Source organism: Marmota monax, unplaced genomic scaffold (assembly GCF_021218885.2).
Source record: "Marmota monax isolate L192 unplaced genomic scaffold, Marmota_monax_Labrador192_F-V1.1 WCK01_AAM20220418_F8-fsc00063, whole genome shotgun sequence".
NCBI classification, from domain to species: domain Eukaryota; kingdom Metazoa; phylum Chordata; class Mammalia; order Rodentia; family Sciuridae; genus Marmota; species Marmota monax.
The window spans coordinates 1,821,279-1,965,457 of NW_026693726.1; the positions used below are offsets into that span (position 1 = coordinate 1,821,279).

The window sequence follows — 144,179 nt, forward strand, 5'->3', positions numbered from 1 at the left end:
CTCTAACGTCTATGAGAGTTGTTCTTTGTGTGCCTAAGGGCAGGGTTCAAGTTTCCCAAAGCTCTTAAAACTTTCTTCCCACACCCCAGTGGATGGGTTTGTACCTGCTACTACTCAAAGCCTTTTCAGTCACATGTCCATGAAGGCAGCCCTCTCAGTGGCCTCTTTCTAATCTTCTCTGTCCTGGATATCATAAGAATCCACAAGGACTGTGACCTCATCCAAACTGGCCTCTCCTTACACTCAGATCTTAATGATCCCTCCTGGCCTACCAAACTTTGAGTTCTAATGATCCCTTTTTAGAAAGTTAGAAGGAACAAGTTATTCTGCCCCATGGCTCTATGTAAGAAGAGATAGTTTCCCTTTTTACCTCTAGGAAGTCTCTGGGAATGATCTGTTCTTTATTTAGGATGTTTTCCAAACACAAGTTCACTCACCCATGGGAGTTCACCCATGTATTATTCTAAGGGGTCTGGAAAAACTCTCCAGATTTTTCATCTCGATGACTGTTATTTGATTTTAGGGTTGATTTTGTGTTTATGTTTAGGCTGACTTTGGCACCGACTCCTTCTACTTTGATGGTTTCTGACTAATGAGGAGAGAGGCAGGCCTACTATGAAACTGGTGCTTCTCCACCAAGCATAGCCAAATGGTGTGCCGGTGCACTGTACAGAGGCTTCCTGAGAGAGCAGAGTCCTCAGCGGCAGCCACAGGATGCTGTTCTGAACTCGGGGGAAGCTGTACCTCCGTGGGCAGTACCCTAACATTTCAAAATGCAAAACATCATCTGTCACATTAAATTCAGGTTGCTAATTTCAATATTATTGCTTCAATTTGGGTTGGCTTTATGTTGTAAATAAACTATAAGCATACACAAGTTTATCTTATTTTTTATTTGTGCTAAATAGTTACATATGACAGTAGAATGCATTTTGACACATCATACCTAAATGGGGTATAACTTCTCATTCTTCTGGTTGTACATGATGTAGAATCACAATGGTCACATAATCATATATGCACACAGGGTAATAATGTCTGATTGATTCTACTATTGTTCCTACCCCCAGACCCCCTCCCTTCACTTCACTCCCCTCTGTCTAATCCAAAGTACCTCTATTCTTCCCTAGCACCCCCCCATACTTATTGTGAATTAGCAGTTTACCTTATTTTTTTACTTATGGAAGTACATATAAACAACCATTGTAAATCTATTTTTTATTATTAGAGTTTTATTGTTATACATAGTATTTGGGTTCATGCCAACAAACTCACACATGCCTGGAAATCAATTTCAGCTCATGATCCCCACCTTATTCCTCTCCCTTTTCCTTCCCTTTCTCCCACCCCTCTCCCATTCTCCTTCCTCTTCTCTACTAGACTTCCTTTTGCTCCTCTATTAATTTCTATTTGATTGGTTTTTATGTTACTCATCCTTCCCTTTCCCTTTTCATTATTTTACTCTACCTTCCACATACAGGAGAAAACATTCGACTTTTGAGTTTCTGAGTTGGCAAACTTCACTTAGCACAACAGTCTCCATTTCCATCCATTTACCAGCAAGTGCCATAATTTCATTCTTTTTAATGGCTGAGGTAAATCTAAATAAAAAAAGAAATTATTAAAGTTACCATAGGAGAGAGGTCTAGGTGCATTTTTATTTTCCTCTCCCAGGTTATCTGTGAATTTCTACAGTTTGTAAGACACTGGTTCATAGAAGAGGGACCACATCTTGCCTCAGGGTATGCATCAGAATCAAGAGGGAGAGGCTCACATTAAAGACCCTTCCAATATTCTCCAGTACTACCCTTCTTCATCTTTTCTCTCTGCTCCATCCCCAGCTATGGGGAAGGCAACTAAACAGCTTTTTACTGAGCTCTCAAACAGATCACAAACAGACCCTGGTCCCTACTTTCTGCCTAGCATCAACTCTCACCAAGACCCTGTCCTTGACTTAATAAGCCACAACACAAGGTCCTTTTCTTGGACCTTTCAATGTACCAAGCCTTTTTCTACATCAGGGTTGTTTCCTCTCTTCCAGTTGATCTACTTCCTTTCCTGGCCATCCCTACTCATCCCTCAGAGCTTAGCTGGACTTTCATCTCCTTACAGAAAAATTGGAGCAATATCTGTTGGAAGGATGGATGGTAGATGGTGGATGGATGGAAGTAGAGAAGCATGAATTGGTGGATGGAGATGCCTTCCCTGACTTTTTAATCTAAATGAAAATGTCCCTTTCTATTCTTCCTTATAGCACTATTTTTCCTTCTGTAGCACAGCATTTGCAATGTGTATTGATTCAGTATCCATCACCTCAGAGGACTACACATTCCACAAAGGCAGAGAATTAATGACTTTATACCTATTACTGGAGATCCCATTTAGAAGACACCTGCAGTCTACATATAGTATTAAGTAAATGAACAAAAAGAATACCTGAAGATTATATTCACATCACTGAAATAGCTGCAAGGAGGGAGAATGATCTCTTGTAACATTTTAAAGTCTTTTAATTAATGGATTATATTAACATGAAACAATCCAAAAGAATGATAAATTTTGAGGAAAAGTAATGTGTTTCCTTTGGAAAAAAGTCACAAACTAAAACATCACTTGCAGATGGCCTCCTTGGACACTAATCATAGATAAAATATACACCATAATCAGTATGAAAATGATTTCAAAGGCTATAGATTTCTTCAAGCAAAATTTAGTTACTGCTTGATAGAATAGGTCTTAGGCTAAATGTAATTCAACCGTCACCAAACTACTTATTCATAATTGTAGAAAAGATTTTTTCCTCTAACAGGCATAAATTTATTTATTATTTATTTATTTGCATCAGGAATTAAACCCAGGACGCTTAACCACTGAAGAGCATCCTCGGCCTTCTACTGTTTATTTTAAGACAGGGTCTCGATAAATTGCTTATGGCCTCACTAAGTTGCTGAGACTGGCCTTGATTGTGATCCTCTTGCCTCAGCCTCGAAAGTCACTGGGATTATAGTTATGCACCACCACACCTGGCTCTAACAAAAAAATTTTAAAGAGTAACTTGAAAAAATTTTGAAGAGTTGCCCCAGGATCATTTGGACACATTCACTTCTTGTGTGTTCAGTCCTCCATCCCAACACTGCTCCAACCCCCAGGAGTGATGGAGGAAAAACAGGTCCTAAAGATGCTGGCACTCAGGAGCAGGGGAGGCCAATGTGCCTGGCAGAAACAATACCCAGAAATGGCAAGGTCATGGGAAACTTGCCAGTCAGATTAATGCTCTAATTGTAAAGGTACTGGAAACCCAAGAGCTGGGGCAGTGGGAACTCTTACCCATGGGTAGAGTTCTTCTGGGCTTAGCTCAGTCCCTGTGTCCTGCCACTTCTCCAAGGTGGGTAAAGGAGACAGACTTCTCAAGACCAGAGGTTCCAAGAGATACCACATCTCCCTGAGGTCAGGCTCCAGGCACTGGACAAGAGACGGAGACCCTGCAAGTCCACTCACTGGTCTGGCCTACAGTTTTCAGTTTCATTGATATCTCAGTTGCAAGGCTACCTCATTAGCGTTTTGTTTTATTCTGTACATATTTATTACCATCTAGTGTACATTTATCCATTTAGGAGATACACTATTACTTTGTACTTTTGAATTTTGCTTTTAAAATGACAAGTAGGAAGATATTGTTTGTAATTTGCAAAGCACTTGCAGAAAAAAAAAATTCCTGTAAAAAAGATGAAGTCATACTAGGATCATGAGTACCAGGCAACTTTAAATATATTGGATTATACAATCAAAGGAAGTCCACATGAGAGAATTTCCCTAAAGCAAAGTTTCCCTGAAGAACAGAGTATTTAATAAAAACACAGATTCCTGGTCCCCATTAGAAACCCGGAGAATCAGAATACATCTAGAGAGAAACCTTGGCATGTATATATTTAACAAGTGCTACCTAGTGATTGTCAGCAGGGTAATTTTTGAAATGTTCCTTCAGTAATAATTTCATCAGAGAAATACATCATGATCACTAGGAAATTCTCAGAATTATGTGATGGGACCACGCTCACAGATTTTACTAGGTATAAAGTAAAGGGTATAACGTGCACAGGGAGCTTTTGAAATGTTCACCATAGGATTATTACCTTCACTTCCATGAAATATTCCTTCCAATCCTAAAGGAATATTTCATATGGATCTAAGGTGTAGAAATGGGGTAGAATTTATCATGGGCTGTTACACTTTTCTCTAGAAATAGCAAAACTTTCAAACCAGCAAATATAGCAAGACTGGCACACCAGCATACAGCTGGAAGTTTCTAAATGTCCACTTCTGTCACAGCCGGCAGACAGTCCTTGAATTATTCAATGAATGAGTCAGAAATCACTCATACCATCTAGATTACCCAGGCAGTCTTTTTTCATTTGGGACAGTAAGTTTTGGAGGGTCCTAAAATTCAATGGGTCTATCTCTGCATTGCTTCACACCTGTTATTGCATCATCAGCCAACTGACAGTGCTAATCAATCACATATACAGGATCATTTTTAAATCATGAAATATAATAAAATGCTCAGAAGCTAAAGATTTATATTTCAATTTATTTTTTCGGATTTCAATTTAATTAGCAATAAGCGGTATAATTGCAAGGTGCAAAATAAAAGCAAAGCAAATTGCTCTTTAGTGAAGTTTTCCACTCACATCCCCTTTTTTCTTTGTATCTTTACAGGTTTAAACACCACATACCAATACAGCAAAATATTGCATGCCACATACCTTGTTTTGTACCTTGCTTTTTTACATCCAGTAGATCTTGGGGATTTTTCCATATTGGTACATACACAATTTCCTCATTCTTCTTCAAAGACCATGAAATCTAAATTTCAATTCAAATTCTATGAAGTCCTGGATTAGACTTTTCATCTCTCCCCAACTAGGACCCTTATGTGTTTCTGTTTCTTAAAGATCAGTTAAGATCTTTAATTGGCATATCAATTCAGACCTCCAAGAAACAAATACCAGAACAGAATTAGGAAGATAAGAGATTTACCAGGGGGAACACATGTGAAGGAAAGAACCCATAGGAAACATGGATAGATAGGGAAAGCCTCTGGGTCATAATGCAGGTCTGAAACTGGTGAAAGGGAAAGAGAGAAGGAAGAATTGTGCCAAGGAGCCTCAGACTGCAATAGCCCTAAGAAAGTTTCAGCTAGGTCAATAGGGAGAACAGAAAGTATTACCCATCAGAGGAGGCATGAGATGAGAAGGAGTGACCCAACTTTTGTTATCCCACTGTGCTCAGTTATTGGCTGGAAACAGCTTGGGTAGCCTGTGGCATTGCCAAGAACACTGTGGGGAATCCAAACCTGCAGCAGCTTGAGGCTGTTCATCAACCTCACTCCTTGCAGCAAATTCTCTTGGAGGAGGATCTCTAAATGGTGCATATCCATGACCACCACATGGTCCCCAAACCATTGCAAAGATCATCTCCACATGTTTGGAAGCAGCTCCCGTGAGCCTCTCTTCCTGAAAAGAAGCTTTGAAAAGGGAAATTAACAGGCCAATAGCAGCCCCTGTTGCTGTAGTTGATTTTGAGGCTACAAATGGTTCTCATCTTCTTCCTCAACTCCATTCTAAATTCCTCTCACCCCCAAGTATGACATCAGCAGGTTCTGGTGGCTTCTCTGGTGGTGTGACCCAAACCTTCATTTCAGGAAAGAGTGAATCCTTTGTACATCATACCCTTCTCACATGTGTATCCATAGTAACAAGGCACCAGCAGAGTGCCAAGAAGCACTCTAGTGCATTAGCTGGGATCTGCACATACTCCCTTCTGTCCCCATCATATAAAAATCATCCTTGTCAGTATGGTGATTATTCTTTTCATCTGATGGTCTCTGGGCATAAGTCACTGAAGTCTGTCAGGCAGCAGACATAGGTTGTAGTTCAAAAGAATTCCTGCTTTTTACTCTAGATTCTCCTCTAGGGACCCAGAAGAGCCCAGTTGCCTCTGCTTGGCTGCAGGCAGGGTTTGGTGAGGCTTCTTCTGGGGCCCTGGCCCTGCGTGAGCACTATGGGTTATCAGAAGCCTAGGTGGCCAGGTGGAGATGGGAACTCTTGAAGATGTTGCCTTTTCGGGCACAGAAAAGATAAAAAAAGCCTGAGTAAGTCACTGGATAAGACCAACTAGGTACTGATGCTTCCATCTCTTAGTTCCCTAGAGTACATATTCTTACTATTAGAGATAATGTCATAGAGCAGTCTTATTTAGTGCATATATTGCACCCCAAAAGACGCAACTGCATCTTTGCAGATTATACCAGAAAACTGCAACTTTGCTGTACCTCTAAGGAGATCATTCTACCATTCCATGAGGTTGGCTCTTCATAGATAATACACATATGGGGTAATGTGGTATGTGATAGGATAAGGGGGGATCTCATGATCAGAGCCCACTCCAGCACCTTCTTCACTATGAAGTGGGTCACCTGGTCAGACATTTGTTGTATGATATTCTATGCCTGTGGATCTGGCACTCCATTAGCTCCTGGATTGTGGTGGCAGAGGCTGAGGCTCCGGACAGAAAGGCCAATCTATACCCAGAGTAATTGTCTTTCCCTAATAAGGATGAACCACTTGCTCCTCCAGGCTGGAAGGAGCCCAATACAGTCAACCTGCCACCAAGTAGGTAACTAGTATCCTCACAGAATAGTCTCTGCTGCTGGCAGTTTAGATAGTCAGAGGCAGCAGCCACTAAACTGGCCTTGATAGGTGGGAGTCCTTGTTGCCCATGTTTAACCGGAACCTTTGCCACTGAGGCTGCTAAATTTATGTGTCCCTGGTTCCAGATGTGGGATGGCCGATGAGGAAGGCTGACTAAAATCAAGTAGCACAACCCTGTAGTCTACTTGGGTTTTCAATGCCTCCTCCATGGAGGCCATTAGCCTTCAGTACAGAACCCTTCACATTCTGTCTACTTCTATACTTTCATCCACATGCCTCCACCTAGACCTTTATGTCTCTATTCTTCCAGTACTCTTCCTTAGAGGTCCCGGACATGATGACCAGGCTGTTGGTCATTGCTCAGAAATATACATATATTCAGACACTGGGCCATTTTTCCTTTCACATAAAATATATGTCGTGGTTCACGGCTCACAGCTGTACCCATTGGAAAGATTTTCCCTGTCTACAGGCTTTCCCTGAGTGTGGGTGTAATGCAATCTCAACTCATTTCCAGCTAATTCATACCCCAAGCTTCTATCCAGAAACTATATAAGGTCTTTCCTCTTCCTTTAGCTGGTTGTATAGAATCCCAATCTGCCCAGAGAGCTGGAATGCAACCCTGGTGGAGGACACAGAGGACTAGGCAACCTGTTCTTGGAATTCTTGTGCCCTCTGGTCCTGCCCAGTCTGGTCCTGGATGTACCATGTCTAACTTAGATTGCTTCAGATCTGTCCAACTTTTTCTTGGTAGGTTCAACATACCCAGTTTATAATGGGAAATATTGGACAAATGGCACTTGGTCTCATTGTCAAATATTTCTTTTCTACCAAAGCCAAGTAACTTACCAAGAAGTATTTTTTTTTTCCTCGGGGCTGGGGATATAGCTCAGTTTGTACAGTGCTTGCCTCACAGGCGTGAGGCCCTGGGTTCAATCCTCAACACTACAAAAAAAAAAAAAAAGAAGAAGAAAGAAAGAAAGACCCCTAATTCTCTATTGCGGTTAATACTGTCTTGCTTTAGGTTCTCATAGACCTATGTTGTAGTTCTTCCACTGGGGCTTGCCATATCTTCACATGTCTTTCTCACCTCTCAAACCTCCAACACCATAGTACCTGCTTGATCATACAGGACCTAAGAAGCAGGGATGCTTGCACCACAGCTTGAACCTCTAGCAAACCCTGTCCTTCTCTAAACCTTCTCAAAGCTGGTAGCTTTCCTTCTGTCACCCAGCATAAAGGCTGGAGCCGTTTTGAAGGGTGCCACATGTTGCTTCCAGAACCCAAGAACTTTACCAGGTGCTCTGCTTCCTTTTTTTGCACTTACGAGACACAGGATGCAGTATTTGCCTCTTAAACTTGGGAGGGTATGTCCTGGGCAGAGCATGACCTCACGTGAGCACTGCTGCACAGCTGAAGTCGCAGCAGCTGGACGCTGTTTGTCAGGCTCCCTCTTCACTGCAGGTTCTCTGGAAGGGAGATCTGAATACCTCCATGACCTCCTCATGGAGGGTTCTATTGTCTCAGTAGGCTTTAAAAAGTGCTTGCCATGTGCAAGTAATAAGTGAAATGCAAGCAGTGACAAAAATGCTAGAGCATGATGAAGGAAAGGAAGAGGAATGTAGGCTGTACATGGAATGTAATCAGTATCCGAAGAATCCCACAAGGGCTTTGAGATGTGTGTGCTGAGGTGCTACACAGACTGAGGCTGCAACACTCGGCACGAACAGAACACCCCTCCCCCCCAATCATGTAGTTACAAGAAAGCCTTCACTACTGTTGGCTATTGTTTCAAATACAGTTCCAGAGCTCTTAGAACCTCATTCATTCCTCAATTATAATTTACATTTCTTTAACTGCCTAATAGTTAGAATTTTTTCCCTTTCCTTCACTATGAGTCACTTAGCTGATTTAATCCATAGCCATACTTTCAACAATACTGTGTGTCTTCCCTCTTTATTCAGCTGCCTTATGAAAAGGTTATCACATTAATTTCCACAACTTTTAATATCTTAATACTGACATTCCCAAATATGCTTTCTATTCCCTTGCCATCCCCCATTTGCGCTATTTCAAATACCGACTTGCCTTTCAGCCATATCTTCAGAACAAAGCACTGTGATTTTTAAATGATAGAGATGAACTCATGGTATTGTCCCTCAGATACCAGGCACACCTTTTCCAGAGGGTCTCTTCTATTCTCACACTTACATATGGGGTCCCCTCATTCCTTCCCTCCCTCGGGTGTCTCAGCTCAAGATCATTACATAATGATGTCTGGAAGTATACGCCTTCATTATATCCAAAGGCTAAGCAATATGCCCACAATTCCACCAAAATCATTCAACCACAGCAGTCCCTTGTACTTCTATTATTTTTCTTTTTTATCTCCTGTCCCTGTAGAGATAGAAAGGCCTTAAGAGCAAGGTCTAAGCCTTACTTCTGTGTACCCAAACCTAAAATATGTATCATATATACACACATGTGTACACATACATACCATACATGTACATATACGTTTTATGATTTTTTTCAGGTACTAGGTCTTCAATATAGATTTGCAATCCAAGTTTACTACACTTTATTAAGTATCTCTTTAATCTGTCATTACTTTTTTAATTATTGGAACTTTCCTGAAACCCTCTGTAAATTTCATCATTAGACACGGATGCTATGTAGGTCCACGTGGAGCTTTCCCCATTAGGAAGAATAGGCAGAGAGACACAGGGGACTAGTCATGGGAAGAAACCAAAGTACTGCCCTTGAGATTTAAGTAAGGCTCAGCTGGTGTTTTATATAGGAATTAGACCATTTCTAAATTAGACTCTTGGCCTCTAAGGCAGGATTGCCTTGTTGTACTAGCCAACAAGTATCCAGCAATCACATAAAATTCTGGTACCATGAACCATCCTGGCTGGAACACAGTATGTAGCCTAGAATTAAGGAGGCTAGAAAGGGATATAAAGAAGAAAAATAGGAATGAAACAGCTGAAGTGGTGGGAGAGGAAGAGGGAGAGAAGCAAGAGACAAAGATTTCACAGAAGCCTGAGAAATAAGCGCTCTCAAGTATGAAATTCATAGCTGCCACTAGCAGGATGGGAACAGATGAGATGTCACTGCATCTGTCAAATAGGAGGTCCCCAAAGGCTAGAGAAACTTCACTAGACTAGTGATAACAGAATGCAAATCAAGTGGTGGAAGAATCAGAGGGTGAGGAAGTAAAGACTGGAATGTAAAGAAGGTCTGTGGCTTCAAGACTAGACAAAGGACACAAGGACCAAGTGAGACCAAGAAATTAGAGCTATTTTAATATGGAGGACACAAAAGCATGCTTACTGGCTAGAAGGGAAGAAATTCAAGTAAATTTAAAAGAGAAAAGGAATTGACCTAGAACTTGGGAGAGGAAAAAGAATATCTTTTTTTTCCTGGGAGTAGGGGAAGGGAAAAGGAAGACAAAGGGAAGGATGTTATTATGGTTTAGATCTTAAAAAGTCCCCCAAAGGGCTGGGATTGTGGCTCAGTGGTAGAGCATTTGCCTAGCATTCGTGAGGCACTGGGTTCGATCCCCAGCATCACATAAAAATAAATAAAATAAAGGTATTGTGTCCATCTACAACTAAAAAAAAAAAATTGCGTTTAAAGAAAAAAAAAAGTCCCCCAAAGATCCTTATGCTAAAAGGTTGGTTGATAATTCTGTGGCTCTGTTGGGAGGGGGTAAAACCTTTAGGAAGTGGGACCTAATGGAAGGAAGTTAAGTCAATGGAACCTTTTGCTTCCCACCTGCCAAACACTCTCCACCATGAAGTCCTGCCTTGCCACAGACCCAAAAACAACAGGGCCAAGCAACCATGTACTGAAACCTCTGAAACTGTGAGCCCCCAATATAGAAGATTTTCTCAGGTAATTTGTCACACAGTGATAAAAAGTTGATTAACATAGACATTAAGTTTTAAAAAGAGAGAAAGCAAGGGTGTTCCCTATGTTTCTTCCTCTGTAGGGAAAAGACAAGGTCTTATGCACAGTAGCAGGCCTGGGGCTGAGGGGGTCTCCAGGACAGTGATATACATCTGGAAGTTGCCTAGGAAAAGATCTCCCATGGAGGATGGAGGTGCTCAATGCTTGCAACCACAGTTTGCAGTAGCAATTAGTAAATGATGTGGTTACTTCCGAAGGGCTTCCTAGGAGCCAAAGATGGGAAATGAATCTAACATGACTTACGTATGTACATATATGAATACACCACAGTGAATCTCCACATTACGTATAGCCACAAGACTGGGATCCTAATTAGAATAAGACATACTTCATGTTTTTACAAATATGTCAAAATTACTCTTCTATCATGTGAGGCAAGAGCTCTATCACTGAGCTACAGCCTCAGTCCTACTCTACTGTCATGTATAACTAAAAAGGAAAAAAAATAAAGGTTGGGGACTGGGAAGACAGATGCACCAGAAGGCCACTATGAAAAGGAAACTGAGTGCCAGGGATGGTGTGGCAGAAGTGACTCATAAGAGCCTCCAAGCAGAGTAAGGAAGGGAAGAGCCAGGAGAAGAGGAAGGACATAAAAACAGTGGAGGTTTTGATAAGAGTCGATAGTGTTTGTTCAGTGGGAAAGACAAGAGAAGGCTGTCAAAGGGTGGAGTTATAACCTTCCAATTCTCAGAACTGCCCTCTGTCTGGGTCAAAGTAAGATCCAGGCTGGGTCTGGGAAGTGAACTTTAAAGCTGAAGGTCATGAAGCTGCAAAAGGCAGTGGTTCTGAAGTCAGGATGAAGCTGTCCAGGACAAGGCAAGGCACAGTGGACAGAGGATGAGTCCTGGAAGAACATGGGGGAATGGCCTAAAGAAGATGCTGATCAGAGTAGGGCACCAATGGCATGAATGACTAGTTCAAGTGGTAAAAGGAAGTGCTACTGAGAAGGTAAAAAATGAGAGTTATTTATTTAATATCTTATTATTATTTAATTTTTGATCTCTAGTATCCAGTTGCCTACCTAACATCTCTTCAAGTGCATATTTCTGGGTTTTCTTTCTTCTTTGTTTTTCTTCAGCACGGGGGAATCAAACCGAGGGCTTACATATGCTAGGCAAGCGCTCTACCACTGAGCTATAACCCCAGCCCTGGTGAATATTTTGGAATCATCCTCTACTAAAAAAAATACATCTTCTCCAACCCCTGTAATTCCTCTTCTATCTTCATTTTGTTTTTTAAATTCTAGACAGTAGTATTGCCATTTGCCCAGTCAGCTATTGGAAAAACCTAAGAAATAAAAGTCATCCTTACCACCCCTTCTCACTTCCCACCCAGGCTCCTCCTCCCTGCTCTTAAGGCTTGCAACATGCTCTCACCCTTTATCCAATAGAATAAAAGACTAAGAAAGAACCACCTGCAGGGTACACAAGCTCCCGGTTCAGGTTCAATCATTTAAACCTTGAATAACCCAAGGCACACAAATATCCTAATCCTTTTTTCTTCTTATTTTCTCTTAGTTATTATGAGATATTTTTTGGAGTGGAGATTGAACCCAAGTGTGCTCTACTACTGAGCTACATCATCTTCAGCCCCTTTTTATTATTTATTTATTTATTTTGGTACCGGGAATTGAACAGACGGGTACTCAACCACCAAGTCACACCCCCAGCCCTACTTTGTATTTCATTTAGAGAGAGGGTCTCACTGAGTTGCTTAGCACCTCGCCATTGCTGCGGGAGGCTTTGAACTCCAGATTCTCCCAAGCTGCTGGGATTACAAGCATATGCCGTGACACCTGGCTTATTTTTTGAGACAAGGTTTTCCAAAGTTGCTGAAGATGGCCTTGAACCTCTGATCCTCCTGCCTCAGCTTCCCAAAATGCTGGGATAACAGGTGTGAACCACTGCACCCAATATGAGACTTACATGAATTAATACATGTGAAGAACTTAGTATAATATCTGACAAACAATTGCCTTTAAGAAGGGATTAAAGATCTAAAACTGGACCTGGGGATATAGCTCATTTGGTAGTAGTGCTTGCCTCATATGCATAAGGCCCTGGGTTCAAACCCCAACACCACAAAAAAAAAAAAAAAAAAAGATCTGAAGATCACTAATTTTAGAATACTGTTCTGTTCTTCTGATTTCATTCTGCCTGCAAAGCTTATGGCCATATTTCTTAATCACTGTATTTATTAAATATTAAATTTGAAATTTATTAAAAAATTTTTTTGAATTTTTATAAATGCTTAGATGATTACAAATAATCAACATATTTCTATTTGATTTTATAAATTAAGCTAGTAGTATGAATTTTGAATACATCAAGTAATTTCAACTGTATGTGTTTTACACTTTAATTCATTTCCTTAAGATAATAAACACCCACAGATTAGCTGTTTTGTAATTTTTTATTAAAATTATCAATAATTAGTTCTATAAATTAAAATCAAATTTTTCAATGTACCTTCATTTAAAAAATAAAACATCATTAAATTTTAAGCAAAACACCTTTCTCAACATTTTGTTAACTGCACGTATTTATCCTCTAAGTGGCTCACCGTTTGTTATAAAAGTTTTTAGAGTAAAAACATAACAGCTAGGTTTTAAGCATGGAGGAAAACAAACTGTTAGAGTGGTTGTTGGTCCCTGGGCTTTAATGACCTCCCCCATCCCACCTGTCACACCAACATTCACATTCTCTTCTTACTAATCCCTCCTTAAAGCTAAATTCAACTCCCCCTTATCCAGGGCAAAGGTTCAGCATGAGAGGGAAAATAAGGACATTACTAACCCTGAGTACTGAACTGCAGCGTTATTCCACCGCCTTCTCTCTGCTACACAGTCATTCTCAACGCTTCCTCTTCCTAGTTCTCATTGCCAATCTTCTACAAGCATTGACATGGAACCTGAACACTAGGATTAACGAATACATCTCTGTGACAGGGGAAACTTCACCTGTGGTGGTAGCAGGTGAAATGGAAGCATGGCTTATATGGTTACTTTGCCAAAAATTGTTCAGGATACCAAAACTTTCTTTCATGAAGAAAGTCAATGGCAGAGTCAGGTTAGAATTGAAATTTAATAGCACATACGCAGTGGAAAGTTCTCACTTTTTAATTAACGTTCCTTTCATGGGAAGAAACCAATGAATGATCAGGTCCATTTTCCTACTGAAATCTCCGTGCTCTACCCAGATGCATGTGCAATGCCATTCTTTGCCCTTCTACCACAAATGGACAAGTTATCCATTTCAGAAGCCAGAAACCTGCTCTATGCCATGTATGCCAGAAGAATTCTCATTTCTGTGAGAACTATAGAGAACCTACTAACACACATGAGTGGGGCCAAAAGCAAACAGGCAAAAAGCAAAAAGGGCAAAAGCTACTGTGAAGAAAGCCCCTTCAAAAAGGGGAGGAAAAAGATATATTAGCTTGAGCAACCACACTGTTTCTCCTATCAAACAGAACCTCAAAATAGATGGGAATGTGTCCAGCTCCCAATTCTGGTATATCCCATAACAGAGAAATAAAATTATGGCTCAGCTGCAAAGCTCTGGGCCCTCTTTTTCCCAGTGGCCTAAATCAATCCCCAGTCCAGGACAAGATGCTGAGCGAGATGCCTAATTATTTCAGGCCACTAGGGTAAGCACTATTCCTGGCAACTCTGCGGGCAGCGCCATGGATGAGGGTTTCTAATTCTCTTTGGTGATTTGGCTCAGTGTAAACTGAGATTTTTCTTTCAGTCTTTCAGACAGATAAGCAGGGAAGATCAGCTCCAGTCCTAAGAGAGACCCAATCAAGGTCAATTTCAGTTCCTTTTCTGTGCAGGAAAGTCTACTTTTGCCCTGCTGCCTTCCCGACACCTGTCCTTACATTTTTTATCTGCTTATCAAATACCTAGTGAGAGGTAATTGGCAGACTGTGTTCTGGTCCTCCGCCAAAGGCCTCTCAGTCTAAGGAATAACTAGAGTTGCCTGCAAGGCAGTTTTCCTGAGAGGCCAACCTAAGACCCTTGGCTGTGAATCTGAGTATTTTAAGGGTGAGATTGAGACCAGTGTCTCCTTAAAAGAGGCAATACTGACTGCTTCAACTTGTCCAGTACCAAATCCCTAATTCTTGGCTGGGCACTGCTCTCACAGTATACCCAGTTATTACCTAACATAAAAAAAAGCAAATCTAGTTATTTCTATTCAGAAAATAATGAAACCATTTTAAAAGTTTAAGGGCTGGAGGGGCAGCTCATTGGTAAAGCACTGCCTCATATACATGAGGCCCTGGAGTTCCGGCCCTACCCCCTACACACACTCACACCTCAAACACGTACACACACAAAGTTTAGAAGAGGTATCTAAAGTGAATTCAACAAGGCAGTGTTGTAGCTGGAAAGTGGATCAGCTGACACCTGTCCCTAGTTTTGTAGGTCACAGCCTCTTTGTTAGTTTAGAGCACTGTTTTACTTACCGTTCATCCTTGAAAACTTCTATTTACTTTCTTAAATTGAGCATACCAGTGGAGATGTGTCAAGTGTACATTTCAGGCACATATACAATACATACAGACTGAGTCTTCTGCCTGTTGGGTACACAGCTCCAGGATCAAGGATTTCTAAGGTTGTGAAGAACAACAAATGAGGCATTAAGGTAAGCAGGCTCTAATGGAAAAGAAAGCATCCTGTGCCCCTCCAAAAACAGCTTTAAAACCTCTTCTTCGTTATTACAAATAAAAACTAACCAATTTATCCTGTGCTTTTTCAAACTGCACTGCTCTCCCTCAGTATCTTCATTAAAGAAACGCAAACACATGTGCTTTGAAATGGGTAGGTGTAAAAGAACATTCTGCACAATTATATCTAGGCTGCCTCAGATTTATATCACATGCATACATATATTTGGAGAACATTAATTCACAATGACAGCTGAGCATGACAAATGCAACAGTACACAAGTTGGAATGCTGGAAAAAATGCAACTACAAACCCCATGCAGACAAACACATACAATGAGTTTTCCCTCATCACACACGTGGCCGCACTTACAAGGAGCTTAAGCACAATTGAAAAACCCCAAACACCGGAGGCTCCGGCGCCGCGAGCTGCCCCCACACATGGAGCCGCGCCTTCATCTACAAGCGTGATTGTCGCGCGTCCCCGGGTACACTTGCCCTCCCACCCGCATCCCACTGCGCGAACACACGCGCGCCCGCCCGCCAGGGAAGCGGCGGCTCCCGGGGGCTGGGGGCAGGGCCCGTGGGGCGGGATCGCCGCGGGGCCGGGCCTCTGCGCCTGGGGAGGGGACGGGGGGCGGGCGCGGGGCGGCGCCCGGCTCACGTGGGCGGGCTGGAGCAGCTGAAGGTCCGCTCGGGAGCCTGGGCTGTCCTCTCGCGCGCGGCGCTGGCCGGGGCGGCGGCGGAGGAGGAGGAGGAGAAAGGCGGCGGTGGCGGCGGCGAAAGAGGAGGGGAGGACGGGGGCGGCATCGGACTGGAGCCGAGCGGCGGCGCGAGCTGCCCGGGGCGCAGTCGTGAGCTCGCCCGCCGGGCCCCCACCCCCGAGCTACACCCTGCCGTGCCTAGCTCTGCCCGCGTCCGTGCCCCCGCGGGGAGCGCGCCGGGGCTGCCCCCCGAATGACGGGCGGAAGGTTCGACTTCGACGATGGCGGCACCTACTGCGGCGGCTGGGAGGAGGGCAAGGCGCACGGGCATGGCATCTGCACGGGGCCCAAGGGCCAGGGCGAGTACTCGGGCTCCTGGTCGCACGGCTTCGAGGTGGTCGGAGGCTACACCTGGCCCAGCGGCAACACCTACCAGGGCTACTGGGCTCAGGGCAAGCGGCACGGGCTGGGGGTGGAAACGAAGGGCAAGTGGATGTACCGGGGGGAGTGGTCACATGGTTTCAAGGGGCGCTACGGGGTCCGGCAGAGCCTGTGCACCCCCGCTCGCTACGAGGGTACCTGGAGTAACGGGCTGCAGGACGGGTACGGCGTGGAGACCTACGGGGACGGAGGTGAGCGGCGTCGCGGGCGGCTCAGCTGCTCCGCGAGACGGTGCGGTGGGCATTGCCCAGGCTGCGGGGAAGCGGGGAGGACGCGAAGCGCACATGTCCAGAAACCCGCCAAAACACCTGGGGAAGCCTCCCACCCACTTCCCGCGCCCTCCCTCCCCCGGGAGGGTGCGTTGGGATGGGACTGGTGCGTGAGGGTTTAGTCTGACCCTGTTCTTGAAGCGGGCGATGTGTCCACACCCGGGGGAGTGAGGCGTGAATATACCTGGCCGGCGCCAGCGCTGCACTGCCACCAGGAGGGAGCGCCGCCCGGGAGGGTTGGGCTGGAGAGAGGACGCTGTCACTTGAGCCCGTCTCATTACGTTCCTGATCCCTCCCTCTCCCGGCCGGGTTTGAAATCACCACTCCCGTGGAGTTAGAGCGAACGCCTTGAGCTTGTGAGGCTGCCGGTCTGTGCTGACGGCTCCTCGGATTGGTTTCACGTGGAGTCTCGTATTTCGCATTTGGTCCTCTAGTAGCCTAAAGATAGAAGCCAGAACCCCATAACTAGGATGTTGGGGAATTGAACCTTATTTAGGGTGCATTTGGAAACGTCCTGATCATGGGAGCAGAGAGGCCACCTGATACAGGTGGGATTCAAGGGGTGTGTGTTTTTCTTTCTAGTTTTCTTTTGCTTCCTTAAAGTGCTGGTTTTCTATCAAAAGAATAGTAATCTTTGCAGACCATTGGACAAATTAATGGGAAAATATTTTAGAAATGGGCAGTGAAGTTTCCATTTTAAAAAAATTGAAAGATGTGTTCCTATAGCTGCAAAATTAGCAACAATTTTGCTTCTGAGAATGTCATTACTGAAAACTGATTTGCATTAAGGTGTTGACCTAAACAGTATTCCTGACTGTGAACCAAAATCACCTTATTTTAATATTTAACAATATTTGGGAAAGAAATTTTGTATACAGTAGGACAGAAGTTCCTTTTTTAAATTGGGAAAAGTATACATATTGAAACAGGTGTCAAAAGTTGAATTTGTATGCAAAACTGAGAAAGATGAATGTCATGCATTCGCAAGGTACACTTTCTGATAATAAACATTATCATATTTAATTGAAAAGGATTGTGTGGAGGCGATCACCTTTTGGAATTAAGCCGCTCAGAGTTAAAGGATATTAAAGGGATCCAATTAAAAGTTTCTCCAGCCCACTGCAACCCCAGTTATGCCATTGCTTATATAAAAGCTTATACAATTTGTACACTTCACTTACTCAGAATACTTGGGCCGTGTTTCAAATGCAAAACAGCAGAATGGTAGGATTGGCTAAAAAGGACATCTTTTCATCCTACAGTATAAATAAAAGATATGGTTCTCATGGATTTAAAAAAAAACTTTAATACTTTTCTATGGGCTGTATGAGTCCTGAATTCCATAGTAGTTAATCGGGGGCCCTTAAATGTTCTCAATGGACATAACATGCCTTGGTTGACAGCTCTATATTTGTTAATTTGTGACTAGATTTTTATTGGAAGCCCTAGCTCTACTACATAACTAAATTCCATGCTCAAAAGTGGAATGCCAAATTTACTTTTTAAAAGTGGACATTATTTTATAACCCTTTTAGAAGACTGTGAATAGTTCTCTCACTTCAGTTTTAGGTTAAAAATAGTTTCCTTTTTAAGTTACTAGTTATTAAACAAAATCTCTTGGTTTAGAGTATTCATTATACCTGGTAATCAAAATATATATAGCACAGTAAAATCTATCTATGTATGTGTTGTAGAAACCCAAATAAGTCTTCAGAATTACTTTATGAATAATCTGTCTTCTGTTTATTAACTCAACCTTAAAATTTGGCATTGCCATAGTACTGTAGTTTTCTACCAAAAACCCCAAAATCCTAATGTGCTACAAATAGAAATTTTAAAAAAAACCTTAAAAAATCACTTTTGAATGTCAACACTCTGCTGTTGACTGTTTTTTCCCTCAGATGTCACTTCATTAGAAAAAATCCTTTAATAATAAAATAGTCTAAATGGAAGTATATTGCTATAACTTATTTTTGGTCAAAGTAAGAATTATCACTTTCCCTATTCTTCTAAAGATAAGTTATTTTTGCCTCCATTCTCTGTACCACCACATATTCATTCCTGTACACCTCCTTATAGATTTAGGGAAAATTTAATTCCATGTATTTTGTGGTAACATTGAACTAAAGGTTAAGAAGGAAGTAATGATTCCATCTGAAAGTTATCAATTTATTAGTGATTTGTGTGTGAAGTATTGCTGAACTAGAAACCCCTTGAGTGTTAATTAAGAATAAATTAGCAGCATACTCCAGAAATCCAAATCTAAGGTACATGGAATTTTTTGTGCATATTCTGATCTACTGTACTGTTTTTTCACCTGTCATAAAACTATTGAAAATATTTAGGAATACCCGTTATTTTGTTAACTATCTTTGTAGCATATAAACTTAAGTTTGGCACGGAGCAGTCCAAATTTGACTGAATTTCATTCTGAATTGGATGCTTTCCACTACAAGAGTGTGCAGTTAAAACAGCTAGATCTAAAAAATCAGTTCCAAAGTGAACACAATTTAAAACAAAACCTATAAAAATAATTTTTATGCCTGTGAAATTTGCATCTCTATTTTAGGAATCAAGAGAAACTAATTACAACTTTATTTGAGCAGCAGGAAGAAATTGGAACCCACCTGCTTTATAAAGAAATAGGCCCTTTTTTTCTAGGTTCATTGACTAAACTAAACCTATTTTAAATTTCAGATGAACTACTTGCAGTTTGACTGTAAAATGGTTTCTAGCAATGCCATGGAGGAATTCTGTCATACTGTGATTTTTACAAAATAGGGGGGGATTGTGGCCAATGCTGCTATTCCTGCCCCCTCCCTATTGGACAGTTAAGCAGAGATTTAAACTTTCTAATTATTGCTCTTGCTTTAAACAGCCTGGATTTTCAAGCAATACTTCTTTAGAAATTCCATATACTGATCTTATTTTGGAGATACTAACTTGAGGAAACTATCTATTAATTTTCCATCAATGTTAAACATTTACCAAGATGATTATGTTTTAAGAAGTGTAAATATGTATTGATATCAAATAATATTTTTATAAACTGTCCTGGCAAAACAAACATCATGTAGAAAAGTTAAAAGAATATTATTACAGCAATTTTAAATATTAAAATAAGGTGGTTTGTTTTACTAAACATATATCAGATTATATAACTTTTATTCTAGAATTTAGATTTTATCTATATAGGCAAAGTCAAAGTTGAACTTTTCCTAATAATTCAGTTCCCTTTCCTGTTGTGGCAGTGTTTGGTGATTGCAAATATTCAGTAGGAAGCTTCTAACCCTAAAATGTTATTATACAACTATCCTTTGGAGTTTATCCTTTTGAGAAAGCTATGGCTCACCCATCCCTTTAGAAGCTCATAGATGTCAGGTTAAGAGCACATCTATGAAGAATATAATATTCACAGTACCAGACCCACTTAGTATTCCATTGTTGCTCTACTGTTGTCTGTTTATATGATGGAAATATGTCAGAATGGTCAGAAAGTGAAGGTAGTCTTGGAATTGGCATCATTACAGTTTTAGCTTTTACGTGCAATGAAATAATCAGCCTTTGTTTACACAAATCAGTATCATTATTGCTCAGTATATTAAAAATAAATGTATCCCATCTATAAGAAACCTGTGCATGGTAATATAAAATGCAAAGGGCAAGATAAAAAATCTCCATACTCAGAAAGAATAAGGTGCAGACAGACCATAATCAGGATTTATTTTCTGACATCATAAATTGTCATGATTAACATAGAAGTAATTACATTTAAAAATTCCAGATAGCTGCTTTTGGGGATACTATAGTGTAAAATTTTGCTTTGTTTAAAGAAAATGGGCTTGACATTGAAAAGGGAATTCTAAATTCCTTAATTTAACCTTCATTTCCTCAAAAAATTATTTAAAAACCTGTACCAAGTTATTTAGACATTTGTACTTATTTAGTAGAAAAACATTTCAGATTATTCTGTAGAAAACACTTCAGATTATTCTCTCTCTGAAAAAGCGAACACTATTCATTGAAAAACTGATCTGGTACTAACAGTTTTAATGGATACTCTCAAGTACATCTTTTCTCAAGATAGGTTTCCTCTGGCCTTATCTCAGTTTTTCCAGTGCTAATGAGAGTATTCTTTTCAGCCACCATAGCTGTATAGTCATCAAACATCCAGCTTCCACAGGACACATAAGCCAGAATTTGGGGATTTTGTGATCCTTTTTGAAGTAATTTCTTCCCTCAAGGTGTTTCCAGTCTGTAATGTGATTTACACTGTACTGGTAAAGGCTGGGTAAATCTATAAAGAGAAGGCCAGGAGAAACAGGTTTAGCAAGTAATATGGTATAAAACTTCATCTTTTCACTTGAAGGGCAAAATGTTAAGCAAATTGCTCATTTTTTTTCCCATGATGGTTCGCTATATTCAGGATGGATATTGTATTTGTCAAGTCACTCAGCTCAGAAAGGTTCACCCAAATCCAAATTGTATATTTTATATATTAAATGGTTTTCCCTAACCTAAAAATAAGATGCTGAGTGTGACAGAAAATCTAAGACCACTCATTTGACAACCCATGTCCCAGGCATTCAGATCACTGCTAGTCATTTTAAGCCTTTGTGCTTGTTGGAATATTATACTAACATAGACCTAAGTCATTTTTAGAAATTTTCAGCTAAATTAATAAATTAGAATAAGATTTACAAATAGTTCATTTCATCTTCTGTTGCACTGCCTTCCTAAGGAATTTTTGATATATTTCAAAGAGGAAAAGTTGTTGCCTAATGTTTGCTCTGTTTGTATTAGAAGGGAATGGTTTTCACTCAGAAAAATTTAATGAAATTTAGAATAAAAAATTATCCGACTTTTAGAAAAATCCTATACAGTTGAAGTCATAAGGCCAAAATTGCAGGGCCGAAATTTAAAAGTGGATGAAAAGTATATCCTAGGGTAGACTTGGAAGTGTGTCCTATTTGACCTTGGGCCTACCTGCCCTGTGCTCTGAGTTATCCCAGTAGTCCCAGTGCTCACAGGTGTCGCACCCATGTACCCCTGACTCATGCTGTGCTTTCTTGCGATCTCTCCAAGGTACCTACCAGGGCCAGTGGGCTGGAGGCATGCGGCACGGCTACGGTGTGCGCCAGAGTGTGCCCTATGGCATGGCCACGGTGATCCGCTCGCCCCTGCGCACCTCGCTGGCCTCCCTGCGCAGCGAGCAGAGCAATGGCAGCGTGCTCCATGACGCTGCGGCTGCAGCTGACAGCCCGGCAGGCACCCGCGGAGGCTTCGTGCTCAACTTCCACGCTGATGCCGAGCTTGGAGGCAAGAAAAAGGGCGGCCTCTTCCGCAGGGGCTCCCTTCTGGGAAGCATGAAACTTCGCAAGTCCGAGTCCAAGTCTTCCATCTCCAGCAAGCGGAGCTCCGTCCGCAGCGACGCAGCCATGAGCAGAATTAGTTCCAGCGATGCCAACTCCACCATCAGCTTTGGCGACGTCGATTGTGATTTTTGCCCCGTGGAAGACCACGTGGACGCCACCACCACTGAAACCTACATGGGCGAGTGGAAGAACGACAAGCGCAATGGTTTCGGCATCAGCGAGCGCTCCAACGGCATGAAGTATGAAGGCGAGTGGGCAAATAACAAGAGGCATGGATATGGCTGTACCGTGTTCCCTGATGGCTCCAAAGAAGAGGGAAAATACAAAAATAATATTCTGGTCCGTGGAATAAGGAAGCAGCTTATACCAATAAGAAATACAAAAACTAGGGAGAAGGTGGACAGAGCAATAGAAGGCGCGCAAAGGGCAGCCGCCATGGCGAGAACCAAAGTGGAAATTGCGAATTCAAGGTATGTAAGTGCAAGGTGGGTGGTTTTGCTGAGTCGGGTCAGTCAGAATATTTTGTCTGTTAATCTGCTGGTGACATCACAAATAGGTTTCTTCACTTGCCAAAAATGAGCCCAGTAGAATAAAAGTCAGAGATGATGTACTCGTGCTCTTCTGAAAATTTACATCACCAAAAAATGTTGAAGATTCATCATACTCCCTTTCCTGTTCTAACTTATTTAACAGCATGATGGTGTTCACTCAGACCCTATGCACCTCTTCCTGAGTCCAGGAAGTTACCTTTTTAAAGAACAAACCTCTGAAATACTGCTACAGAGAGCTCTGTTTTGTGTGCCGTAGAGACAATCTCTCTCTGCATAGAAATATACCCAGTATTAATGTGTACCTTTATTCTAATGTTTGAGTTGAACAGATGTACAGCTCCCTCTGTAAAATTATCATGAATTCAAATTTTATTGAAGTCTTATAGGTGAAATTGGTTTTAAGAAAGCCACAAAGATCTAGATATGGCAAAAGTAGAAAGTTAAGATAAGATCTAGTGTGTGTAGTTTTAAACAACAGAGCTCCTCTGTATGAGAAAGTCAAAGAGACTGAGGCTTTTAAGAATGTCCACATTCTGTGCAGGAAAGATTAGATCATTGGTATATTAAAAGGAAAGGGGTCCAGGGAACTTGACATGGACAGATGGGACACTCACTGTGCCAAGGTTGGAAGAAAAAGCAGTAGAGAAGGGCTGGAGTGGGAGAATAAGGGTGAATAATAGATTGATAATGGGGCAGTAGGGTCAGGAGAACTTTGTACTTGAAGTTTACCATTAAAATCTAGATTTGGGGATTCAGCAAGAGGGCTGGAGGGATATGTTGGGAATAAAATTTTATTAGGTATGAGTATCATAGGTTAGACAAAAAGAAAGGAAAAAAGTTGGTTATATGTGGAGATTTTGATGCATATTTAGGTAGATACCTACTGGCTGTAGTTTTGTGTGACTTGAAGCATCAGTTTGGCATAGAATGTTAAAAATTCTGTTTCTGTCTCAGTAGTAACTCTTCCACCTCTTTTTGAAACTGCAAAGTATTAGCATGTCTTCAACTTTTTATTCTTAGCATTGAGTTAATGGACACCTCCCCCTTTTCAATTGAACCTTATGAAATTTCTGATATCTTAACTTTTTGGTGTATGAAAAATGGGCAGTTTTATATGATTCAACTTAATACTTCTGGACTTATAGAGAGTTTGTTGTTGCTGCTGCTGTTTTATTTTTAATGCTATCTTAGGGCCACTATTTACTTCTGAGCATCCCAAACACTAATTGGAAAGTGAAAGAGGCCATCTTTTTTTTTTTTTGCATTATTTTTAGATAGATATTATGTTGACAGTCCTCAAGGTTTTCCTCTTCATCCCAAACTGAATCCTATTTTAAAGTGAATGTTTCCTGTTCACCAACACAAACTTTCATGAAGGATTTTTTTCCATCTTCCCCACAGAGCATTTTTTATAAAAACTACCTTTTTTAGTTGTAGATGGACACAATATCTTTATTTTTTATTTGTTTGTTTTTATGTGATGCTGAGTATCGAACCCATGAGAAGCAACTGCTCTACCACTGAGCCAGAATCCCATCCCGAACATCTTTTATTGTAGATCATGGTTCTCTCTGGTCAGCAAGTCTACTTTCAGTTTACTTGTCAGCTGGGTTACTTGGCACGTCTAATCTTGCTGGTTTCCCTGGCCCTCAGCTAATTTTCAGAGCAACTTTATACCTTTTGCTAGGCCCAAGCCTCTAATTTTAAATGCATTCCTGGATTCTTCCATTTTTTTTTTTCACATTACAACCTAGTGTATACTAAAGGCAAGTTCATTCTTGACAGATGATAAACCGGTACAGACAATCTAGCAAATGACTTATTATTGGCTTTTATGACTAGTTTAAATTGGAGGAAACTACATGATACAAGGGGGCTACTTGTGATGCAGAGATGATCTTTGATTATGTTAGTCTCATGAAAACCTATTTACCCAAGTCCTATTCACATTCTCTCTTTTGAAAGACTTTTAAGGGTAGCATCATATACTTTGAGAGTACTATATTTTATAGTTATAACCTGGAGAACTTTAGCCTAAAAATCTTATACTTTCAGACAGCTAACTACTACAGATTTCACTTAACTATTTAAAAAACACTCAACTCATCATGCTAAATGCAATAAACCAGCCATGGAAGGACAAATACTGCATGATCCCACTTACATGAGGTATCCAAAATGGTCAAACTCAGAAACTGAATACAGCAGTAGTTGTCACAGAGTGGAGGGGAGGGAAATGGGGAGTTATTGCTGATTAATAGAAAGTTAGTTATGCAAGTTGAATAATTCTAGAGATCTGCCATACATCACTGTGCCCGTAGTTAACAGTACCAGATTGTGCACTTAAAATTAGGTGAGGGCAGGTCTCATGTTAAGTGTTACCCCAATTTAAAAAAATACTGCTATTTGGGTGACATAATAGACAGATTAAAAATAGAAACATTCAACTAAACTTTTATATTTTACTTATTTCAATTTTTTAGACCTTTTCAGATTTATTGCTATAATTACTACTTCAGATATAGAGTTTTGCAACTTGTTTTTGGAGAGGGTAGCTGAAGGACTAACATTCCCCATGTATTAGCTCTTGAGTTTAGAATTCTACTGTCTTTTAAAAAAAGTTTTTAAAAAAAAAATGGAAGATTTTCTTAAGGTTTTAGAGATTGCTGCCTGGAAGGAGGAACTTCTAGCTATGTTATTAATAACTGGCTCTTTGTAATGCCAAAGTATTTGCAAAGTCCTTCCTGGTCCTTCTGCAGTTGCTATTACTATTGAGTTTTGGGTCCCCCCCCCCGCCCAGTGCTGGGATGGAATCCAGTGCCTCGTTCATGCTAGGAACACACTTTATCATTGAATTCCACTGCCAGTCCAATATTTTTGCTTTTAAAAACATTGAAAAATTAAGAACATAAAATGATGGGTTGTCCTGTCCCCAGCCCGGCCCAATCATGTCAGAATAAGAACTAAAAACTAAGACTTCTGGAGCTTACTGCTATGGAAATCACTAGTTCACCAGTAGCAATACAGGAAGATGACCACTTAATAGTTAACAGCCATTCAGTTTGTCCACCCAGATTGTATTGATCTTGATTCTGTTATTTCTTATGTGTTAGAGGCTTTTGTTTGTTTCTTACATCCCAGAAAATATGTCTGCCTTTGTACCTTTACCCCATGTTATCTTACCCCATTTTATCTTAAGCAGAAGATAAAAGTTGACTTTTAGGGACAATAATTGTAGCCTTTAACAGTGTTCCCTAAGGGAGATAGGAGAGATAGAACCAACCACCTTTGGGATCTACAGACTTTGCTTTGTTTCTGTGAAGGGAGAGGGAGTGCTGTTTGTCCCAGTCAACACTTAGGAGGTAGGAGGCTTGTTTCTGCAGTATTGTTGTGCACCCTGCATAATTCTCATGATCATGGAATATGGGCATGACATAATGGTGGGTAGAAGACATCACACAGTAGATGTAGACTCTAGGTACTTTACTGGCGAGTCAAAACTGGAGGAATGTTCATTACTTGCTGAGTCCTAGAAATTTTCTTTAGGTTTCTGCTGCAATGCAAAAAGTACTGTGCTAATGAGATTTAACCAAAAAATTTTCCCCTTTTGTCTTGGTTGAGAGTAAAAATCACTACCCTTAACTAAGAAAAATCTCAACATTGTTTTTAAAGAAATGTTCAAGAGGTGGTAGAGCAACTTGGAATATATTGAGAATTAAGCATGCCTGGCTTTTACTGAAGCTGCTCCATGCCAGTAGCTGACACGCCAACTCTCCGCCTGTAATGCCACCTGTCCTGTTTTGTAGAAGCGCACACTACCCTGGGGGACTTTAGGACAGGGAGAGCCAGCACCCACACCCAGGCCTCTCAGTCTTTCCTTCATCCACATTTACCCAGACTGTTTAGTTGGACCCTTTTGAATCACTGGAATTCTGTTTAGAGCATTGTAACTAAAATGAGTCCCCTGATACTTTCTAGAAAATATAATGGGCAGACTGTGTTTTGGTAGAGAAGACTGAAAGCCCCTAATCTCCAATCTGGAAGAGTCATGAAATCTTGTCTAGTCCAAGGACTTTAATTTCCAAGGCAGAGACTGATCGCTCCAGTTTCGTGTGGTTCCTTAGGTGTTCAGTGGCTGTTTCATCAGCTCTTACCTGCAGTAATTCCTTGCTGTCCCTGTCATTTCAGTCACATTTTTCATCTGGTTATTGTTGACTCCCATCAACTTTTTTAAAAAAGATGTTTTAAAGAAGTTACAGCTGCTTGAGTAAGATGATTAAAGGAAGAACTTTAAGGGAAGGCATTTGATTAAGAGAGCAAATGAGAAGTGACCCTTGGGGAACTGCACTTCTGTGGAAATGAGTATGGACTGGGGTGTAGCTCAATGGTAGGGCACTTGCCCAATATGTGCAGGGCCCTGGGTTTCATCCCCAGCACTGTGAACAAACAGGGAAAGAAATGAGATGATTTGATCATTTAGGAAGGGGTATAGTCAGAAGCAGAGCTTTGTGTGCTCTGAGCCTTGGGGGAAGTAGTTGCCATGCTAGAGGATAGAAGATACACAGGGAGAGTGATGGGAGACAGCTGCCTAAAGCAATCAAGAACCCCAAGTGTTGGCTTATGCTAGCAGGCCATATCAGACCTGTGAGAAGAAACCAGAAGGTGGGAGGTTAGAAAGGTAGTTAGAACTACTCCATTCTGCCCACCTTACCTGACAGTTTCACTCAAGCTAGAGGAGCTCACTGGTGCATAGCTGGCTGATCTCCCAGAATTCCCCTGAAGGGTCAGTAAGTGCGACAGGCCCACCAATCATGTGGGACTGTGCTGCTGCTGTCACCAACCTCTCTCCAACCATTAGTGCCACTTCAGGTGATAACAGTGGCACCTAGACAGGTCATGACCTAGACAGGTCATGTTAGGAAGGAGACTGTTCTCCCTGCTGCCCAGCCTCAGCCCCAACCATAGGACATTGTCACAGGTGTGGCTGGATGAGGCATGGAAGCAGCTGGATAGAATGTGAAGGGCCTCCAGTCTGGGTGAGCTTGCTACTCCATCTGTCCTCAGAACTAGAGGTTGGATTCCATGTTTGCCAGTTTTAGACTTAAAAATAAAAATGATACATGCTCTTCCTGTAGGATTTAAAAAAAAAAAAAAAACTCTTTCCCATACTTTCTATTTAAAAGATACAGTTCCATGCCACACTCCCCTCAAAGTGACTCAGCTGTGCCAGCTTTCTTTACCCGGGGAGGAGAGTTGATGCTCAGTCCTTCCCTCTACATGGTCAACTCCACAGTCCTCATTCAGATTTAGGTATAAAGTCTTTTCCTCACAGGTTCCTGGACCCCACATCCTCCCATTCCACTTCCATCCTCTAGATTTAAATCCCCCCAGTTACTCTAAATTACTATTGCACATCAGTGCATTTGTTGAATATCTCTTGCCACACTGGATTGGGAAAGATGGACTGATCCCAAAGGAGAGTTTGCTCCCTTTTGTGTCTTCATCATGAGCTTAGATTAGGGACATAGGTAAGTGCTCTAGTAAATATTTGATGAATGAAGAATTAACTTCTTACCACTTAGGGTATGAGTGCTCCTTCTAATTTGATTTTCCTGGGCATTTATGAACTACAGTTTGAAGTAAGGAAACTTAGCCCCCAATAATTCATACTAATAGTCCAGAAAGTGCAGAAATTGCAAAAGTGTGGGTCTTAATACCCTTTCAACTTCATTATTATCATTATAAGGCATGGCCAGGGAATAGAGCTTCAAGTTAAGCCAAACTTTTCTGCATTCTTCACAGGTATTGAGCTGATCGGTGGTACATATGAATGTTTCTCTTAAGACATGGCAACTCCAGGGAGTCAACTTATCCTAACTCTAATAATATCGTTTCATCCCGTATACATTTGACATCATGACAGTATATACTAAGTCAGGAAATGGGAGTTTATTGTCTTCTAAAACTCAGTCTGCTGAATATTCAGCTGTCCTTATTACTTTTGAAAATTTTTCTTGTCCTGCCATTTTGGGTCGGGGAGGGGAACATTGTTCTTAAGTTCAAATAATATGATGTCAGTTTAATACATCAGGTTGGGTGGGGTAGATAGAACAGTCCTGTGCAAGATTGCTTGACTTGATTCACACCTCACTCGTTAGTAATTTAAACCCAAAGTCAGCCATGAGTCAGTATATGTTATGGATCCAAATTAAACTGAATACTATTGATTTTTAGGGAAAGATTCATTCTTTGCCAAGTTATTATGAAAGAACAGGACTTTAAAATTTTTAATTTCTATTGCACAGAAGGATACCCTTTCTCTTTCACAAATCAAAATTAATCATTTACATGATTAATCGTTTCTCTTCTGTAATATTAGTGGTCATATTTCTAAAAATCAACCTTAAATTACCTTTTCCATGGCTTTTTTGTTTTGTTTTTGACTGGGGCTCTGATTAATTTTTAGTTAGCACAATGATTTTTGTAGGAAGATGAATTCCTTCTAATGCCTTGTAACTTATTTTGTGAGGAGACTGTTTGACAGGTCAAGTTACAGGAATTTACAGCTAAAAAGAGCTGGGGTTGTAGCTCAGTGGTAGAGAGCTTGCCTGGCACGTGTGAGGCACTGGGTTGATCCTCAGCACCACATAAAAATAAATAAATAAAATGAAGGTACTGTGTCCATCTACAACCCCCTCCCCCAAATATTAAAAATAAAAAAAAGATCATTACGTAATTATTTTCTTTAGTGGTGATGCCTGTCTTATTCCATATCTGCACCTTGGCTGCCCAGCCCCATCCCCACCTATTATAACCAGCACTTCTCTGAACAAGTTCCAGAGGTTTGGTTAAAACCCTCGTCTGAGGCTCACAAAAGTTACTGGAAGCAGAGGCTAATATTCACCTTGCCTTCACCGTAGGATGGTTTTGAAGATTGAATGAAAGAGAATGTCACAGGGCTTTGTAAATGATCAATTAGTGAATTCAGTTAATGTCCAGGGAAGTATTTCAATCCTAATAGTACCATTTTCAAAAGTAAAAGTTGGTAGAAGACCAAGAAGCCAGAGTGGGATGGAGGTAAAATGGAGTGAGGAAGAAAAGGGAAGGAAGAGAAGACTTGGGAGGCAGCGGTAAGCAAAAGGAAAGGGATTAAACCCATCAAGCCCACCACCTGAGCATAGATGTGAGTACATATCAAGATTTGCTGGGGAGGGCTGAGGGGTGATTGCACAGAGTGTACTTAGCATGCACATGACTCTGGGTTCCATCTCTAGCACCAAGTTCTGTGTGGAGTCAATGTTTTTTTTTTTTTTTTGTCAACAGGCAATCATCCAGCTATCTATATATGTATACATATAATGGTTTTCTGTTTTTTTTAATTGATATCAGGAATTAAACCCAGGGATGCTTAACCACTGAGCCATATTTCAAGCCCTTTTTTATATTTTATTTAAAGAAAGGGTCTCACTGAGTTGCTTAGGGCCTTGCTAAATTGCTGAAACTGTCTTTGAACTCGTGATCCTCCTGTTACAGCCTCCTGAGACACTGGGATTATAGGCATATGCCACTGAACCCAGCCAGTTACATATTTTTAAAGACCGAAAAGAAATGGCATATGTATTTCTATTGAATTATGCTGGGCTACTATTCTGAAGACAATATAGGATAATAAGAAAATATTTTTACCTTCATATTGTTTAAGTATGTTTCTGTAGGTCATTATGGTCCTTTTATGCATATTATAATTTTTTATTGTACAGTAAAGATTTAAATGCATGTTTCTCCTCTTTACCAAAGAATTCCTGTCTCCAAGGGGAGAAAGCTTGGAGCCTGATCTAACTTCCTTACATTTGTCTCCATGCTGTTTAAAGAAACAAATGCTTCTCTATCCAGGACACAGGAGCAGGCACCAAGGATTCTCTATGGATGTTCAGAGAGAGCAGCTGGAACCTAAAAGATGACCTCCCAGGGGGCAGCTCTGTCCTGCCCCCAAGGAAGGCCTAGGCTTGGATGCAGTAGTACTAGGAGGTGTAAAGGAGACATGGAGCTCCAGTGGGAGCACCCCTCTTTCAGCTCTGCAGTTACATCACCTGGAGTTTAACAGGCCATTACGCACAACATGGGAACACATTGTGTTAGGAGAACTTGGTAAAACCTTCTTCGGGTATCTTGCTTCTGAAGATCTTTCTTTTAAAACCTCTTGCCCCAGCCCCCCACCCCCACAAGTCCAGGCTCATTCACAAACTCAGAGGCATTGAGGTAGGCATGCATTTCCATGACTAATAAGTAGGTTCAATTGAATACAAATTTAATGAGAATTAGTTGCAGGCCATAATGAATGGAAAGATCACACAGTAATCCAGACTTTTAGGTTATTAAAAACATGAATTTTAAAACTCAAGTCTTGTAGGCATGTCTCTCTATTTTTATTACTGAACAAGGAAGGCCAGGCAGGAGAAGATGCTTTTTTGTGCCATGAATGGGATATGAGATAATATTTAATTATGCAGAAATCTACTTAGTGAAAACTGGCTGGGAAGACTAGAGAAAAAAACAAACCAAAAACCCAGGATGATGGCAAGCGAGGTTTGGGGGACATATATTGACCTTATTTTAACTCTTAGAGTTTGCTTAGATAGTTCAAATTTAAACAGATTCCATCTCATTTAGCTCTGAAATATAACACTGTCCTGGTGGTATAAGTTTGAAGAATTAAAGCAGCAGATTCTTTTTAGTATAGCTTCATCTGTAACAGAAAACACCCTACTATTATGTTTTCTGGAAAGTCCCCCAAATTGGGACAGCATTCATATTCTGGATTTCAGCTTTGACTGGAGAACTCTGTTTGGGGCAAGTGGTAGAGTTGGTGTACAAGCTCACAGAGCTGGGAGGCTGTTCCTAGCAGCAGCTGCCAGGCAGCCGAAGCACCCTGCTCACAACTTTCCATTATGGATTAAGCTGACTTTGCCAATCTCACTTTACTCAAGACACCAGACTGGACGCTTGCAAGACTAGTGCCTTGCAAATCTTTGAGATGCTTTTCTTATTATAGATGAAATATGAACATTGTGTTTAGGAACAGGGTCCAATAAATGCCAAAGGTATTTATGTAAGTCATTCAGCTTTAGTACAAGAGCCTCCTGAGAATAAAATCAAATCAGCTTTTCATAATTTTGCCCTTCTATTTTAATTGGTGTTTCATATTTATTTGTGTAATATGCTAAATGAAAAATAAGCTTCTTTCTCAGAAATTTAATATGTAAGGAATCAAAATTGCCTTCAAAACAGTGTAACACTTTTGAAGTCAATCTTCTTAGAATTTCCATGTGGCCAAAAGAAACTTATTTAAGCCAACTAAAATATATTTATTCACTTTCTAGCAAAACAATAGATTTTATGCCAAACGATCAACAAATAACTTTTGTTGTACTTTTTGCTGATTTTTAAAAACTTCTAAAGAAGGTAAACCTTTTGGCAGATTTTACTCTGTCAAGTTTTGGTCTCAGTTGCTTGGGTCTGGAAGTTCCTGTTTAACTTTTTACATAGATGTGGGATATTTTCAAATTTGATTTTTGAATTTTGAGATTTAATGTATTTTCTTGCATTAGGGGAATGGTTAATCAGAACATGTTGAGGAGATACACCACAGAAACCAGAAATCTAGGGTTCGGGGGTAAGAATGGAGATGTATCAGGTGATGGAGTGTTACCTACCCTCCCACCAACCCTGGTGACTCGTTTCCATCCTCACTCCTGCTTGGCCCAGTGATTTGAAAATCATTTGAGCTGTGGATGTATTTTCTCATTGTATTAACAGATTGTCATGTAAATGTAAAATCATGATTAAGACCTAGTTCTTTTCCTTCATGGAGTCTGGTTAGGCAGATTTTAAAAAGCAGTTACCTATCAGATAATTGGCATGTTGCTGTGAGCTTAGGTAGCACATAGCAGGGGCTTAATCATAGTCTGGGGCTGGAGGCAGGATTCTGCAGGCAGCATCCAGCCTGGCAACCACAGGATGTTTTTTTCCAGAAGACACAGGAGGGTGCAAAGGACAATAGCCCTTATATATTTGAGGGCATGGCAAAATGTGGAATGTCGTTGAAAAAGGGAATGGTAGCTGTGGGGGGTGGGGAGGTCTGAGAGATGAATAATAACGGAAAGACCACTGTGGTAGCAGAGGGATTAGAGAAGGTAAGGGGCAGTAAAACTGGAGACAGATGAAGTAGTCAGCTAGTAACTAGTAATCTGGGTAAGAGCCCACAGGTTGAGCTAAGCAGTGGCAGTGGGGATTGAAAGAAGCAAATGCATGGATGAGAGCCCCCCCACCCCTGCAGACCCACTAGGACTCACCAGGTACTTGAGTAGGTGTGGGAAGAGTCAGAGTGACTCCTGAGCTCCTGGCTTGGCCAGCTGGATGGATGGTGGCCCTGTTTGACTCAGACAGGAAACTTGTGTTTAGGGAGAAAGATGAATTTGGATTTTTCACTTCTTAAATTTTGAAATGCAATCCCAAATGATAACAGAGAACATGGGCCTCGGACTGTGAGAAATTAGCACTGGACTTGTGATCTGCCACAGGGTTCAGTTCAGATCCCAACTCTAAGGAACAAAGATGTTTAGGGACTTACAGAGGAAGGGGAATCCTGTGTGTGTGATACTAGACACAACTCTTTTTAAGAGGTACAGGTCAGCAGCTCCCGCCTTAAATGAGTAGGAATCCATTGCCTGATGACAGTGCAATTCAGGTATCAAAATTTCTGTTCCTGAATTTAAAAAATGATGCTTTCTAAGATTTCTGACCAGGAAAACTACCCAGTGAGCAAGATCCGTTGGATTATTTTTTCCCCTTTGGCAACATCCTGGAACAAAATACCACTCTCACAAATTATTATGCTAAAGAAACATCATTTGGCAAACATTTATTTAGTGCCAGCTCTGTCCAGACATGGCACCAGGCCCCGGGAATACAGAGATTAATAAGAAACCTGCCATTAAAAGCAAATACCCAGCTCAGTTTGTGGTGGTCTTACACAGCTGGCAGATGCTGCAGGGCTACAGGTTGGAGGGACCTCCACCCCAGGAGGCAGCCTGGGCAAGCTCATCACAGACACTTCTCTAGGATCTCTGCACAAGCAGCACTCTCTGTCAACAATGTCCTCACTCCAGGCCAGCTCACTTTGTCTAACTTCTCTTAGTTGTGATTATGTTTAAGGTCCGTAGCAGGCTCAATGACGCAATCTCAGAAAATGTCTCTTCAAATAAGCGATCTTGCCCCTGATAATAGGAACACTTTGAACAGGAAATACATAAAATGTCTACAAATTTCATAATGCAAAAGGGAAAGTGACTAGTGGTTTCTTTTTAAAAGTTTAGAGAATCAAATGATTCCTGCATAGAGTCTGTAGAAATGTGATTAGGTGTGATAGAGGAATCCTGTTAGCAATATTTCGATCCAGAGACATCAAAGTGGTTTGGTAGTGAATTAATTTTTTTGGTAGTGTTTCCAGATAAAGAAGTCATGTAGACATTGCTCAACATTTTCCTAAGGGCATCATACGCTAGTACCTGTGCCCTTCCCATTTTGGTCTGAGGATACTGAGTTGGGTGAAACCTTTGGGCCACATAGACAGTCAACAGCTCTTGAGGGGTTATCTGGTGCCTGGATTTGTGGTGTGACCTTGACATCTATTATCTCCTCTAATCTCCATCACGACCCTGTGAGTCTGTAGGAAATTAATGGCTCCAGTCTGAGTCTCAGGCAGCATAACCGGCTTTTCATCTCTGGGTTTAGAGAATTGGGTTAGGAATGTTTTCTTGAACCCATGTACTTTTCTTCAGTTCATAAAGGTCAAGCTGTCAGGGAATGGCATTATTTAGTCACAAACTTCGATTTACCACTGTGCCATTGAAAAGATGTTATTCTTCAACTGCCACAAAATTTGCAGGCCAAGCATGAACAGATAATGTCAGTATAATAGAGTAAATCCTAAGAAAAAAAAATGCTATGCAAATGCAAAAGAGGAAGGAACCCTGAAGGCACATGGGGCTTAATGGAATGAGGCTGAGCTTGAGCCGTGAAGAGGAGGGGAGATTAGGCCGGAAGCAAATGGCAGGGATGTTACAGAAGGAAGGAAGCATCAGAGCAGAGATACAATGAAATGAAAGTGTATGTACAGCCTAAGTTCCTGCAAGCAGATGGGCCTGGAAGAACAACTGTTTCTCTAGGGCAAGCAGTGCCCTCTAGGATGGACACCATTTATCCACCCGTGGCGATCACAAGGAGTGCTCAAAAGTTCCTGCTCTTGGGGCTGGAGCTGTAGCTCAGTGGCAGAGCGCTTGCCTAGCATGTGGGAGGCACTGGGTTCAATTCTCAGTACCGCACATAAGAATAAATAAAATGAAGGTCCATCAACAACTAAAAAATATTAAAAAAAAAAAAAGTTCCTGCTTTTCTATCCAGTATCGAATTTAACATTTCTTAGGATGAGGCCCAGAAATTTTCATTTTACAAGCTTCCCAGAGTGTATTCTCAGACACACTGAGGTTTGGTAGGTAGAGACTGGGACATGATAGGCAACAAGATCTAGATTTGGAAGCTGCATTTTTGACTGTTGGCTTTAGGAAGTCTTCAAAGGGATTTGAACAAGGAGCTATCTGCCTTTGAGATGGGTGGTCTGATGTCTTCATGGAGAAGGCATTCAGGGGGCCCAACACTGGAGGCCTGGTCTGGGGAGGAGATTTTGGTAAAGATTCCAGTCAAGGGCAGGAGCCATGGGATAAAATTAGCAGGACTTGGTGTACCGGAAATAGTGGGTGAGGAGAAGAAGCAAGTGTAAGATGTTGTGTGTTGCCCAGGAGGTTAACAGAAAGGTTCATTCATTCCCAGAATATGGATGATTTATTTCAAACATATAAAGCAACCCTTCTTTGTGAGTCTCAATCAATAAAATGGATGCAAGAAGTGGGAAACTTTTCCAAATTATTACAGAAAACCTGAGCCTGGGATCTCATTACTGTGTGAATTTTCCCTCTTCTGCCTGTTTTTGGACCTGACTTTACATACCAATACCAAGGATGTTTCTTATAGAAATTACTCAGGAAACAGTGAGATATCACTGACATTTTCACTTTTCCAACTCCACATTTGTCCTCGGTCAGAGGATTGGTGGATTGAAAGGGAAACATTCCTACGGTGTAAACCATTAGGAATGAAAGTATAATTAGGAAGATCAAAATTAAAAACTTTTTAGAAGTACCCAGGATCATTACATGAATGCTGATCATTCTTTTGTTCATCTCAGAAGTATTATCAAATACACACTTTATACCATGCTGGATCCAAAGGACAAAAGAGGAGTGTGGGCCTGACCCCATCACTGGCTTATAGCCAGACTGAGGTAACACATACAGACAGGAAGTAGTTGAAAAATAGTGCAAAAACAATTCAGCCAGCAGTGTTGAATACAGCCCTGCTCATTCCATGAAGGTTTCAGGACAGTTTATGTAAATGTCATAATGGTTGGGCTTAGAGGAATTAAAAATGATTAATTGGCTTATTCGTCAAGCAGTTCCAATGACTGTTTTTAATTTGGCCTCATATCCTGGTAATGTTTTCTTTTCCCCTCATATTACCGTATGAACTAGACATTAAAAGAATTTTAAAAGTTATCCTTCTTACTCTTCACTAGTTCACAATAACTTTTAGCCCATTGGAATTCTTGAAATCTGATTAGCAAACAGACAGTTGCTAATGTTTAATTCCACAAATTAAAATAAGGGTAAGAAAAGAATATGTAAATAGGGTTTTTCTTTTTCTTTTTTTTTTTTTTTTGCCCTAGAATCTTCAGTGATGTGTTATTTTTGCAGTGTCAAAGTTACTAAACGTTATTGCATTTGAAAGTTTAAATTGTAGTTGCCATATTGGTCACAGTTACAGAGCCACCACTGCATTCCGTGCCTAATAATAAGATCTTTAAAGATGCTACAAGGGAAACAGAAGGCATAAGCCAACAAAGAAAAGAAAATGGGCCTCCCACTCCCCACAGTGTTCATGTAAACACGTGAGTGTATGTGTGAGCACATGCTGGCCTTTAAGAAGCAATGAGTTACAACCAAAGGCAGGAAAATTAGATGGCATGAATAAAGGAGATCTGATATAATCTGCACATTGGGTGCCGGGTAGAGTTGGTCTGGAGTGACTTGAATTTGATCAGTGAGCAATGTTTTCAAAGGAGGCTGAGACATGATTGGCAGAGTGAGTGGAGGTATTGCCAGGTGGGGGAGGATAGTGTGTCTCATGACTGAACAACTGGAGGAGAAGGAAGCCCACTCTGGCAGTAAAGACCACCAGTGCTCCTTGTCTGTGGGCAGTGCCATTCCAGAGTCTGCTGGAGTAGGTCTGATCCGGGCCTTATTGACCTCTTGACATTCTGTGTTGATGTTCCTGCATGACTCTTGTCTTGTAGTTCTAGTGACCACAAGGATTTTTCCCTATGTAGACAACTTCCTCTTGTCTTCATCCTACCACTAGGAAAAATGCAATCCAGAAAATTCATAAACTGATGGAGAGCAGTAGTGGTGCTACTCCAAAAATTCCTGAAAATTAGTGTTTCTGGTAGCAAAGAATTTAAAAGAAGAAGAAAGAAAAAAAAAAACAGGAAAGTAGGAGGCTGGAGACGCTGAATACAACCCTGCTGTCATATTTAGACTCTGGAGCTTCATCCTCTGAGGAGTCTTAGTCACAAATGTTAGTACAAAAAATGTACTCAAAAACTCTTCTGAATTCTGCACCACCCTATCAGGTGTATAATCCAGGAGGCCCAGTGTTTCGCATTGTTGTGGTGTAGAGCACAGCTGGGTCACGGCAAGAGCAGAGGACAATTAGATATGAGGTGCCTGACTATGAAAGACTCTTAAAAGCACTAATCAGGTATTATGCAACATACAAATGGAAACCATCTCCGAGTTCCGAGGAAGTTAGTAACATGAGCAAAACAATATCTGAGGAGGGTGATCTTAGCTGCTGTGCACACAGCAGATTGTAAGCCACAGAAGTTGGGGACAGGGAAGAAGACATCAAGGACATGAATAAATCAATCCAGGCAAAGAAAACTAGACCCTTGAACTTTATAAAGGGAAAATCATTTCAAATGCAGCTGGTTGTGTACGAGGCAGCTAGAACTCTAAAGATACTAGTACAGTTAGCTAAAAGTCGAGACACTTAGGGGAAGACAAGAAGGAATCTTGGAGTGCTCGGGCATTCAAGGTGGAATAAGATACATGAGTCTCATGTTTGGAGCCATAGATCCTTGAATGTTTAAGGACTTCCTGAGGAAATGAAAAAAATCAAAGATTGATTGACATTTATCATAAATAGTTGTTAAGAAGGGGCCTAGGGAAGAGAGATCTCTAAGGAGAAAGCAGGGATCATTTTATAGTAAGATACCAAACAAAGTTTGATTGTGGTTTGAAATGTAATGTATCAGCATAATTCCATCATCTAAAATCTAATCAAATTAATGAAAACATAATCAATATAGTAGTTTTCACACTAACTAGTCCACTGTGATGTTATCATGAGCTTTAGCTAACTCTTCACACTGCTAGTTGTCTTTGACTCAGTCTGTATAAAAGGATGAAATTAATACCTGTGACTTTCTTTGCCTCACAAAAGGCATTTTTCATTTTTTATTAGTTCTTTGTGTGCAAAACACAACAAAAGGATAAGCACGTGCCTTGTGTAAAAAGATATTTGTCTTACCAGTTAGAGTGTGAAAACTTGCTGCAGCTAATGTAGCTCCAAACCCTTTCCTCCAGGGCTGTGCCCTGGGAGGACATTGCCAGACAGTTTAACTACACACATGAAGAAGGTAGGATGAAGAGTGAGTTAGGAGTTTGCAAAGAACACTGTGAGTTCAGAGTAGGAACAAAACCAAGGGGAGCTGAGGGCCTGTTTTTTGTTCATGACCCAGTACTATCTACATCTTTTCTTTCCCTGGTCCCTATTCTGCCTTCTGGTAGGGTTGCTTGGTTTGGCCTTCCTCTCTGGATCAGGATGGAGAATCCATGGAGGGCCTGAGAGCTATCCTGGAGCACAGTCCAGCCTTCCTGGTGGTGGTCAGGTCCCTATTTGAGCAGGCCCCCAGGTCATCTCAGTCTGCTACCCCTCTGAAGGGAAGCAGGCAGGTATAGGGGTTCAGCAAGGTGAAGGGGTCCCTGTCATGCAGTCTCATTTCTCTTATTAGGAAAATACAAGTTACAGAAATATTCTACTCTAGTTCACTAACAGTATTCCTTAAAGCTTATAAAACAGGAAATTATGAAAAAAATATTTTTACTGTTATTAAGAAATGAGTCAAAATATAATTGTTTGCATCACAAACACTTCATAAATTCTTCCAGCTTCAAGAAGTAGACAGGGGAAGAAGAACTTTCCAAGTAGAGGTGCCAACATGGCTAAAAAAGCCTGGAGGAATGAGAGATTTGTTTGGTTTTTTCCCTGTTAAAATGAAAATGCCGTTGTCATTCATACTCCTGGTGTTCCAGGGCACACACTGCAGCCAGAGCCGTGCTCGTTGCTCTTGCACAATCATGGATTGCATTGAGTGGTTCTTTATACTCCTGGTCTGTATGAGGACTTTGAGTTAGCAAGAAACATAAAATGTTTGTTTTCAATCCACAGAGGTGAAGGAGGGATTGCTTGGATATGTTAATTAGCTCAATTTAATCATTCCAGAATTTATTCACATATGAAAACAAATTATACGCTGTAAACATATGTGATTTTTACTTATCAATTATATTTTAATAAGGCTGTATGGGTGGGTAGGAAAGGCATTTTCTGATGGGTTAAATGGAATTTTTAGGTAAGTTGCTATCTTTGTAGGAGATGCACCAAATAGGTATAAAGAACTTTGGGAATTGAAAATAGGCTCTCCGGGCTGGGAATGTGGCTCAAGTGGTAACGCGCTCGCCTGGCATGTGCGGGGCGCTGGGTTCGATCGTCAGCACCACATAAAAAATAAAGATATTGTGTCCACCAAAAATTGAAAAATAAATATTAAAAAAAAGAAGAAGAAAATAGGCTCTCTATTACTGGATTTTCTCATGACATTTTCAGGAATTTCCCCCCGCCATCCTTTGCATCTTTATTAGTATGAAATTCTAAATAACTTTTATAAGTGTTAATTAATAAATAATAATTAATGAGCTATAAAGTCAGATAGAATTACTAAAAGATTCTCCTAATAATTAAACATAAATCTAAAGCAAGTTATGATGGCTTTTAATAAGAACTAACTCTGGGGTCTATACCAGAATAAAATGTTTACTCATACAATACTGGGAAGGAAAGTGATAATCGTGAATAGGTTATTTTTAGACTTTAGGGGCCTACTTCATGCTTATTAATCTATACCATACAGATAATAAAAATTCAGTTTTTATACTTTGCATGGAACCTAACACAGATGTCAAGACACTATAGGCACTCTAAATAGTTGGTTGTGATTGGTTTATCTTCTTTGAATAGAGGTGTTCTTTAGAGATTTAGAATATACAGTACAGGCTAAGGCTTAATCAGGTTTCTGACAGTTCATATTTCAACTCGACACTGCTGTATTACATATGCATTTTTTAAGCCTTTCTGAGGTTGTTGCATACAAGTTGTTCAGTTAAGTGGACGTGAAGTTCTTTTGTGGTTAGTGATACTGATTTCCTTGGGCTCAGCTGAAGTACACATAAATGAAATGAGATGAGCAAATGAAGGAGTTGCAGCTTTAGAGGTCCCACTGGCCCATGACCTGGGTACTGTACCTACTCTTTTCACAGGTCTCAGATCAGGTCCCAGGAACAAGAACCCAAGAGACCCACTTGCAGGCAAACTTCATGAGAACATCCTGCTCTGCCCAGGGTACTGGCTCCAACCTGTGTTTTGGGACAAGGATGCCAGAAAGACTCTGGGACCTTAGACTGAGCTGAGGTAGGATATTTTATTCAGGTAGAATCTGAGACTTATGACACCTTAGCTTACTTATCCAAAAAATGGGACAATTTGGCACCTAGTTGTAGGAGATTGGAAGAATTAAATAAAATCAGGTGAATATTTAATAGGTGCTTAATAAATCCTTACAATCAACAATTATTAAATGTTTCCATGCCAAGTATCATGAAAGGCAGCCCTTGCCCTCAGAGATCTCATATTCTGAGGCAAGAGATTGAGAAGAAAACTTGCACAGGTCATCTAAGATCATGTAAGCAGTGACAGAGCAAAGGACAATATATGTAAGAGCCCAGCAGAGGGTCCCTAACCACCTGGAGGAAACTTAAGAGACTTTCAAGAGTTCATCTTGAGCAGGGTCTTGAGGGAACATGGAATTTCCTAAGGTAGAAAGGGCAGGAAGAACTTTCCAAGCACAGGGATCTGCATGGGCAAAATCCTGGAGGATTAAGAGATTTCATTATTTCTTCCCTGAAAAAATGAACATGCTGTTGTCATTCATACCCGTGTGGTTCCAGGGCTCAGAGAGACGGTGTGTGCGGATACTGGTTAACAAGACTCACTCTGCAGCTGGAGAGTCTGCTCAGACTCTGTGCTGCTGACGATGGGAGTGGGACACCTGGCTTAACCTTGGCATATCTCACAGTCCTTCATCTACAGAGTAGAAGAGTGGTAGCTGCTCGGCAGACTGTTGTGCACGTTAAACTTGAATTAGGAGGTAGACACCAAATATTTATGTTAGGGTGAATTTGTAACCACTTTAACCAACACGTCTCAAATGCCTACTCCATGTAATCCAAGCACAGTTGGTACCTTGGGAGAAACCAGGATGAAAAAGATGTCCCTGTCATCCAGGAAATTGTATGACCAAGTGACAGAAGTGGATATGGAAACAACTAGCAATGCAACTTGAAATTAATTAAGAGCTACATGGAAGTCAGGCAACATGTGGGAGCATCACCCAAAACAGTTGTTAGAAGGAAGAGAAGGAATTCCTAGGAGAAGAGAATTGGGTATAGAATTGGTACCCAGTGCTGGTTTTAGCCTACTGTGTCTTGGCCTGTGTGACTCAGGGCAGATCCATCCCGGCCTGCCATTTGTTGGCCTGTTTGAGTCGAGATAACTGACATTGCCTTGGCTTTTCTCTGTCTTCCTTACAGTGTTCACAGGCCTCCATTAGAACTGAGACTGGAGACATGAATGAGATAGGTCTGTGGTCAGGTTAATCACTCAGTAGGCTGAGAGAGGTGCACAGAGAGCAGGAGCTGGGGAAGTTGATCTTCAGCAGGGAGAAGTCAAGTTACAGAGAAGTCCCTAGGCCCTGGGCGCGGGAGCTCATTCACAGGATTCCCCTTCCAGCCCCTTGGGCCGCTTGTGTTTAGTGGCTGCAGGTTGCATGGCTCCACCAGCTCTCCCCTTCAAAGGAACTCACTCAGATTTGCAGGGTTGTCACCCCAATCCCATCCCGCAAGACAGACCAGAATGAGCCTGTGCTATAATTTGGAAGGTGAGTCTGAGATGAAGGCAATACTGAGGAACCCTGGTCTTCATGCACTAGGGTAGTCCTTCCTCTCCAGGAACTGCAGGTGAGAGATGGGCGTCTTGGTCCCCAGGTCTTCTAACACAGGTCTCCAGCCTATCCTGGCACTGTTCTGTAGTTTCACCTCTGATAAAGGACCCTCCCTCATTTTAGTCAGTGTGGTCCTGGGAAGGAGAGGCAATTAGCCAGCTCAAGCTGGCTCTCATTTAGATTGTGGTTCCTGAAATCAGAAAAGAAGTGAGTGTGAGCTACATCACCAAGAAATTCAGAGGGGAGAAAAGCGAAATGATTCATCTTTAACATGAGAGCCTGATTTTCTTTTTTCCTCAGAGAGTTTTAGGGAATTATTTTGAAATATTTCTGCAGTATGGGGTAGTGGTTAAGAACACAGACTTGAGAACCAGAAAACTGGCTCTGTTGCTTTGAGTGGCCTCACAAGCAGTTGACTTTGCATCTCCATGCCTTGTTTCCCTCATCTGTAAAGTGAGGGTGATTGTTAATAGAACCCATAGGATTAGTGTGTGCACTCGATGAGTTGCTATGCCATAAGCATTTGAAATGCTGCTCAGCATCTGTGAGCTCTTACCCCTGAATGGCACATCAAGAGTTGTTCTGCTGTCACACTGGACATTGGATACTGCTTCTGAGGCACTGTACCCAGTGGGACTGTTGGTGCTCATAAGTCTCACTGCAGAAATTCTCATCCAAATTCCAGTTTAGGGTAAATAGTTTTAAGTACATTGCATACACATCTGAAAAAAAAAAAAAAGAAAGAAGAAGAAAGCCCAGGCCGCACCTCTGTTTAAGTTCCTGAAGCTGATCCAGGGTGTATGCAAACTGTGGCTATAGAGACAGATACTTGTACTGCAGATTTCCCTTCTGAAACTCAGTCTGACCTGATTCTCCACTGGGTGCATCTGCTTCAAAAGTTTAAACAGCTATGGGCTGAACATGGGCTGCTTTGTCCTGGGTCTCACCTTGCTGAGAAGGACTTGATTGGACTTCTCAACACAACTACCAACCTACACACCTGCGTTTCTGTATTGCTACCTGCATTACTTTAGTCAACCTGTTCAGAAGAAACAGCCAGATTTTAAAATATGAGGAAATTCTTAGACTAGTCTGCATTTCACAGTGTGAAATGTCTGTCTTAAGCTTATTAAAACATCTTCATTTTATCCTTATCTAAGTGTGTCTGTGTAGGCTTTGGGGAAATAATTGAAAAGCAGTTTCTCTCTGTATATACAGTAGGGTAGATTTATAGTCTATAAAATGACACTGGAAGAATTAATTTAAAATAGGAGCCTATAAGTCGGTCCTCACAGACCGGGTCACCCTGGGTTTTGTGGCATGAAATCTTAGACCACTCTCCTTTATTAACACGCGCTTGTCAATGTGACTGTGAGCAAACACTGCGGGGTATAGAAGGGGTTCTGGAGGGAGCAAGAGGGAACCCCAGCTGTGGGTTTCCTCACTGTGACATAAGAAGAGTAGGGGACATGACAGAATCCACTGTGTTTTTCAGAATCTTTTAAGTGCTGATTAACGCTTAGAGGAGCAGAGGGATTTATCCACGTGGAAGCTTCAGGAAAGGCCTCATAGGAGGAAAGAGGGTTAGAGTTGGATCCTGAACCATGAGAAGGGCTTGTTCTACACAGAGTGTGAAAAAAGGGTTCCAAGTGGCTGTGGGGGGGCAAGGGCAGCACAGTGGGTATCTGGGGGCCTTCTTGGAACATACCCAGCTCCTGGTGTGCTGTGGACAGGTTATGATTATTGTACATTTTTCAATTAAATATCCTTGGGATTGTCACTCTCTTTTTTAGCATCTAAAGCTTTAATTACCATTATTAATCTGTTAGACCATCCTGCTGTTCTTGCTAAGCAGATTTGCATTGTCATCTTTCTCTGCAGCTAGTGGCATGTCTGTGATGGATATTGTCATTGCTGCTCCTGCAGTTAGGTTAGGCCACCTTGGTCATTTCCTTTCAATCCTATGTAAAGAAATGAAAATCAGACCCAAGTGAACCATTGCTCCATTTTCTCAGTATGATTTCTATAGAAAAAGTTTTTTTCCCATTATTAAAGTTTGCTAGGTTTAGTGGGTCCTGAGTTTTTAGGGTAGATGTATTTCTTTGGACTAGTTTTCTGGTGTCCCTCAGTTTACACAGCAGCTCTTCCACGCCTCTCACTTCACATGTGGGTGAGCCTGTGGTTGCCCAGCCATAAACTGTCCGGTAAAATCTTCATTCCATGCACAAAAGGAGGGTAGTTTGAGAGTCACCATAAACTGAGTCAGCTCTACACAGTTCAGATACTGACTAGCTTTTGTCTGAAATATGTGAACAAAGGATTCTCCAAATCACTTAAGACTATCATTAAAATTATGTGAATCTATGGTTTTGTGTCCTCTAAAGATGATGCACCCATTCATCTCTGGAGAGACTAAGGGCTTAACCTTCTTTTGGTTTCACCTTTGTAGTGCAGTGTGTCCTTGGCTTTTTGTGTGCTTCTTAACGATCCTCTTGTTTTATTTGCTCTCTACTTATATCTGCCTCCCAGTTCTCCATTTTTCTTTTCCCACTTCCCCCTTTCGACCACCATTTTCTAGTCCTTCAGGGATGTCCCAACTCTGCTGTGACCATTTTTACCCTAAAATAATGCATCCATCAGGCCTATCTGATGGATGTTCATGGAAAGCCTTCTTATGCATGTTGTTCAAGAAATGGGTGGAGCAAATTATGTTCCATGCATTTGCAATTATGTCATAATGAACCCCAATATTATGTAAATGAAAAAGCACCAATAAAAATGTTTTTTAAATTTTGCTGATAGGAAAACTAGTTTAACAAAATGACAAAGTAGTAAGAAAAAAAAAATGGGTTTTCAAAGTGAGACAAACATGTAAACAACCAATTGCATCTATATTCACTTATTACTGGTGCAGCTGAAATTCTACAATGGGTGGCAGGAAGCTTAGCCACCCAAGGAGGATGGGAAGATGAAACCTGACCCTGGGGTGTCTTCTCCAGCTACTTCATTTTCCTTCTTCTCCACCATACCATTCTGCACAGACCTGGGTTTGGGTGCTTATTGGGCAATAATATACTTGTTTCTTTAAATAAAACTAGCCAGTTCTTTAATAATTGTACACTGGCCAATAGAACACATCCAATAAACTATGACTACTCTGAACTTAGTTTTCTCATCTGAAAAACGAGAATATTGACAGTAGTGACTTCAAATTATTGCCAAGGTTTTTCTGCCTTTAAAAAAAAAAAAAAAAACAACACTGATTATCAGCTAGAACAAGTACATAGTTGTATTGAAAACTACATGGGTGTTTGGCTTCAGTTTGTGCTTAAAAGTATACTTCTTCAGTAGGATTAATTTCCAAGAAAAAATATACTTGGTTTGGTTTTGAATGCCAACACCAAAACAGTGGATTTGAATGAAATGTATAGTCAGAGGGAAATTTTATCTTGCTGGATGGAATTTACCCTTCTTCAAAAGTCTCTGATGTTTGCCTTTAAAAAAGAAAGGAAAAAATAATAAAAAGAAACTGACTCAATAGTTTGTTGTTCAATTAGTATACTAGGCAAAAATTGTTAACTAATTGTTAAATTGCATGTGAATACCATGTTAACTAATTGTTAAGCTGCCAATGTATACCAATACAACTTAGTGACCTTTACAAAGATCGTTTTGAAGTGATTTCAAGGATTCTAAGAAAGATAAGCATTTGAGTTGTCTCTAAATTTAGTAGCTCATGATTTTTAAGTATTTTTGACTTTTAGATTCCTGGGGACTATTAATAACATCTATACATAATTTTTTTCTTTAACATTATGGGGAACAAAATATAGTTTTTAACCCTCAGTATTTCTTAGTAGGTCATTTCACATATATGTAAACACTCCGGAATGTAACTGGGGTCTCTCCACCATAAGTGCATGCATCAATAGTTGGGTGGTAAATTCAGAGCAGCATTCTGTCCACCCAGGGCTCTGTCCCACACACATGCACTTGTTATTCCAGGCACTTTTTGAGTCTTTTAACAGCCTAACTCGATTATGTTTTCCATTTGATTTTCATTATAAAGACTTAATGGGAAAGTATTGTTTTATAAGCGTAATTCAGTTTGGCAAATATTTATCACTTCGTCTTTGGGCCGTCCCTGGAAGGCTTATTAGGAAGACCAAATATGCACACAGTGTAAATTAACCATCAATGTAAGAAAAACTGCCCAGTAAAAAATTTAAAAGCAAATCATTTCATCGCGGTTTCCATGAATTTCTAGTGTTAATGGAGAAGGTAGAACAAAATAAGTACGTTTGTTTTATAGGGTTACATAGTTGAAGTAAGCACAGGTGGATTAGAGAGAGAAGTTTCATTTAAGAAATGGACTGTAAACAATGTTTTAGAAGAAGAGGGGGCTGCCTTGGAAAGACTTGGCATGCTTAAAACGAGAGTCAAGAGAAACTGGAACTTATGACCAGGAAGGATTGGTCAAAGGTACCCACCCACCAACTGTGGGAGTTCGGCATTGCCTTCTGAAAACTTGTTAGCAGGACATATTTTAAATAGATTGGGCTCTGGCCATATGTTTACAAGTTGCAATTTTTTAATTTTAATTTTATTTCTTGATGATTCATGTTCAGTGGTTCAAAATTTGAAAATTACAAGATGGTTTAGACCAAGTTTAAATCTCTCCCCCACTCCTAACTCCAGCTGATCAGGAACCCTTCCTGAAGGCAGCAAATGTTATTAGTATCATTATAAATTTTTTTCCTGATATTTATATACCCAAATGTAAGTTTATCCTCCTTGATGCAGATGTTCACATACCACAAATTTAGTTACTATCCAAAACCTTTTGGGTCCAGATATGTTTTAGAATTCAGAACTTACTGGATTTTAGAAAAGGGATATAGTGCATATAGCATAAATTACATGATATCCTCAGGGGGTCTGAGCAGCACCCGGTAATCAAACACATTATTTCTCCAGGGAAACTGAATATTCACACTAAGAATAAAAAAATGAACCGTAAATGCCTGTCAGTTGCATCCAGGTGTTACCGTCAAGTGTTGGCACTAAATTTATAAAAAAAGAGATTTGGGTATTTTTAAAGCTTTTTAGATTTTGAAATTAAATGCAGATAAAGGATCATAGTTTGGAATATGCACCATCTACACCCTAGTTTTTTTTGTGGGGGGGGGGCTTTTTTGCTTGGTTTTTGTTGTCGTCGTTTAACAATATATATTTGAATTCATTCCATGTTCTCACACAAAGAGCTTCCCTATTCTATAAGCAGTTAAAACTAACTTACATGCTAGACTTGTTAAATCACCATATGTATTTCAACTATTTTTTTATGTGTCTGTATGACTCATATTGGTTCTGTTAATAGCGTCACATATCTAGATCAAGTCACTGATTTCTAATATAAGGCTCATTAATACCGTAATGTGTGCTGGAAAAAAATATTTTCAGATATAGTTTCTCTACTGAAACTATGGGGGAAATTGTGCAATTTACCTGAGCCAATAGTAATACTATGCAGTATTAATTTGTTCATTGTTATGGGGGGAGCCTTTAACTTAATTTTTATCCCTTATGAGAAGCCCTTTGCTAAAAGAATGTATTCAGGTTTATTTGTAATATATTATTATTATTCTCTGCAGGCAAATCACTAGTAGGCAAGGCAATAGGCTGTTTCAATAGTGGTGACACTTTATTTAATTGGTGTGTCAGCAGATGACTGAAAGGAGAAAGACTTGTAATAGCATGCGCAGTTGTCACCATGCACCGGTGTTTGGGCAGCGAAGTCTGACTAAATAAGGCAATGCCCAAGTGAGCCTTATCAGCGTTTGACCGGAATCCGGGCTAGCAGCTGATACACAGTGCCTGTCCACTGGCTCTGCCATTCCTTCGCTTCTTGGCAGATGTGTACTTATCACATCAAAAGTTACTGCCTGTAATGCTCGGAATTGTTGCACCTGCATTTATTTCGTATAAAGTTGAATAAGAATGGCACATAAGTCTCTAGAGAGGATAAAGGAGAGAGTTCGGTTTACTGTTCCAAAAATGTGTTATGCATGTAAGCATACTTATTTTTAGTGATGTGTCAGTGGAGAGTTTGTTTAGGAGTTCGTTCACCAGCCCTGGCTCCTGAAGGTCTTTTCCCCAAGGACCACAGTGCCTCCCCAGCTGGCCTGAGTCTCGGGGACAGAGGTGGGGGTCCAAGGGAGGGAAGTTTGCAATCACTGCCACCCCTTGGACTCAGTAGGTGCAGGAGTGGGGAGAGGAAGGTTCACATTGTAAATCCACTAGCACACCACTGTGCTATTCTTTTCCTTCACCTCTGTGTCCTCTATATTCTGCCAGCTTATATATTTGTGAAAAGAAAATGGAACAACTTTTGTAGGATTAAATCCAAGGTTCAGTTTAGTGGCCAGCAGGTAACCATTTTCAGTGCTGTGTTAGTGCTCACGGGACAACCTGGGCTTCTGAGCAGGGCTTGAGAGGAGTTTCTGTGTGTGCACAGGCACGTGGTTAAAGAAGTTTCTGAAACTGATGATTATAATGTGCCACTATCAAGTAAAAATAAAACCAAAAGATAAAAACAAATGTGCGGGATCAGAGTTCTGAGCTGGGTTCGTAACATGTGTCCATCCTCTGATGATCTCTGTACCTGTCCATCTTCCCTCCTTCTCACCTTAGCCCTTCAGCATAGAAGGGTAAAGTATTCCCGATCCTCAGCTCCACCTTCTCATATGCAACCAGCTGAGGAAAGCCCCTCTCATTTTCTCCTTTTCCAGGCTCATTCCCGGAATGACACATTGAGTAACGTGTGTCCATTACATGTCATTGCTGATGTATAAATTGAAAAACATAGCATTATTCTATTTTTTGTGTGTTTACACAAATGACACCATTCCACACAGCTCACTTCCTTTTATTTAGAATCTTTTTCATCTTCTAATATTACATTTTTCAATTTTATATGCATTTATATTTATACATATGTATATTTTTTTCTGCTGTGTTTTGAAATTGATCCATGTGTCCTATCTACACTGTTGATCTTGCCTGTCATAGTATTCAAAAGTGTACATATACCACATTTGCCTTATCACAAGCAGTATAATAATCATTGTATTAAATATCTTTAAAAAAAAAATTAAAATGCCTCTAGTAAAACACTGGGGTACCTGTTTCAATTCAAATATACACTCTCAAGTTCTTAATTTGTTTTCCTACAATGACTGTTGGTGCCCACCACAGCATAATATCGTGAACCACTCTGGCCTGACGGCCCAGAAAAAGACATAATATTTCTGATGGAATGTGGAATGCATTTTGTGGTTGGGTGTTCTGTTTTAGAATAAACTATTCATACATCTTCCCTAATAATAGTTTGGAACTTTGATAGGGAAAGCTTGATGGAAGATTCTAAGGCTGGTAGGCACACAAGGGGGACTCGTCTGATTGACTCCATAATCTAAGGTTGTAGAATGTGGGAAGGACACATGCTTTAAGTCAGGCAAAGTTTTGGCTCCACCTGGAGCAAGTTATTTTAATTTGTTCTAGCTTTGGTGTCTTTATTAGGAGACTTACAGAGCCCTTCTCATAGGGAAATCAAAAGGATTAAATGAGTCCATGTATGACCTGGATTTTGTATAATGTCCAACCTGTACTGAGCCTTCAATAAGGGGCAGCTAGGGAAGATCTCTCAGCCTTGGGTTGGATTAGACAGCTCCACAGTATGTTTCTGAGGGCCTTGGTCACTCCACGCAGCCTCACCCCAGCCTCGCATCTGCTACAATGTCAAAGGTGGCTGCTCTTCAGCTCTCTCCTGGAAGGAGGAGGCTGATGGTGGGTGGTACCAGTGGTTAGAAGAAAAGGGCAGGGAGTAGGAGGGGGAAATCCAAGAAGATTTATGCCATGACCTCAGATCACAGAAGTCTGGATGTGAGGGGATGAGTGTGGAATGAGTTGGGTCGGGCTTGGGGCAGCTCCCACTAACCACACAGGACAGATGAAAACAAATCTACCCGTGGCTGTGAATCCAGGACTTGGTACTTGGATTCCCAGCAATCACAACTTTCAGCATTATTTTTTTATATAGACTCTTAATAAGAGAATGTTCTTGTCAAACTTTCAGTCAGAAAGTTGTCCATAGACACTTGCTTCCAAACAAGTCTGGGGTCATTTCAGTGTGTTGGATACCAAGGTTGGGTCTGTTCGACTGAAATAATTGGGTAAACACATCTGCCCACTTAGTATTTTCAGCTCCCTTAACCAAATTGGCTCGCTGAGGGATCAGTAGGGCTTTTGTTCCTACTATATTAAGGCAAGCCTTACATGCCCAAGAGACCACTGGTGACATTCTGATCCAGGGAGGTTCATGGTAGACAGAGTGAGTTTAGCAGTGCTAGCTAATTTCCAGCCAGTGATTGATTTTATCTGTAGCTCACAGAATTGATGCAAATCCCCTTTATCACAATGATCAATGTTGTGAGAGTTCACTTTTAAATACAAAAGTTTAAGATGTTTGAGACTTAAATACAAAAACCAGTATGATAAGCAAATGGGCATCACAAGTTGGCAGATTTTCCCCATAATGTTCTAATCTCTCCAGCTGACAGGCAGAATGATGTGGGGGAAAGCGCCTAGGCTTTATCATTAAACATGGCCTACGTCTACTGCTAGTTCTGCTGTACAATGGTGTGTACTTTAGATACACCAGGACCTATTGTATCCAAACATGTATTATGATACATAAATGGACAGAATAATAACTTTATAGGGTTGTTGTGAATGTTTAATAATTTTGGCCAGGTACAGTAGCATATGCCTGTAATCCCAGCTACTTAGGAGGCTGAGGCAGGAGGATGGCAAGTTTAAGGCCAGCCTTAGTGACTTAGCAAGATCCTGTCTCAAAATAAAAAATAAATTAAAAGGACTAGAGATGTAGCTCAGTGATAGAGCACCGCTAGGTTCAGTCTCCAATACAATACAACCTAATTATTTTGTTCATAAAGTATTCAGCAGAGTGTTGAGGATGTAATACTCAATAATAGGACAGTATTACATATTTTCATACCAATAGGGTATATGTATCTCTATGCATGTTATAGTTATAAATCAAAATTAAAATTTTAGTTTTCACATTTCTCTCAGGATCTTAATTAAAATAGTTCCTTGAATTAATTTAACTCTAGAATGGTTAGGTGCTCTTGGCCAGGCCAAACCCACAGGAAATGATGTCTTACTCTCTCACCTCGATTTCCCCATCATCCACCTTTGTCTTGGCTGATTCTTCCTGCTTTTCCTCCTTCCTACCTCCATTCGTTGCATGACTAATAAGCAAGGCAAGTGCATTAATAGTATAACCAAGAATAAAAACAAATATTGGTTTTGCTGAAGAGTAGCCCAGTTCTTGGCAGTAGCCCAGTTCTCTGCCCTCCCTGAACATGATGACCTTGTAGCCCATGAGGATGGCAAGTCACCCCCTACCAGAGTTTCACCACCTATGGATGAAGAAGTGATACCTTTTGGCCAACCCATTAGCAGTCTTTGTGCTTTGCATCCTGTGTGTGTCTGTTCTGATGCCTCCTGCCATGCAGTCAGCAGGGATGCTGGAACTGAACAGGCTAGACTCATAAAGCCTATGTAATTATATAGATTTCATGTCATGCAAACACTTGGGATACGCACATGATGGTGGATCAGGGGTGCCACATACTGGCTAGGCCTGGCTTCCTGGTCTACATAAATCTGTTGGAATGAAATCAGGTCTGAGATCTGAGTTTCTGTAAAATGCATTAACATAATAGTAGTGCTGGGTTGATGTGGCTGGTTACCAGATAAAGACTTTGGCTACCATTCGAGATCCACTTACTAAAATAATCAGCTGTGAATCTTTGAGTATTATGTTCACATACACCTATTGCTAGACTTTTTGATCTGTAGTTACAAAATACAATAACTTCGTGGATAGGCCCATTACTTAGCATTTCTTGTCATTCAAATAATAAAATAATTTTAGAAGGTATATCTGCCTCTTCCTACCTGAATCTAATTAATGCCTCTAACTTTATTTACCAAAGCAAAATAATTCTTCTGATTTAATGGGAAGATTTTCCCCACTTAGAAAAAGCAGAGGTCTACTTTTGTTTATATTTATTTATAATAAATGAATTTCCCTAGAAATGAAAGTGTAGCTGCAACAATTATTGAATAGTCAAGCTGCAGGGAATTTTAGAAATCTTCAGTTTTCCAGTGGTTTTCAAAGTGTGTTCCTCAGACTTCACAGGTCTTACAGAGCACCTATAAGCCAGAACATGCACTTCTTTCTCTTTCCATAGGAAAGGGAGAGAAAGTGTTAAATTTCTTATAAGAAATAGAATTGTTCTAACAACCTAAATTTTCAGATGAAGAAACTAATCCATTGCGGATATGGTAAAAGGCCTCTGGCTATAAATGAGAAGGAAGACATGGGCAATAGAAGGAACCCAAATCTAAATCTCTGGAACACCCATGCAGAGCTTCCCCTCAGCCAGTCCCCCCACCAAGCTCCCAGCTGATGCCTGCCTCAGGAAGGGGACAAGGAGAAGGATGGGGCCTGCCAGCCATGTTTTTAGAGCACTGAACTCATTTTGGTGCTTCTGAGGATATGAAAACTGAAAGTCTTTGGTATGACTTTTACTCTGCTTTCTGTTTACCTCTGTTTTATTTTCAAACTTTAAGCCCAATGTCAGGTAAGAATTACTGTTGACAAAAATTTATATCAGCTCCCAAAAAACTGCATCCATGTTGAAACTTTGAACATGGTCATTTGAAGGCAGAGTGCACCTCGTAGCACTTTGTTGCTCAAGGAACGTGGATCCAGTGACCCTAGGCAGGAAATGTCCTTAGGCCAACCAGCTCTTGAGTCAGAGATAGGGACTTTGTGTTTTCCATAGCCACTACTGGTACTTCCAGAGTAGAAAGAGTGGACTTGTGGATTGTAATAACTTCTAACTGGTAATAATACTGTAATAACACTGTGAACCCATTTGTCTTGTTTCACAATTTGCAAAACTCTTGCATACATACTTCATTATGTCCCCACAACAAGCATGCTGACTGTACCACTTCTACACCTGCAAGATTTAAGTAGTCTGCCCAGTGTCAGACAGCTTGCCAAGGGCAGAACAGAACCCAAATCCAGGCTTTCTGCATACTACCCCCTCATCTCCTGCTGCCTTGTGTCATCTGGGTGGTTCGGTTCACTGCTGTCCCTCACCGAGGTAAAGGGGTAGGACAATACATTGCCTTATGCTTTACTTGGTCACTGTTTTCTGGTTCCAGTTTATAAAGATACAGAAGTATTGCATAGACTGCTTCCGTTTGCTTAGAAAAGGAGGAAATAGGATTTTATAGTCATATTTTCTTGTGTTTACTTAAACTCTGGGAAAATCCTTTTTTAAAAAAACAACACTGGTTGGGTGTGACTTGGTTAGTATTGGGATGAATGGGAGATTCATTCCTTTTTCGGGAGTGGGGGGGGGTGCACGGTACCAGAGATTGAACCCAGGGGCACTTAACCACTGAGCCACATCCTCACATCCTCATCCCTTTTTATTTATTTATTTTTTTTTTTATTTTGAGACAGGGTCTAGCTGAGTTACTTAGGGCCTCGAGAAGTTTCTGAGGCTGGCTTTGAACTTTGTAATCCTCCTACTTAAGCCTCCCAAGCCGCTGGGTTGATAGGCATGAGCCACTGGGCCTGACATCCATTATTTTGTAATATATTCTTGACCCATGTGAATCTATTACTTATCTAGAAACTTGTTTTAATGTTATTTAACCAAATGAGTAAATATTCTATATATGAAGTTAAGTACTTATTCTGTGCCTGGCTTTGTCTATGTGATCTGTGTTAGGACTTTACACGTGTTTTCTGTGTCCGTATTTAAACCTGAAAATTAGGTTTCACCATTATTTGTGTTACCAGGTGAAGAAACTGAGGCATAGCCAGGATGAGTAGCTAGCCCTGTGTTTCAGGCTCATGATTGTGAGAACTCACGTCTGGCCAGATTGATTCTAAAACTCTGCTTTTAACCGCTGTAGGAATGGATTAGACCAGTAGCAAGAAACTCGACTTTGAATGCATTCTGATATGATGTAAGAGGTATTTTTAGTTTGGAGCTTTTGAAGTTCATGAATCCTAAATAATGTGTCTATATCTCTGGAGCAAATCCAGAGAGACCGTGAAATTCCCATTATGCTAATCTAATCCAAGGATTACATTTATGCTGTGTTTGTAACAATATGCTGTGGATTGAAGTGGGCTGGTTTTCAGAGCCAAATATTACAAGTGCAAAGACACCTGAGGACATGCCCAGGGCAGTAGGTGGGGAGGGAACAGCCAGAGCCTCCAGATGGCCCGAGCACAGCAGTGACCAGGATGAGATGCAAGTGTGGCCTCAGGGTGGCCTGGCAGGCAGGAGGCTTCATATGCCACCCGTAGGGCATGAAGTGCCTGCCGTGGAGGGTTTGGCAGTGTCACCCCTGAATTCCAGTGACAAAGACACTCACCCAGCTCGGCAGCTCACACACGAGCAGCATCTCAGCATCCCACCAGGCCAACAGGAGATGCTACCACTTGACACATTCCTTATGTTGGAGTAAAATCATTTGAAGAATTAAGTGCAGCTGATCACTTATTCATTGATATCGTCCATCATACTTTAATTTAAACTAAGAATTATTTATCCCTGAAAGGTCATTACATCCAAGAATCAACACAGGGAAATGGATATGTTAAGAAAATTTTTTAAAATTCTATCTGGAAGGAAATGGTCATCTCACAGTATATCGGTTAATGAGGGAAAACATTGACAGAATGGAAAGAAAGACCACCATCAGAGAATTTTAAGCTTGACTAGATGGTCGGTGTGTATGTATACAGGAAAAATTCTCATCTTCAGTTCACACCAGCTAGTGGTGGGAACCACCCACTAGCTGATAACCCAGCGTGGATTACGGAAGATACTCCTTGTAAATTTCTAATTAATGTAAATTAACCCTGGCACATTTATCATCGTCACCAATACTGGCTTGCTTAACTTAGTACAATCATGATTCCTGTGTATTTGACTTTCCATCAGTAACACTTTATAGATTGCAAGTCACTGACCAGGAAGGGTCCTTTGTATATTGTCCTATTACTTCTACCAGCTTGGCCAAACTGACCTCCTTGTCACAGAGGGCAGAGTTCATAAGTCATCTCCCAGCTCACACCTTCACAACTTTGAATAAACCTCTTGTTCAGGATGAGTGGAGCATGAGCCCAAGGCCTCTGGGGACCTGTCTTATCCATTCATCCCTCTTTTCCCTAAAAATAAGAGACTTGGCTTCAGCTCCCTTATTTCTGGCTTCTGTACTTGGAACTCATTTGTTTAGTGGTATTTCCTTTGCTGGCCTCCTTAAGATCTGTGGTATAATTTGTCTTCTCCAAGACCATAATTCGTCTTAATCTTGGAGTATTGTGATCTACATATGTGTGTTAATTGCTAATAATTACAGGGAAACACATAACAGCAAAAATTGAAATAATTAGGAATTTTTAGAAGTATATCTTTAGGGAAGATTTTTAGAACAGCAGCTTCAGGAGCCGCATGGGAGGTGGATATGATCAAAGTATTTTATATGCATGTATGTTCTGTATAATTAAAATGCATTTTTATTTTTTATATTATTTATTTATTATTGTGGTGATGCTGGGGATTGAACCCAGCATTCGAAGCAAACACTCTACCAACTGAGCTATATCCCCAGCCAAAATGCATTAATTTTAGAAAGAAATATATGTTTTAGAACCTCTAATAACACTCATTTCCATTTTTTTATTAAGACCAAAATTGGCCACTGTTAAGTTAGAATCAAGACAGGGAACTAAGTAAGATGAATTTTTCAGAAATCTTTCTTCTCAAAACAAGGAATGGGGAAGGGTGACTTCATAGCCTTGCTTTTGGAGGAAAAGGTGATGCTTTTTGGAGTAGTTACAGTAAAGTGCCATGAGGGGCCTTATGTTCCCATTATCTGTTGTGATGTGGCCACAATTATGTCTCCTTGGCAGCATCTGCGTGGCAGGTTCTTGATCCAGATAGTAAATACATGACTTACTGCTACTCATATTTATGTGGAAGAATCTCACACATTTTTCATTGTCATGCTGTCTTTAAGAATGAGCCTAGAGCTGGGCACAGTGACGCACGCCTGTAATCCCCAGGAGCTGAGGCAGGAGGATTGCAAGTTCAGAGCCAGCCTTGGAGCTCAGTTGAGATCATCTCAAAATAAAAATCTTTAGAAAGGGCTGAGGATGGAGCTCAGTGGCACAAAGCTTGCCTAGCATGTATAACATTGAGTTAGTCCCACAGCACCACCAAAATAAAAGTTTAAAGGGAGAGAGGGACTGGAGGTGTAGCTTAGCGTTAGAACACTCCTGGATTCAGTCCCCAAGTACCACAAAACATCATCATTATTCTTATCATTGTTAGGGAGCCTGGAATGCATTCAGGAAATAAGGTGGAATCTTATTTATTGAAATTTGGGATTAGCTCTCTGAAAGCTCAGAGCACTAAAGGTAGTATGGGATTTATTTTTGAGTCGTGTTCTGATGCTATTCAAAGCATAATTATTCAGTGCCACTTGTATGCCTTCCAGTAAAAACAGACACCTCTGTTTTGATACATGCACCTCTGTGTTGCCACTATGTAGATCAGTTTAAAAGTCTGTATCCCTGACTACATGTAACCAAATAGTCTGCTAATGGCTCTTTTGTTAAGGACATTTAAAAATGGTTTCATGTTAATTGACTAGTCTATGTGGGCAAATATACTTTGACATAACATTTCTAAGATGGTTTTTCTACTTATTCCAGAAAACAAAAGTCAGGTCTATTATTTACTACCTACTTGAATAGTAAAGTTTATTAAGCAAAGAAACCAAATAGAGAGATTTGGCTGACAGCAGGAAATATTCCAAGCAGTCCAAGGAAATATCTGCACACTAAATAGGAAGAAACCCTGGTTTCTAGATCTAAGCACTTCTAGATCTGCAGCAAGAATATGATCACATACATAGGCTGGATTTTCACTCTGCAGCTAGCAAAATGGGAGCGTCAGCACCACATACATAAGGACCCCAGGCAAAAATCCTTGACTTGTAAGTTCCTGAAAAGTTAACCATTTTCTGATTTGCTGGACAGAGTGATAAATCTGGCTTTAGGCTAGCTTTGAGCTGGGAGCGTTTGTAAGACCTCAGCACCTATTCTGGAGAAAGCTGCTTTTTACATTTTTCTTAATTTTAATGATTTAAGGGTATTTCCAGCCCATTTTTCTTCTATAAAGCAACGGCATAACTCCAGGTGGGAACTCAGCCTTATGTCTGGCACACAAGTGTTTACAGCTGATGGCTGTGGAAGTGGAGGGGCAGATGGGGAAGAATCAGTTAGAAGCAAGTGCTTCTCACAGTCCACTTCTAAAAGCTCAGAGACCTGAGAAGGCTAGCTTTATGTGTGCGTGCAATTTCCTCTGAGGCTCTCTCCATAGATATGTTGTACTTTATAAATTCCTACCTGTAAATGGGTCTTTGGAAAATTATTCTACAAATATTCCAGTGGTCCTCAGCCAAGGGCGAGGGCCTCTTTTCTTCTCCTTTGATTATTGTCCATGTTTTCTCAGTCGACTCTTGGAAGTTTTTGGTGACATTTCCGTCGGTCTCTGCCACAGTTCATCCTCCCCAGAAGATTCTGCTGAACACCTGGGGAGTGGGAGTCCAGCCCCATGCATGGTGGGGCATATAATGCAGAATCCCACACAGCTTGATATCGAGCCAGAGCACAATTGGATTATGTCAAAGGTGCCACGTGCGTCCGCTGTGTTTCTTCACAGTGCAGGCCAATTTAAATATAGCCTACTACCACAACTTGTCCAGAATTAAAATAGCACAGAACAAGTGGCAAATGGCAGGGACTAGGGCTCTTTGCCAGGAGATGGCTAAGGTCCGGGAAAAATGGGCTTTTGAGCTAGACCATAGGGCTCAAAATAATGACAGGAGATGGGATACCCTGTGATCCCGCAGCGTGGCTTACATTTCAGGTGAGTGCAGGTTCTCAGAGCATGGATGAGAACACTAATTCGACACCCAGGAGCATAGAAGCCCATTTCGAAAACTGAGTAAAATGGGCTACATTATTTTAAAAAATAAAATCTGGTTACTGAATTCTTTGGTTCGATGATTCTCATCAAGCATCAGGGTCAGTGCCATTACAATTGTATTTTCCAGGCAGAGGAGACTTTAACCCATGAATTGAATTACATAATAGCCCTGTAATAAAACCTCATTTGACTAAGGAGGCTGGTATTGTACATAATGAAATTATAATTAAAAAACTATGAGCAGCCCTAATTTAACAAGTTGCCAAGGGAGAGTTAGTAGTCAGTACAAGAGGGTTAAACTGTTTGTTCCTGAAGTTTTTTGTTGGGTTGGTTGGTAGACTTTCAGTTTTTTCAAAATAAAACCCAAAAAAGTTTTATTAAAAGATAATAAATACAGTTAAGTATTAGCTCCAAGCGAAAACAAACCAAAAAACCTTCAAGTAGTCCTAAGTGTTTAACATTTGTTGCTACAGATAATATTCCAAATATAAATATTAAAAATATGTATATATTATGCATATTTACATTTATTTATGTATTCACTCCAAAATCACTGTCAGAGCAAGCCTACCAAGCAAACACTTAATACTTCTTTAGATATTTTTAATAATACAAAGGACTCATCATCTTATAGCATTTAAATTCATAGTTACAGTTGACGTGGTTAAAGTGATAGTTAAGATTACAAAGCAGATTTAAAAATAAAATAATCTTTCCAATTTAGAGTGGAAAAGATTGTGCTTCAGAAATTAAATTTGGAATTGCAGAAGCAAGGAAGACAAACTGCCTTCTGGAATTCTCCACCTTATACTTTAACGAGTAATTTGCAAGAAGCTATTTGTCATACTAGTGTCATTCGTGGTGATGTGTGTGTGTGTGTGTGTGTGTGTCTCAGCACCAGCACTCAGGCCATGCAGCAGCACCCCCTCAGACCAGTATCAGAACCTTGTTCATCTCACTCTGCCAAACAAGATCATTTGAGCTGCTATGACTGTGACATCTCAGAAAAACATTACAGAGAAATTCTCATTTGAAATTGACTTGCCAGCAGTCTTCATCTGCCAGAGAAAAAATTAAGGGGAAAGCAGCTTTCATTTCACATGCAGAATTTCAGAGGGGCTGGAGCTGGATAATGATGATGCATGCAATCATCATTGCTTTCTGTGGTTTCTGCAGCCAACCTTGGTCCACAGATATTAAATAGAAAGTTCTGGAAATCCCACCATTTATAAGTTTTATTATAGTATATTGTTACTATCTTTTTATTTATTGTTCTATCTTTTTATTGTTGGTAATTCACTGTTGTGCCTAATTTATAAATTAAACTTTACCACAGTTATGTACATATAGGAAAATACAGTACATCTAGTGTTCAGTACTGTCTGTAGTTTCCGGCATCCACTAAAATAGCCATTCCCCATAAGGAGGGACTATGGCATATATAGTGAGTATGGAAAGGAAAGTGAGTGTGTATGTAGAATTAGCAAAATTGCCTGTGTGCCCAGAATGGCAAATAATTATGCAGAAGCATTTCTAGGCATTTGTATGTTGAGGTTTCGTTTGAGGTAGAAAATAGCAGTAGATGATCATGAAATAAGGATTTGGCATCAGGAAAGACAGGCCAGGGTGATTATTCTCAGGAACACAAATTCAAACGTGCTTTGAGGGGCTGGGGTTGTAGCTCAATGGTACAGCACTTGCCTGGCATGTGTGAGGCACTGTGTTCAATCCTCAGCACCACATAAAAATAAAATACAGGTATTATGTCCACCTAAAACTAAGGAAAAAATGTAAAAAAAAAAAAAAATGTGATCTGGAACCTGAACATGCATCCATAGGAATAACAAGGAATGAGATGTTCGTGAGGTCCAGGAGAGCTCCTAACAGCACAGAAGCCAGCAGTGAGCAGTCTCCAGCTTCTAACACTATGTCCTTGTCATGCATACACAGAGGCTTCTTAACTCTCCTCCTGACTCTGGAACAAATGCCACTACCAGAGTATTCCAGGTCCTCCTTGAAAAAAGTCCTGTCTATCAGAGCATGGACTCCATACCTATCCCTAATGGAAGGGAGGTCCCTTCAGGGTGGGCCTCTTCTGGACATCATGGCTGACTCTCATGGCCTCCCCTTTCCTCAGTGACGTTCATGTATTCAGATAACTGGTTGACCCCAGGGACCTATATGACACTATAATAGGGCTTTCTGTGCCCCCGTTTCCTTCATGACAAGACAAAGCATAGAACATGCAATCCTGTCTTCCATCACCTCTTGCAGTATTTTCAGGGTCCAAAATTATATATATAGTTTATAAGTTTCCACTGGAATCCTGGATCTCCTATCATGGCTGCGTGTTCTCCACCTTAAAGACAAGGAGGGTTTTCACATTCATGCTTCAGAGAGGACAGTTAGCTGATAAAGCAGGGGGCGTGTCCTTTGTCACTGAATCTGTTGTCATTTCAGAGGCAAGACCTATTTCCAGTACTCATCGCTGGCCAAAACTTGGCACATTGAACAATTCTAACCTGAAAGGATGGCTGGATGCTCTGGGGCCAACTGGAGACCCCGCTAGAGCCACCATCAGATACCAGCCAGGCAGTAGAAGCTCGGATCTTAATACTAAGGTGGCAACTCTCCTGCCCCTCTGGAGTTCAACCTACCCTTCCCACAATTACAAGATGACAGAAGATTCTGAATTCTTGGACTTGAAGGGAAATCCCTACCTTGGTGGGAATGGCATCCTCTGTGCCCCTCCCCAACCCTCGGCCTTGGCTTGTATAACATCCCCTTAGTGCCTGGAATTCTTCTTGAGTGTCTTTGGACTTGGGCTGATCCTCCTATTGGGGAGGAATGGTTTCATTTGTGTTAATACATCTGTCACTAAGGCAGTGAGTCAAGGAAGGTAGGCCCTGCATTCTTCAGTGGCTGCAACAGGGTCCATCCAGCTAACCAGCAAGCCCCGGATTCAGTCAGTCCCACCATGAAAATAAATAAAATTTAAAAGTTCATTAGAATGTTTCTAGAGTCGATGCATAGGCAGACAGGAGGCATCTGGTCAAGAATATTCCAAATACTCTAAGAATATTAATATAACCATCTATCAGGACCAGAGGAAAAGATTCCTATTCTTTGAGCAAGATTCTTGGACTGACCTGATTTGAATCCTGCCTTGCGTTTCTACCATCTCTAAGTATTGGTGTACTAATATCTCAGTGTTCATGCATTCATCTTTAAAACTGTCTTTGCCCCTCTGTTACACCAATTGTTACTTAAAGGTGCTAAAGAGAAAACCAGCAGCCCTGGTTTACCCGTTTGTTTCCACTTCTATTTTCCTCGGTATCCTTGGATAAGCTGCTATTTTATCGAGTTTTAAAATGAAAATTTTCTATTCTCAGTTTAACATAGCAAATGCTGAAAATAGGGAAATATAACATAATTTTTTGAGATTCTCATGAGGAAAAAAGAGAAAACTTTTTAAGAATTCAGGGGGAACTAGATGATCCTCTGATATTTCCTTTTAAACTTGGAGGCGTTAATTACTAATTTGGTGATTTGGGGAAGGCAACTCTGAGTTGGATGAATCTGTAGTATTTTTAACACCACCTAAAAATGTTCCTTCTAAAGAATAACCTTGATGAGAAGCAAATCTGCCCTGTAGTCTTTAGTAAGATGTTTTCTAAGCTGTGTTATTTCATTTGAAAGTCAGCCAAAATTGGTTTTAAAAAAATGTGTAGGAGAAGAAAGCTGAATATTTGCATTTTTCAATAGCAGCATTAGTCTATTAAAAATAAAGATTGATTAAAGAGAGCAGTAACAGATTCAAAGAGAAAACATGAACTATGAAAATGAGTGGATTTTTAGAGCAGAAAGAAAAATGAAATAATTACATACTAGAATGTTTGCTAAAGTAATACAGAAGTCTTTCTCAGAACATACTTGCTTGCCATTATCACAAAGGGTAAGAGACTTGGGTTCCATCCATTCATTCCACAAGATAACTGTGTGACTTTGAATATGTTTCTGAGTCTCAGACCTCTACAGAAGGAAAAAAAAATTGCCTGACCATCAGGGAGGGACCACAGAATTCTCAGAGACTTTCCAAGTTACAACTGTGTTTTTAATGTGTCTGGAAAAGCAGAAGATTGAAGAGTCACTTCTTAAAATCCAGAGGCTTAGCGTGTATCAGAGCAGTACCTTCATGCTTGTTGTAGTATGTTGCAGAAAAGGCTAGAAATTTAAAGTAAAAATAGTTGAGGACTCCTTGATTGAACTATTGAATGCTTTCTGGTCCCAGACGAGGCATGAGGTAACTGGAGTAATGGAACCACAGTTCCTACCAGGAAATGTGAAATGATGAAAACTAATTTGCTGAGAGAATAACCACACCCCTGACACTTTAGTATTTCTCCCAGAGTCGTTCTTTCCCAAACTATAGCTTCAAAATGTGTACCTCCGAAGTGATAAGAGCTCAAGATGATAGCTATTCCCAAGCAAGTTCGTATTTGTACCGTTTAGCGTCAGAAACCCAATAGAGGAATGGGTCCCTCTATTGCTCACTAGTTAGGCTCATCTGGACAGAACAAAGTGAAGGGGCAGCTTTGGGATCTTAAGAGCCATTTCAGATGATAGAAGATGGATATCTTATTACCTTAGCGATTGTTTTTAAACTTGAGTTCAAGGAGAAGATCTAAAGGCCTTGTGTCATTTTTAAGGAGTGAATGGTGATTGCTTAATTTTTTTAAACATATAAGTATTTATAAAATGGAATTATTTAAGCACCAAGGGTATACATTTAAAGGACATTTGCAGCAGCACGTGGGGATTAGGCCAGTTTATGATCCATAATAAATGATCTGTCTGTTCTTCAACTGAAGACCTCGAGCTGCCACCATGTGTTCTGACCATTACGTGGTCTTAAATTGCTCTAATTCTTAGCCGTAATTTAATTTGTACCTATAACAGACCCTTGGCAAAAGACAAGAAACCTAATACTGAAGGGAAAATAAAAACAGTATTGACATTTTAATTTTTATCATCCAGAAGTAGTTCTCAGATCCTGAAGCTACAGAGTTTTTATTAGACACATCCAGGTGTCTCTGTGACAGTGCCCAAGAAAAAATGTACTTGTGATTATGTCTAGCTCCATCTTATAGAATATGCGTCTACCTTAAAATAATTTGGTCTACCTAGTGTTGCCAAAGGCCTACTAGCACCCCCCCAAAAAAAATTGACCTAAAGATATATTATTTAATAGCAAGCCAGATTCAGTCAAAATAATACACTATCTATATAATTTCTCATTAGGAAAGACAGATCTTATTTTAGTCAGCTAAAAAATACCTAAAACCATAAAGTCTACTTTGATAATAACTTTACACTTGTCTGATTACCCTCACATTTTTCACCCAATCTTAACTTATCTCCTTATATTTCATCTGACTCAATGACCACCTTTGGTGGTGGACTCTTCCTCCCTGCCCACAGCTCCAGGTGACTCTATGTTGCTCCCCATCCTCCTTGATCCCGGTCTTTGCCTCTGTGTCATAGCCACATTCTACTTCCTCTGCTTCTCCCAGAGAAGAACCCTGCTAGAGAAAGATGCACAGTCATAGAAACCCAGGTCAGGTTCTCCTGGGCCACTTAGCATTTATAATATACTTTTCTTCCATTCCTTAGAACTTTGGTACAGTGATGATTCTTCATCTTCACCTCTTTTAAGCCCTCAGAATCTCCCCACTCTCTCTTAATTTCTGCAGAAGACAGATAATGGGCATTTATCCAATAAATACCCTAAGTTAATACTAAGCACTTCATATAAATCAATCCTGATCTCAGTTTAACTCTACACATTAATATTGTCCCCATTTTACAGGTAAGAAAATTGGGGGCACAGTCAATATGATGAACTGGGGTGAGAGCCCAGGTCTTTCTGGTTCCAAAGCCCCATGACACTCTTGTTCTCTTTCAAACTTACTATCCTTTGAATAACCTTAAAACATTTGATCAACTCATCCCTTTTTAAAAAATATTTTTTCCTGTTTTGTTTCTCTCACCTCATCTAGGATGTGGCTCCAACAATAGTCATCTTCTCAAAACTTCATTTTCTCCTATTCTCTGGGCGTCTTCCTTCCCACCTTCCAATAGTATCAGTTCTCATTTACTTAAAATGCAAGTAAAATGTCTTTTCCCTTGACCCAGCTAATTCTTCTGGTTACTGTCCAAATTTCCTTCTTCCTTTCTGGGTCAAAAGTCTCCAGCATGTGCCCCACACCTGCTTCCTCCACTTCCTCTGCCCAGTTCCTCACCGACTCCCTTCCATCTGGCTTCAGCCGTGGCCTTCTTATTCCAACTGCTCCCTCAAATAGGTCTCAACAAATTCAGCCGCCTTGACTCGGCCTTTACTTTCCCTAGCACAGGGGGATTGACAGACTGTCCCTTCCTCAGATCCTCACCACATTGCTAGTGGCTGCCATAAATCATAAATCAGCCAGTCAGGCTGAGAAAAAATGCAGCTACCCCAGAGGAAAGACAGATACTGATGTGACCCACTTAACTCCTAAAAGGAGCCCAAGATTCACCCAAGAACTTAAAGGGATTCTGTGGGAAGTTCACCAGCTCTGTGTATGCTCCCTTCTCTCAGGTTATTTTGCTATTTCCTCCACCCAGTCCCCAGGACACTTAGGTTTCAATCCTCAATTCTTTGCTTTTTGACGAGTTCAGCCACCTTTCCTTGAACACATCATGATGCTCACACTTCTGTTTATTGCCTGGACCTCTAGTTTACATCATAAACTAGAGGTCATAAACTGTATTCCCAACTATAAATGCTCATCACATAAACTCCTACTTGCGTAAAACTGAGTGTGTCATCACCTCCAAACTGGAGTAGGGCCTACACAGTTTCTATCTGCTGTAAGACCAGGCGTCTGAATCCCTATTTGGAATCTTGGGGTTATCCCTCATGTTTCTCTCCTCCTCACCCATTTATCCCTTCCACTAGGATTTTTGAAGATGGCTTCTATGGCAGGTTTTTATGGTAGCAAAACAGACAGGAAAACTGTCCGCATGTTTGAAAGTTCTGACATCTTTCCAAAAATGTCCAGCAGTTATTCCTTTACTTTTATGACTGATCCCTCAGAAGTTTTTCATCTTGAAAAACTGAAGTGCTGTACCCACTAACCATCTTTCCAAAGTCTCCCTCCAGCCCCTGGCAACCACAATTCTTTCTTTCTTTCTCTACAAATTTGACTACCCTAGCTACCCTATACAATATTTGTCTCTTTGTGACTGACCCACTCCACTTAGCATAATGTCGGCAAGGTTTATCCATGTTGTAACATGTATCTAAATTTCCTTTTTAAAGCTTGAATAATATGTTTACATATACCAATTTTTTTGTTGTTTATTCATCTATTGACACTTGGGTTGCTTCAAACTTTTGGCTATTATAATGCTGCTATGAACTTGGTGTGCAAATATCTCTTTAAGACCCTGCTTTCCTTTACTTCTGTGCCTATATCCAAAATCCAATCGGCAGACCATGTGACAATTCTATTTTAAATTTTCTGAGGAGCTGCCATAGTATGTTCCAGAAGAGCAGCAGCCACTTCACCTTCCCGCCAGCAGTGCAGGGGGTTCTGGTTTCTGCACATTCTTGTAACTTTCTGGTTTTTTGGTAGTAACCATCCTGATGGGTGTGAGATAGGATCTCATTGTTTTGATTTGCATTCCCCTGGTGTTTAGTGATGCTGAGCATCTCTTCATGTTCTCATAGCCATTTGTGTATCTTTTTTTGAGAAATGCCTATTTAGGTTTTTGGCTTATTTTTTGATAAGGTTATGTTGTTGAATTGTAGGAATGTTTTATATATCCTGGATACTAACCCCCTTTCAGATATGTGATTGGCAAGTATTTTCACCCATTTACTGGGTTGCATGTGCTTAAGCTTGAAATAGATGTTTTAATATTATTTAATGATGATGTGCTTGAACTTTAAAATGACCCTCATTAAAAAGGACTTTTCTCCAAAGATTATTTCAAGAATAAAACATGCCTTAAGTTTTTTTTAATATCACATTTTTTTTCTCATCTGATATAAATAACATCTAGAGGTAAATCTCAGAAAATTTTTATAAAATAAAATTTCATTGTTGTCAAATAAAATGTAGGGGCTGGGCGTGTAGGTCAGTGGTAGAATACTTGCCTAGCATGTAAGATAGCCTGAGTTTCATCTCCAGAAGCAACCAAAAAAAAAAAGATAAAGTGGAATTACTTTTTACTTGGCATATTCCAATTAAGAAGATAAAAATGTGACTTTGACCTGGCTATCAAGAGAATGTAGCCTTTAAGCTTATTAAGTTGTTGATCAGATGTTAGGGAATAAAGTCGATAAAGTACTGAAGAGTGAGGACTGATTTTTCTAAGTGTAAAAATGTTATAACTTAGAGAAAATCTTATAAAAGGAGACTGAGTAGTAAACTCTGCTGTTCCCAAGTCATTATACCTGTCCCCTGAGTATTAGCACACTGACAGGGGCTGGAGCTCAAGAAACCAGTGTAACAAGAATTTATTGATCCGGGAATTGGCTTTTTGTTTTGTGTAAATATCCTGCCGGTTTCCAGAAAGTGCTTTCAGGGCCCTCTCATCTGTCACATTCACGATAGCGTCCCTGACGGTGGGAGTCTAGCATCAGAGCGTGTGGTTAGATAGCTACGTGCTTACGTGGAGGCTGCTTTAATTCTAGGTTTTCTGGCAGCCTTAACGAGAAGAGAAACAACAGATTGTGTAGTCCACATTGTATGGTACAAGGAAGCAAACCAGTTTATCACCAGAGACTGATTTTTTCCTGGCACTGAACAATGAGAGGATTGCATCACCTAAATCTCAATAAACATGACAACAATACACATAATGGACAGCATTTCATGAAAGGTATAGAAACATTCTTCTCTGCCCTTGAGAGAAAGCCAGGGACTGATACTGACTGCAATTCTGCAGAGACATTTCTGTGATAAAGTAATGTGGTTTAACTTTTGATCTCTTCAACTAGAACCATTTGTGGCTCAGATGGGCCTTGACCTGATCTCAGACTAATAATACTTCCAAAGCCTGTTTTCTAATACATGTGCAAAAATTTAGACCTGTAAGTATCAAATACCTAACTTAATAGCAATATTCTGCCCCTTAGTTTACCTTTTGTACCTAAATAACTGGCTATATTTTAGAGGAAAGGAAGACATGATCTCCTGCATTAGCAAATAGGATGAACTATTCACTGATGATATAACATGTTTTAAACCAGAATCTAAGAATTCAGTTTCTTGAAGTTACTACTTCAGGTCCTGTCTTTTATTTCTTTTTTTAAAAATGATAATTTATGGAGAAAATTAACATTCAAGAACCAATAGATGGGATAGATGGGGACCCCTAAGATGTAGGCTTCCCAAACCAGTTCCTGAGAATGGAGTGATAGTAGAATCATTGTCTATTCTAGATTAAAATCTTCATCAGCTGTCAGTCAATCACTGTGTGAAAGATTGAGATTAGAAGGTGGAAGACATCTAAGGGCCCTGTGCGATGCTGAGCCTCACTGGGTTTGTCTTATCCAAGAACCAAATCCAGATTGAAGGACCAGTTTCTTACCAAGTGCTAGTCACCTAGAAATCATGGCTCTGATTTTCAATTGCGATTTCAGGAGCCAGTTGCTTCTTCTCCTATCAGGGAGTATTCCTTGCTCAGCAGACTAATTTCTTCTTTAAAAGGGCTGCAACTGTCTGCACAAGATAATTGGTTTTCTGAAATCTAGGTCTCACATAAATGAGTAATGTCACAGTCCAAAAGGAAGGCTCACAGGTCATATTTTTTGCATTTTATCCCCCATGATGCCATAACCCAGGAAAGAATTTCTGGTTATTGTCAGGCATTTTCAAGAGAACCAGAAGGGAAATAAAATGTCAAGGAAATGGGCTCTGCCTTTGCAGTAACCCTGGTGAGATGTTAATGCTGCAACCAGGAGCAACAGTTGGATTGAGGATGTATTTTGAAGGTGGTGCCAACTGGATTTGCTGACAATTGATGGGGCATGTGAAAGAAAGGGAGGGATCAGGGATGGCTCAGAGGGTTTGGCTTGAGCAACTGCAAGTGCGGTATTGCCATGAGCTGAGATTTGGGTTTTCTCAAGCTATCTACCAATTGCTCTTATTTTTAAATTTTCCTAATAATTAGCTTTAAATACTTGGTTGTCAAAGGAAATCATAAGAGCAGACACTGAACCAATTAGAGTATAGCCTTTGCCATCAAGTTTTAAGGGTTGGATCAGTAAAATAACTTTGACTTAATACATATAACACATTTTAAAAGGACAGCAGTATATATATATATATATATATATATATATATATATATATATATATATATATAAAGAGAGAGAGAGAAGAGAGACTGGAGATTGAACTCAGGGCCTCATGTATACTAGGCAAGCATCCTACCACTGAGCTAAACCTCCAGCCTCCAAATCAGCATACTTTTTGAAGCAGTTTATTGTTGAGAAGAGAATGTATAAAAACTAGAAATAGCAAATTTTGTAAATATCAGTTTTACCGTTAGCAGAATTGTGATGGATTCTAGATTAAAACCTTTATCAGCTGTGTCAGAGAGTAGACATAGGAGCTATCAAAAGCTAGAAGTCAGAGTACACATTTAAAGACCGTGAGCGGCATGTTCATTGGCCAGAAGAGGAGCATAAGTGGAGTATGTTCAGTGTACGGTTGAATACGCTTTTTATAAAAGCATAGTTATATTTAAGAAAAATTGAATGTGTCAATTAGGGAGGAAAGTGAAAGAAAAAAAAAAGATTGGGAAAACTACATTATTGTTTTCCAACTAAGGTGGCCTGAGAGGTTATGAAGCACTGTTTTGGTCCTTAAAGAAAAAAACCTTAGATACTCATCGGGTGACTGATTAGAAAAATAATTTGTAGTTACATTCTTAACTCCCAAGTTCTGCCTGGCATTAAGAAGTTTTGGTTCCTGGTGTGTCTGTTCACAGCTGACCTCTGCAGGGCTGGTGTCTGGGAAAAAATTATCAGGCTGCGAGGTCTCTCTGTATGTCAGCATCATTCTCATAGCTTTGCCCACGTCATAACTCTCCACAAGTTAAAACTTTGGATTATTTGTAAAATGAGAGCCCTAAAAGTCAGCCACTGATGCCTCACTAAAAGGAGTTGCTTCTTGGTTATTTTTACTGCATTCAGTGGGGGAAGCATATGTGATAATGGTATGTGGAGTTTCTTAAAAGGCCTAAAAGACTTGTAAATGTCAGCAAGCTTTTGAATGAATGAAATGTGTCTTGGGTACCATGCTCCTTCGGTGCACATATGTTTTCCTTGTGACCAGCTGCGGCAGCAAGGCATCCTGCTGAGTGGTTTCAGCTGATCTCTGCAGACTGCCCAGCCCAATGCTGCACCCCAGGAACAATGGCATGTCTGTACCAGCTGGCTGATTAAAAGGGTCGTGTGCAGCTCTGGAACTGGGCCTGGGATTTGAACACATGAATTCACTAACATGAGCCAGAGGCAAGTCCAGATTATTCCTGGGCGAAAGCTAGACATTCCAGTAGCCGTGGGCACATGTGACTGATGGTAACAGCAAACTCAGAGCTCCTGTTCTGTTCCACATCTCAAGATTGGGTTCACCAAAATCTTCTGAACAGACTTCTGGGTTCAAGTTTGGATGTGGTTTTGACCAGTTTGGATGTGGTTTGGATATGGTTTAGACCAGTTTGGATGTGGTTTTGACCAGCCGTGCAGCAGTACTCCATGCAGCATGGAGCTGGGCTAGACAGGGAAGTCCTCTCCCTCAGTTTAGTCTTACAGGAAAGAGTAAGTAAAAAAGTAAAGAGTTAAATAAAAAAGTAAAGAGTTAAGTAAAAAAGTGGCAAATGAAGCTCCCATAACACTGTGCTTTCAAAATGTATCTGCAGAAGGGTAAGCTGTATTTATCTGTTCTCCAGTTTATCCTATTGTCAAAAGTGGTGAAGATAATACTACCATTTTATTTGAGTTTATATGATGGCATATTGCAGTTGTATCAGAGTAAGTGGTTTATTCGTGAGTTTTGTAGATTTATCATCGAAGGGCTAGCAGACTACATGATAAGGCAGCGCCGCTGTACTCTTATGGCTTCATTAATTATGATACCTAGACATAATTAGGCTCTAGCTAAGAATAGCAGATAAAATGGAAGATCATTCTGGGAAAGATTCTGAGAAACGGAAAGAACATTAACGGAGGGCATCTCCTGACTCTCAGACACAGAACAAAGCCTCCCCTACCATCAAGGATGGCACCACGCAACCAGCTTCTACAGCAGTTGCTTAGGAATATGTTCTCTTAGTCTCTTGGTTTTGTTTCCATTTCGTGTTTTAGGATACCCTATAGACAGAAGTAATCGGAAATATCCTACATGATTTGGAAAAAAAAATTGTTTTGAAGGCTTGGAGTTAATTCATTCATTTTTAATTAATAGAGTCTATTTTTTAGACCAGTTTTTAAGTTACTAGAAAAATTGACCAGAAAGCACAAAGAGTTCCCATCTGCCTCTTCTCCGCACCCAAGGCCCATGTGCAGCTTCCTTCATCTTGCATCAGTGAGTGCATTTGGTATAACTGACGAGCCACTATCGATACATAAACATTCAAGGCTGTCATTTGCATTAGGGTCCACGCTCCATGTTGGAGCATCCAAATGCCTAAAGAGCATCCCTCAGCTCCACTCATTCCCCCTTTTCCTACTTGTACTCTGAACTCCTGGCACCCAGTGTTTCTTTATTGTCTGTGTGGTTTTGTCATTCCATTTATTTGTAAGTTAACTGTCCAGCTGTTCTAAGAAAGTGTCATTCATTTCTTGATTCAAAAGTAGCCCCCCAGTAATGTGCCCAGGTAGTGTTCTGTGCATTGCATTGGGATTTATAGCAGAGGATCAAACATCCAAACTCCCACTCTTCGTGAAGCTTCCAATCTAGTACATCAAGCCTCCAGGCTCGGCTGGGTCCTAAGAAGACAAATGGGCACCATGAGAGCCCAGGATGAGAAGAGGCGGTTGGAGAAAGTAGGTTGAACATGGAGCCTCCTACCAGTGGTCTCAGGCCAGCCCCATCCTCCTGTTTTTCCTTCTGACCATGTACCTCTGTGGGTTGGATCTGTTGGCATCAGCCACCTGTCAGCTGTGTTCCTCCCTAAAGACCAGCTGCACAGGGCCATTTCCCAACTCTTCCCTTCTCTGTTGTCTCTGGGAGATGTGCACGTACTTCTGTCAGACTTCCATTCAGCTTTTACTATTAGCTATTTATAGCCCTGCCTACTGCTAATAAAATATGATAGAAAATTTAAGCAGTTAGAAAAATTAGATACCCATAATTGCCACCTAAAGATTAACTAGACAAGGTTTGCCTGCTTCAGAAGTGGATAACCCATGGTTCTCTGCCTGACCTCCACATCCTCTCTGCTGGGACTGGTGATGTCCATTCTCCTGTGTTGCCCTAAGAAGCCTAGGGCTTTCCCTGCCTCTTTCTCCCCTGCCCCTAGCCCTTTGGAAGTAGTAGAGGTTTCAAGGAATACAGATAGGCCAGGGAAGGAATGGAAGACCAAGAGATCCATTTTGTCTGTGTCAGCTCTGCCCCCTTTTCATTTTTATTTCATACAAAAAAATATTGCTTAAAAGTGAACTAAGTGGGCTCCTGGGTAACCCTCCTGAGCAGGCAGGTAGGAGACAGTAGTGTACATTTCCCAGCAACATCCCTTATAGCATTATGCTGGTGACCCAAAAATTGGCCATGTGAGAGTTTTTAAGCCATGGACATTGATAAAGAGTACCAATGACAGTTTTGCTAATCCCCCCCCCCCCCAAAGCCACTTTAACAGAGGTTGCTTGATCAGACTTTTACATTGATTCTACCACAGGAATTCAGTCCATGAACACTGTATTAAATCATATGCTCTCTCCATAGTTTCAGGGTGGGTAATACCAACCACAGCCAACAGATTTGATCCAATAAATTTTGACAACCAGACTTAGCATCAGGCTACACAGGCCCCGCTCATCCTCTTCATTTTCTCCTGAAATGACTGAGGCGATTTACGGGTAGCTTCATCTCTTTTTGTTGAAATCCCACTGTGATAGGACACTAAAGCTTAGTACTGCAGGTATCAGGCCATGATCCTAATGAACAGTTCTTTTCTTGGATGGACGTTTGCTTGTCCACATGTAATTAATAAGGTGCTTCCTTTGCTGACTGGCCCTTTCGTGCCCCATGTAGGACTGCACACGCAAGAGCGAAAGCTGACGCTGCTGACCAGGCTGCGCTGGCCGCCCGCCAGGAGTGCGACATCGCGAGAGCTGTAGCCAGGGAGCTGTCACCTGATTTCTACCAACCAGGTAAAACCCTTCTCCTTTGATGGGAAATATTGGAGCACTGCCTTTGGTTTTCTTTTACTTCCTTTCTCACATAAAGGTCCGTGTTCATGACTCAGTAATACTACAAGATCAGTGGGAGTGTATATTAAGTAACAAAATATCCCCTCAAGTTTGTCAGCAGTGGAGATTTGGGGGGTACTCCCTGTCTGCTTCTGCACTCCCAGCCACATATCCGCCCCCAGCTTTGAGCCAAGAGCTCCAAACAAGTCAGGAATCTAAAAGTATCTGACTTATGAAAAATTGTGTTAGTTGCACATTCCATCACAAACGTCCCCAGACTCAGAGGCACAGACAATAATGGCATCAGCAACAGGAGAAGAACTAGTAAGTACTGTGGGGTTTCTTCGTTTGTTTTTTTATGTACCTAAACTGAAGCTCAGAGGCGTGTTGTTAGTTGGTAACTACTTGAAGACAGATTAACCGTAATAGATGAAGAGGGAAATGCGTGTCGTAATGGAAGAAATGGAAAGTGACAACCTCAAATAAAAAAAAAAAAAATCACCTTGATCACCTGTCTCTCAAATATCAAAAAATAGCCACCAACAAATACTTGCAGGAAGTTTAAATTTAACTCACTTCCTAGTAGTTTCCCAGTAAGCTGTTTTCATCCCTTTCTATAATATACTAACAGGGTTTTTTGTTTTCAAAATAGCTATACCTTTGAATGTATGTGTCTCCGTTGTTCTATATGCAACATCTTTCTAGTGATTATTTACAGAGAGAAACAGATTTTTAGGTAAAGAGATCAAAATGTTCTAAATTTCTATTAAAATTTATATTTTCATGGTAAAGAATTTCCACCCATTGATTTTTATTAAATCAGTCAAGCTGCATATCTCCCCATCCCTCCCAGCACCCTGAGTGGTGTGGGTATTTGGTTTGCTTCTGGTTCTGCTGAGGGTGAGACAACATAAGAACCAGGGGCATCTCTCAGTCCCAATGTACAGGGTAAGTGAATGTGCACAGAATGGCAAGAGCCATAGAAAATCTAGAAACTTGGCTTTAATAAAGGATGGAGTACTGCAAAAAAAAATTGACCTGCTGATTTGGGGGTATGCTTCTTTTTTGTTTTTGTTTTTAACATTTAGTTTTTAGTTGGACACAATATCTTTATTTTATTTTATGTGGTTCTGAGGATCAAACCCAGGACCTCGAATGTACTAAGCAAGCACTCTGCCGCCGAGCCACAACCCCAGCCCCTTTTTTGTTTTTTGTTGTTTTATTTCATTATTGTTTCTTGCAAAGAAAGATAGTAAAGGGCTAGGTTTAAAAAGACTCAGTTTTCAGTTTTTATATAAGCAAGTCTAGAGAGGGGCCCAGTTCGATACTGAGATGTTAGATATTGTTCTCATGGAGTGAACTCTCCAAGAGTCCAAGACCAACACAGAGGCAATCACTGATATGGGTGATTTCTCTCATGTACATCTCTTGGAAGCCAGTGGGTAGATTTGAATCCTGTATACATATTTATATTTTGTTGCAAAAGGATTCCTTTGATTTCCTCTTCCGGTACTGATAGATAATACTGGAATCACCTGTTTTGCTTACACTTCCCCAGTGTGTAAATACTTTGGTGAGTTAGCTGTTCCAGGAGGTAAGAGCTCCAGGAGGTTTTCAGCAAACCTAGTAGGTGTTCCTGGGCTCTCCAGGGAGCTGCCATGGTAGAAAGAAGCTGTACAACGAGGAGACGCTGGGCTTGGGCTGCTTTGAAAGCAAACAAACTTATTATTGTTGTCTGCAGACGCGGAGAGCTGCTGGGCAATGGGGTCCCTCGAGACTTCTATTAGGTGTGAGCAAGAAGGAAATGATATGGAAGGTCATCTCAGTTTTCCAGACTGAATGGTTTTAAAGGGCTTTTATGGTGTAAAAGCATTTGAGGGGAAAGAAATATTGTGGGAAAATGTAATTCTACCCCTTCCTAGCTAAAACAGTCGCCTATAAGCAAGGGGTCCATCAGTAATGAATCCATTCCAGAGGCATGAGATGAACAGTGGGTCTCTTGGCAACCAGAGCTCCTGGAAAGGCTGCACCCACGGCCAGCATTTCCTGTAGCCACTGGAGAGAAGGTCCTTTCTGTAGGGAGCATCACAGGTCTTCTCAAGGGCCTTAACTCATGCTTTCCACTCTGCGTTTACAGGGTGACCAAATCACATAGATATTTGCTAAAAGGGCTTTCTAGGAATTCTTCTAAGACTGCTCATTGAGTCTACATATCTCAGACATAAATATCTCCATTGTTTGCCATGCCTGTGCCATGCCTAGACGCTGCAAGCCCTGAGAAAAAGGATGTCATAAGCTTACATTTTGGACATTTTCATGGTAAATCGATTTTTTAGGAGCTGGTGGTATTTTCATGTATTTACCATCTTAGTTAAATCTTATGGCCCTAGTTCAAAAAAAGAAATGATTCTATAGTTGAGTTAAAAATGCAGGGGAAAAAAAAAAAACAGCCATATGGGCTGTTCTCAAAGAGTAAAGTTCCAATAATGAAAGAGCATACAAATGGATGTATGTGAGTGTGTGTATAGATGATTACATAGAGACAGTTGAATTGTTATCAGTGTGAATGACATAGTGAGTCACTCCCAAGAACTCAGAAGAAGTTTGCCCTCTGAAGGTTAAACTTGAAAATGAGCCATGACACTGCACAGAGAGAGGTCAGATGATCTGCGGTGATAGTGTGGCTGTAAGAACTGCAGGATTTCCTCGTAACATGACTGGGTGTAGGACAACACCTCCAGAAAGAATCAGCAACCCGAGGAAGTATAGAAAAAAAGTCACAGAGGCAGAGATTGGCAGTGTTCATCCAGACCCTGTCCAGAGAAGCCTGAGCCAAACCTGGGATCATTGTAGTTGCACTGGCAAGGATGTTGGGGGGAAGGAGGCAGGAAAGTATAGCCAGCAGTGTGTTTGGCTGTCTTGGCAAGATCATCCTGACCCAGGAAATGGCTGCATCAGGCCAGCTCATCTTGATGCCATTAGGTAGTTGATTCATCTCATGCTCCTTGTCCCCATGCCACATTCACTAGTAACTAATTTTGATCAGGCTTTCCACCGAGGTCTGTCAAGAGGGAGAGCTTGCTGTCAACTAATGAATTGGCTTTTCGGTATCATACATCAGTCTTGTGAGCTGTGGTCATATGAATCTACCCCAAGCCATGGTTGTGCTGGTAAAATTATGTTCCTAAGCCAGGAGGGCTGAGATGAAGGTTCGGAGGGTGATCACCAAGAAGATGAAGGGGTTGGAGAACAAGGACAACTGGGAAACTGTACACAGGATTCCTGGACCTGTGGTTTCAGTTTGTTCCCTATCAAGATTCTTGTTTTGTTCTTAATTGCAAGTTATATTAAATAGGATGTAAAAATCGTTTTATTTATCAGTGGAGCTGGCCATGGGCTAAAGAAATTGAAACACTGTCCCAGAATGTGGTGAATTTATGACTCTGAACCCCTTTGGGAGACAGGCAGCCCACTTCCTTAGGCAACATGCTTACTGCCCTGTTTCAGCAGGTTGTGCTCACACACAGAGTACGCTCCTTATCTAAAGTGAAAGTGAAGTCTCGGGTGTAGATTATTATGGACTAGTGTTAACTAAGCTTGCATTTCCAACAGGAGTTAGAAGTCTGTAAAAACATAATTGCCTATGCCTCTCCTTAATCTGTCCTACTTTGGGTTAAGAAAAAATGAAGCATCCAGAAACAGATGGCTGCTAAGCTCTCCTTCCAAACCTAAAATACATTTTTTTTTAATGAAAAAGGGAAAGCAAATAATCCACTAGCACACATGAAATTAGTAATTCTTAAGTTTTCTAGTTATTCTCACCACATATTCATTCCCATGTATTCAGTTTCACCAAACATGTATTGAGTGCTGGCCCAGGGCTGGGCACCAGAATAGATGTCCCACTGCTCTCAGGCAAGTGCTATGGCTGTGGTCACAGACGGTGTGGCATGGTTACAGATGGGTCTGTAAGGTCTTAGAGGAAAGGAGGGGATGCGAAAGTGGTCCTGCTACTGGTTAAATCATGCTTTTAGAGTTGTTCAATCTGGTCCTTTTGATTGATTGGCAGTCTCCTGAGAAAATGCCTAATTTCTGCTTAATGACTTCTGCTGTCACTACGAAGCATTTGCTATGGGCACTGCCCTTCTAGAAATTTGTTTTGGGGACTGTTCATGGTGCTCCTTCTGCCCATAGCCAGCCCCTGGTGGCTCACCTCTGAAGTTCAAACTGGATTCCCTGCTGCCACCATCTGCCATTGTCTGTACACAACCTTTGTGCCAACCATGACGACTTAGCTTCCAGTGTCAGTGGGTGGTGTGCTGACTTACTTCATATCACGTGGCATGTCACTGAGCAGGTGACCTGCATCTGACTACTTCCCAGTTTGAATCCCCAGTGGGGACAGTGCCCTTAGAATTCATAAATGGTGTCTATAAAAACACGACTGACTTAAAAATGCTGACTGCATCAGCACTTGTCATAATTTCCCTCCCTGGCAGCGTTCTGGCTAGTCCTCTTAATGAACTGCTGCATCTCATCAGCTTTATGTTGCTGGCACCGCACTGCTAACACACACAACCACACAGGACAAGTAGCGGGCACAGCATGTGCCTTCCAGGAAAAACTTCTGTCCTCTGCATTATATTAAATGTCTTGTTTAAAAATCATTCCATCTTACTATGGAAAAGCTAGCTGTATATACTTATTGTTTGGCCAGCTGTCACATGACTGTGCTACTTTGGAACCATTTCCAACTGGATGTAGTCATATGAGGCTGGTATGAGGACCACATCCAGTCAACATGTGCATTTTTTTTGCATGCTTTCATACACCTGTGACTTGGTATACTACGATCATCTGGAGCATTAGATGAACATTAAGATTTCTAGAGCTTTGATTTGTACCTACTAAATAAAAATCTCTGAGGATAGCACCTCAGGTTTGGCTGAGGATTGGCTGCAAGTATAGTTCCTGATGGGAGTGTGTGTATTTCTTTAGCCAGCCATTTTCAAAAGCATAATAAAGCTAGCCTTTTTTTTAAAATCTAAACTTTGGTGTTAAAATATACTTTCATTGTTCTAGTAAATTCTTTTTCTTTGTGGTGGTGGTGATAGCATCATAGATTGAACCCAGGAGTGTGCTACCTCTGAACTACATCTACACCCATTTTAATCTTATTTTGAGATAGGGTCTAAGTTGCCCAGGTTGGCCTCAAACTTGGAACATTCTTACCCTAGCCTCCTGAGATTACTGGTGTGGGATTATAGGTGTGTGCCACCACACCTGGCTCTAGTCAATTCTTTGAGCTCAACAGATTTAGAGTTTCATCAAAGCCTTGTTGATGAATCTGGGTGAATATACCTGGAAAAACTCATCTTAGAAGAGTAGGCAAAAGCAATTATGTAAGACATGCTTTTCCTCATGCACTTGGGGCGAAAAACCTGTGCCACACCAGACTTCTGAAATTGAAAGAGTGATTAGACTTGTATTTGAGAATTAAAAAAAAAACTTGATAAGAAATGAATTCAGGAGCTCAGGCTGTGGCTCAGTTGGTAGAGTGTTTGCCTAGCACATATGAGGCACTGGGTTCAATCCTCAGCACCACATAAAACGTAAATAAAATAAAGATATTGTATCCATCTACAACTAAAAATATGTTTTTTTAAAAAAAAGAAATGAGGACTGGGGTTGTGGCTCAGTGGTAGAGTGCTTGCCTAGCATGTGTGAAGCACTGGGTTTGATTCTCAGCACTGCATATAAATAAATAAAGTTCATTGACAACTAAAAAATTATTTTAAAAAAAAAGAAATCAAAGGAGTCCAAAATTTAGCTTTATAAAACCATTAATAAAAATTCCTTTAATGGACAAATTATCTTCAACTTGACCTGTTACTAATAATATAGTATAAGTTAAGAAGTGGGAAGAATTCCCTTTACTCTTTATAAAAGCATGTTTATGGATTGGATATGAGGAGTCTCCCCAGAAGCCCTTGTGTTAATGCATGAATGTTCAGAAGTAAAGTGATTGGATTATGAGAACTGTAACCTAATCAGTCCATCCTAGTTTGAATAACTAGATGGTAACTGTGAGCAGATGGTATGTGGATGGAGCAGGTAGGTCACTGGCGGTGTGCCCTGGAAAGGTGCATCTTCCCTATGGCCCCTTTCTCTTGCCCTCTCTCTGCTTCCTGATTCCTCCATGAACGTAACGGTTTTCTTTCACTGGGCCTCTTCCTTTTGCCCTGATGTGCTTTCTCACCTTGGGCCCAGAGCAGTAGAGTTGGCCGTCTATGGACTGAGACCTCCGAAACCATGAGCCCCAAATACTTTCCCTCTAAGTTGTTCATGACAGGAATTTTGGTCACACTGATGCAAAAGCTAAGTCATACACCTACATAATACATAATGTATAATATTCAAGTTTTATAGGAATTTTCCAATAATTAAAGTATATCCTAAAGTGCTGTCTTACAAAATTAATTTTTCTTGAACCAGTGTAATTGAGTTGCCTAAGTCCCTCCCAGCAAACAGCATCTTGTACTGGTCAACTTTTCCTCAGTCTCCGCCTCAGCTGACAGCTGTCCCTTTGATTGGGAATCTGTCGAAGCAACTCCCATTTCTGCTGTTTGTATGCTTTCCACAGTAAATGCAGGTGAGGCCAAATGTCACTGGGATTAATCCTGAATTTGTAAGCTGCACTGTCACAGTCCCATTTTCAAAATGAAACACATGGGCCTTTTATCATCTCTCCCACCATTCATCATCTCTTTACCTTTTCCTTCCAACTTTAAAAATACATAGCTAATCATGTTTGCCAGAGTCTATTATTTTCTCCACATTTTTCTCTGTGTGTAATTAAGTTAAACATGAGCATTTAATGTTCCTTAATCTTGAGATAGATACTGGCGATTTTTTTGCAAATATAACTTTTGCACTTATCCTTTAAGGACATTATAAGCACTTAGTCATTTGTGTAATTGGTTCAGTGTTGTGTGGTTTACATTAAAATTCCATCAGCTCCAAGAGTCTGGACTATCTTAATTGTCTTTGCTCCATACATTCACTTCCAGACCTAGATGGGTAGGTTCAGCAAAGCTATAAAATCAAATGACAGTAAAACACAAATAAAGCCAACTCTGATGGCATTTTGGACAAAGGGGTGACATATTTTAGGATATGTGTCAGACTCTCAGGAAAGTATACTTTACCACAGAAGATGAGGGGTTGTAAAAGTAAATCTGCAATAGAATCACAAGGGGCTTCTCCCCAGAGGACCAGTATGAAAGACATTTTGGACTTTAATGAGTAGGGGCAAAGGTTGGAAGTGCAGCTCAATGGTAGACCTGGTGCTTAGCATGGGTGAGGTCCTGGATTTGATTCCAGGCATCAAAAATAAATGAACAAATGTAAAAAGCAGGGCTGAGTCTGCTGATGGGAAACATAATCACCTCTTGTGCTTCCTCATGGTGCTTCCTCCCTTCCTCAGTGTCCAGCACACAGCACCAAGGGAAGAATTCAGAAACAAAGATGTCATCTTTTGCACATATTGCATTTTTCCCTCTTCTTCATCCGAGCAATGCCTCTAGCTGGGCCAGGAACTCACCACCATCTTTGAAGGAGGAGTTAAAAGAAAGTAGCCAATTTTTAAAAGAGAGCACTTGGTTAAGCCTGGTGGTATGCACCTGTAATCCCAGTGATTTGGAAGGTTGAGACAGGAGGATGAAAAATTCAAGACCAGCCTGGGTAACCCTGTCTCAAAATAAAAAGGGTTGGGGATGTGGCTCAGTTGTAGAGCATCACAAAAGACAGTGGGAAGGATGCTTACCAAATTTGGAAAGGAAATATCAATTGTTTTTTATTAATTTTTATGTATATATGACAGTGGAATGCATTACAATTCTTATTACGCATATAGAGCACAATTTTTCATATCTCTGGTTGTATACAAAGTATATTCACACCAATTCATGTCTTCATACATGTACTTTGGATAATAATGTCCATCACATTCCACCATCATTTCCAAACCCATACCTTCTCTCTTCCCCTCCCACCCTTTAGCCCTATCTAATAGATTTCATCTATTCCTCCCACATTCCCCCTCCCTATCCCACTATGAATCAGCCTTCTTATATCAGAGAAAACATTCGGCATTTGGTTTTGGGGGATTGGCTAACTTAGCATTATCTTCTCTAACTCCATCCATTTACCTGCAAATGCCATGATTTTATTCTCTTTTATTGCTGAGTAATATGCCATCATATATGTATACCACATTTTTTTTATCCATTCATCTACTGAAGGGCATCTAGGTTGGTTCCACAGTTTAGCTATTGTGAATTGTGCTGCCATAAACATTGATGTGGCTGTGTCCCTGTAGTATGCTGTTTTTAAGTCCTTTGGGTATAGACTGAGGAGAGGGATAGCTGGTGGTTTCATTCCCAATTTTCTAAGGAATCTCCATACTGCTTTCCATATTGCCTGCACCAATTTGCAGTCCCACCAGCAGTGTATGAGTGTGCCTTTTTCCCCACATCCTCACCAACACTTGTTGTTTGTCTTCATGATAGCTGCCATTCTGACTGGAGTGAGATGAAATCTTAGTTTTGATATGCATTTCTCTAATTGCTAGAGATGATGAACATTTTTTCATATATTCATTGATTGATTGTATATTCTCTTCTGAGAAGTGTCTGTTCAGGTTATTGACCCATTTATTGATTGGGTTATTTGGTTTTTTTGTTTTTGTTTTTTTTGGTGCTTAGCTTTTTGAGTTCTTTATGTACCCTAGAGATTAATGCTCTATCTGATGCGTGAGGCGTAAAGATTTGCTCCCAAGATGTAGGCTCTCTATTCACCTCACAGATTGTTTCTTTCGCTGAGAAGAAACTTTTTAGTTTGATTCCATCTCATTTATTGATTCTTGATTTTAATTCTTGTGCCAAAGGAGTCTTATTAAGGAAGTTGGGGCCTAATCCCACATGATGGAGATTAGGGTCTACTTTTTTTTTCTATTAGTCACAGGGTCTCTGGTTTTATTCCTAGGGCCTTGATCCACACTGAGGTAAGTTTTGTGTATGGTGAGAGATAGGGGTTTAATTTCCTTTTGTTGCATATGGATTTCCAGTTTTCCCAGCACCATTTGTTAAAGAGGCTATCTTTTCTCCAATGCATGTTTTTGGCACCTTTGTCTAATATAAGATAATTGTAATTTTGTGGGTTAGTATCTGTGCCTTCTATTCTGTACCATTGGTCTACCAGTCTCTTTTGGTGCCAATACCATGCAGTTTTTGTTACTATTGCTCTGTAGTGTAGCTTAAGGTCTGATATAGTGATGCCACCTGCTTCACTCTTCCTGCTAAGGATTGCTTTAGCTATTCTTGGTGTCTTATTTTTCCAGATGAATTTCATGATTGCTTTTTCTATTTCTATGAGAAATGCCATTGGGATTTTGACCGGAATTGCATTAAATCTATATAGTGTTTTTGGTAATATGGTCATTTTGATAATATTAATTCTGCTTATCCAAGAGCAAGGTAGATCTTTCTATCTTCTAAGGTCTTCTTTGATTTCTTTCTTTAGGGTTCTGTAATTTTCATTGTATAGATCTTTCAACTCTTTTGTTGATTCCCAAGTTTTATTTTGTTTTGTTTTTGAAGCTATTATAAATGGGGTGGTTTTCCTCATTTCCCTTTCTGAGGATTTGTCACTGATATACAGAAATGCATTTGATTTATGGGTGTTGATTTTATGTCCTGCTACTTTGCTGAATTCATTTATTAGTTCTAGAAGTTTTATGGTGAAACTTTTAAGGTCTTCTAGGTATAGGATCATATCATCAGCAAATAGTGCCAATTTGAGTTCTTCTTTTCCTATCTATATCCCTTTAATTTCTTTCATCTGTCTAATTGCTCTGGCCAGTATTTCAAGGACTATGTTAAATAGAAGTGGTGAAAGAGGGCATCTTTGTCCTGTTCCAGTTTTTAGAGGGAATGCCTTAATTTTTTTTGCCTATTTAGAATTATGTTGGCCTGGGGCTTACCATAGATAGCCTTTATGATGTGAGGTATGTTCCTGTTGCCCCTAATTTTTCTAGCGTTTTGAATAAGAAGGGGTGCTGTATTTTGTCACATGCTTTTTTCTGGGTCTATTGAGATGATCATATGATTCTTATCTTTACGTCTATTGATGTGACGAATTACATTTATTGATTTCCTTATGTTGAACCAACCTTGCATCCCTGGGATGAACCCCACTTGATCATGGTGCATGATCTTTTTGATGTTTTTGTATTCAATTTGCCAGAATTTTATTGAGAATTTTTGCATCTATGTTCATTAGAGATATTGGTCTGAAGTTTTCTTTTTCTTTTTTTTTTTTTTTTTTTTTTGATGTGTTTTTGCCTGCTTTCGGAACCAGAGTGATATTGGCCTCATAGAAAGAGTTTGGAAGTGCTCCCTCTTTTTCTATTTCCTGAAATAAATTGAAGAGTTTTGGTATTAGTTCTTCTTTAAAGGTGTTGTAGAACCTGGCTGTGTATCCATCCAGACCTGGGCTTTTCTTGGTTGGTAGGCTTCTGATGGTGTCTTCTGTTTCGTTGCTTGAAATTGATCTGTTTAAATTGTGTATATCATCCTGATTCAATTTGGGCAAATCATATGACTCTAGAAATTTGTCAATGCCTTTGGTATTTTCAGAGTTTTCAAAATAATTTCTGATTATCTTCTGTATTTCTATAGTGTCTATTGTGATACTTCCTTTTTTATCACGTATGTTAGTAATTTGAGTTTTCTCTCCTCTTTATTAGCATGGCTAAGGGTCTGTCAATTTTATTTATTTTTTCTAAGAACCAACTTTTTGTTCTGTCAATTTTTTCAATTGTTTCTTTTGTTTCAATTTCATTGATTTCAGCTCTGATTTTAATTATTTACAGCCTTCTACTGCTTTTGGTGTTGATTTTTTTTCTTCTTTTTCTAGGGTTTTGAGATGTAATGTTAAGTCATTTATTTGTTGACTTTTTCTTTTATAAAGAATTAACTCCATGCAATGAACTTTTCTCTTAGAAGTGCTTTCATAGTGTCCCAGAGATTTCGATAGGTTGTATCTGTGCTCTCATTCACCTCTAAAAATTTTTGAATCTGCTCCTTGATGTCTTCTGCAACTTATTGTTCATTCAGTACCATATTATTTAGTCTCCAGGTGTTGGAGTAGCTTTTTTTCTTATTTTATCATTGATTTCTAATTTCATTCCATTATGATCTGGTAGAATGCAAGGTAGTATCTCTATTTCAAATTTGGTATCTTCAAATTTTGAAAGGAAATCTCAATTATTGACAAGTGATGTTAACAGGACTGGGAAACTTAAATCCCAAGGGGTGGGAAATTTTCCACTAAAGGACAGAAATTGTGTTAATGCAGTCATTTGGGACCTTGGTGCACCCTACGTTTGTGCGTTCTCAGGAAATCTCATCCTGACTTTAAAATGTTACATTATATGTTGCATTATATTTTACCTTAAAGGCTATACATGACTTTGGGTTTTTTTAGCTGCTAAGGCTGTTACCACATGAGTAAAATGGGGATAACAACAGCTACTTCCTAAGGTTTTGATGGGCCTTTAAATCTTGGAAAATGCCTGGCATAATAAATAGCAATTTAATACAATAACTTATTACATAGACCACCATGGAAAGAAGAGTTAAGCATATTAAGTGTGCAACATGTATTTCTAATAAATAAGGATAATTGTTCTTCAGCCCTCTATAAATCTTCTGCTGGTTTGGAGTGAGGAGTAGGGTTGGAGGCAGGAAGGAGGATGAACCTTCCTCCAGGGCTCTGGAGTTGGCAAGAGCTGGTCAGTGATCTCTCAGCAAGTAAGAGAGGATGGCTTCCCCACCATAGACTTGAGAGATGGTTTGTCAGCTCCTGCTCATTTACAAAGGTGGCCAACCACATTGTGTGTGACCTTGACCTCATATCATGGTAATGGAAAGCAGCTGGGAGGAGTGGTGGCCAAAGTGTGCACGGGACTGGGTCGTGGGGAGAGGCAGAGACCTAACGTGCCTAAGAGGAGGGTGCTGCCTTGAAGAACTGTCCCAGGTCCCCCAAGCTGCCCCTGTCAGGACCACAGGCATCCTTAAGTGCTGTCAGCCTGTACCATCTTTTGATGCACTCTGCTTCTTTATAACTTATTCCTGGTAAACATGCACTTTTTAAAAACTGAACATTTTTCTATTCCTAGAAAATAACATGATTGTTACAAACAATTATGAAGTATATGAAGTAAATCAAAATCCTGAGGCTGCAGCCTGAAAGACAACTGCCTTGTCTTGACTTGGACACCTGCAGAACATCTATTTGTCACAGCTGTGAATGGACAACCTGGAAAGGATTTGTACAGCACATCTTAAACTACAGGAGTTGTCCCAACTAGAAAGTTTTTGGTTTGGGGGATTTTTTAAATATTTATTTTGTAGTTTTAGGTGGACACAATCTCTTTATTTTTATATGGTGCTGAGGATGCTTCATGCATGCTAGATGAGCGCTATCCCCCTGAGCCACAACCTCAGCACCCAACTAGAAAGTTTTAATGATTCTTTGATGACAGATCATTACCAATATGTTATCTGCAGGGTTTGCCTTACAATATTGATACATTATTATATTTTCAAATACAAGAGTCACTTCTTTATATAAGAATGTGCTTTCTGTGTTTTAACTGTACAGTGCTAATTTGGATAAATAGGTTAATTATGGTGTTCCTCTACCAACATGAATTTCATCTCTATGTTCTGCAGGTACAGAAGAATAATACAATTATTAGGGAAGTCAGAGTTGATTGATTTTTATGGCTATCAAAATAGGACAATTAACAGAATGTATTGTCCTAAAAGTACCCTTTCAGTAATAAACAGTATCTTTCCCTGGAGAATGAAATGTGTTCATGCTTAGTCAAAGCCTTGTAAACGGATTTAAAGGGGAAAAAGTTAATCTCCTTTAGCAAAAAAACTATAGAGAAACCTGATATACAAGACTTTACACCTTATTTTTCTTTTCCTTTTTTTCTTTTTTCCCAGGTCCCGATTACATCAAACAGAGATTACAGGAAGGTGTAGATGCTAAAGAAAACCCAGAAGAAAAGGTACCAGAAAAGCCACCTACCCCAAAGGAATCTCCTCATTTTTATCGCAAAGGCACGACACCCCCCAGGTCTCCTGAGGCAAGTCCCAAACAGAGCCACTCTCCCCAACCTCCTTCCCCAAAGTCCATGAAGAAGCAAAACCCCAGCTCTGGGGCCAGACTCAATCAAGATAAAAGGAGTATGGCTGACGAGCAGGTGACAGCTGTCGTCAATAAGCCCTTGATGTCAAAGGCTCCCTCAAAGGAGGTCGGAGCCATCGTGCCCCAGTCCAAGTACTCTGGCCGCCACCACATCCCCAACCCCAGTAATGGGGAGCTGCATTCTCAGTATCACGGCTACTATGTGAAACTGAATGCCCCCCAGCACCCTCCAGAACACATGGAGGACGATGATGAAGCGAGCCAGTCTTCCTCAGCACTGGTGCACAAGCCATCGCCTAACAAGTGGAGTCCCCCCAAACCTGTGACAAAACCAGTTGCCAAAGAAAGCAAAGCTGAGCCAAAAGCTAAGAAGTCTGAACTTGCTATACCAAAGAATCCAGCAAGCAACGATTCGTGCCCTTTGGAAAAAGAAGCCAATTCAGTAAGTCTCACCACAAGTATTTTCTTTTCCTTCCTCCCCTTTGGTTCTTTCAGGGAGCCACAGAGGGTGGTGCGGATCTCGATAACTGCCTGGGCTCACAGAAGTCCTTGGGTCACGGGGTTATTTAGAGTGTAACACCTTTGTAGCTTGAGCTAGCAAGAGCTCTCCAGGCAGTTGCCTACCTTAGACATTAACTCAGGCAGGCAAGACCTGACCAACCTAGGACCACCTCACATTCTAGCAAGCCTCTGTCCACTCTTCTTGGTGATCTTCATGGTGGCTTGTGCTCTGACTGCTAGAAAGGAAACATGCCTTTCCCTCCCAGAGCTCTAGGAGGGAGTTCTGAACCCTCCCTAGACCCCACACACACACTGTGACCAGCATCTTTACACAAAAGAACATCTCTTCTAGCATTGTGAATTCTTCTCATAAATGTTTAGCTTGGAGTTTACTTAATGAGCCTGGCTTTGCAGTGAGAACATTTTTCTTCCCCAAAAGAGAAATTTTTTAGTAGTTGAAGAGGATGACTTTGGTCTTCTAATTTCAGAATGTAAATGCTCTGGCAATTTTAGTTTTCTGGTAGATCCTAGTTATTATCAATGAATCTTGAACATTTATTTATTATTTGGCCAGAATGTTCTGTGTTAATGAAAATGAAAAAATGCCTATGTGCTTCTTCATGTCACATTTATTTGTTGGATAATATGTGGAATTAGTATGTTATCAAATTCTGTAGAATTCATATTAACCTGAAGCTAAGTAATTACTGATTAAAAAAAAATGACCTGGTGACCTGTTCACATGCCTTTGACACTGAGGCAGTGGGTGTTAAATGTAGCTAGGGAATAAGCCACAGCTCACCTGATATGTACTGGTTATGTCAGAGACATGTGCATACTGATGTAGACTAGTGTCTTGGGCAACAAGGTTATAACATAGGTATCTCAGTTTGGGCTGCTCCATTTACTCATAGGATTAAACTATCACAATTCATCTTTTGAATTAATTTATACTTGAAATTTCTCATGTCTCTTTTGCTAATGTCTATAAAACACTAGCTCTCTTTGTCCCCAGGTTCTCAACTTTTAAATTAGCTAAATGTGAATTAATCGGATTAGCTGGATTACCCAAGAGTCAACCTCTATGGAGCTAAATGATTTTCAGAATAGGCATTAATTTTTAAAATGCTTAACATTGATTTGTCAGTATCCTGATATTAAGTTAATATTATCAGTGCTGAATTTGTTAAATGTAATAATGATTTCTCTTATGTGTATCCATGAGATAGAAAAAGGAGATAGACTATTTCTAGATAGATCAGTATTATCTGATATATAAGGGGGAAATTCAAACAGGCCTTCAAGCTTATACTTTTATATATCTAGTAATATGTTCAGTGGACTTCCATAACTCTACAGGGGAAACATATGCCCCAATGTCCTGCTTATTAAACTGTGGTTTAAAAAAAAACAAAGGCCCTGTTGACTTTCCTAGTTTTAACCTGCAAGCATCTTCTGTGAAGCAGTACTGTAGATATGTTTGGTGACTTCACAGCCTCCTGATTTAGAAAAAGCATCTGTTCTGCTTATATGAGAATCATGGTTCTTGGATTTGGCCAGGCATCTTCCACCTGCAGGGGTCAGTCTTGAGGGTTCCTGTTCACAACTCAGGGAGAGAGAGGGCCCAGCAGCTCTGCAGCCTCCCAGGCTTCAGGCTGCCCCTATGTGTGAAGGTGACAGGGTCACTCGGCACCTTTGTGTGAAAATGTTGTCTTCTTCATGATGACAGAAAGCTGCCTTTCATAGTCCTGACAACCTCCTCCAGGATTTAGGAAGTGACCCCATCATTACAAGGGTAGTCTGTGAGGGGCCTTTAAACCGTAGAAGACTCCATACAATTCTTAGATGAAGGCATTGTGTAAGTGGGAAGTTTACAAATCACAATTTAAAATTCATAGAAACATTCACACTAAATCCAATATTTGAGGGAAACCCAGAACAAATCAGTTAATGTTCTTTGTGTAGGCATTGAGAGATTCAGTTTGAGTCAGAATCTCCATCTGTAAGGTGGATGACTGTTTTAGTCAGCTTTGGTCACTGTGACCAAAAGACCTGATAAGAACAATTAGAAGAGGATAAGTTTATTTGAGGTTCATAGTTTCAGAGGTCTCAGTCTGTAAATGGCTGACTCCATAGCTGTGGGCCCAAGATGAGGCAGAACATCATGGCAAAAGAGTTTAGAGGAGGAAAGCGTCTCAGGACATGGCACCAGGAAGCAAAGAGAGCTCCATTCACTAGGGACAAAATATCAATCAACCCCAAAGCACAGTCCCAGTGACCCACCTCCTCCAGCCACTCCTCACCTGCCTACAAGTACCACCCATATAAGTTAATCCAGGTTAGAGCTCATTTCACCTCTAGACTTTCTTGCATAGTCCCACATATGAGCTTTTGAAGGACACCTCATATCTAAACCATGATGATGACCAACCTGAATCTGAGATTTTATAGTCAACCAACTTTCCTGATTGAGGCAGAACTGACTAGTAGCTAAGAGCACAGATTTGAAACACCTGGGTTCATAGTTCTGCTCTCCAGCTGTGTAACTCTGGGCAAGTTTACTAACTGCTCTTCTGCCTTAGTTTCCTCATACGTTCGTTCCTATCTCAACATTAAAGAATTAAAGTGTTAGAGATAACACAAAGTTCTTAGTACCATGCTGAGCACATGCTCAGAAAGCATTGCCTATTATGTTTCTAATGTACAAGTTGAAGCGTAATTAGTTCCTAAATATTCTAACAGATTTGATCCATCCTCAGGATCACCCTGGATGTTGATCTTCTAGAAATACAGAAAACCTTCTAGGACACAGACTAACACTTGGAGCAAATTAACAACTTGATCATGAAGCAGGAGAAGGGAGGCTCAGCAGCCTTAGGAAACTTGTGACGGATGTGGGCATGGTTACCTGTGGGCTCATGTCCAGGAGTGTGCATCCTACGTGATGTGGATATTCATAGAGGGTTTTGGAACATGGAAACTCTGGTAAGAGCCAGAACAACTGTCTGAGCCTTATTACAAGGCAACAAGTGAAGAGTCCTCCAATCAGAAATCTCCATCTATCCTGAAAGCTGACTGCACTTTTTTTCTCAGCCATTACTATGGTCAGCTTCCAAGTTCGTTTTGAGATTTACCTGATCTTTCTTTCGAATTTATGTAAAACTTAAAGTATCCCTGCAGATCAAGTTTGAATCTCCCCCAAAAAAATGTAAATTTATATAATTGAATTTTTCTATTAATATTAAATTAAACTTTGCTCTTTGCATATGATTTAGGGAAGTTTTACATTTGATATAAATAAACTATTTCCAGCAGAAAATTTCTCACAATTTTAAATGTGAATGATTATCTCTTAATGAAAAGAAAATTTCCATTCATTCCTTAAGGTACAATTTCTTTCCATATTTTGACCCCCACTTTTGTTTGTTTAACGCCTTCTAATATGGACTTCAGTTTGCCCATTGCTGTAGTTTCCATTACACCTGTCCCAATCGATCTTGAAAAGCAAGACTTTTTTTTTTTTCCATTTTGCTATTTTAAGCTACAACTGGCCTGCACAATCATATTTATGGGACTTCACCTTAAAGCTTTTCACCCCCGTGGCCTGCCTGGGTATCTGAAGAACACCGAGGTCACGGCTTGATATCTAAAATAGTGTCCCAGATTTTCATTTTTCACCTGGTGTTGGTTTGAACCTCTCATAACTGGATTACTCTCATCTTCACTAAGTCATCTCTAAAAATAGTTTTATAAATGGAGCTACACTGATAGAATAAATACGTATGTGTGTGTTAGAATATGTCCAGGATAAATATATATGTGTTCAGAAAAATGCATATTTATTTATTTTTCATTCTGGATAAGGCATTTATCCAGGCATTTATTCATTATTCAAGGAATCCAGATTATCAGTATAATGAGATGTGAGCCAAAACTTGAAGATGAGAACTAAATTCACCCCAAGACATTATCCAAACCCAGAATACCAACCAATTCACAAGGGACTGGTAAATTCACAGAAGTTTGGAAGGATTTATAGGATGAACATTAAAGATTGAGGCTGTCATAACTTTTGGGGGGAGGGGTGCTGAGGATCAAATCTGGGCCTCATGCATGCTAGACAAGTGCTCTACCAACGATGCACATCCACAGCCCGTACCATAAGCTTTTAAAGTTGGCTTTACTAAAGGTACCTTCTCTGTTGATTTCCCTGTTCCTGGGTCCCCTTAGGATACTGACTCTGCATTATATATTGTCCAGATCCAGTTCAGATCCACTTTCCCTCATCTTTCATATCACTAAGTTATCTTTGAGAATTACAAATTAAATGCATTGACCCAAAAGAGTTGAAATAATACCACTCATGAATCAAATCAGATCAAAGTATATAGTAGTAATGGCATTACCTGAATTTCTGTACTCAGTTATGAATGTTGAAAGATCATCATGATTATTTTCAGAGTTGTAGGAATTTCCTAAATTATTTCTGCATTTCTCAGCCCTGAAAAATTGTATGAAATGTTGTGCAGGTTAGTACTCTCCTATGAATTTGGAATATAACTCTTCCAAAAGAGCAGTTGGTCCTTAGCAAGATTTGGTGCTTATTTGCTACTATGGAAATTACAGGACATAGATGAAAATGTGATATTAAAGAATTTGATGGGAAATTGCTTTTAAACTAAGGCCCAGGGCTTTAACAAGGATGTAGAGAAAAGAGCCTAGAGCTGCAAGTGGACAGGATGAGGTTTAGGTCTACCTGTATAATTTGTTCAAAGGGGCTGAGGAACCCTGGGCAAGACATCTACCCTCTTGAAGTTCTGTAAAATGGAACTAATAATCTCGTGTGATGAATAAACAACAAATAATCTACTTAGAAATGTTTAGCCCTCTGCCTGGCATTATGAAAACCTATTTTCCTCCCATTACTTGGGGTTTAAGAACCGGGGGTCTTCTTTTCCTTGATACTCCCTCTCTCAAGGGCACCTTGTTTTATTCCCCCTCCCGTTTTACTCATTACTCAGGTGTCCTTCCATCAGTACCTGAATCTGTTTTGAAGATGCTGGGTCTCATTAAATACGGGTTGCCCCAGTGAATTGGGCGCCCCCATAGCTCATGAACTGCATACAGTGGGGAACAAGATGAGTCCCCCATAAAGCTCAGGGTCCAGGTGAGAACATGCAGTGCAACAACAGATGACAATAAATGTGACAACAGAACAGGGAAAGAACAGAGCACCATGACCTCTACCAGGGAGATGTGTCCCAGGGCAGGAGGAGAGCTCCTTCAGGAAGTAATGTATGACCCAAGCCCAAGGCCCAGAGAGAGAGGGCTCCACAGTGGCAGTTCCAGTCTTCCTTACGCTGCCACTAGAAGGACATTTGAGGCCTCAACAACATTGTTTCAATCTTGTCTTCTTTGATACCCAAATAGAGTATCAATGTTTCCTTATCTGTAAAATAAGAACAGTAAAGTTCCCTGTCTTACCTACCTCTTAAGACCAGTTTGGAACACTTCAATGCTATTTAGGAATTAGATGCTCTTTTAATAGTAAACACCAAGATTGCGTCTTTCTAATGAAGGTAGCCTCTCCGAGGGCCAGTCCTGAGCACATAGGCCCTGAGAGGCCTATTTGTTTGAAGTTAACAAAAATCTGAGGGCCTCAGAGTATCTGGTACTCCAGTCATCAAAATAGGATTCTGCATTCTGTTAAATATAACTTTATTTCTGTAATGGTGTGGTTGTGATTAGAGAAGTAAAAAGTTAGACCTAGAGGAATAACTTCTGAAAGTATTCCATTTCCCACTTAACCATTTTTACTTACTAAAGAAGGTAGGATCCCAAAAGGGGACCGAAAAAAGCAGGAATTAAAGAATCTCATTTTGAGTTTTTCCTGATTTTTTTTCTTGGCGGCTTCATTGTCCTCAAATTTTTACTCTCATTTTCTACCTGCCTTGAGGACACACTCTTCCTCATCTGAATGGATCTAACCACAACCGCTAATGCACACCAGCCTGCAGCCCCCATGTGGCAAACTGTCTCAACCTAGAGTGGGGTGCACTATCTTGAGGTGAATAGAGCAGGTTATTATCAAAAACATTTTTAACCTAATTCAAGACTGCATTCCTTTTTTTTTTTTTTTTAATATTTTCTTAGTTGTCAATGGACTTTATTTTATTTATTTATATGTGGTGCTGAGAATCGAACCCAGTGCCTCACACATGCTAGTCAAGTGCTCTACCACTGAGCCACAACCCCAGCCCATTTTTTTTTCATTGGTTCATATTAGCTATACCTAACATTAGAGTTCATTCACTTTGACATAATTATAAATGCATGGAATTTAATTTGCTCCAAGTCAGTCCCCAGTACTTGCCTCCCTTTCCCCCCTCCTTCTCTACTGATCTATCTGCTATTTACTATTTATTTTTATTTTAGTAAGACTGGATTCATTTTTAAGTGAAAGTTCAGCAACAGCTCCATCTAAACATAACCTTGCTATTTTTATTTCACACCTTTAGGAGCTGCATTCCTCATTCATGCCTTAGTTACTGCAGCCATGTTTGTTTTTTTATACTTTTGGTAGTTGGTTTTGGCAATATGTTATGGATATTAACATGAAAACATCATGCTTATTTTGTTCTGTTTCACTTCCAGGGCCCTAATTCAGTCATGATTGTCCTTGTCATGCTGTTGAATATCGGGTTGGCCATTCTTTTTGTTCACTTTCTAACTTGATTGGAATTAGGAAAGGTAAGAATAGCCTTAATTTCTCTACCAAATTACATATATTCTATTCTCATACTCAAATTTGCACTTTTTTTTTTAAACAATGACATATTGTCCTTCACTTTATTTTGGCTGTGCCTGAATGTGATTCAACATAGTTACTTAATGCTGTAACTGTTTTGACCCTTCAGTGAAGTCATGACAACTAGTGGTGTTAGCCCACAGTCCTCTGCCGTGGTGTCGTCACCCCTTTAAATGGCACACCCCAGTCAGACTCAGACACAGGCAAGGAGGCTTGGAATTAGGATGGGATCGCGAGAGAGAGATGACACTTGGAAAATTCAGCCAGAGGACCTGTTCAGTTCCCCTTGGGAATGCTTTGTGGCTTTGGGGTCCTCTGGGAGCTGAAGCACACAGCCATGTTGGAGAACAAAACTTAATAATAATTCTTTTTTAAAATCTGCTGAAGCAGCCCCATCCGGCGAAGTTCTTGGCATTGGCTACTCCATCTGTCCTAGCAGAGTGTGACTAAACTGGAAATGTATGGAGCTGCATTTTTTTTTTTTTGATGGAAGTCAACAGCTGCCTTACTATTTTACCATCTGACGTTTTTAGTAGGGAGCTGGGGAAAAGACTGCCCGAGGAATGCGGTCGGAGGATTGTGTTGCTGTGGACGAGGTTCCAACATTCACTCCTATCTCATTAGAAGAAATAGGTAGCAGCATCACTCACCAGTCTTATGCCATGACCTGCTGCTTTAACATCTCCTGGAATGTTCCGGGAGAGAACCTTTCGTTTGCTTGCACGACTCTGCTCATTTTTGCTGTTTATTTAAATACGATGTACAGTCACCTACCACCTGCGGTCCTGGCTGGACGAAACGCACATGTTGCATCTCAAGGAAAAGAAACAACAAAACGCTAGTGGAAAATGTGTTTATTTTGATAGCAATACATCATTTTTTTATGTCGTTTATTCTTAAGCCTATAAAAGTTTATTTATCTTTAAAACTTATCAATCTGAAGGCATTATACCTTCCAAAGAAATAATTTTAAATATTTTTAACATGACCGAGATGAATTATTTATGCACTTAGGAGGTGCTAAATTTTAAAAACTGAAAGACAACAGAATTCTAAAGTATAGTCAAAATGTTGCATGGATTGCAGTAATCAGTGTTTAAAGGATTCAGTTTCATTGCTGACGTACTTTACAACCAAATAAAATCTTGTCAGTGGCTATGTTAATTCCCATGAAAGTTAAGCAAGATGCTATTAATAACTACTCTTCTCTTTTTATTTTCTTTCCAACTTAAATTTTTGTTGAATACATTCAGGTAGAGCATAAAACCTTGTTAAAAATCACTGCTTCTCAATTTTCTGCCTTTCGTGTTTTTCAAAAGTCTTTTTGTAACTTCATTTCGAATTTTAAAGACTTAGACATTTTTATTTTAAATATTTGTCCTTTGTTATTCTGACATACTGATTTTTTTTTTTTGCTGTTTTATAATTTATCCTTTATTACTCAGAAGCATGCTTAGAGAATCTGCATAGTCTTTATAAAAGTAATTATTAAAAAAGAAATCAGGGGAGGAAAGGTATGTTAAATCTCTTGAAAACATTACTCTGTGGAGGGGGAGCACTTCCTAAAGATGTTCATGATTTGCCTGGTTTTAATCGGATTCTTTTTACATTACTAGCTACCTTCTCAGTGCAGAAGAGACAGTTCACGTAGTTCCCACGGTAGCACAGTTGTGGGCTGCATGCTTTGTCACCTGCAGGGTAGTAACCCAGTGGTGTTTTTTGCAGAAGTACAATATGTTGAGAATCCTGGGTGTGACCAATATGGAATAAAGAAGGCGGCAGAAAGAGAGCAAATGAAAAATTACAACTTGTATATTTATTTTTTACATTTTTGCTTTGACTTTTTCGATTTAGGAAGTACGTTTTTACCCAAGAACAAACGTTTAAGTCCCTGTGTCGGTCTCAGCACTCTCACTGCTCCTCCTGATCCTTTAGCTCCTTATGCTGGGGAAAGCTGATTTTTTTTTAAGAAAATAAAATATTTAATCTTATTAAGTGTTTATTTAAAATGTGTAATGCTTTGGAGATAATGGGTAACAGATAACTAAAGGATATGTTTATAAAGTGAGCATGTTTGTTCCATTTATAAATATATGTATGATTTATAAGCTTTTTTAAAACAAAGCTCAAATTGTTGGTATTTTTCTAAAATGTGCCCAGCTGTATTTTACATGAAGGCTCTTTCTAATGGGTTGTTATACTGTACTCTACATTTTGGACAGCACATGAAGTCTGCCAATGTACTTAATAAAACATGACTTTGTTTATTTAAAGTTTCTTGCTGTGAAAAAGAACTCCCTACCTGTGAGTTCCTTTATTTATAATCCTTGAAACCAAAATGTATAATGTACAGTTTTCACAACTGTATCAGCTCTAATAAAAAGAAATCGGTTATTAATAAAGTTTGGAGGTGTGTTTTCTTTGTGAGTAAATTACTGTCTTTTGTGGACTTTTTTTTTTTTGTGGTGGTGTGAGATCTGCTGAGAAACTAATAATAGAAATTTTAAAAAGAAGCCACATGGCAAAAGGTAGTTATATTATTCCACTACTTCTTTTATCCTGGGCCTTTCAAATAATTTTGCAAAATAAGATTCATTGCTTAATGCCTTCAGTAATTGGATTAGTGCCTTACCCAAGGTTTTAAGACTGTTCCTATTTTTAAGGAAAACTCAAAGTTGAAGTAAATCTCCCTCCTGCATGGTTTTCTTTTCATTTAATTAAAGTTTCTTTGACCACTGTGCTCCAAATAAATTAATACGTTGCTATGGCCCCCACTGCTTAAATACACTCTGGGAGGTGAGGCACAACGGGAAGTTGAATCAACTTGCTGCCACCAGAACTTTCAGCCTCGGTTCCCTTTGAAGCCATCCTAGGTGCAAGCTTCCTGTGTGGCATAAAACCGCCTCCCAGGGAGCTGTCATGGTGCCTTAGAATTCCTGAGGCTGTCACTCCTGTGGAGGCTAAGATACTAGAGACCCCCCTATAAATAATGCAGTTATTACCTCCAGGTGTGAGCAGGTTTATCAACTTAAACAGTCTCCTAGCAAATCCTAAAGCAAGAGGGCACAATACAGGCTTCTGAAGTAGGCCGGGAAAGCACAGGGTGCTAGAGAGAGTATCGATTCCAGATTCAAGTCCAAACCACACGTTTTGAGGGCCGCAGCCAAAGCTGGGGAGAAGTCTGTGTGGTTGGGAAATCTGGAAACTGTTCTACATGCCCTTTTCATGCAATAACTATTTCTCAAGAGTCGTGGCAAGCAGGCTCCCCAGGCACTGAGTGCCATTTGTAGTATTCCCCTGCTTTGGAAAGTTGGGTAGCCAGGTCTTTCCAACTCAGTAGGTGGCTGCAGACGTGGCATATTCTGCCCTCCCGTCTAACCGTTCCTCAGACTGCATTCGATTGTTCCAGGTTTGAGAATTACCTGTGGGTCCTGCACTTCCCTCTCTCCTAAGAAACTAGAGACCCCCATATAAATAATGCAGTTACTACCTCCAGGTGTTAGCAGGTTTATCAACTTAAACAGTCTCCTAGCAAATCCTAAAGCAAGAGGGCACGAAACAGGCTTCTGAAATAGGCCGGGAAAGGTACTGAAAAGGACGTCAGTATTCTGGCGTAGTCTTTCGGGGATCTGAGTAACAAGAGGAGGCGAAAAGAGCTGACATACAGAATACTGCATTGCTCAGTAGTCACTGTGAACATGGATGGAATTCTGGCTGTGATCCCTTTTGCTTGTGGATCCTTCCCTAATTCATGCCTCTGGTTTCCTCATCTATAGGGAGGAAATGACCTTATTGAAGTGCTCAGTACAGTGCCTGGCAGGGGTAACTGCTTTGTATATTAGTTCTTACTACTAGAAAAACTAGGATAAAATGATTTAAATTCCTATTAGTGTCTCAAATACATTGAAAATTATAGTGAATCCAAACAAAGCCTCTGTACAAAGGTTAATTATGCTGCAGGCCCTATCATGTCCTTTCCTCCGTGGAGCTTAGTATACCTTTCTCACACCTAGAGTTCCCTCTCTGATGCTAACGTGTTATTTCTGGTACAGAATTTGAGACATTTGCTTTACAGTGAACTTCTCCGTCAGTGTCTCATTGGATTCTTACAATATCCCTGTGGAAGTTCTCCTGACATTAAATGATTTGCCCAAGATCACATATTCAAAAAGTTGAAATCCTGTATTGGAGTTCCAGATCTGACTAAATCTTGTGCTTTCTCATTTTATATATTGGCTAGCATTATTCTGCATTGTCACACGTTGGTCATGAAAATGCGGCAGATGCCATGAAATACAAGGTAGCAGTTTGGGTCAAATGAATCCATTTCCATAACTCTCATAAGCTCCTTAATACTTGCCAAGCTGACAAAACTATAGCAGTCTATTAAAAATTCTGAATAGCATGTATTTACAGTTCTGTAGTTTCATGACTTAGTAAGGTACTACGCATTTTATATTTGATTTGAAGTTTATGAAGTACTAAATATTACTGAAGGATAAGCATTTAGGTGATATCTTGGCAGAGTTAGAGGCATGCTCTAAATGAACTTGGTGTCTGTGTATGTTGAACGTAATCTCAGAATTGCACATTGGCATCTAGAAGATCTAAAAAGGGTTAGACCAATTCTATGGTGTACTTTTGACATTGTATCTCAATATTCCATAAAACTTTCTTGTATCCCAAGTCTGACTTATATGAACTATTAGTAGAATTAACTTGGAAGTGAGGGCCGGTGATTTATTCAGTTATGGATCAATAAAGCTGTTCATTTACTTGGTAAAGAGTATGTCAGTCCTTGAAAAGAATGGAGACAGAGATGAATTCAATGGAAGAATATTGTGCTGATGTACAAATCCTTTCTTTCCCCTTCCTTGTCCCAAACTCATGCATAAAATGTCAAGAACAATACTGAACATTCAGTGGAATTCATGATGATACTTGCCAAAGGAAAAGCAATGAGGGTCTGCAGCTTCAGGATTGTATGTGTCACATTTTTGTCATTTATGGCACATTACAAAAGAATCTGATAGATATGTGCAGTAAAAGAAGCAAAGGTGAGAAGAAGCTTTCTTCATATTCTTGACAACAGTGTCCAACCAGTAGAGCAAGTACCCAAAGGTCATGTAGCTGCTTTGAACATGGATGAAAGATGCTAAAACATTGTTGTAGAGCTAACAGGTGGTGGAATCTGTTGAGCTCAACCAGAGATGGCATTTAAAAAGCAGCTTTGCAGCAGATAATTGGATCAAATTAAAAGTTAACAGAGGTTAGAAACATTCAAGTCCATACATTATTCAACAGGATAAATAGATATCAAATGTGTTTTTCTCTAAAACTAAGCAAAAATTTACATAGTAATATCACACAAGAAGGCACTAAAGAATGAGATATGTCTATGCTCAGTATGATTTTTTAAAAATTCTTTTAGTTGTATATGGATACAGTATCTTTGTTTTATTTATTTTATATGGTGCTGAGGATTGAACCCAGTGCCTCACACACGCTAAGCAAGTACTCTACCACTGAGCTACAACTCCACCCTCAAAATAAAATTTGATGTTATCTATACCTTGTTTGTCATGTGTAATGTGAGACATTTGGTGTAATTTTTCATTTCTTAGTGTCAACTTTGCTATTTGCCAGCATTTTCTTGCTTTATGGATTAATTTTCTTCCACTAGAATGTCTATGCATAGAAATATCTTTCTGTGTTTTCTAATCATGTCTCCTTTTTTTCTCCACAAAATAGCACCACTAATCTAAAAAATTCTAGCAAAGTATATTTTTGGGTTTCCATTGGTTTGCTCAGCCTAATAACAATTCATCTATTTTTGTTTCAGCATTATAAAGGTTACCTAAAGAAGGTTATAAAGGGAGCAATCCCAACCTCTTGTTACTCTGCTGAAACTTTAACTCTATCCATGTGATCAGCACACTGTTTCATGCCTCAGAGCTCTCCAAAACCTGAGCTCTGCTTTGCACCTAACCACATAGCTCCTCCTTCATCTCTCCAGGTCAGAAACATACTTCCACAAGCAGTTCACTAATGCAAACTGTTTAACAAAGTCTGATTAATCAAGTCCTCAATTCAAGCATGCAGCATTCACTTTCTCAGATGCCACTTTCATAAAACCAACCATACATTTCGTTTCACATCTTCCCACACTGAGTGCCTGAGCACTAAAATATCTGTGTCCATTGTGGAATACTTTTAAGAATTGTTTTTGGTGTCTATAAAACAGAAACAATAATATCTGCCTAAGAGCTTAGTTATAAAAGATCAAAATAGTGGACTCTCAGCATATAGTAGATACTATTACAATGAATAGTCTCACCATTTTTAGCAATTGTTACTTATTCTGTCATCAAACATTTATTACATGCTTCACACACATGTACTAGGGATTGGTCACAGGGCATCCAGCATGCTAGACAATTACCCTACCACTGGAGCTGCACCTCAGCCCTGATGCTTCTTTTAGTTTACAGAAATGAAGTTCTATGAGCCTTTGGTCATTAAAGCATCACATCTTACTCTAAGGACTGCATTGTACATATAGAATCACTTGTAGTTTATATAAATACATAGGTTCCTCTAAAAATCAAGTGTCAGACAATTAACATTCAAAGCTCCTGATGATCATCAAAAGGTATACTGGTGATCACTGATGCATCTCTCATAAAAGGCTTAGGAATACCAATAATATAGAACACTCATTATGTATACTAAATACTACTATTCATTAATATCTATCACAAAAACAGCATAATAAAAGATTAAGGTATGAGAAACAAGCCTGAGAAAAGTTGGCCATAATGATTATACTCTTTTTTTTCTTAAAGAGAGAATTTTTTAATATTTTTTTTTTAGTTTTCGGTATACACAACATCTTTATTTTTATGTGGTGCTGAGGATCGAACCCAGCACCCCACGCATGCCATGCGAGCGCGCTACCGCTTGAGCCACATCCCCAGCCCCAATGATTATACTCTTGGTGGGAAGAATGAATTTCCTGATGTGAGGGAGTTTTTCACTGATATGCAGATGTGTTAATGAGTCTAGTATTACGTTTAATTGCTATGGCTAGGAACAGAGACAGATTCTTGGATTTAAATAAAAATACATTTAATCAGAAATAATAGCATGACAAAATGCCATTTCTAGATGTTCCAGAACTGAGTATTCAGTGTAGCAACCATAAGTTTATGAATTCTGAGATTAGCAAATATTGAGAAAAAAAACAGAAAAGGGGATAAACCTATCTGCTCTACAGCAGTGTAGACATCAGATTGCTTATCTCACATCCTGTAGTAAGCTTAACTTGTCCTTTTCTTCCATAAGTAACAGGAAACAATTCTGCTTGAAACATTTTTTATTTACTATTTTAAGGAAAACCTAACAGGTTGAAGGTCCCCTCCTGAGACTGTTTTATCATTTAAACACTTTGTCTTTCACCAAATCTCATTCTATTTGACCATCACACTATTGACAATATAAATGCATTCTCATTTTAAAAAGAAAAAAAAAAGACAATTTGGTGGGCTGAAAACTTTTTAACACATTTTAGAACCACCTGGAGGTAAAAACAGCTTGTGAAACCCCTGCTTGCTGGCAGAGCTTCTGATTGTATGGGCCTGAGAATTTGCATTTCTAACATGCTAACCAGCCAGGTGAAGCAAATGTTGCTGGTCAGGGATTTAGGGATCTAATTAAAGTGGTCCTCAAAGGGGTTCTCCCAAGGATCCACTGTTCTCGTTAAGCAATGTGTGAGTATTAAGTGCCAATTTAATATTCAAGGCCCTCTTCTTGGTATGTGTGATGTAGTAAGGCAAAGAAAAAATAATGAAAAAGAATACACACCTAACATCTGTACAGCAACTTATTCTTGTGGTATTTCATGCTTGTAATAACTCAGTGATCAAGGAAATGTCTTTCCCATTTTGCACATGAGAAAAGCAAGGCCCAGAGAGATGAAGATGGCTTCACAGAAAAGCTGAGTAGGAACAGCATCAGAACTCCTAGCCAAGGACCTCTGGCTTCAAGTCCTGGATGTTCTGACCCCTACATTTCAGGCAGCTTCGACTCTATCTTCTGGCCACCAGGTATTAAAGACACAAAGCACTGTTGAAGAGTCCTGACTGCCATCAAGCCAGCTAGCAGAAAGGCTGGGTCCTTGGAGTTGATGGGGACAAGACTGACATGTGAGGTTGAAGGCAATGCCTTTTCTAATTATATGAATGAGAGTCATTCTCAGATGCATGTAGTAGTTTATCTATAGACACTTCTCTCAAACCGTATATGATATTGGACCTCATTCTTTTAAGATTTGCACAAGCAAATACTTTGCTTTTATCAGACAGTTCTCACATTTGCAAGCCTACACATAACTCCCTCTGTCCATCTGTGTAGATTTTTCTCCCTTTTGACAGGAAAAACAACAAAACACAGTCAAGGATGAGAAGGGTGTCTGCACATACTGATTCCATCATGTCCTGCTGACCTCCCCAAGTGACCACCAGGCCAGAAGAGGAAGCTGGATAATCAGAGAGAAGGCAGAGCCTGGAAGGAAGCAAGGGAGCTTTTAGGAAAACATCCTGGTCCTTATTTTTGTGCACAGATGTGTGTAGGATTTGGGAAGTCAGTCCTTCAAAGGGCAAAGACAAGTTCCCTTTCTGTCCCAGCGTTATCTTTGAATACTGAGTTTTCCACAAACAGTAGGACAACAGAGACAAAAGAAAAGAAAAGAAAATGCACAGGGTCCATAAACATGAAAGGATGCTCAGCCTGACTGGCAGCTAGGGTTATACAACTTACAGAAGAGATTTTTAAAATCCGGGACTTGCCACATTGATTGTATTTTTAGCTAAAATGGAAAAGGAACCAGATATGGAGAGGACATATCTTAAATTTAGGTCTTTACTTTCCAGCCCTGGGAATCTTTCCTTGATATTTCCATGCTGTGAGGGATGTCCCTGACCAGTGATTCCAAACCCCTTGCCCTGTCCTTAGCACACCACTCTGTAAAAGCAGCCATCCATTTTTCTGTTCCAACCCAAGGCTATGTGCTTCTTGCAGGTTGAGACTTTGTCCCATTTCTCTACCCCTGACACATATAGGTGGTGTATCAATGCTATTAGCTAATGAGTATGTAAATAAAACAAACAATCCTGTCCTTGGGCAGCTGGCACTAATGTAAGAGAGCCATTTACCACGACATGTCCTGAGGACCTAACCCCCCAATTATTTTGTCTTTTTATTGTCCACACTACTTCAGGAGGAGAATATTGACTATTTTATGGAAGAGAATGAAATCTGGGGCACTTGAAGAAATTCCATCTTTCCAAATTTATGGCTGATGGCCTTTGTAAAATCAATTTGCTAAGCAACTTGACCATACATCCAAAAAGGCCAGCAGATCACTGACCTTAAGAAAACTGTTTCTTTGCACTTTGACAGGACCCACCATATTTAAGATTGGTGGATAGCAGGATAGATGCTAGGAGCCTATTTCTTAAGTGAGAGATCCTGATTCCTTACTTACCTCAGGGTGGCGACTCTGGGGTGGAGAAAAATGGGACAGGTAAAAGCAACACCAGGGAAATCCAATTAAGCTGATTCATGACTGATTTGGTGTGGAGAATAAAGGAAAAGTAGAATTCAAGAACAGCATCTGTGTTTCTGACTTGAGCAGTTGGGTTCACATTATTAATGCCCATACCCAAACGGGGAAGGTGGAGGGAGGAGCAGGTGTCCACAGGTTAACTGAAGACATGGAATTGAGCTTCAGAGCTGGTGGACCTGAGGTATTTGAGATATACCAAGTAAATGGAATGTCATATATAATTTTATTTATATATATATATATATATATATATAGAGAGAGAGAGAGAGAGAGAGAGAGAGAGAGAGAGAGAGACAGAGAGAGAGAGAGAGAGACAGAGAGTGTTTTCCACAAACAGCAGGAAAGGATATTTTTTTTCACCATTTCAGAGAACACTGTGGCCAAGATATGTTACCCAGTGTGTATCATGAAGAGGAAACACCTACTTACATGCTATTATCTGTTCTTTACAACTTGTTTTACCATTCATTTAAGCAGGTCTCTCAACAAGAATACATTCACATTTTTTTTAATTGGATCAAAATGGACATAGCAAAATTTATCATTTTTAAGTTATAATTCAGTGACATTAAGTACTTTTACATTGTTTTACAAACATCACCACCATCCATCTTCAGATTTTTTTATTGAGGTTTTTTTTTTAATTGCCTCTTCTTCCAAAAATATTTTGTCATTAATTTCATTAATTGAGGTTATTTTTATTGTGACAGAGGTGTTTGAGGTTGTTATAATCACTTGCTTTGTCACTAAATCCAATGTCACTGAATCCCATATCATATATGTAATTCTTATAATTCATTTTATAACAAGGAATTTGATGAGACTACTCTAAATATCTGTGAATGCTAAAGCTATCTTCAGCCAAATCATGAAGGGTTAAAAAACGTTTTTCTTCACAAGAAGGAGCCTGGCCTTACTTGCCATCAGCCCTGAGTGCCCAATAGGAACATCTGGGAATCACCACGGCCCAGGCCCCTTCCTGTACCAGGGAAAAGCACTTCTTTGCCCTCCTTCCTGTACTTTCCACTTCCTGTGCAATTGAGGGTACTCCCAAACTCATAGACGAATTTAAAAAGCAACAAGAAAGTTTTATCTTGAAATTCACCAATATTTTTTAGTTATTATCTAGTTGGAGAGATCCTCTACTTATTTATTGAAATTTTTTAAAAGGAAGGAATAAAAGGGGAAAAGGGGACATTAAATCTCCTGTAGGCCCTGGGAGACCAAAAAGGTAAAAACACTTCTACTTCTCAAAAGGTCTTTCAATCCTCCTATCCCCTCCAACAGAGAGCAAACACCTATTCATCCATGGAGATGTCTTTGATGTACAGTTCGATGATAGAATTTTGATGGAGGCAGTGACCTAAGTTACCAAAATCACCACTGCTTAAAAATCTTCCGCTAGGGCAGGGAGTCGTCATCAGGTCCTCCGGTTCTCTGGCAAACTCTGGCCCTCCCAGGCTGTTCCCTGGGGCATGACCATGTGACCTAATTCTGTCCAATTAAATTCACCTGGGTCTTCTATAAAACTTTGCTTTTCTGATTAAAAGGGATAGGTACCAGAGAACTCGATGGTGCTGCAGCTTTGTCTTATTTTTCTGTCTTAATGTGGACATGATGCCTGGTGTATGGCAGTGATCTTGCAGCCAACCATGAGGCAACAAGTATAAGACCAAAAACCCAAGAAAGATGGGGACGCAGAAAGTTGGAAAGAGCCTGGATCCTTAATAACATTGTCAAACTTTTCATGTGAAGAAAATGATAAATGTCATTGTTCCCTAATCCCCTTTTTAAAAATCTCAGGTATTTCAGGCATGGTAGTGCAAGTCTGTAATCCCAGCGACTCTGGAGGCTAAGGCAGGAGAATCATGAGTTCAAAGCCAGCCTCAGCACCAGTGAGGCACTAAGAACTCAGTGAGACCCTGTCTCTAAATAAAATACAAAATAGGGCTGGGGATATGGCTCAGAGATTGAGTGCCCCTGAGTGTAATCCCTGGTACCCCCACCATCTCAGCTATTAAAATGGTAATAAGAGGAAGAACATGATTTCAAGCTTATGTATAAAAGAGATTATCAGTAGTGTTAACACTTGTCTTTTGTATCTAATCCTGAAAAAGAAATAAGAAACAGTTTTACAAACTGTCTCGATTCTGTGCTTCAGAGACCTTCTCATCTAAAAGACCACAGATACCAATAGATATCAGCACACACTCTGACGCCTCCCTGAGCCACTTAGCTGGAACTGTCTCCTCTGCAGGCCCAGCTTCTGCTACAACCTCGTAAATAGCAATAACCACACTCTATCCAGCTGCTGCCTTTGGCCAAATGCTGACTGCCAGTCGCTTGTAAGTGCCTTGGGATATTTTCTCATTTCATTTATTCTTTATAATAAATAATTCTATAAGATAATTATCACTATCCCAGATTTTACAAGTTAAAAAATAAAAATCAGATAAATCAGACTCCATGGTGTGACTCGTATGTCCAGTGGCACCTACACAGCCAGTTATAATAGGGCTAGAATTTGAAACCACATCTATTTTTGAAGCCTGTCTCATAGGGTTTGTGAGAACTGACTTCCCAGTTTCTTTTAAAGGCATTATCAGCCACCATGCCCTCAGGGCTGAAACCGGACTTGTCTCTGTCCAAGCCATAGTCACCTCCCACACTATGTGTCTCCAGTGATCCCTCTTTTCCATTCCCTCTGCCACCATTTTAATTCAGCAACTCAGTGCCAATAGTTAGGGGCTCACAGGCACACCCAAACTGGTCTCCTGCCCCCAGTCTGGCCTCACCAACTGCTGCTGCCAATACTTGATAGGAATGTCACCACTGAGCTCTAAGCCTTTGGTCACCCTAGGAGACCAAAAAGGTAAAAACGCCTCTACTTCTCAAAAGGTCTTTCAATCCTAATTCAAGATGTGGACCAGCTTCTTTGCTGTGTTCTAGAGATGAGAAGAAACAGGGTACAGCCACCCCTGGCCACCCCTGGCCACCCCCAACACACACACACACACACACACACACATATTCTGAGGACTAGATCTGGCTCTTTCTATTAATAAGATTCTGGGTGTTTAAAGAGGAATGGTCACCCTTGCTGCTGGGTCTTGGATTTTAACCTAGCCAGCACTTGGCCATGAGAAGTCATCAGGGCGGGGGCAAAGAGCAGCCCTGGTCAGTCACTGAACACCCTGGTAACCTGAGTGCTGAGTCTGTTCAACCACAGGCAAACCAGGCAGGCCTGACATGTTCCATCAGACTGTGCCCTCCTGTCACCGGTGCACAAAACTGTCCCTGGGGTCCCCAAGTTCTCAGTTGCTGCTCAGCACTAAGAGGACCTCCGCAGACCAACCACCCAGACTTCCCAACTTAACTTGGACACAGCCTCCTACTGCTGTTCTGGATATTAATAAGAGAGTAACTCCAATAGGGGGTCCCCGCTTTACAAATATTCATTTTATATTAATAAAGTGGAATGAAGAATAACTGGTTTCTTACATCATACAAACTACAGAAAATAAATTCCAATGGAATCATCTCTCGTGGTGGGACTTGCAGAAGTTAGACTCTCCATCCTGCACATCTATGATCCTTTCAAGCATGAATTTTTTTTATAGTGGCCCTGTTTATTTAACCTGTTTCAATATGTTTTAACCTGATGGATATGTTCATTTGTTTCACTATAGACACCATAATACTTCTTATAATGGATCTTATTCCATGTTGTATACCTTATATACACATAATTTTAAAAAACAACAAACCTTAGAGAAAAAAATGATTTAAATGAAAATATTCTCACATTTATAACAGTGCATAATGTTTTTTGAGAGAGAGAGAGAGAGAATTTTTTAATATTTATTTTTTTTAGTTTTTGGCAGACACAACATCATTCTTTGTATGTGGTGCTGAGGATTGAACCCGGGCCGCACGTATGCCAGGCGAGCGCGCTACCGCTTCAGCCACATCCCCAGCCCTGCATAATATTTTTATATCCATCAAAAATAGGCACAGGCTTTTAAAAGATTGAGGCCAATTAAGTGTCCTTCTGGGACTCTGATTCTCCTTCCAGCTCAGCACTGTGCCTCACCCTCCACCAACACCCACCCCCAGCTCTCCTTCCCCACACCTGCCTCGTCCCCCACCCAATGGGCGCCACAAAGGAATGTGGAGGATGGCTGCCTCCACTCCAGGGTCCTCCCACATCCTGCATCTCCTGTCCCACAAATACACACACTCTTCAATCTAACTCACCTAGCATTAAAAAAAAAAAAAGTCCTTCCCACATAAGGATGTTAAGGAAGTAGGTAGTCACGACAGGGACAGGTCCTATAACAGAGAATTAGAGGGCTCTTGGATATTCTTCCACCTTCTGTGTTGACCTTGGCCCTCTCACCACACAACACCTAGGTGTGGGCTGAGTCACACAGACTCTGCTATAGTGCAAAGCTACAGGTCATTATCTGTATACCACAGGTTGTGCTCCCCAGGAAGTAGACTGAAACAAATTGGCATGCAGATATCTACTAGGAGTGCTCTGGGCCAGCACCTGAGACGGGAAGAGAGTAAGGAGTGGGAAGGATGGGCTGGGATGCAGTCCCAATAGGACTTCAACTGACCCCTGGGAGCCTGGGGGCCAAGAAAGACTTCAGAGCCTGTTCAAGTTGAGCAAAAGGCCCAAGCCTATAAGTCCAGCCCTGTCTTGTATGGAAGGAAGTGGGTGAACTTAGGTGAAGTCATTCTCTTCACCTGAAGCAGGTACCAGCGGTGTGGCAGAGGTGTGGTAGCATATCCCGCAGCCAGAAGAGTTAAGTCCCTCATCCCTAAGAACTGTACTGGGCGGCTTGTCAGCATCTACCACCCTGGAATTCCTCTCTGCTCACTTTCCTCAGCTAAAAACCCCTTCCTCCAGGAAGCCCCCATCACCTGCCCCTCACAAGATGAAGCCCCCTCTAGCCATTACAGAAGGTCACACAGCTGAGAAAGATCTAATGGCCTTGAAACCTAAGCATGCCTGAAGCTAGCTCTGCCATGCTACTTCTCCACCTGTGGAACAAAACCACTCTCCAGCTGCAGATCCATGACATCTTCCCAGCCTCACCCAAGCATTCACTGCCCAGCCAGTCTCCTCTCCTTGCTCCTGCTGAGACCACTGTCATCTCTTGGAGCTGAACTAAAACAGCATTTCCTGTGCCTAAGGTCTCTGATCTGCTGATTTTAATTAACAGATCCCCTTGTGTATGAAAAGACACTTCATTCCTATTTCAAATAAGCTTTTACATCATCCTCCTTTGTACCATGTCTAGTTAGTCCTGTCTTTTTCAATAGATTATAAACTCCTTGAGAAAAGGGACAGTTTCTCTCTTCTTTGTACTGATAGTACTCAGCATAAAGTGGGGGTGGTTGTTGTTGTTTTGTTTTGTGTGTGTGTGTGTGTGTGTGTAGTAATAAGCACTCAAAATGCATCTGTTGAATTTCTTTAAAAACCGTAGTTCTTCAGTTTCAGAAAGCCTTTTACAGCTCTAATTTCATCTCCTTAACAATTCTCATGATTATTTTGTTCAAGTACCTTCTTACCTTGTCTATGGAAAGAACTCAGCTTGGAGAGAGCCAGACGTCCTGCTTGGCTTTTGTGTCCAGTGACTGGTTCTTTTCCTCTTCATGATTTTGCGTCTACCCCAACCCTTCAGACAGATAAGCTGGGCTGCTGGGGGCTCTGGTACAGGAGCAAACCAATGATGGGTTGAAGGTGACCACGATGAGTAAGCAAAGACAGAAAACCAGTCTACAACCAAGGAACACTCGAATGAGACTCAGGGAAGAGAGCTTTTTCTTCTGGGGTCTTCAGGGTCATTGGGGTAATATCAAATCAGCAATAATTCTGCTTCAGAATTCTTTCCTTGGGGAGCCAGGAAAGGTCAATGTTTACCCCTAGCCTCAACAGAGGCAAACACTCTCGTTTTCTGCTTGTCCCTCAATTCTCTCCTGAGGACTCAAGAAAATCCGGAACCTGTTCTCCCTGGAGACACTGGGAAGTCAAGGCTTCCATGTACCCTCCCAGCCCCATCAGTTCACGTGAGAATTAGCTGAGGAAGAGGGGCTCAAGGGTGTTGCCAATCTGCTGCCCGCTCAGAACACAGCTACTCAGGTGAATCAGTTTGAACTAACTCTCCTAGAAGAACACTATGCTAAGTACTATGGGAAACAGAAATAAATTTGACTCGCCTATCCTGGCAGAGCTGATGTGCTGGTGAAGGAGAGGGCTACACACTGATTCTCAGACTCCCCTTGGGTTTCCTGGACCTGTCATACAAGTGCCCTGCAAAGCATCATCCTGGGAAATCATAATACGATTCTGCAAGCAAAAAGTAAAAATGAACAAATCTTGTTCAGGGACACTATCACCCAGATGAGAAGTTATGCTGGGTCACAGCAAAGGAAAAGCATCAGTAAAAAGCAGGCTCACTCTACACTCTGACAACCCCACAAACCAAACAATGCAGTAGTTAGAGCCCCTCAGATGGCGTGTGCAATTGGATTGTCTTCAGCCATCAGCTTTTACAGCACAGAGCAATGTGTTTCTAATTCCCAAAGAACAGGCTCTTAGTGCCGGGAGCCACAGCTGCACTGAGAAAAAGCTGCACTCAATGGTGGCTTGTTTTCAGGCCAGTGTTGGTAGATTAAAGGAAGCATGCCAATTATCTGCATTTCCTATTCTAACAAGCAGCATTTCCTCCTTGGGAGGCATCTGCTGGTTCCATGCAATGCTCTTACCAGGAGCCAATAGGAAAGCAAGTTTTTCTGCATCCATTGAGAGCTGGCGAGTTTTTCAACCAAAGGAGGAATCTCCACACAGTAGGCAATGGGAAAACCAGCGCCAGGAGCCAGGATTCCTGGGTTCTTTCTTTCTCCAACCAGCAATAGGTTAGTTCAACATAAATTTGCAGAAATGTTGGAAAAGAAAAAGGGGAGAAGGGAATCAGAGCCAAAGGAGGGAGGAAGAAAGGAAGGAGGGAAAAATACAGCCTGAGTCAGTGAAATGTTAATAACTCTCCTAGTTAAGAATTCAACTGGAAGAAATTGAATTGGGCTTTAAAGAAAGAAGAGAACACTTAAACTTCTTGGAAGCCTTTTGAAAATTTTGAATCTGATTCAAGAAAGATGTTTAAAATCCACATTTAGGTCCCTAACTGAATTCATCATCTTCATGAACCACACGATCCCCTCTAGTTCCCCAAAGACATCTCTTTTTCACTATCCAAAATGTAATCAATCACCAATCGATTCTACTTCCCTGGATGTATGTGTGTGTGTGTGTGTGTGTGTAATATCCTTTGAATCTACCTCCCACTTTATTTCCATACCTCTAATTTAGTGGACTCTGTCATAACTTCTCATCTGGGTGATAGTGTCCCTGAACAAGATTTGTGCATCTTTACTTTTTGCTTCCAGAATCAAGTTATGATTTCCCAGTATGATGCTTTGCAGGGAACAGCTTCATGTCCATGTCTGCATACATCAGGCTTGCTCATGGGCTCTGTGACTCTTTGCATGTGCCTTCACCCCACCTGGATCGTCCCCCTCCCTTACCACATGTGTCCACCCGATAAAGTTGACCTCCTACTTCCATGCTTGAGTTACTTATCATTTTTCCAGAAAAACATTATCTTAGCCAAACCCAAGCTGAATGTATCTCTCCTATTGACATAGTAGCAGTAATAGTTTATTTTTTTCTTTTTACTCCTCTACTGTTAGCTTATGGGAAATAGAAACTACTCTTTATTTCCTCTTTATTTGCACTGTGTACTTGAACCTGGCACAAAACAGTCACTCAATCACTACACATTGAATGAATGAGTGAACAAATCTCTACTGAAGGAAAGTGAGCCAAACTAAAGGAAGAATGATACTGCTCAGATGTAATTTTTAAAACTTTTTGTTTTGTGAAAATTGTTTTAATTTCACCCCAACCTCATATCCTAGATTTAAATTAACTCAAAAGAATCATATACCTAAAGGGACCAGCCAAGAGCATAACACTCTTATAAGAAAATATAGATATAAATTTTCATGATCTTAGATTAGGCATTAATTTCTTGGATCTAGTACCAAAAGCACAAGTGACAAAGAGAAACTAAATAACTTGGACATCATCAAAATTAAAAACTTCTGTGCTTCAAAGGGCACCATTAAGAGAGAGAAAGGTTAACCCACAGAATAGAAGGGAATATTTTCAAGTCATATATCTTATAAGGGATTTGTATATGGAAAGAGAACTCACAGTTCATTAGAAATTGGCAATGGATTTGAATAGACATTCTCCACTCCAAAGAAAATAAATAAGCATATTAAAAGAAGTTCAACATCATCAGTTATTAGAGAAATGTAAATCAAACCCATATTGAAATACTATTTCACACCTATAACTATAATTTTTTTTTAAATGGCAAGTTATTTTCTCAAGTAGATGCTCATTTAAGTTCTATGTCCCTTCAGCTATCACACAAACTGGTTAAAGGGGAAAAGAACAAAGACAAAATGAAAAGAATGATCATAGAAGTGAATTCTAGAAGCATCAACTTGACTGTAAATATTGAGGGCCTATATTAATTCAGAATCATCTTTCATAAGCCAAGCACAGTGGTGCATGCCTGTAATCCCAACAACAGGCAGGAGAATTACAAGTTCAGGGGCCAGCCTCAGTAACTAGTAAGACAACTTAACAAGACCCTATCTCAAAATAAAAAGGACCAAGGGATGTAGTTCAGTGGTAAAATACCCTTAGGTCCAAGTCCCAGTACCAAAAAAAAAAAAAAAAAAAAAGACCTTACATAAGAAATAAGCCCTGCACTAGGGATAGCTCAATGGTAAAGACCTTGCTAGCATGCACAAAGTCCTGAGTTCAATCCTTGCACCATCAAAACAAACAACAACAATACATACATACACACACACACACGCACACACACACATCCTGAATTCATAAAAATTGAAAGGTTTAATAAGAAGAGTCACCTAGTGTTTCATAAGATTGAGAACAGGCAGAAGGGAGCTCTGTGTGACTCTAGCCAAGATATCTTTCTTAAAGCATCAGTGCAAGTTCTAAATGTGCTATGGTCTGAGTATGTTGCCCCAAACTTCATAAGCTGAAACTTAATCACCAGTGTGATGGCGTTAAACAGTGGGAACTTGAGGAGGTGACTAAGTCATGAAAGTCACCTGAGTGGGATTAACAACTTCATACAAAAGTGCAGCAGAGCTCTTTTTCCCTTCTGCCATACTGAGGACACAGCAACGAGGTTCATTTTAAAGTGGAAAGCGAGCCTTCACCAGACATGGAGTCTGCTGGTCTCTTTGTCTTGGACTTCTCAGCTTCTAGAACTGTAAGAAATAAATTTCTGTTGCTCATAAATTACCCCAGCCTGTGGTATTTTGTTATGAAGCCTGAAACAGACTAAGACCCAAGGAGGATAACAAGAGGAAAATAGAAAATTTCAAATACTGTAAACAGAAGACCCTCGGTAATGCTGGGAATACAGACTTTTAAAAAAATATTTGTTTTAACTCAACAACAAAATTAAACAATTCGATAGCAAAATGGGCAAAAGACTTACATAGACATGTCTCAAAAAATATATATACCAATGGCCAATAAGCACATGTAAAGATATTCAACATAATTCATTATTAGAGAAATGAAAAAAAATGAGATATTGCTTCACATCCATTAGAATTAGCTACTATAACAAGACCAAAAAATAACAAGAATTGGTGAGGATGTGGAGAAATTGGAACTCTTGTGTGTGATTCTGGTGGAAATGTAAAATATCACAGTCACTATGGAAAACAGCATGGTGTGCTTAAAAAAGAAATAGAACTACCATATCTTACACTAGTAACATTAATGTACACAGAAATATTATTCACAATACCAAAAAAGTGGAATTAATCCAAGTGTCCATCAACAGATAAATTGATTAAGCCATAAAATGAATAAAATACTGATGTATGTAAAAAATAGATGGATCTTGAAAACATTATGCTACGTGAAATACAGACACAGAAGGATAAATATTATATGATTCCATTTATATGAGATACCAGAGTGGTCAAATTCATAGAGACAAAAAAATAAAATGGTGGTCACCAGGGACTGGGGGAAGTTGGATAAAGGAGTAAGTATTTCATGAACACAAATATCAGTTAGGGAAAATGAGAAAGTTGTGGAGAAGAATGGTAGCAATGGGCACACAACACTGAATCTATTTAGTGACACTGACCTATATACCTACCAAGGGTTAAAATGATAACTATGTTATGTATATTTTAGCACAATAAAAAAATGAAATAAAGGTGTCCATTAACGGACAAACGGATTAAGAAAATGTGGTATACATGCACAATGAAATTTTACTCAGCCATTAAGAAGAACAAAATGTCATTTGTTGATAAATAGATAAAATTGAAGAACATCATCCTAAGTGAATTAAGCCAGACTCAGAAAGTCAAAGTTAAATGTTTTCTCTCATATGCAGAAACTAGAGGGAAATAAGTAACTTGCAAAAAGGAAATCCCATGAAAATGAAAGGGTGAACAATGAAGTAGAGGAAGGGAATCAAGAGGAAGGGAGGAGGGATGGGAAAGGGGAGGAACCTCCGGATGCCACTGGTCAAATTATGCTATGTGACTGTATGATATGACAATGAAATCCACGCTTACAGGAATCTATAATGCACCAATTAAAAAGTCAATAATGAAATAAAAGGGAGACCAGTAGAGGAAAGGGAATGGGGGAGGGAGGAGAGGATGGAAAGAGGAAGCACTGGGGATTGAAATGGAGTGAGTTCCATTTACATACACGTACAAATATGTCAAAACCCCACCATTATGTGTACCTATAATGTACCAACAAAAACATTTTAAAAAAATTGATAAGGGCAAGAAAGTGAAATAAAGGAATGAAGTATTGACCCATGCTACTGAGAAACTGTTGTGACTCCATTTTTAAAAATAAATAAATAACAGCAACTTCTACCTCAAGGCCTGTCCTAAGGAAGGGGGCATGACCCTTGTCCTTGGAAAAACCCACAGAGCACTCCTAAGCACACACCCACTCTACTGAGTTGTTTATCTGTAAATAACAGGAGAGGTCTGCGGCGCCAGGTGTCCCTGACTCAGTTAGGCTAGGTGAGGACCATAGCAACCCCCCTAGCAACCTCCAATCAGCATGAGACAGGGAAAATACCTGGAATGCCAGATGACCCCCAAGTAGTTTATGGTGGTTGATAACATGTTGGGAAACCATGTAGTTTAGCACATACACCCCTCATGGCCTAAACCAATCAGTTCAAACGAATCCCCCTTTTGTACTAACCAATCACCCCTACCCAACTTGTTCCCGCCAGTGAATGTGCTAATCAATGTTAAAAGTTGTTGTTTGACTTTCCCTCGGTATGGAATGATTTGCTGTGTGATGTTGTGACGCATAGAGTATCCCCCCCAAAACCTATAAAATCTCACTGAACAAAGGACTAGGGCTCACAACCTGGGACCGCTGCATCGGGAATGGTTGTGAATCTAGGCTCAAGCTTGCAATAAAGACTCTTGTGTGATTGCATCAGATTCGGCTCCTGGAGGTCTATTGGCATCCCACGAATCTGGCATAACACTACAACATGGGAGAACTTTGAAAACATTATGCAAAGTGAAAGAAGCCAGGCACAAAAAGACATACATTGTAGACACCATTTACATGCAGCAACCAACATAGGCAAATGTGCAAATCCACAGAAACGCAAGTAGAATATTGATTTATGAGGATCATGAGGAGGGAAGAGAAATGGGGAGGGGACTTTATTTATGGATATAGGGTTCCTTGTGGGAATTATGAATCTGCTCTGAAACTTCATAATGGTCATGATTGACAATCTGTGAATATACTAAAAATGACTGGAAGGGAAACGTACTTATTGTAGACTTTTTGTATTGCTTGAATTTTTACCACATCCTTTCAAACCCAGCTTGTGGGCTGCCTCAGTTTCTCTAGCTTCAACTCTCTTCCAGACCTCTGTTGCTTGCCCTCCCCATCTGCTGCCACTGTGACAAACTGGTCCCACCAGGTGAGGCAAATGGCCAGCCTCTGGATCCTCCTACTACTTCAGATAAAGTGCCATATGCAGGATCCAACTTCCCTGGAAACCACCAAGGGGTTAAGGAATAGGGACAGCAACACCCTGTGGGGTGAACTCCAGCTATGGGAGGACAGGAGATGGGAAAGAGCCAAAAAAACTTTCTTCTAGGTTTATCCCCGAGATGGACTGCTCAGAGTAAGGTGTTTCTGCATATCTTACCTGGAGCCACACTCTGGACCCAGCAACTGGCTCCCGACATCTGAGAAGCAGCAGCCAAGGACCTGGAGACTGAAGTTGCGCTCCACCTTGGTCAGCCTCCATCCTGCCCTACCACCATGGCAGCCTCTTCCCCCCACCCTGGCTACCTTGGCGTGCTTCCTCCCAGTGAAGTGGCACCACATAAGCTTTTCTCCAAGCTCTGTTTCCAAGGCTAAAACAATGAGCTTTTATTTATTTATTTTTTTCAGTTAAAAAAAGCAGAAGACATAGAATTAGTTTTTTGGTGGTTTGTTTTTTTTTTTAACTTGTTTGTTTTTTAAGAAATCCAATAAACAGAGCAAAATGGAGGGTATTGGACTCCAGTCAGTGGATTTGGAGCTACTCTATCCCATAAACTTATTTCTGCAGTTAACCAAAACTTTAAATGTAAATCCTGGGTGGTTGTTGTTTTTTTCCTTAACACAGCTCAATGTATTTAATTTTTTTTTTTGGTGTATCTAATTAAGTCCTTTTATAGTCTAGAAAGCAGTAAAAGCAGAAAGTTTAAAACCACACCACATAAAAGGATCTGAATTCGTACTCGATGATTAAAACTCAAAGGGACGGAGCCCCAAACCAAAGACAGACAAGAACACCTGCCTGTTCCTTTGTCTGAAATTTAGAGACAGTCAAAAGCCCATCACCCTGGACTCTGACCTCTCGGACTGCAGGATCCACAGAAGAGACTTGGAAGCCATGCAGCGGTGTCCATGTTGACACTGATTCTAAACTTCATTGGCAGTCAGGATGAAAACTGCAGGCCTAGGAGCCATGTCTTTGGAGCTAAATAACCTTAGTAAGAATCCTCATGATGGCATTTGTCAGAAGTTGTAGTAATGGCCACATTCTTCAGGCATTCTTCTCTGTAACACAGCTTCAAGTCATCAGCTTCTACTCCTACAAGAGGGAGCCAACATTGAGAGATGGAGGATTATCAGCCAAACACATACACAGCACTTACAGCTCTGGGGCATGGAAGGTCATGACTTCCAGCTCCAAGTCCAACCTCTGACTCTATTCAGCAATAGAGTCACACACACACACACCACCTGATCTAGGAATGTCGGGTGTGACATGTCGTATCCAGAAACAGACAAATTCATTTGCACAAACTCACACTGAACCTACATCCCAATGTCACCCTGGTGTTCTCTCTATCCCTTAAGGTCTTCCTTGCAACGTGAGGAGATGGCAGTACACAGTGAACATTCTCACAGCAGTGCCAGGGACCAGCTGTTGTGTCTAGGCACCAATGAAGCATCCAAAATTCCATTCAGGCTCCAACAGAAACTACAGGCAAATCCCAGTGTGCTGATCCACCCCGGGAGAAACACACGTGCCCACTCCAGATAGGAGGTCAAAACTGCTGGTTTTGAAACAAATCAAGAACTTGTACACCCACACTTATAGCATTATTATTAAATAATAGTCAGAAGGTAAAAACAACTCAAGCATCCATGAATGGATGGGTAAATAAACAAAATATGATATATACACAATAACATATTATTTAACTTTTGCCAGGTGCAATGGCACATGCCTGTAATTCCAGCAGCTTGGGAGGCTGGGGAAGGAGGATTGTGAGCTCAAAGCCAGCCTCAGCAAAAGTGAAGTGCTAAGCAACACAGTCAGACCCTGTCACTAAATAAAATACAAAATAGGGCTGGGGATGTGGCTCAGTGGTCAAGTGCCCCTGAGTTCAATCCCTAGAACCCGTCCCCACCAAAAAAAATGTTTTAACTTTAAAAAGGAGTGGAATTCTGACATGTGAAACAACTTGGATGCAAGTTGAAAACATTAATGCTAAACGAAATAAACCAAACACAACAGTGAACGTACAGAATGACTTCACTTACATGGGATATCTAGAAAAGGCAGATTTATAGAGGAAAAAAGTAGAATAGTTTACCACATACTTAGGGAAGAAGGAACAAGAGCTATTGTTTAATGGGTATGGAGTTTTGTTTGGGATGAGAAACAAATTCTGGAAATGGATGGTGGTGATGATGGCACAAGGTGTGAATATATTAATGTCACTGAAATGTACACTTAAAATGGTTAAAATAGTAAGTTTTGTGTTATGTATATAACATAATTAAAAATAGTTTTACTTTCTTTTTTAAGGCTAGTGCTCATCTCTCCTTTACTATGGAATCACTCACAATTCCAAATAACTCTTATTTTGGGAATTAGATCTGTGTTTATTTTCATTTAGGAGAGGAGCCACCCTCAACGTTTTTCATTGATTTAATATTTAATTTGGGGTCTCTATATTAGCAGGGAGAATAAGTAAGGCTATTTTTTTTTAATTTTTGGAATAGAGTATTTGAAGATTTCTGGCACATATTTGGATACAATGTCTCCTATATTAAAACAGCCATTTTAACAGAAAAAAAAATGTGGTATTCGAATTTTAAAGACTCTGGAATCATCTGAGAATTGATTAGAAATGCAAATTCTCACGATGCTCCAGATTTACACCTTAACCAGTCACATAACAGACTACTCACTTGACCAAGCACCCACTGAAACATGTGAAGGACTCAAGAGGACATGGACCAGGTCCATTAACAAAATAAGGCGTGGAGTGTAGCTCTCTAGAGCTGTCAATCCTCAAAACCCACCCCTGCCTACCTAAAAAGAATATATCAGAGACCATTTCAGAAGGTCCACCAGCTCAAAATGTGTCATAATGATTGAAAGATAATACCTGGGTTTTCCACCATTCTCAAATATATGGTGGAATTTGCAAACAAAATCAGTCACGTATTTGAATAAATGAGTGGATTGCCGAAGCACACAGCTACGTGTCAGAGAGATCCACTGTAGTTTGGGTTTCTACTGCAAATATTTATAAGTCATCTGACAAATCTCTGGAGTCAAACTAATTTATTTTATGAATTCAAACCAAAATAAAAATATTCTGTGAACAGAGGTATTTACTTAAAAGTCAGCGACACCATTAATGTGTACTCATTAATTTTCTATTATGTGCTAATTTGGGGACCTGATTTTTTGAGAGGTGTGGATGGAAAAATCTCAGGAATGGTCAATGCCTAAAAGCATTTAGGTAAGCAAGAAATCAGTATGGGAAAAAATCAAGAAATAATACTCATATATATAAAATAGAGTTTAATGATATATTAACATGTGTGTTATGTTCACCCAAAACTCTCTCATTTCACTTAATCCAATCTGTGGCACCAACCCAAGATACAAATTCATAAAATGTAGACCTTGCTACTGTTCTGTCTGTTGTTACTGTTATTTTATAAGTAAGAAAAGAACTGAGATTCTGTGCTAGTCAGCTTATTGTCACTGTAACCAAAACAAGAACAACTTAGAGGAAGACAAATTTATTTTGACTCATGGTTTCAGGAATTCAGTCCATGGTCAGCCAACTCCATTGCTCTGGGCCCCAGGTGAGGCAGAACATCATGGCAGAGAGGTGTGGCAGAGGAACACCTCTCTGTCCCTGGAGGACAGAAAGCAAAGAGAGAGAAAAGGGAAAGGGCTGCAGAGAAGATGAACTCTTCCAAGGTGAGCCCCTAGTGACCCACCTCCTCCATCCATGCCCCCTCTGCCTATAGTTACCACCTAGTAAGTCCTTTCAAATTATGAATCCACAAACTGAATTAATCCATGGATTAGGTAATAGCTCTCATCATCATACCTCTGACTATTCCTGCATTATCAGTTTTAGAGGAATACCTCATATCCAGATCATAACAGATGAAGAGGTAAATAACCTGCCTAACAATCATAATGTCGGCATGACAAACTGCCTCAGCCTCTCATGTTCCTGTTCAGGAACCAATTGCTGTGACTCTCTCATCTCTTTCAGCCCGGCTGTTAAAAATTAAGGGAGATACCAATACACAGGAACTATGTGGGGAGGGGAGATGAAGAAGAGACAAACAGATACACATAGGGAGAAAAGGCTGGGGCCAGGTGGGTAGCCAAGCCTTGGTGAGGCTTGACTGACTCTGAGCTAGCTCAGCAAGTTTATTATATAGGTTTCATCATCCAAAGGTTAATTGTGGGAAAGTTTCAGCAAAGCAAGCAATCTGAAGGATGCGGGACTGGCAAGACATTAGGGTCATGTATTTTTGCTCAGAATTCACTATCCCTAGGAGAAGGTGCTGAACTCAAGCCCTGCACTGATATCACATGTGGCCACCCCTGGCTGGTATAACCATAGCAACTGGGGCATCTTGACCTGTATCTTAGCTCAGTCGGCTCCCAGGACAAATACAGCCACTAGAGTCAGACAGGCCATGATTTAGGTCACCACTCTCCACAACAAACTAGTTAGTGAACATCAATGTTAGCTTATTCTACTAAATTACAACCACCTCAACAAATAGTTCTTTTTAATGTGTGGAAATGTTCAATCTTACAGGGTACAAAACATCCATTCTCATTATATTAGTTAGAACACAACAGCTATAACATATATCAAAATAACAGAAATTGAAGCAAAATAGGGTATATTTCTCCCTTGTGTAATGGTTGATATTGTGCTGTCTGTTTTTAACATATATTTTTAGGGGTACAGTTTGAAATTTCAGTACAGATATACAATGTAATGATCACATCAGGGAAATTAAAACATGCCTCACCTAAAACACTTATATCATTGTGTTGGGAACATTAAAAATCCTCTCTACTAATTATTTTGCAAGATAAATTAATTTTTGACCCTCATTATTTAACTATGAACATCATAAGTTATTTCTCTTTTTATCATGATGTTCCTATGGTACTAGAAACACAGGCTCTTTTGATTTTTGTTGTTCTGCCATTTTCAGTATGCAGCTTCTGTTTTGTAGTACAATATATGGCTGCTGTTGCTCTTGCCATCATGCCAACATTCTAGCCTAAGAAAAGGAAAAAAGGCAAATGGGTAAAAATCACATCTGCTAAGGGCACACAACCCAGAAGTTGTGCCTATCACTTCTGTTCACATAATAGAACTTGGTCTTACAACCACACATAGGAGTGATAAGACTTGGCAATCACACGCCCAGTTAAAAATGGGGGTTTTCTGGCTAAAAAAGAAGGGAGGTTGTTGTAGGTAAACAATGGGCTGTCTCTGCTACACTGACCTCCTACATCAGAACAAATTCAGTCAAGGTCCCTTGCTCCTATCTCCAGGGGACCAGGTCACTCCAGCTGGCTCCTCATCCCATGCCAGAGGTGCATTCCGTGTCACGCATCTATGCTGTGCCATCAGTCACTGAGAAACGAATGCTGGTGTTAGGAAAGCAACCTGATGGGAAGAGATCAGAGTTTCACCTGGGAGAAAAGGAGACACTCCCTCAAATCAGCTCAGTTTGCTCTGTGTACCTTAACCACAGTAAGCCAGAGAATAAGGAAACGAGGTGACCTGCAGCAACAAGAACATACAAGTCCAAGGTAGCCCTGGCCACAAGAGCACCAACAAAACAGCATTCAGCAGCCAGGATGACATCCTCTTCATTCTATATCCCAGCAACCAGGGCAGCACAAAATAAAAATCAACATTGTTATCACTTTACATTTGTACAGTGTGTTCCATAAAAGCTACCTAACCCCAAAACATAAATGTTACCCCAGACTATAGTTATCATTATTGTCACCATTTTTATAGATAGTGAAATGGCAGGCAGTGGGCCAAGGGAACCACCGTCCAAAAAGACACAATCGGGAAGGGTCAGAGCGGGACTCGGCTGAAAGTAGAATGGGAAGCCTTTTCTACTGAGGCCAACTCCTCTTTCCTTCTGAAACGAACAGGGCTTAGCTTAGCATTTAAAATCCAAAACTAATCACATGCACATGAACTATTTACTATCCATTCTTGACTGCTACGCCACATAGTACTGCGCCTATCATTGGATTCGCTGACAACACCAAGTCCTGTTCCTGTGCACACCGGATCCTTCCTGGGGCCGTCTCTGCTCACGTGACACTGGCGATAACTGGGTCAGCATGCACCATGGTGTAGAGATTTTGATTTTGTTGTTCTGCCATTTTCAGTATGCAGGAGATTTCAAGCAAGATAGCAGCAGCTGCTTCTGGTGGATTTTCCTTCTTTCTTCTCTGACTGCCCCACCAGAGCCACCTTGCAGTCCTGACAGTCCATAGATGGTGTGAAGTGAGAAATAGACACAATGACGGAGCAAATAGCACTGAACTTGAAGTCCATGTCTATGGGTCTCATCCCGGCTCTCCCATGACTGGCTTAATGACCACGGGAAAGGAACTCGATTTCTTTGGCTTCCATTTCCTCATCAATAAATCAAAGATGACAGCAGAGAACACAATGAGAAAACGATATCTGCTGAGATCCTCCCAAGAGGCCTGGCACGTAGTACCAGGTGCATATATAACCTAGGTGCATATATAACCAGTATAATTCTACATCATGTACAACCAGAATAATAAATGTGGCCGTGGGATTCTATTGCTACGGATATTTATTCCCACCTCTTGTTACATAGTGATAAAACTGAGGCTCAGAGAGGTAAGATGTTACCCCCACTGTGGCCTTGCTGGCCAGTACGGAGCCAGGAATGGAGACTAGCTCTTTTCTCTTGAATTGTGGAAATCAGACGCTCATGGCTGTCTCAGAGGGGTCTTGGACAGCAGCAAACCTCAAGGTTGGGTATGGGCACAGGCTCATGTGCAAGCATATGTGTGAACACATATACACACGTGAACACACACACACATATACACACTCACTTCTGTACAGCAGAGCATGGATTGGCACTCTACTGCATAATCCAGTAGATAGAGTTAGTTCTGGAATTTAAGCCAGACTAGCTGGGCCTCAGAACTTTCTATCATCTTCTAGAATGTTCTTTCTGCCCAATGCCCAACAGCATCAGCATTCTAAAAGCTTTTAGGCTTCTAACAATCTCTCCACCATCAAAACTTCGCCTTTTCTTATAGCACTGCTTTTAGGGCCTGACTCCTCAGCAATTAATATGACACCACATGGGATTTGGCTCATTATATTAACAAATAGATCAACCAGAATTAATGGAAATCATCAGTAGTCTAAATAATATAAGTGAAAATGGCAGAAGGTCAGTGGGAAGCTAGCCATGGAAAGGTCCAGGGGAACAAAAAAGACAAATTCACCACTATCCCCCGGATACCCAGAGAGGAACACTGAGGGAACAGGACAAAACCTGGATCTAAAGACTGCTGCTATACAATGGAACCAGCCTAGGTGTCCTTCAACAGATGAATGAATAAATAAACTATGGTATATATACACAATGGAATATTACTCAGCAGTCAAGAAGAATGAAATTATGGCATTTGCCTGTAAAGGGATGGAACTGGAGACCATCAGGCTAAGTGAAATAAGCCAGTCCCCAAAACCAAGGTAGAATGTTCTTTCTGATATGTGGATGCTAATTCACAGTGGTGACAGGGTGGGGGGTAGGGGTGGGAACAATAGAGGTACTTTGGATTAGACAAAGGGGAATGAAGGGAGGGGAGGGGTATGGGGGTAGGAAGGATAATAAAATGAATTGAACATTATTACCCTAGGTGCATATATAACCAGTATAATTCTACATCATGTACAACCACAAGAATAACGAGACGTTAAACTCCATTTATGTATGATGTATCAAATGCATTCTACTGTCATGTATAAGTAATTAGAGCAAATAAAAAACAATTTTAAAAAGACTGCTGCTGTATCTTTTTCTTTGAAGTTCTTGGCAGTTGTGAGCCGTCATGAAGGCAGGCTGATCCCATTCTTGAGAACAAGCTCTTGAAGAATGACTTTAGACACGCTGGCTTGTTAACAAGCAGGATGAAGGATTCTTAGGAGGAAACTGAAATTCAAAGAAGCCCGAGGGAAGAGATCCTGTAAGACAGAAGGGAATAGAAAGGGTCCAAAAGCTGAAAAGTAGGAAAGGAGACATGGAGGTCAAAGAGACTGTGCATATCTAAGACAGGAATGGGTCCACTCGTCCATTAGATCCTTTCATTCACTCCGCACTGACTAGCTACAAGCCCTGTGCTTGGCACCGTGGAAACCATTGGGAGAGAGACACTGGCCCTGCCTGCAAGGAGGTTAGGCTCCAATGGGAGAGAGAGATTTCAACCAAAGAGCCACACGTGCAAATCCAAGTTCCAGGAAGGAGAGGCTGGCTAAACACACACTGTTGGTGCCCAGCAAACCTCTGGGATGCCTGGGTTTGGTGAGTGACCTACATCCTTGCTGCCCTCAGTCTCCACCCAATGGGCGGGCCTACAACCTTTCCAGAGGATACCCCATGACAGTGCTTGGCTGGTCACCTGCCCTGGCAGCCAAACCTGACTGGGGAGGGTCTAAGAGCCCAACGTTTTCCTCAAGGCACAGACTCTGAGATTCAGCCTACCCTCCAGGGCTCCCTCCCAGATCAAGATGTAGCCACAGCTAAGAGCCTTATACTTTCTCATGTGTCTGTTTGTCCCGCCTCTTGTGTCCTTCTCTCCTTTCCGGTTTTCCTGAGGGTGTGCCTCAGTAAATCATGAGCACACACATTCCCTGCCCCAATCAGGCTGTCATTAGAGAATGTATTCTAAGACAATGATATTCTGTTAGTATATAATCGGGAGATTTGACCAAGTCAAGGGTGAGGGGCATCTAGGGAAAGCTTTCTAGAGGACATGATTCAGTTGAAGTGAAAAATTAATAAAATGGGTTGGAAAAGAAGGAGACAGTCTTCTGGGCAGAGGAAATAGCACGCACAAAGGTCCAGTAGCAGCAGGGTGCGTGACTTTTATGGTTGTCCCCAAGAAAAGTTGGTGAGTCATGAGTCCACAGAGTAAGAGGAGTCTGGTGTGAGATGTATCATGAGATGAGCTCAGAACACAGGGTCCCAATTTGTCTAGTTCCAGCAGAGCCAGAAATAGAAGTTACAGGGAGATCTTTCAACTTAATAATCTGGCCATGATAGTGAGCTCAAACAAAAAGGCATAGTTACCTTTGAGAAGCAGTGAGTTCCTATGAATGAGAATACAATTAGAAAGATAGTTGGTGCCTGTTAGGGAACTTATGTATGGCATGGGGTTGGATGTTAGAATACAAGAGTCTTAACCTTTGTGAATTTAAAGTTCAATGTTTAGTCTATTAAATAAGGCTATAGTAAATAAAGCTACTCCCCCAAATTCTGAGCTGAACAATGGACAGAATCAGCTCTGGGCAACACTGAGGGGTAAAAACAGTTGTTTCCATACTCCCTTATGTCCCCTTCTCCCCAGGACCACCCAGGGCCCTTTATCTGACCTTCTTCTCAGTGTCTGCTCTCACCACCCTAAGATAACTGGGCCTCACAGCCCACAGATATCTGGTGTCACCCAGTTGTCAAATGTAGCTATAATACCCTCAGATTTTGGAATTAAAATGCCTGATCTCAAACCTTGGCTCTAAATTTCCCGTTTATGTGGCCTCACATTAATTTTTTAAATTTTGTTTTTCTCATCTGTAAAATGGTGATGATAACAATACCTATTCTGCTGGATTTGTTAGCAATAAATGAAATAATAAAAATCACTTGGCGGGAGGCTGAGGCAAGAGGATTGTGAGTTCAAAGTCAGCCTCAGCAAAAGTGAGGTGCTGAGCCATTCAGTGAGACCCTGTCTCTAAATTAAAAATACACAATAGGGCTGGGGATGTGGCTGAGTTCAATCCCTAGTATCCCCCCCTCTAAAAAAAAATCACTTGGTGCCATGCCTATATATCCTCATTAAAAATTAGCCACTGTCATTTAAATTATGGAAATAATTGCTAAGAGGACACAATGCTACTCTTTTAGAATAGCATAGTGATCAAGATCATGAACTTGAAAACAATCTGCTTGGACTCAGATCTTGCCTCTCCCACTTTCTAGTGTGTGACCTGCTTTGGCCATGTTTCTCAGAGCTCTGCATTTCCATTTCCCCAGGTGTAAACTGGAAATAATGAAAACACCTACCTCATTAGGTTGTTGTGAGAATTAAATGACTTAATCACAAAACATTTAAATGAGGGCTCATCTTAGAGGATTTCAGTAGGGACTATCTATTATTAGTACTTGCAGAACTATTCATATTTCAAATGATCACTCATTAACAGTCTGAAGAAATGACCCTGTAATAGTTAAAGGGCAGATACATAGTGCTGGCCTCTGGGAAGTAACTTTCTGTTGGGAGGGCTTAGGTGCCTATGAAATAGAACCACATCTGTGAACCATGATTCTCTAAGACTACTCACAGCAAAAACACATCACTGGTTCTGCCTTTGAACCTGTCAAGGCCCCCAGGCCTATAATATAAGGACGGGAGAACAGGCCTCTTGTCACTCATGTAGTCATTGGCAGGGGACTGCACAGAGTCCCAAATTATCTCTTATTCATCTTGTGTTCTCAGAACTCAACAGTGGACCCCACACACATACCGATTCCTAAACAAGTCTTCTCAAATGAACTGGTGTGTCCACAGAAAGTCTCCATCCCTGGTTATGATCTCTTGACCAGGTTCTCTCCATAGCCATTAAGCCAGACAGCTCGTGGGGCTCTAAGTTTAGAACATTCTTCAGGGATTTCTTGGATTTATAAATCACAGCAGTGAGATCTTCCTCTAGATTGACAGTGGTCTCAGAAGCATATTCCAGGGTAACACTCTAAGCTCATCCCCCAGGTCAGACACATCCCCAGTCTTTGGAGCTCCATCCCATGAAACTCCATTTCAACTTTTCCAGGTTTCAAAAGACATTCTTAGACCACGTCTCTAAGAGTCTTCTGGAATGTTCTGAGTGCTCCAGGGTATTTAAGGACTCTGTATTATTTCTTCACAACGCTAACAATTTTTGATATGGCCTCTCCTGATTCAAAATAGTACAGCCAGGCAGCCATGTGACACTTGTCTATTTCGAGGTGGTATAAGCTGTAGAAATTCTGGGTGTCGTATCCTACAGATACTGCCTTGCATTTGATGCTTTCATGTACTCCAAGTTAATCCCTGCTAATGTTTACAAGAATAGTCCTTCCGTCATACAGAAAAGAAAGCTCAAGCTCGAGGTGGCTGGGGGACTTGTGCAAGAAGCCATGCTGCTCAGTGACAGAGCTGGTCCAAATTGGAGGAGAAAAATTGAGTTAATTCTTTAAAAAAAAAAAAAAGATAAACCTAAAGCAAGTCTCAAATCAGTTCACATGCAATATGTAATAGGGAAACGAGGGTGGAGTGAAGCCAAGTTGACAATTTCAACAGCTTGGATGCTTTAAAGGAAGAGCCAGACCATTGCCAGTTTGCTCAAGTAAAACGAGCACTGACCCTGCCATTCATTCAGCCAACCATTATTCATGGAGGTCACACACTGCCAAAGGCTCCAGAATCAGCCGTGAATACCTCCCCTGGCATTCCAGCCTGCAGGGCTGCACAGGAATCAGGGAAATCAATGGATTAGAGAGGGGTGTAGTAAATCTTATAAAAGGAGTCGAGTAGGGGAGGTCACAAGGCAAGCACTTGCCCCAGCTTGAAAAGGTAAATGAAGCTTCAAAGAGAAAGTGATATTGGAACCGAGTGCTACCAGGCTTAAGTGGAGATTGTCAAATGGATGAGAAGGAGGGTGACCAGGGGAAAACTCAGGCAAAGACAGGGTCTTGTCATTGCACATTGGAGAACTGCAGGTGTAGCTGGGAATGGGACCGATTCATGAAAAGTTGAATCTATCATGCTAAAGAGTTTGAAATGATCCCCAAGATGACAGGTAACAATTGAGTAATTATTTTAAAATGGAAATCACATGATCCTATTTCCATTTTAGAAATTCTCTCTGGAAGATTATTTATAAGACAACACACCGAATGGGGAAAAGAGTTTAAAACGTTGGCAGTCAAGTAAGGAAAGATTAGAGTTTGAATTAAGGGAGAAGAAAAGGTGAAAATATTTGAAGTATATTCAGAAATTAGAAATTATTGTGGTGAAATAGAAGAGACATAGAAGAGAGAATGGTAAAAACGGACTCAGATTTCCAATGAGGAACTGGGAAGATGGACCATTCTCTAAGATAGAGAGAGTTGGAGGACAAAAGGGGATGGGATGAGTTGGAGATACCAGTGGGACCCATGGATGAGATGTCAGAAAGGAGTGGGGAATACAAGTTGGAAGCCCAGGAGAAGGACCTGGAATGAGGCTGTGAATTCTGAGATCACTGATAGGCGGCAACTGGAGTCACAGGTGTGCATGAGACAACCCAGGGATCACAGAGTAGCAGAAAAAGAGGGCAAGGCTCTGGACAAATTTGGGGAACCACAATAGCTCAGGGGGTGGAGGGAAGGATGAAGAAAAGTGTGCAAGAGACTCAAAAGGGGAGGAAAATAGAAAATAGATTGAAATCACAGGAGCATAATGGAAGAGGAGAAAGCAATGGAGCCAACATTCATTGAGCTCTATTCCGCTGGCAGCCCTATTCCAGGTGTTTTACATATGTTCTCTCATTTAATGGCCCTAGGGAGATCCCGTGAGTAACGTATTAGTAGTCTGATCGAACTAATATGGAAATTGTGGCCCAGAAAGTTAAAATAGCTTGTCCAGGCTCACATAGCGACTAAGTGGTGAAATGGGATTCAGAGCCAGAATTTTCTGACTCCAAAGATCGTAATTCTCTTTCCATATGTAATTTGCTTCAGAAAAGTCAAGTCAAATAGGAACTGAAAAGCACTAAATGGATGTGAGAAGTCGTGGTCCCGCCAAGGGCAAAGCTTCACTGCCATGAATTACAACATGAATAGAAAGTGAACCGGCAGAGGCAGTGAACAGAGAGTACTTTCTAATATTTTATTAGCACATTATAGTTATAACGTTGGGGTTCATTTTGACATAATTATACAAGCATGAAATATAATTGGCTCCACTTGAGTCCCCATTACTTTCCTCCTCCCTCCCCTGTCCCACTTCCTCCTCACTACTGGTCTTCCTTCTATTATAGTTTTTAAACTCAGTGCTTTATAGATATACATAGAGGTGAAGTTCACGGTGGTATATTAACATGACTACACAGCATACTTCTGTCAATTTCATTCCACCATTCCTCCCTTTTCCTGCCCCTCCTCCCTCCTCTTCTATTCCTTTCCTCTACTCCGCTGACCTCCCTTCTATTTTCATGGGATTTCCCTCTCCAACACTTTCATTTTCTTTATTCTGGTCTAGCTTCCACATATGTGAGAAAACATCTCAAGGAGTGGGATAGCTGGGTCATATGGTGTTTCATTGTTAGCTTTGGAGGACTCTCCATAGTGCTTCCTAAAGTGGTCAAACTAATTTGCAGTCCCACCAATAATGCATGAATGTACCTTGTATCCCACATCCTCACCAGCATTTACTATTATTTGTATTCTTGATGACTTCCACTCTAACTGGAGTGGGATGAAATCTCAATGTAGTTTTGACTTGCATTTCTCTGATTGCTAGGAATGTTGAACAATGTTTCATGTCTTTGGTAGGTTGTGACTTTTGTGCAGAGTGAGGGGTAGGGATGTAGTTTTATCCTTCTATATATGGACATCCAGGATCCTAATATCCCCTTCAATGACCCCTAAGTTAGGCCTCCAGTGACTTAACTTCCTTCCACTAGGCCCCACCTACTGATGGTTCTACTACCTCCTCACATCCCTGGCTTTGGTAGGATGTGACATTCATCATAACCACCATGTGTAAAATCACCCTGAGTATTCCAACTTGGAAGCTAGAATCTCTGCCCACCTCCACCACCCAGACTGAGAGAAACACAAGCAGATGTTCTGAGACAACAGAAACCAAAAGATGAATGGAATTCTCCAATAACCAGAACCTTGAACAGCCCCAGAGACATACTATGTCCCAAAGTGACCTCAGAGACTTAAAGGATGATTCTCTGATCAGAAATAAAGGCTCACTGCATTTGTGAGTCCCAACCCTGCCCAACCCCAGGTGCTCCTAATACAGGGGGTTAATTATAGGAACGGAATCTTCAGTAATTTCAAAGGGCCTCTTGCACTGGGGCTGGGCAGCGGACTGCATTTTCCCTTAATCACATCCAGGAGAATTCCATATGAAGGAAATGATAATCTCAAGGGTTGCTAGCCGGTGTTCAGGAGGCATGTGAGCCCTAGAAAAGAGTTGGGGAACCAATCTTCCAGCCGGGAACCAGTTATGATTTTGCTATCATTCTTTTTTTTATTGTTAGTTGTGCAAAACATTACAAAGCTCTTGACATATCATATTTCATACATTTGACTCAAGAGGATTATGAACTCTCATTTTTACCCCGTATAAAAAAACAAGAGAGAGAAATGAGTTACGATAGATGGGGTAGAGAGAGGGGAGGGGAGGGGAGGGGAGGGGAATAGGAAGGGGATTGCTATCATTCTTAACAGTCATTCTTCTAGGTCTTTTTGGTAGTTTGGGAATAACAATTAAGATAATTAACAGTGGATGCAGCTTCCCTTCTATCTTTTGAGGAATAAGAGAGACCCAATTGAAAAGGAAGCTTCTCCCTCTGGGGGACTTTCAGAGTGACAGCTTATGGAGAGGCCCTGCACACAGTGAGAAGCTCCAGCCGAGGAAGGAGGTCCTTTAACTGGTGTGACTTTGGTATTAGCAGATGTTAATATGCACCTCTTTCCCTCCTTAGCAGTGTCCTGAATTGAGCATCTGATTTTTTTTCCCCACCCAAATCCAAAGGCTACACCCAAACCAGAAGGAACTAGTTCAGAGACTCTTTCTTTGCTAGGTTTGCCACCACTGTACCACTTTTGTCTAAATATTATGCAAATCTGGGGAATGTCCTCTGCTGGCTGATGATTGGCTCACAGCGGCCCCAGCAACATCTAGCTGATTGGCTCCTCGGCCCCAGCAACATCTAGCTGATTGGCTCCTCTGCGGTGATGCTCATTGGGCTGTTTCCCTGCCCTTTCAGACCACGGAGCTTCTCATTGGAGGCCTTCTCTTTTACTTGAATCTTTTCCTAGGAGTGGCAACTAATCCCCATAGAAGTGCAATGGTATTAGATTGGAAGGATCCTGAAGGATATGAAGGAACTATACAGCCATATGTATTGGATCATCTTCCTATAAATTTATGGGGACGAGATGTCCTAGATCAATTAGGTTTGACATTAACAAATAACATCAACCAAAATGCACCCACTATTATGACTAGACAAGGTTTTAGGAAAGGAAAAAGATTAGAAAAACAAGAACAAGGTATAGCAGCACCAATACAAATAGATCAAGGAACAGAAAGACATGGGTTGGATTTTCAGAAAGGGCCACTGAGACAATAAAAATTACTTGGAAATCAGAAAGACCAGTATGGGTTCCTCAGTGGCCCCTGACTAAAGAAAAGATACAAGCAGCCCATGACCTGGTCAAACAACAATTAGCAGAAGGACATATACAACCTTCTGTATCTCCCCATAATACTCCCATTTTTGTCATCAAAAAGAAATCTGGTAAATGGAGATTATTGCAAGATTTAAGAGCCATTAATAATGAGATGGTTATTATGGGACCTGCTCAATCAGGGATTCCTCAGTTGTCTGCTTTGCCAAAAACCTGGTATGTTTTAGTTATAGATATTAAAGATTGTTTTTTTTCAATTCCAATTCATCCTGAGGATAGTCCACGTTTTGCATTTACTATCCCTGCACTGAATCATGAAGGTCCTGATCAGAGATATGAATGGAAAGTACTCCCTCAAGGGATGGCTAACAGCCCAACTATGTGTCAAATTTATGTTAACAAAGTAATCCAGCCACTTAGAAATCAAAATCCTGAACTACAAATATTTCACTATATGGATGATGTATTATTAGCACACAAAGATAAAAACACATTGCTAGAATGTTATGCCACACTTACAAACTTATTAAAAAATTATAATCTAGAGATAGCAATAGATAAAGTACAATTAAATTTTCCAATTAATTATTTAGGAGTTCTATTATCCTCAACCATGGTCCGTCCACCAAAAATTCAAATACGAGTAGATCAACTCAAATCACTTAATGACTTTCAAAAGTTATTAGGAGACATAAATTGGATAAGGCCTTATTTAGGTATACCAACAGGAGAGTTGGGACCTTTATTTGATATCCTAAAAGGTCCATCAGATCCAAATTCACCCCGAATGTTAACGCCTGAAGCAAGAAAGGCATTAAAAATCATTGAAACATATATGGAAAATATGCATTTGGATAGAATTGATATAAGTTTGCCTTTATTATTTATTGTGCTACCAACAAAAAATATTCCTACAGGAGTATTTTGGCAAGACGGTCCATTATTATGGATACATTTATCTTATTCTCCTAACACTATTCTTACTAGGTATCCTGAGGCTGTATGACAATTAATACTCAAAGGAATAAAAGCAGCAAAGGGAGTGTTTGGAATTTCTCCCAATAAAATTATTACTCCATATACTATGAATCAAATTGATGAGTTAGCTAATGAGTTAAATACTTGGGCAATAATCATGTGCAAATCTAATGTTTCATTTGATAACCACTTACCATCTAATCCTTTATTGTCTTTTTGGTCATTGCATCCTGTAATTTTTCCAAAAATGACAAGAAAAACACCTATCATGAATGCTCCAAATATATTCACTGATGGGTCAAATAATGGTACAGCAGCAGTAGTTACCCCTGATCAAACTTTTACATTTTTAGTACCCAAACAATCAGCTCAAAAGGTAGAGCTTAATGCAGTTTTACAAGCTTTTGTGATGTTTAAAGATTCTGTATTTAATTTATTTTCTGATAGTCAGTATGTAGTTAATGCTATAGTATCCCTTGAAGATGCTGGTAGGATTTCCCCTTCTTCTACTGTTTTCTCTTTGCTTTCCACTATACAAAGTCTAATCTGGGACAGAAAAGATCCATTCTTTATAGGACATATCAGGGCACATACAGGATTGCCTGGAGCCCTTAGTTTGGGCAATGATTTAGCAGATAAAACTACACATGACATACATATTTTCTCTACACTAGAAGAAGCTATAAATTTTCATAAAAAGTTCCATGTCAATGCTAATACTTTACAAAAGCGTTTTAAAATAACTAAGGAACAAGCTAGACAAATAATAAAACAATGTCAAAATTGTGTGAGCTTTTTACCACAAGTTAATCTTGGAGTCAATCCTAGAGGATTGATACCTAACCATATTTGGCAGATGGACGTCACACACTTGCCAGAATTTGGAAAATTAAAATATTTGCATGTTACAGTTGATACTTCTTCTGGATTTTTGATGGGCTCCCTTCATGCCGGAGAAAAAACTAAAGATGTTATAGCTCATTGCTTACAAAATTTTGCCACTGTGGGTATTCCAAAACAGTTAAAAACAGATAATGCCCCTGGTTATACTTCTACCTCTTTTAAACAATTTTGCTCAACATTTGGCATTACTCATATAACAGGAATCCCATACAATCCACAGGGACAAGGCATAGTTGAAAGAGCTCATCAAACTATTAAAATGTACTTATTAAAGCAAAAAGAAGGAATTGGGAAGGGGTATATATTCCCCAAAGATAAACTTAAAATAACCCTTTTTACTCTAAACTTTTTAAATTTGGATTCATCAGGACTTAGTGCTGCGGAAAGGCATATGTGTCCAAAAAATGTACATAAGCCCAAGGTACTTTGGAAGGATATTCTAACAGGACAATGGAAAGGTCCTGACCCAGTAATTGTCTGGAGTCGGGGGTCTGTTTGTGTGTTTCCACAGGGAGAACAGCAGCCGATTTGGATTCCAGAAAGATTAACTAAAGCGATTTCTACAGACCAAAAAGAAGATGATTTGGCTCAAATCCGTAACAACTGATATCCAAAACTCCAGTTTGGCTATTCTTACATCTGCAACAGAACCAGGATGCTTTTTTCAATATCTATTTTATTATTGCCCTTTGCCATATCATGAAGTTCTATTTTGTTTTTTGAGCTCATACAGACCTAGGTTAATGTTTTGCTGATCAGTTCTATTTTTTGACTATAGAGTTTTTAAACATTGCAATGGAGATTTCACCTGTAAAAAGTTATAAGGCCTTTACTATAATGTTATGTGTTGTATGTATTATATTATGTGTGCACACTTGTGTTTTGTGTTATATGTTTGAATGTACGTATGTCCATATATCATATATGATGAGCGCTCATGATAAAATGGATCCAAAATTTTTTTTTTCACGTGATTTATATGGTTTAATTTAAATTGGGTAAACAACTGTTGAGGATTGTTTTAATATGTAAACAAAAAAGAAGGTTAACAGATCTGTTTGTTTACTTTCACCTTTCCTTTTCATTATATTTAATAATTCTCTTAAAGATAATGTAAATTGTTAAGAAAATTGTTTTCTTTTAGTGCCTTCTGTAATGTTACATAATTTTTTCTTTAGCCATTATTGCCAGAATTCCTATCTTCATCCCAGTGCTGGTGAAGTCAAAGATAAAACCAATCTACAGCTTCTACAATAGCCATCACTGAACTGCTTGCAGAGCTTGCCTGGACACATTGTGAGCTCACCTGTATGCATTGTGAACTATCTGTTGGTACAGCGAATTGTGGTAGTGCTGGAGTATTTTTGCTGATGGTGTCACCGGTGGTACAATTTTTCAAAGGAGCCCTCAATTGGCTTAATGTCATGGCATTTTGCATCCTCCTCTACTAGTGATGGTCTAAAATTTGGGGGCCAACAGAGGTGAGGCAAAGAACCTCACCCCCCCACTGGTGCAAAGGCCTATCCACAAGTATGGCTGTATGCTGGACCAGTAGTCAGTGATGGGTATGATCCAATTGCAGTGGTACCAACCTAAGACAGGAGGCTGACGCCTAGAGGTCAGTTCATCCGATGACGGGTAAGGACCATATGTTGAATTGGACTGCCTAACAGGCACGGTCCCTAAGCCACATGCTTGTTGTTTAAACAGAGAGGGGGAGATGTTGAGAGCCACAGCCAAAGGGGCCCCAGCAAACTTCCAGCTGCCAGCAAACTTCCAGCTGCTGGCTGATGATTGGCTCACAGCGGCCCCAGCAACATCTAGCTGATTGGCTCCTCTGCGGTGATGCTCATTGGGCTGTTTCCCTGCCCTTTCAGACCATGGAGCTGCTCATTGGGGGACTTTTTTGGCTCCGCCCATGTGACCCAGCCAATCGGCCTCAAGAGCAGGAGGATTGTGGGAGGTGGAGAGAAGCTTGTGTGGGAGAGAGAGGCTTGTGGAAAGCCGGTGGTGGCAGTTGAGGCTCTGAGGGTTTTTCCTGAGAGGCTGTTTTGTTTGGCGTGTGTGGTTCTAAAAATAAAGTTAGTTTCTTTTGACAAGTGGCTCCTGATTGTGTCCAGCCAGACTGCGGCAGTCCTCAAAGCACAGGTTTATACTGGCAACATGTCTGTAGCAGGAATGTGTCATAATTTATATAATCATCTACCTTGTCATATGAAACACCTTCAAGTGATTTCTATTGTAAATAGAAATTTTAACAGTTGTAATAATAAAAATTATATTTTCTTCATTCTGCTAGGTTTGAATTAATTTTATCACAGCCAAAAGACTTCTATAATATGCTCCTATGGCACCCTATATTCCTCCAGCAGAACATCTATACCTTTTCTTACGCTGGCCCACGTATTTATTTGTGTCTCTTATCAAAATGTTTGGGGACTGGGGATGAAGCTTGGTGGTAGAACACTTGCCTAGCATGCACAGGGCCCTGAGTTAGAGCCCCAGCATTGTGGAAAAAAAAAAAGAAAAGAAACTGTTCAGACACCATAAAGCACATAATATGGATGAGTGGGTGGATGGATGGATAAATGAACAGATGGACGGACACTTCACATTGAAGATATCATAACAAATATGGCAGGCAGAGTATCCAAGATGGTGAACTAGAGGGAGGCTGCGTCCCTTGTCTCCCTGTGACTCAAGCAGAGGAAATACTGTTTCTCTGGGAGGCAGCCCTTGCTGCCCACTGATCCCTGCTCTTTAACACCCATTTGTCCAGCGTGTCCGCCCACTGTCTGCCAGGCTATGGACTGCCTTCTGAGCACAGATCACTTGTGATCACCACCTATCATCTGCCATTTGCCATTTTCCCACCTATTGCCTGCCCATTGCCTGTCTTTCACCTACCCATCGCCCACTGCCCAAGGTCCACCTGCCGATCACCCGCTGCCATTAGCCCACAGATGGCCCACAGAGAGCCAGCAGGTTGCCCACTGCTGCCTGGAAGTCCGTTGTCACAGTATCTGCAGGTTTGGTTACACGCAGCCACCTCAGTCTGGGGACACTGGTCAGGACCTGGAGATATATCGTCAGGGTACCTGCAGGTCTGGTTGCACCTGAGGTCTTCCTGCTGGGTGTGCTAGTGCAGCCATCTGGCTGCCTCTTTGCAGGGTCTCTCCTTTGAGTGAGCGCATCCCTGGTGGTCTCTCTGCAAGTTGAAAAGGCATTGAGATCTTGGGACTGCAGCAAAGCAGAACCTGGGGAAGCTGAAGCTCCGGTCCCTCAGATTGCAGCTGGCTCTGTGTGGGCAGGCTGGGTCTGGCAAGCCTATGGAAAGGTGGAAACAAGGGGCAGTTCCCAGGAGGAGCACAGGTTGGAGAAACTGGAGAAAACCAGGCTCTCTCCAGCTCAGTGAGTCCAGAAGTGCGTGGGGGATGGAAGGGGCCGGCTGCAAGGGGTGGGAAGACTGGAAGAAGGTGTGAGAGCATCTTGCTATCAGCTCGCCCACCCAATCAGTCTGGCACCCACCAGACTGAAGCTACCATCAAACTTCAGACAACCCCACCTATCTGTGGAGAGGGAAACAGAAAATTTTTGAAAGCCAATGGAAACATTCCCTCTCTTTCACTTTTCTGCCCTCTTTGAATCCAAATTTAGTTCATGCATCAAATTATTGAGGAATGGATTTTCTGAATAGTATATTACAGTTTTATTGTGTATTTTTATATTTTTACTTTTTTAATCTGTATATATTTTTTCTTTCACTTATCTGTCTCGCTGGATTCTCTTTCTCACTTCTCTCATACTAACAGCCAACCTTTATTAATTCCTCACTCACTCTTTTTTTTAAGAGAGAGAGAGAGAGAGAGAGAGAGAATTTTTTAATATTTATTTTTCAGTTTTCGGTGGACACAACATCTTTATTTTATTTTATGTGGTGCTGAAGATCGAACTCAGCGCCCCGTGCATGCCAGGTGAGCACGTTACCGCTTGAGCCACATCCCCAGCCCCCTCACTCTTAATATAAATTTTTACCTCTATCTTCTCTCCTTCTCCCTTATAAATATTATAGCTTACACTACATATGTTCCCTCATCATTTGAAATTGTAAACTCTTTTGGCAATCTTACTGTTTTATTCTAGACAATAATTGAACACATCATTTTTGCTTATTGTGATAAAACTGTAGACACCTTAATAGGAGCAATTTGGTTTAAAGGTATATATTGTTTGCACTGGGTACTGTTAATATTGGTCTCCCCTTAAAGATGAGGTACTAGAAGCCTTTGGGAACACTACAAGACTACAGAGTTGAAATTATACTGCCTCAGACCCATACAGCTAGATGGGAAGACACACAAACAACATGAAAAAACAAGGGAACAAAGTGCCTCTAATGAACCAAGATGTTCCAACAATAGAATCTGTAGATAACCCAGTAGAAGAAATGTCACAGGAGGAGTTTAGAAGGTAAGATAGTTAGGTTGACCTTCAAAATAAAGGATGCTATTGGAGAAAAAAACACAGGAAGTGAAAGATCACTTCAATAAAGAGGCAGAGATAATTAAAAGTATCAAGCAGAAATCCTCAAAATGAAGGAAACAACAAACCAAATTAAAAATTCGATGGAATGTATCACCAACAGACTAAACACCACTGAGAAGACAAAATCTCAGGCAATAAAGACAAAATGCATACTCTTGAAAATAAAGTCAACTGCACAGAGAAGATGGTAAGAAACCATGAACAGAACTTCCAAGAAATATAGGCTAACATGAAAAGGCCAAATTTAAGATTTATCAGAATAGATAAAGGTGTGGAGATACATACCAAAGGAATGCACAATCTTTTCAATGGCATAATATCAGAAGACTTCTCAAATCTAAAGAATAAAATGGAAAATCAGCTACAAAAGACTTATAGGACACCAAACGTACAAAATTACAGCAGACCCACAACAAGGCACATTGTAATGAGAATGACTAACATACAGAATAAGGATAGAATTTTAAAGGCTGTGATAGAAAAAAAATCAAATTACATATAGGGGGAAACCAATTCAAATTTCAGCTGATTATTCAACCTAGACCCTCAATGACAGGAGGTCCATAATAACATTTATCAAGCTCTAAAATAGCATGGATGCCAGTTGAAATTTTATATCCAGCAAAATTAAGCTTCAGATTTGGAGATGAAATAAAAAACCTTTCATGATAAACAAAAGTTTAAAAAATTCACTACTAGAAAGCCTACACTACAGAACATTCTCAGCAAAACATTCCACGAGGAGGAAATTAAAACCAGCAAAGGGAGGAACTACACTAAAAGAAAACTCAATCAAAGGAGAAACTAAGTCAAGTTAAAAACTAAAAATAAACTAAAGTGACTGGGAATACAAGTCATATCTCAATAATAACCCTGAATGTTAATGGCCTAAACTCGTCAATCAAAAGACATAGACTGGCAGATTGGATTTAAAAAATATAACAATATGCTGTCTTCATGAGACTCACCTCCCAGGAACACATCCACAAATTGAAGGTGAAAGGTTGGGAATACATATCACTCACATTGACTGCATAAAAAAGCAAAGGTTTTCATCATATCAGACAAACTGGACTTCAAACCAAAGTTAGTCAGAATGGATAAAGAATGTCACTTTATACTGCTTAAGGGAATCATACATCAACAAAACATAGCAATCATAAATACATATGTCCCAAACAATGAATGGAGCATTCACATATATCAAACAAACCCTTCTAATTTCAAGAATCAAATAGACCACAAAACAATAATACTGTGTGACTTTTAACACAACTCTCTCACCACTGGATAGATCTTCCAAACAAAAACTAAACAAAGAAACTATAGAACTAAATAATACAATAATTGATTTAGACTTAACAGACATATATAGAGTATCTCATCCATCATCCAGCAAATACACTTTCTTCTCAGCAGCACATGGATCCTTCACAGAAACAAACTATATGTTATGCCACAAAGCAACTCTGAGAAAATACAAAAAAAAATAGAAATACTACCCTGCATTCTATCAGATCATAACAGAAAAAATAGAAGCTACTCCAACACCTGAAGACTAAATAGCATGCTATTAAATGATGAATTTATAGCAGAAGAAATCAGGGAGACAATAAAAAATACTTAGAGGAAAATGAGAACACTGATACAACATATTAAAATTTCTGTGACACTATGAAGGCAGTGCTAAGAGGAGAGTTCATTGCATTGAGCTCATACATTAAAAGAATAAGAAAATCAGCAAACAAATGGTCTAGCATTACATCTCAAAGCCCTAGGGAAAAAAAAGAACAAACTAACACCAAAAGCAGTAGAAGTCAGAGAATGATTAAAATCAGAGCTCAAGTCAATAAACTTATTTTTCAAACCAATGAAATTGAAACAAAAGAAATAATTCAAAAAATTGACAAAATGAAAAGTTTGTTCTTTGAAAAATAAATAAAATTAATAAATCCTTAGCTACCCTAATGAAGAGAAAGAGAGAAAAAAACTCAAATTACTAAAATTCATGATGAAAAAAGAAATATCACCATAATACTACTGAAATACATAAGATAATTAGAAACTATTTTGAAAATTTATACTCCAATAAAGTAGGAAATCTCAATGACATTGACAAATTTCTAGAAACACATAATCTAACCAAACTTAATCAGGAGGACATACACAATTTTTTTTTCATATTTTCTTTTTTTTTAATTTTTTATTGTTGGTTATTCAAAACATTACATAGTTCTTGATGTATCATATTTCACCCTTTGATTCAAGTGGGTTATGAGCTCCCATTTTTACCCCATATACAGATTGCAGAATCACATCAGTTACACATCCATTGATTTACATATTGCCATACTAGTGTCTGTTGTGTTCTGCTGCCTTTCCTATCCTCTACTATCCCCCCTCCCCTCCCCTCCCCTCTTCTCTCTCTGCCCCCTCTACTGTCATTCATTTGTCCCCCTTGTATTATTTTTCCCTTTCCCCTCACTTCCTCTTGTGACATACACAATTTAAAAAGATTAATTTTAGGCAATGAAATAGAAGATGCCATCAAAAGCCTACTAACCAAGAAAAGCTCAGGACCAGACGGATTCTCAGCAGAGTTCTACAAGACCCTCAAAGAAGAATTAACATGTATACTCCTCAAATTATTCCATGAAATAGAAAAAGAGGGAACCCTTCCAAACTCATTCAATGAAGCTAGTATCACCCTGATTTTAAAACCAGACAAAGACACATCAAGGAAAAAAAAACTTTAGACCAATATCCCTGATGAACATAGATATAAAAATTCTCAATAAAATTCTGGCAAATCTCATATAGACACATATTAAAAGATAGTGCACCACAATCAAGTGAGATTCATCTCAGGAATGCAAGTTTGCTTCAACATACAGAAATCAATAAACATAATACATCACATCAGTAGATTTAAAGACAAGATCATATGATCATCTCAATAGATGCAGAAAAAGCATTTGACAAAGTACAGCATACCTTCATGTTCAAAATACTAGAAAAACTAGGAAAATACTTCAACATTGTAAAAGCTAAGCCCCAGGCGAACATCATTCTAAATGGAGAAAAATTGAAAGCATTCCCTCTAAAAAATGGAACAAGACAGGGGTTCCCTCTTTCACCACTTCTATTCAAAACACTCCTTGAAACTCTAGCCAGAGCAATCAGACAGACAAAAGAAATTAAAGGGATGCCAATAGGAAAAGAAGAACTCAACCTGTCACTATTTGCCAATGACATGATTCTATATTAAGAAGATCCAAAAAATTCCACCAGAAATTTTCTAGAACTTATGATTGAATTCAGCAAAGTAGCAGGATATAAAATCAATACCCATAAATCAAATGCATTTCTAAACGTAAGCGATGAATCCACTGCAAGACAAATTAGGGAAACTATCCCTTCCATGATAGCCTCAAAAATAAAATAAAATAAAATACTTGGGAATCAATCTAACAAAAAAGATGAAAGATCTTATAATGAACACTATAGAACACTAAAGAAAGAAATTGAAGAAGACCTTAGAAGATGGAACGATCTCCCATGCTCTTAGATAGGCAGAATTAATATTGTCAAAATGGCCATACTATTAAAAAAAGATTTAATACAACTCCTATTAAAATCCCAATGACAATCTTCATAGTACTAGAAAAAGCAATAATGAAATTCATTTGGAAAAAGCAATCCTTAACAAGAAGAGTGAAGCAGGTGGCATCAAAATACCAGACCTTAAACTTTACTACAGAGCAGTAGTGACAAAAAGCCATGGTATTGGCACCAAAATAGACTTGTAGACCAATGGTAAAAAAATAGAATACACAGAGATAAATCCACATAAATACAGTTATCTCATACTAGACAAAGGCACCAAAAACATTCATTGGAGAAAAAGTAGTTTATTCAACAAATGGTGCTAGGAAAACTGGAAATCCATATGTAGCAAAATGAAATTAAACCTCTATCTCTCACCTTGCACAAAAATCAACTTAAAATGGATCAAAGACTTAGGCACTAGAACAGAAACCCTGATCCTAATAGAAGAAAAAGTAGGCCCAAATTTCATCATGTCAGCTTAGGACCTGACTTCCCTCACAAGATTCCTAAAGTGCAAGAATTAAAATCAAGAATCAATAAATGGGATGGATTCAAACTAAAAAGCTTCTTCTCAGCAAAGGAAACAATCAATAATGTGAACATAGATCCTAAAAAAATGGTAGAAACTCTTTACCACTTGTACCTCAGATAGAGCACTAAACTCCAGGATATATAAAGAACTCAAAAAACTTAACACACACACACACAAAAAAAAAAAACCAAATAACTCAATCAATAAATGGGCTAAGGAACTGAACAGACATTTCACAGAAGAAGAATACAATTGATCAATGAACATATGAAAAAAATGTTCATCATCTCTAGCAATTAGAGAAATGCAAATTAAAGCTACTCTAAGATTTCATCTCACTTTAGTCAGAATGGCAATTATTAAGAATGCAAGCAATAGTAAGTGTTGGTGAGGATGTGGGAGAAAAGGTACACTCATAAACTGCTAGTGGGACTGCAAATTGGTACAACTACAATGGAAAGCAGCATGGAGATTCCTCAGAAAACTGGGAATGGAACCACCATTTGACCCAGTTATCCCACTCCTGGGTTTATACCCAAAGGACTTAAAATCAGCATACTACAGTGACACAACCACATCAATGTTTATAACAGTTCAATTCACTATAGCTAAACTGTGGAACCAACCTAGATGCTCTTCAATAAATGAATGGATAAAGAAAACGTGGTACGTATACACAATGGAATTTTATTCAGCCTTAAAGAAGAATGAAATTATGGAATTTGCAGGTAAATGGATGGAACTGGAGATGATCAGGCTACGTGAAATAAGCCAATCCCCCAAAACCAAAGGCCAAATATTTTCTCTGAATGCGAATGCTGATCCATGATCCAGAGGGGACAGGGCAGAGTGAAGAAACTTTGGATTGTGCAGAGAGGAGTGCGGGAAGGGCTGGGGCTATGGGGATGGGAAGGACAGTAGAATGAGACAGACATTATTACCCTATAACATGTATGATTACACTACTGGTGTGACTGAATGAGAAGTTGAGCTCCATTTGTGTACAGTGGTGAAAGTGCATTCTATTGTCATGCATAACTAATTGGAACACATTTTAAAATATTTTTAAAAAGACAAGATTATATGTACACTGAACTAATATACTAACTTCAGTAAAGATGAGTCATTAACTCAGAATAAAACTGCACTTGTATTGATCAAATCTTTTTTTAAAAAAGTTATTAAGTTGGAAGAAAAAAGGAATTGAATACCTTGAGTATAGATATGTTGTGGTATTCAAAGCCAAAAGATATTACAGATTTTTAGACTGAAAATCAAAAGTAAATTGAAGTTCTATACAGATATTAATTCCTAGAAAAGTGAATATTAATCTCCATAACTTACTAAAGCAAAAACTATCTGGAGTTTTTCCTTATTCCTATCCTGAAAATGGAAGAAGTTCTGGAGACCCAAAAGGGACCACTGGGAGTTATGGCCAGGCATTACTGGGCAATTACTTGCTTTGATGTCCCACAGAGACATTGTGAGTAAATTTCAAAATGCAGGTATATAAGAGAGTGGCTGTGGCTGGGTTTTTTTTTAAGAAAATTAATATTTATTTTTTAGTTATCGGCGGACACAACATCTTTGTATGTGGTGCTGAGGATAGAACCCGGGCCGCACACATGCCAGGCAAGCGCGCTACCGCTTGAGCTACATCCCAGCCCTGTGGCTGGGTTTTTGTCCACAAGTACAGGAAGCTCTTGGTGGTCACCTGTTGGACTCCCAGATAGTTAATGTGTTTGGTACTTGGCGGTTGGTGGTGGTCTATGGATATTGGTTCTTTGATTTTGATTTGTTTTGTTTGTTTTTGTTTTTGATTTTGATTTGTTGTTTTTGGTGGGGTTTTGTTGTTGTTTGGGGTTTTTTTTAGCTAGCATCCTTAGTTGGTGTTCCTGCTTAGGATGTATAACCAGAGTAGTGAGACTAGAATAGTGTTGCAAGGCCCCAGCTCCTGAAAAAAGGCAGTCTTGAGGGACCAGTATGAGGTCCTAAGGGACATTGAGCATGGCAGGTTTGGCCAGATCCAACTAGCCTGCCATCACCTTCCTGGGGGCAGAGGTGGCAGTGAAAGTCCTGCAGAAGAAAGGAAAGAACCTCCTTCTCTTGGAACCAGACTTGATGAGGAGCCTGTAGCATCCCAATGTGAACCAGTTATTTCAGGTTGTTGAGATGCACAGAAATATCTACATGGTGATGGAGCACGCAGGTGGGGACAGCTATTGGACCATGTCCCGCAGGGTGGCATGCAGGAGGAAGAGACCCACAGATGTTTCCAGCAGGTAGTATGTGTCTTGGTCTACTGCCATGACAAGGGCATCATGAACAGAGTCCCAAAGCCTGAGAACATCATGGAAGATGCCAGAGGCCACACCAAATTCATCGACTCTGGCTTCAGGACCAGGGTCATGCCTGGGCAGAAACTGAATCAGTTCTGGGGCACTTTCTCACACTTTGCCCCCAAAATTATCCTGAGGCAAGCATATGAGGGCCCCCAATGGGCACCTGGAGCCTGGGTGTCATTCTGTATTTTATGTTGACAGGCAGGTACTCATTTATGAGACCCACCTCTAAGGAGATATTGAGGCAGATCAGGCTCAAAACCTACCGTGACCCTCCCCATTTCTTTGGCAACATGAATACTTGTCCTCCAAATGCTGGCTCTGAACCCCAGGAAGAGGCCCACAGCCTTCAGCACCCATGGCTGACACAGAGTGAGCAGTATTTACCCCATGATTATAGGG

At 40.3% G+C, this 144,179-nt stretch overlaps 1 protein-coding gene and 1 long non-coding RNA gene across 7 annotated transcripts; one reads left to right on the forward strand and one right to left on the reverse strand.

The window, feature by feature from the left end:
• The first annotated feature begins 16,159 nt into the window (after nt 1-16,159).
• Nucleotides 16,160-95,903, forward strand: Jph1 (junctophilin 1). Of its 6 annotated transcripts, none has more exons than XM_046460569.2 (6): nt 16,160-16,686; nt 21,850-22,609; nt 72,754-72,872; nt 85,988-86,634; nt 93,348-93,443; nt 93,611-95,903. In XM_046460569.2, the coding sequence occupies exons 1-5, from the start codon at nt 16,308-16,310 to the stop codon at nt 93,426-93,428; spliced, it is 1,986 nt and encodes a 661-aa protein (XP_046316525.1). In that variant the 5' UTR covers nt 16,160-16,307; the 3' UTR covers nt 93,429-93,443; nt 93,611-95,903. The 6 variants fall into 6 exon arrangements, with proteins under 6 accessions (XP_046316525.1, XP_046316528.1, XP_046316526.1 ...); XM_046460572.2 differs by having other exon boundaries at nt 93,889-95,903; XM_046460570.2 differs by having other exon boundaries at nt 93,892-95,903.
• On the reverse strand, nt 40,191-43,037 carry LOC131424793 (uncharacterized). The gene is made up of 2 exons (XR_009228322.1): nt 42,817-43,037; nt 40,191-42,450 (listed from the first exon to the last, which is right to left on the reverse strand). It is a non-coding gene; the product is annotated as an uncharacterized LOC131424793 (long non-coding RNA).
• Nucleotides 95,904-144,179: the final 48,276 nt, after the last annotated feature.

Excerpts from the sequence above, each read along its gene's own strand:
- Jph1 (XM_046460568.2), top strand. The coding sequence starts at position 16,308 with ATGACGGGCGGAAGGTTCGACTTCGACGATGGCGGCACCTACTGCGGC. Across the intron at positions 22,610-72,753 it reads GTGGAAATTGCGAATTCAAG|GACTGCACACGCAAGAGCGA; the intron begins GTATGTAAGTGC and ends TGCCCCATGTAG. Across the intron at positions 86,635-93,347 it reads TGGAAAAAGAAGCCAATTCA|GGCCCTAATTCAGTCATGAT; the intron begins GTAAGTCTCACC and ends TTTCACTTCCAG.